The 144,179-nt window shown below is 38.5% G+C and overlaps 2 long non-coding RNA genes and 2 pseudogenes across 2 annotated transcripts; all 4 read right to left on the bottom strand.

Annotated features, from left to right (window-relative positions):
• Positions 1-36,400: 36,400 nt before the first annotated feature.
• LOC144372745 (uncharacterized) lies at positions 36,401-39,354 on the bottom strand. The gene is made up of 3 exons (XR_013432643.1): positions 39,233-39,354; positions 37,260-37,400; positions 36,401-36,591 (listed from the first exon to the last, which is right to left on the bottom strand). It is a non-coding gene; the product is annotated as an uncharacterized LOC144372745 (long non-coding RNA).
• A 31,875-nt stretch (positions 39,355-71,229) lies between these two features.
• LOC144372741 (uncharacterized) lies at positions 71,230-73,863 on the bottom strand. The gene is made up of 2 exons (XR_013432642.1): positions 72,276-73,863; positions 71,230-71,564 (listed from the first exon to the last, which is right to left on the bottom strand). It is a non-coding gene; the product is annotated as an uncharacterized LOC144372741 (long non-coding RNA).
• Positions 73,864-92,867: 19,004 nt separating this feature from the next.
• LOC144372744 (protein N-lysine methyltransferase METTL21D-like) lies at positions 92,868-101,417 on the bottom strand (annotated as a pseudogene).
• Positions 101,418-103,142: 1,725 nt separating this feature from the next.
• On the bottom strand, positions 103,143-143,497 carry LOC144372747 (son of sevenless homolog 2-like; annotated as a pseudogene).
• Between the last annotated feature and the right edge of the window lie 682 nt (positions 143,498-144,179).

The raw sequence follows: 144,179 nt of genomic DNA, 5'->3' as shown, positions 1-144,179 counted from the left end.
GGAGTAAAATTGTGTAAAATGGAAATCATTACATTTCTATATTATTTGTAGTTCTTTATATGATAATCAATATGTTAATGTTCTTATTTCTCAGAATACATAAATTTGAAAAATGGCCTCAGGTTTTTTGGACAGTTTCTTGCTAAAAATAAATTTAAAAAGAGACAAAAACTCACTAATTTGGGATTTAGACTTGTATTATTTAAGTATACTGGCTGTGTGCCAGTTGCTGGATGCCAGTTGCTAGGCAGGCCCAAGATGGCTATGATTAGGCCCCCATCAAGATTTCTGGCAGGCTGTTCTTAATTTGTACCCAAAGTCATGAACATTCTGATTCATTGTATGTACTCAAAGCCACCAACATTTGCTTCTGAGCATGCACCCACTTACATAACTTGTTGGCAATGTGCTTTCTTAGTCTGGCCTGCAAATATAAAATAGGCCTATAGATGACTTCGGGGCCTACTATTTCAAATGTATTTTGTGTCTTCCTTCATCTGCTGGGATTCCAAATCTGTTTCCCAGGATCTGAGCCTCCTCCTAACACTGGTCCTCATCTGCAGCAAGTAATCTTGCCTGAGATCATTTCCTTCCTGGGAGAGCTGAGGTACAATGATTAATCAAAGTAATAAAAGCCTTTTCATTTCAGCAAGACAACTCTGATGGGGTTCCTACTATCATTTGGACACTGCTTTGAAGCTCATTTTCCCCATCCTACTAGTCTTGTGTTCCTTTTCTTCCTTTCAAGAGCATTGACCAAAATATAACCAATAACAAGCTTCCTGGTTCCTGAACTCCTGCTCTGAGTGTGCTTCCCAAATAACCTGTGATTTTCAACTAAAATATGAGTTATTTTTATTTGTTGTTTTTACATATACATGGTAATAGAGTATATTTTGACATATTATATATGCATGGGGTGCAACTCATTACAATTTTGATCCCATTCTTGTGGTTGAAAATGATTTAGACCTATACTGGTTGTATATGCGTATATGAATATAAGAAAGTTATGTCCAATTTATTCTACTATCTTTCCTATTCCCATCCTTACTACTTTTCCTTCATTCCCCTTTGTCTAATCCAATGAATTTCAATATTTTACCCCCATCCTCCCTTGTTATGGGTTAGCATCCACATATCAGAGACAACCTTGGACTTTGGGGTTTGGGGACTGGCTTATATCACTTAGCATGATATTCTCAAGTTCCTCAGATTTACTGGCAAATGCCATAATTTCATTCTTCTTTGTGGCTGAGTAATATTGCATTGTGTATATGTACCACATTTTCTTTACCCATTCATCCATTGAAGGGAACATGTGTTGGTTCCATAGCTTGGCTCTTGTGAATCAAGTTGCTATAAACATCGATGTGACTGCATCACTGTAATATGCTGATTTAAAATCCTTTTTGTATATGCAAGGAGTGGGATAACTTGGTCAAGTAGTGTTTCCATTCCAAATTTTCTGAGGCATCATCATACTACTTTTCAGAGAGGGTGCACCAATTTGCAGTCCTACCAGCAATGTATGACTGAACCTTTTCCCCCACATCCTCACCAACATTTATTGTTATTTGTATTCTTGATTTTTGCCATTCTGACTGGAGATGGAATCTCAGTGTGGTTGTAATTTGTATTTCTCTAATTGCTAGAGATGTTGAACATTTTTCATATATTTTTGACCATTTGTATTTCTTCTTCTATGAAGTGCCTGTTCAGTTTCTTTGCCACTTATTGATTTGGTTATTTAGGTCCTATTTATTTGTTTATTTTGGTGTTAAGTTTTTTCAATTCATATATCTTGGAGATTAATGTTCTATCTAAGGTGGTAAAGATTTTCTCCTATTCTATAGGGTCTCTGTTCAAGTTCTTGATTGTTTCCTTTGCTATGAAGAAGCTTTTTAGTTTGATGCCATCCAATTTACTTATTCCTGATTTCCTTCTTGCAGTTTAGCAATCTTATTGAGGAAGTCTGTTCCTAAGCCTATCTGATGGAGAGTTGAGCCTACTTTTTCTTCTAGTATGTGTAGGGTCTCCAAGGGCAGGGATTGTTGTCTATCTTATTCACAGATACTAATATATCCCCAGTTCCTAGGATAATATCTACCAAATGATATGTGTTTAATAAACATTTGATGATGAAATGAGATTTTATGTACCTGAACACAGTATCCAGGAGAAAACATAAGAAACATGACATTAAGGTAAAAGTTATTAAATGAGATCTAAAAGATTTATATTATGAACCAGCTAACCTAAAGAAGCAAAATTGTGGGAATAGCTTATGATCCAGCCAACCACTTAATTCATTCCTTCAACACTTATTTAGGGTATCAGGGTATGTGCCAGATACTAAGTGAAAGAAAGTGAACATATAATCAGAGCTTTTTCTCAAGTTACTCACTATTTTTTTGTTAAAAGAGACAAAGAAACTGGTGAGTTAATAATCTTTAAAACTGGGAAAATAAAAATTTTATGAGGACTGAATTAAGATCTATGAAACACTGAAAACATCATCTGCCCAATAGAAGTCTCTCATTGTTAATTAATAAATAAAATTATAATGGACAAATAGCATTATCCCAATGAGAAAGCACTTGCCCCAAGGGAGATTAGCAAATACAAAGTCCAGAGATGAGGGAGTCTGTCACCTCCATGGACCTGCAGGACATGCAATTTGTTTGTCTCTAATGGAGATGGAGAAATGAATGGAATAAAGATGAGAGAAGAGAGGCAGTGGGGTAGGTGTGGAGTCCATGTTGAAAGCTAACTCCTGCAAACAGTGGCAGCTCCACCAGATCACAAAATTAGATCAAATCTGAAATAGGTAATAAATATCACAGTCATTTGACTTGGAGTATCTGTAACTAGATCACTTGAATGTCCAGATGACTGAAGAGAACATGAAAATTCCCCTCCCATAGAATTATTTTTTCTCTCTGAAGACAATCTTGAGAAAAGCAAAAGCAACATGGTATCTGGAATATTTGATTTTGCACACTTTTATATGACTATGGAATAATATTGGATTCAAAATGTGCTGGGAATTCTTACTTAATGCCACATATTCTAAGGATACAAATACAGTGGACTCAAACAAACAAAAAATCACTGACTACCATGGAGGAAACATAGTTGACCTTCTTCTTTCTTGAAGATGTTTCAATGGCATATCAATTTTATTTCCTCCTTGCAAAAAGTAAGATATGAACACACACACACACACACACACACACACACACACACACACACACACACCCCCTTGAAGCTGCCCTTTTTTTGGTATTTGAGATTGAACCCAGGGGTTCTAAGCCAGATCCTCAGCACTTTATATATTTATTTTTGGAAAGGGTCTCTCTGTTGCTCCCTGCCTCAGCCTCCCAAGTCACAGGGACTACAGGCACACACTACCGTACCCAGCCCAAATTCCCTCTTGGATGCTCTGAAATGCTTGTATTTCCAGTTAATAGGGCTCTAGCCTAATCACAATTAAATACAATATTGTCTATAGCTGACTTTAACTTTACAATAAACCTGTGACAAATATAAATTACTGAACCAGTGTCTGCCCGTATGCTAGCTAAAGACATAACAGAAATACTGATACTATTAACAGCTCTTTCTGTGAACTATTGATATATTTTATCATTGTCCCTAAATACACAACAGAGAAAAAATCATCATCTTGAAAAAACACAGTAGTTGGGCAAAAATAGCTATGTAGGATTTTCCAGATAAAGAATATAGTCCCTTTGCAAGCAGAATTCAAAGAGGGGGTTTGTATAATTAATCAATTATCTTGTGAAATGGACATTAAACTTAAGATGGAAAAGTCCAACATTCTCTCCCTTTGCTCCAAGATAGGTCATGCCCTTCTTCATTTGGCCTTGCACAATCTTCCAGTTCTGTTAATGAGGACCACTTCAAGCAGAGTGACATATAATCCCTGTTACAGTGCATGAGATCATACTGGAGTAGGACCAGGAAAGACATAAGCAGGTTGGCTTCCAAGCAACAACATAAACCTCACATACTCTTGGCAATGTGTGGTTGTGAACTGAGCCCTTCCATGTCTGGCTCACATGAGGCAAGAATCCATGCCTTCTATGGAAACAGAAAGCCAGTGCTACCACGTTTCCTTTCAAACATGCCTGGGACTCAGAGAAGATCCCATGTATGAGGCAATCTTTTTAACAGTAAAACACTTGGAGAAATGTCAAGAAAGAGTCTGTTTCCAGCTTCAGCTTCATCTGAAGGCTGTAGTTAAAGACTGAGTTGAGAAGGATTTGCTGTAGAAGGCATAAAATTTGCTAATACCAGCCAAAATCAGTTTTCCTATTTTCTCCCTTTCAAACTTTTCTACATTCCTTTTGTTCTACTCTCTTCATTTCCTCGTCTCCTCCCCTTTCTTTTCTCTTGATTTCTTCTTTTCCCTTTCTTTCTCTCTTCTTTGTTCAATAACTTTTCCCACCCTCCCTTCCTTCTCTCCCTAATCCCTCTTTATTTTCCTTTATGTATTTCTTGATATTTGGAAATTTTAATTGTTGATAAGAAGAAATTAAAGCAACCAACAGAAAATGTTTTGTTAAATTATAATTATACTAGATACATATTATCTAAAAAAATACTGTAATTTTAGGACAATCAGAAGAGAATTATAGGGGGCGGGGACTGAGCTCAAAGGTAGAGCACATACTAGGTCCAAGGTTTCATCCCTAGAAGTACAAAAGAAGAAAAAGAATAAAAGCATATATTCTTTACTCTTTGCAAGGCAAAATAAGATAGGTATGACACTGAAACATGGGCACAAGAGAAAACAGTTGTGAATGTTTTCCTTAACATGGTTAGTAACTTTTCTTTCCCTTTTTTTCCACTATTTTCCACTATTTTCTCTTATTCTCACATTTTACTCAATCATTTTTCAAGATGTGTATATAGAGGACTACCACTCCATGCTATAGATTACGGAAATAAAAACTTTAGGGATTATTCAGCTCAAGGGTGGCATAAAATAGTGACTTTAATAATTTCTTTATATATCAATAGGGTTAACAAACACTTACCCCCACAAGGCAGTTACACAATTATACCAACATCTAAGACAATCATCAGTCTGTCATTTGGACAAAAATAACAGTGGAATAATTTTAAAATAAGCCTATTATGAAACATGGTTGTACCTTTATGAAGTCACTTAACAGATGTTTATAGACTGATTTTTATATGTATTGGCATTACAGATACAACAATGGATAAACTAATCCAGTTTTTATTTTGTGGAATACAATTTTAAAGTAGGATTTCTTATTTAACAAAAATTATGTCATATTGACTTAAAATATGGTTCTTGTAGTCACGGAGATTTGAAGTCCAATTCTGACTTAGATTCTTAATGGTTTTGTGACTTCAATTATTAATATTGCCAAAACTGGTGTTTTTAGTTCACAAAATAGAAATAGCTACCACATTCAGGATAGTTACACTTAGGAAAGTGCTGATCATGATGCCTAACACTATAGACTCTTCATATTTAAAAAAAATACATGAAAAAATGTATTGGGGAGATGGTTGCAAAATTTGGCATATTTGCTAAAAATAATTTATCTGTACACTTAAAGTGCTTGAGTTTTATGGTATTTAAAGTTTTACTTCATTAAAGACTTTTTCTAAAATTTGTCCTTTTTAGAAAAATAAGATCATGAAAAGAGATATAGGTTATAATGACATAGAAACCCAGGTGAAAAAAGTTACTTCTCAAATATAAATGACCAACAAATATATAAAAAATCATTCAGCAGCCTCAGAAATTAGGAAAATGAAAATCAAAATTGCATTGTGATTTCTCACTCCAGTTAGAAAGTCAATCATCAAGAATATAAATTAGTACAAATATAAAAATGTAAAGTTGTGCTGCAATTGTGTACAATTAATCAAAATGCATTCTTCTGTCATATATACTTTTTTTGAATTTTCCTTTTTATAATTTTTTTCTTTTTTTATTGGTTGTTCACAACAATACATAGCTCTTGACATATCATATTATATACATTAGATTGAAGTGGGTTATGAACTCCCAATTTTTACCCCAAATGCAGATTGCAGAATCACATTGGTTACACATCCACATTTTTACATAATGTCCTATTAGTAACTGTTGTATTCTGCTACCTTTCCTATCCCCTACTATCCCCCACCCCTACCCTCCCATCTTCTCTCTCTACCCCATCTGTCATATATACTTAATTAAAATAAATTAATTAATTTTAAAAAGTATAAATAATAGGAAATACTGGCAAGAATGTGATGAGAAGGTATACTCATACATAGTTGGTGGGACTTCATACAACCACTTTGAAAAATGATATGAAAATTTCCCAGAAGACTGGGAATTCAACCACCACATAATCCAACTTTCCCACTCCTCAGTATTTAACCCAAAAAGCTAAAATCAATATATTATAAAGATACCAGTATACCAATGTTTATAGTTTTGAAATTCATGATAGCCAAGTTATAGAACCAGAAAAGGTATCCAGAAAAAGAGAAATGGATCAAGAAAATGTGGTGTATGTATGCACAATGGAATTTTACTTAGCCATAGAGAAGAACTAGATTGTGTTATTTGTGCATAAATGGATGGAACTGGATAACATCCTGCTAAGTAAAATAAGACTCAAACAGTCATAAATCAAATGTTTTCTCTCATATGCAGAAGCTAGACAGAAATAAGAAATTTGGGAAAAAAGGAAATGCCATTAAATAGAAGAGATAACAGTGGACTATAGAAAGGGAATTAAGGAGTAGGGAGGAGAGATGTAAAAGGGGAGGAACTACAGAATGAAATTGAGCAAGTTATTTATGTTCATATATACCACAAATAATTCCAGTTTTACATATATCTATAATGCACCAATTAAAACTAACTAATTAAATAAATAAATATAAAGAAGACCAAAAGAGTAGAAGAAGGGGATTGGAGAGAGGGATGTTGTAGGACAAAGGGAGGTAATGAGGATTGAAATGCATAGTTAACTTATAGGCATGTAACATGAACACTACTACCATGTATAATTATAATGCACTAATAAAAACATTTTATAAAAAGGATGCTTCTCCTAATGGGAAAAGGACAGGGAAAGAAAGGCAGGTGTGAGAGGTGTCAAGAGATTCTTAATAAAGGATAAGCAGACATGCAGACATGAGGGAAAGCATTCTAATGCAAACATAAGAATCAAGATTTTGGTGTGGGGTCTTCATTATTGTAATAAAGAATTCAGATATGACCCATGAAATAGTAAAGAAATCTAAGTGCTTTGCAGTCAAAGATGAAAATATTTGCAGCTATCATTTATTCATGCTGATGAGAAGACTATATCTAAATCTCAACAAGGATAGTAATGACCTGGCTAGGATAGGGATTAGCAAGGATAGATCAGATGTAAGCAACCCCAGAAAAAGGGGCAGGTAGTGGATGGAATGACTTAGGATGTTACATTTGAGGTAGATTGAATTTGAATTACTGATAGCACATGTTTATATGATAAAATATGAGTCCAAAATTTTGGAACCATTCATATAAAAAATGGACAGCTCAAAGAAAGTTCTGAGCTACAAAATAGACCTGAAGTTTACATTCAAGTCTAACCCCTTAACCTCCTTGCCTGAGACTCTTGTTTGATCTCTGTATTACTTTAGCGCTGCTCATGTGAGAAGCAATCTTTTTCTGGGGTGATGGCTGAAGCTTTCATCAAGTTCTCAAAAAAAGTCTGTGACCCCCAAAAGGTTAAAAACCACTGGTCTCAGCAATGTCCGTGGAATGAAAGAAATCAGGTTTGTTTAACCTTTTCATTCTTGCATCCAAACATCTGGCTTAAAAAAAATTCGTAGAAAAACTGTTTGGTCCCATTGTTGGCATTTGATATCATATTCCAACTCCAGTTTTTACATTTCAGCTTCAGGCTTATGCTTTAGGTTCCAGATAATTTGGGCCATGGCTATTATGGTTTCTATCCAGAGATAAACATATTTTAAAATCCTCTACTGGTTTATGTTTAATTATGAAGAATTATACTCAAAAGCATTTCTAATCTGGAACATTTATGTTCATTGCATGGACACAGCTAAGACCAGTTTTTCGGGTGGCAAAATATTCTTTAATACCCAGAATGTCATAAGAAGTGAATAGATTGAAAGGTTTTTTTAAAAAAAAATTGCACCCAGGCAATTATTGGTCTATGTTACTAGCATATATATATAATGCAAATTAGCTAAGAAGACTTTAAAATATTTTGTTTTGCCAAGAAAGGAATCCAAATATATAAAACAGCTAAGATGCTTTCTTTGACATGGCTCATTTTTCTTTATTTCTCAGTCTTGCTTTTTTCTTGAAATGATATAAAAACCTAAAAAAAAGTTATGTGTAAAAGTATTTTAATTAGGTTGAGTGGTACAAAGCATGGATCCGTGAGAGAAACACAGATGTTGGGGCAGAGAAACATACCCAGTTTTATTGCTTTGTTAGCAACTAATTCATTCTGTACTTGGAAACTCTAGAATTAGGGCCAACTGGAAGAACTCAGCCTCAAATAATTATTTAAATTGCAGGTGTCACATAATTGAGAAAGGCAACTAACCAATGAATTCAGTCATTTTACTGCTTTTACAGACTCACCTGATAATGGTATTTATCCTAAAACAGCTTCTCCAGGGTTGTCAGCTTTTCATGACACAATTTTTTTTCCTTCAAGAGTAAGAGCTTCATAACCCAAATAGTTCACAGCATGGTATTTGTCTCTATTTAAAATAATTTCTCATGGGGTTCAATTAACAATGTACATGTCAAATTATGTCACACTCGCTCTAATTTGGCCAGGCTGGGTCAGGTAGTCCCTGAACTCACAGAGCAGTGAACCTCCCAGCAGGCAGGTCACATTGTCACACCCATGCTGCCCTTGAGCTGGGCACTGGGATGTATGGAAGTGCTACATGAAAGGTCAAACTCGTGACCACAGAGAGCTGTCATCACCCCTTCATCACAGTGTTGTCCCTGGAGGCTCCCCAGGTGCAGTTTGAATCTTGGCTCTGTTATTTAGCAGCTGAGTGATCTTGGGCAAATGCTTCAACTTTTCTGAGCCTCCTTTTCCCCATCTGTGAAGCATACAATGTTTCATTTATATTTGTTCATTTAACATTTTTAATCTTATTCAGTCCTGCAAAATTGGAATTCCTCTTGATATTATTCTAGGGCAATATTTTACCAAACCTCTGGAAACCAGAAGACAGGCAGCCCATCCTGGATGACTTAGCATGTAACCTGAAGATATACAGTGATATTTTGGCATCAGGATTATTAATGTGTGGCAAGAACAGCCCTGACTTTAAGTGTACCTTAACATCAGGGCTCTGTGTACCTCTGTGTGAGTACAAAAGTTGCCTCTCCCTGCCATAGTGGATCATAGGATTTCTTTATGTGGTCATTCGATTGATATGCAGAACCCCAAGAAGACATGAATGCCACTTCAAAAAGAGGTTAACCGAGGCACCAAGAAGTGTCCACACACATACTCTCCCTCACCTCCCAAGTGGGAGCTACAGTCATTATAGGACTAGAGGCAGAAGCACTTGCCCAGAGAGACTGAAGACTTGAGGCATCTCAATCACAAACCTCAAGAGAAGCCAACATGGAGACCATTATCTGGGGTCACTTGATATACATAATGACTGTGTTTCTTATGCTCCTCCATGCCCCAAAATCTTTGAGACAATTCAATAGCCCCCTTAATGAACCCAGCCAGGAGGTTGTGTGTTGTAGATAAAGGCCTGGATTATAGTCAGGAGACCTACACTGTAATCCCAGGCCTGCCAAACCTGCTTTGTGGCCTTGGAAAAATCATTTAACCTAATACTGCTCTTGAGAAACTCAAGAGTTTGGCAATGTCAGGCATTCCCACTCTTGACTGCTCTTGAGAATGCTGTGTGCTGAGGGGGTTCTCTGGAGCTTGGGAATCTGTATTTTGAAGTGTTATACATGATTCTGAAGAGCAGATGCCATTGGGAGCTCTGGAGCAAATGCTATTTAAGGGTGCCTAGTGGGGCTCTCATGTATTCTGACTCCAAAACCCCTTTAAGCTCATTCCACAAAACTCAGTCCTCAGGAGATGGCAGCCCTCATAGTCAAGCACTATGAGAGAAACATGCACCCACCTAGTTTGGGCTGAGAGGCTGCCTGTGTGTGCCCCATTCAGTTTTGGGTCAATTTATCTTTAGAGCCTGTGTCTTAAACTTGCATGGAAACCAAGAATGACTTGGCTGGACCATGTCTATCCCCTGACTTGTCTTGAGGGTCTGGAATCTTCTGGCCGTGGTGCTGTGGTCTGGAACAACAGATCCACTTATCCTAAATTCAAAGAGCAGATTACACAAATCCTGACCAGTTTCCCTCACATCCTGGGGGAAAGCATCCTTCACGTGGGGGTCACATGTTTCCAGCTGCTCCAGAGTTACAAAAAATTCCTACGGTAATGAGAAGCTGTGGAATGCTGAGGTGAAAGCTGCCTTTCACTCGTCTTTCAAAAGTCTCAATTAGGGGTTATTCACGACATTTCTTTGCCTTAGTAAGTGGAGAAGAGGGGACAGAGGCAGGAATAAACTCAGGCCCTCTGGGCTGACTTTGATCCAGGAAATGTATGTTTAGACTCCCTGCGAGAAGCAGAGAAAACAGGGGAGCTGGGCTCACGGTGGAACCATGCAGTGGCCCCTGAAGGCCTGCAGAACACTCTGAGCAGGAATTAGGGCAAGGGCTGCGTGCTGTGCGTTGTGGGGCGGGCAACAAGCAGAAGCGCATGTGCTCTGGTAAGTGGGGGTGAGGTGCCGCGCAGCCCATCAAAGGCCTGGATAGTACAAGACAAAAGAGAGAAAGGAGGAATTTGTCCTCTTTTTCCTTTTCACAGCTGGAGCTTGGACATCTCTCATCTCTTGCCCTTGACTGAGATCTGCATCATCGGCTCCCTTGGTTCTCAATTGCACGAACTACCACCAGCTTTGCTGGGTCTTCAGCTTGCAGATAGTAGACTGGGGGACTTCTTCCTTTATTGCTGCCTGAGCATTTTCCTCAGAATGCATCTCCATTTGTCTGTTTGTGTGTCCATCTATCAATCGATTTTATCTATCTATCTATCTATCTATCTATCATCTATCCATCTATCTCTCCTGCTGATTCTGTTTCTTTGGAGAGCCCTAGGCACACAAAAAAAACCCTCCAGGAGCCAAGCCTTGGTTCTACCATTGTGATTGGTCAAGACACATGAAAGAACAGTAAGATCTGCCGAGACCTCTTTGTTTTAGATGAGAAGGGAAATAGGCAGAAGGCAGTCTCAGAATAACCCAGGGGCAAAGTAGGCCCCTCTGCTCCAAGAAAATATTTAATTATTATTATTATGTTTTGGTACTGAGGATGGAACGCAGAGAGGCTTAATCACTGAGCTATATCCCCAGCACTTTTTATATTTTATTATGTGGAGGGCCTCCCTAAGTTGCCGAGGCTGGCTTTGAACTTGTGGTCCTCCTGCCTCAGCCTCCCAAATTGCTGGGATTACAGGCATGCCCCATGGTGCTCCATGAAAAAAAAATTTAATTTTCAGGTTGAGAATTGTGAATCTAGTTCTTGAAAGTGTCTTTGGCCCAGAGGTCCATTCTCACCACCCGACTAGGCTATTCCAAAGCTGCTTCTTGGCAAAGGTCAGTGGAAATGTCAGAACATCCCAGATTCCTGCCCTCATGGGCTCCTTCATTTGTCCAATGGCTCATTATGACATCTGGTTCTGGTGGCAGTAGGTGACTTGGTCACAGTAGCTTAGCCTCATTGCTCAGAATGTATCCTAGAGACATTCTTAGGATTAGCATGCTCAAGGGACATCCTTAGTTCTGGGTAGACCCAACTTACAGATTTATTCTAAGTGATGTCTAAACTCTAGAATAAAGTAAAATAAAAGAAAAATGTCAAATGAAATACCCATCACTTGCCAGGAAGTGGCTGAATTCTTTCTGTTACCATAATGCTACTGTTTGGTATTATTTCAAGTACGTGATCAGGGGGGTTTCAATCTTTAAAATAAGTAAGCCAACAAACCACTGACCCTTCATTAAATGAATGGTTGTCATCATACTTAATAACTGCCTGGTAGGCACGTCATTTTCTTTAGGAAAACCCGTCATCAACTACTGGCAGGAACTCGTGCTGTTCTCACTTAAATTTATCTGTTAATAGATGGTTTGACTGCAACTTTTTCTCTTTGACTTTTAAGCCATGGCAATTCAACACTGAAAAGGAATGTGGTGTTTATAGCTTATCCTTCCCCCCAAGAGCAGAGAATTTTGGCAGGGCACATGCATACAGTATGGGTCTGCCTTCAAAATTATGCATAATGATTCTTTTTTAAATTAGGCGTGTGCATTTGGATGAGAGGAGACAAGAAAACCACTTCTGCAGAGGAGGTGGCCCCCCTATGGTTTTGTCTGTCCTAGGCCACCTCCCTTCAGTCTCCCCACATGCAGACAGTGCATCCTTTCACCTTTGTCCACCCCTGGGGCCTGGTTGGTCAGGAAGTCACAGCCATGGCAGAGACTCTGCACCAAGCATCTTCAATGGCACTAGACATGGAGACTGACAGTTCAAGCAGGTCTGAGGCTTTTGGCCACATCACAGGACCACCATCTTTAGACTTTTCATTTTGTTTCAGAACTCTGCAGGACTTCTTTGTCTCAAATGCCTGTATCAGTCTGTAGTTTTCCTAAAGGTTCATCTGAGCTCCTATGTCTCTCTGTTCAACATAAATTTTAAGATGATAGATGAGCATGAGATCTGATTAACCTCAGATTCTGGTGACATGAGATGTACACCATCTGTATGCTATTTCTCAACATGCATTTGGCTGAAACTCTTTCACGTACACCATCTTATGCACAGAAAGTGACTTCAATTTTTTTTTCTTCTAGGGAATGATTGTAATTCAATAAATGCCATCTCCTGAGAATACTGAGTGTTTTCCAAGCATTGTTGTAAGACAATAAGGTTCAATACCAGAGAACTCCCACACTCCAGAAAGAGGAAAGAGATTTTTGCTTGAAGTTCAAATCCAAATCACTCTTGCTTCTCATGTTAGGGAACTTCTATCCAGGAGTAAGCAGCAGCATGTCCAAGGGCACACTGAACCATTGCCTAAACACAGCTCATAATATCTTGAAATCCAAGGTCTTCAAAGATTTGGAGGGAACTTTATTGTTTAAAATTAAAATAATCACAAACATTCTGGAACAGTGTACAAAAATCACATAGCCCACCAGTTTTAGTCCATTTTGTGCTGCTATAAACACAATACCACAGACTGGGTAGTTTATGAAGAACAGAGGTTTATTTGGCTCATGATTCTGGAGGCCAGGAAGTTCAAGATCAAAGGGCTGCATCTAGTGAGGGCCTACTTGCTGCATCACTGTATGGGCTGAAAGAATCACCTGGTGAGAGAATACATGTTAGAGAAGCATAGAGGAGGCAAACCCAATTTATAACAAATCAACTCGCAGGATAACATCATTAATCCATTCATGGAAGCACAGGGTGATTCATTATAGAATCACCTTTTAATGGTCCCATTTTTCAACAGTGTGTGTGGCATTGGGGATTAAGTTTGCAACACATGAATGTTGGGAGACACATTCAAACTATAGCACCATGCCCACCCCAACTGCAGCTTGTCCTCCACCCTCAGTTGGAAAGGAATAAAGGCAGTTTATGAGGAGGGAGGAAGCAGGGGCAGCCAGAGTATCAGGCTGGAGAGACTGGGGAGGCATCTCTGTGATGTATAAACTGCAGAGAGCATCGCCAAGGCCTGTAGGGCCAGGGGCATTCCTGTGGAGGCCCAGAGGCTTTAGATTAAAGGTAGAAACACACAATGCCTTGAGGGCCTTTGTAAACTCAGCAATTGCGTATTGTTGTTTCAGAAAGGGGGAAGAAACATTCCCCAGAAGATTCAAGGAGGAGGAGAGACAGTATTTGTAACAACCCAGGGGTTTTTCAGCTGCAGCCTTGTCACTTTGAAGTTCTCAGCTCATTATCCCAAGGAAATTGGGAGGCTCCAAGTAATTGAAGCAGAGAAATTTCATAGAACAGAAAGAGAGCCAAGGGCCCCACGCTGTGCCCTCCAGGGCTGCCTGGCAGGAAGCTCTGCTGAGTAGCTTTGGTTTTCCTTGGAAACCTTCTGTCCTGTTCCTGTCAGGACAGGCTGGTGAGTGTGGGCTGTGCTGTGGCCAGTGGTTAGATTTCCTCCATCCTTGCAGTGGACAGGGATGGTGGGGAGAAGGGATGAAGCCAAGGAAGAGTGGAGAACAGACCTTGAGGGGAGGTGGAGGTCACCACAGAGGGTTTCAAATTCACAAAGCATTCTTGAGTGGGGACAATGAGGGGCATTTGCCTATAGAACAGGCCACTGGAAAGTCCAAAAGAGGAAACTGCCCAGGCCTTCAGAGTTGTGGTTTTAATTATCCTGTTAAGTCACTATTTTACTGTCATCCAAGTTTAATAAGCTTGACTGCGACCTATGAGGAGGAAAAATAGTGTCCAAATTTTTCTGTTTATTGCCTCTCTGGACTGTACAACAGTCTGAGGCAGAATCCCAGAGCCCATTAGCCCTGGAAAATTGGGGATTACCCACTTTTTTTCTTTTCTCTTTCCTTTTTGGAACTGTAATCCTGAAGCTAGAGCCTCAGGCAGTGGCCAGTCAGGTTAAATTGGAAAAATTTAAGCACCAACAGTTTATAAACTGCTCAGAGAGAAGTTTCACTAGTACAGAGTGCCTGTAGGCCAAGTCCAGAGTACAGGCCTGAGGCGGTTTGTGTGAGTGCTGGAACTTGAAGTTATGAGATTGCTCACCCAGTTTACCTGGGAAGCATCAGAACCTGGTCACCCCTGGACTCTGGACCCTGAACCCTGGGAGAATGGGTGTGCTGAGGTGTTACTACCTGGATGGGAATATACAGGTTTTTGTACTCCTGACCTTGAAGCAAGGCTGTGTTCAGAGTGCAGAGTTCTGGCTTCCATCTTGAGAAACCCGATCCTATGACTTGAACACTCTGCTCTTTGTGCTTTGCACAACAGGAAAGTCCTGTTCAGTCACTCAGCTCAGCTCTGTCTCTTGGCTTCAGCTTCCCTCCTGAGCACCTGATAGCTGTTGGTTTATTATGACTCACTGCCATTATATCTATTTGGACTTATATTTCTAGCATCTCACTGCTGTGACCCATCTCCTAGGCAAGACTTTCCACATGGAGGCTGCCAGGCCAGCAGGAGAGGAAACCTCCAAATCTGTCAACATTTGAATAATTTCATCCACACACATCTCTTCCAACCACCTGAACTATTTTTGTTTCCCAGAACCATGCAAGCCAAAGGCATCGGCAGGGCTGCTCCCTCTATGGAGTAGGACCCATTGCGTGGGATTACCTCCAGCAAGCCAAGAGCCCACCATACTGGTTTCTGTGTGAGGTCATCTTTTCAGAAGTTGCCTTAGCTCTGGACTCCTTCCTGGTATCTTCACACATTCTGGACGTGTTTCAGTTCAATAAAAAAACGAAAGGGACTTTTGACTGCTCACTTTCACACTTTGCACTGTGGAGAATACTGAAGTCTCTGGGGAGTGCTCCGGAGGCTACAGTGTAATTAAGAGTCATGCAAGGTGGATGTGTTCCATCTAATGGAAGTCCCAAGGGAAAAAAAAAATCATAGTCAATTGAATTTTGCATACCTGATTCCCCCTCTTGGTGATTCACATATATATTAAAGGTCTAAGAAGTTCTGTAAGTAAATTTTTCTCAGCATGATACTGACAATAATTCATGTCTTTTGGAATATACATTAGGAAATGATCTAACATAGTTTCCAATCTAAGGAGGCATCTTACTCTTCAGAGGGTGAATGGACGTAGTTGGTGACATTTGTTGTCATAAAGAAGGGAAGGTTGCCATTGGCATTTAATGCATGGGGAATGGAAGATGCTAATAATCTTCTTGTAGTGCAGCCTGGTTCTGAGCCAGGTGCCCATAGCACTTCCTACTGGGTTCCACACCCCGAATGAGAAGCAGTGGTGGGACATGTGCTCAGCACTCACTTCTTACTGTCCTCTGGGTTTTGTGGCTCCTTGTTGCCTCTTGTTAGGTTGTTTGCCTGGACATCCCCTGCTCCCCACCCCCCAACCTCCTTACTTGAGAAAGTTCATTCTTAGGGTTTTGTTTTGTTTTTAGTTTTTGGGTTTTTTTTTTTTTTGGTGTGTGTGTGTGTGTGTGTGTGTGTGTGTGTGTGTGTGTGTGGTCGCCTTTGGAGTTCACAGAGCAACAAGAGGGCAGAGATTCATGTTTCCATCAATTCTGGAGATGAAGAAAGGGTGCAGTTCAGGTGGTCCCTGGAGGATGAAGAGGAAGTTGACCACCTCTTTCCACGTCTCAGGAGAAAGAGTTCAAACCTAAGAGACAACACCTGGTGCCTAGACAAGGCCAGTGACTTTGGAAAGAAAAATGAGCACGCAGAGTGAAAGCCTTCCGCCTTCTTGGGAGGGAGGGAGGTAACGCAGCAGCAGAGCCACAAACCACAGTATGCAACTCAAAGTCACTTGTTTCCGTGTGTCCCTGCTTCTCTCAAAACAGAAAACGCCCATGGCAACCGGCGATTACGGCCTGAAGCAGCCGCGTGTGTTTGACAAAACAAGTGGTGGGTGGGTGGCTCCTGGCGGCAGCCACCCCAGGGAGATCCTGGCCCCGCGTCTGGCCCCACGCCTGGCCCGGAGCCCACTGGGCGCGGGTCCTAGGCGGGGCTGGCTCTGCTTCCCGCGCTGCGCACTTTGGTGGGGGACCGCTGCAGGGTGGAGAGGCTCCGCGGGTACCAAGTCGATATGGAGACGCCCATCCGCCCCACATCAGCTCCGCTGCTGCGCCGGCCGAGAAATGAGTGATCTGGCTTTAGACACAGAAAGGTGACGTTGGTGAAGAAACTCATCAGCCTTTTGGTGAATCTTGTCCTGCATTCAGCTAAGAGAGCGCGGCAGGCGAATACCACAGAGCTCCGAGCAGGCCGAGCCCCGTTTCCTTCCCATGGCTTGGGTTGGTCAAGATGCACAATTGGGTGTTGGTCTGCGGAGCCTAAAAAAAAAAAAAAAAAATCCCCTCGCCCAAAACGTTTGAATATAAATTACTTTGGTGCTAGTTTCCTCCTTCCTCTTTGTGTCTCAGGAATTGTATGGGGAAAAGGAACGCAGGATTTGTTTTTTATTATTATTCTTGAAAATGACCTTTATGGCAAAGTCCTGGCCAAGGTGCTCAATAGCCCGGGTTTTGACTATGGATATCAGTTTTCAGGTCACACTGTAGGTAAGGTGTCAGAACAGGAGTGGTGTCTTCACTCCTTGGGCAGATGCCTCCCACATTGGCCCTTGTTTTCCCTTGTTGCCAGTGGAAGCAAATTTCTGTTGATTTTTCTCTGTTAAGAATTGTAACTGGGGTTGTGGCTCTGCGGTAGCGCACTCACCTAGCACGTAGGAGGCCCTGGGTTTTATCCTCAGCACCACATTAAAAAAATATAAATAAATAAAGGTATTGTGTTCAACTACAACTAAAAAATAAATATATTTTTTTAAAGAATTGTAACAACTAGAGGAAAATGCAAAACTCTTCTCAGATTACTGTCCATAAAGCCCACCTGAGGGTCATCTGGCTTTCTTAGAGAATGGAACTTTGACTTGCTATGTTTTTAGAAATATATTTATTTATTTAATAAACTGAGGATCAAACCCAGTTCCTCACACAAGCTAGGCGATCACTCTACCACAGAGCTACAACCCCAGCTCTTGGCTTGCTATCTATTATTATTGTTATCATCATCAGTAGTAGTCATAGTAGTACTGGGGATCAAACCCAGGAATGCTTTACCAAGAAGCTATATCCACAGACCTTTTTAGTTTTTGAGAGAGGGTCTCATTAAATTGCCCAGGCAGGCCTTGCACTTTTGATCCTCCCATCTCAGCCTCCCAAGTAGCTAGGATTACAGGTATGCACCACTGAATCTACTATTTATTATTAATTAGAGTCTAGACATTTATAACTCTGTAAAATTAGATTATACTGTGTGGAAACTGTTAAAATGTAAATGGACTTTTCTGTTCAATAGAGATGCAAATTATTTCTATGAACTAGGAAAATAACTCCAAAGGTTTTAGTTTTGTTGCCCTGCAGGACATCAACTGATTTTGTATCTAACTTTGCAATCTTTAGCATTCATTTTTATTCTCTGAATGCACCTTTTTTTCCCCTTCTCTTTGAACCAGGTTTGTCACCCTGCAGATTCCCTCCTTAATGAAAAGTGATTAACACATATTCACCGCTTCTTGTCAAGGCCTCATATACCTCTGCTTCTGTAGTCCCCACCAATTTAATATCACCTTGAAATGCACTTAACAACTATCGTTGATTTTCTGACCCAAGTGTTTCTCTGGAGCATTCTCATGACATCAGGAAAATAAACACCACTAGAGATACATATACTCCCCACCTTTGCAAGTAAAATAAATCACCAGAACAATGCTAGAATTGTCGAAATGTACAAACTAGGGCTGGGGTTGAGGCTCAAGCGGTAGCGCGATTGCCTGGCATGCATGTGGCCAGGGTTCGATCCTCAGACAAACAAAGATGTTGTGTCTGCCGAAAACTAAAAAAATAAATAAATAAATTCTCTTTATCTCTCTAAAAAACAAAAAAGGTTTTAAAAAAATGTACAAACTCAACATGTTACTCCAAGTAATCTGCCCTTCTTTGTTCACATTTTGTTCAATCTATATCCATGATCTGGGACTGGGGCTCTGGTCCTCAGTATACCTGCTATCCTCTCAGTCCTACTAAGAGCCTCTGCCCACACACAGTCATACATGTAACTCCAGGGCCCAGCTAAGTTGAATAAACTGTGGCCACGCACCTGATCCATGTAGCTGCCTACCTACTGGTTGGACAATCAGGGAAGGAAGGCCAGGCCCAATGAGATACCTGACTGGGCAAATTTGACAAGAAAACTTGGAGTTAATATTTGGTAGTGCAAGAGCCAAAATCAAGCAGGTATTTGAAATCACAAATCAACAGGCCAATCATTAGCAGGAAGAGCTTCAGCAGGTGTGGAATGCCCAAGTTGCTCCGGTGGCTGAGCATGGAAACATAGAGGCATGGACTCTACTGCTGAGCTGGCAAGGTCGGTGTTTGCTTTTTAGAGCTGTGTTTGATCTTGAAAGACTCTAGGTTCTCCAGCTATGTCCTTGATTCTGTCAGGCTCTATGACTATTCTGCTGCTCCTATTCCTCCCCAAAGCCAAGTGGTGTGGTGTATCCTGGGTTGCCATCCGACTCATTATTTGGTCTACAGCTCTTACTGTCTTATCCATGTGTGTCCATCAAAGAAACCCCACAATACTCGAGGGAAATTTATAGGTCTTTGCTTCTTTCTCTTAAAAGACCCTGACTTGTTCTCTCACATTTTCTTATAACTCAGTAGGTTAAGTAACAATCAATGTATTATAAGAATAATAAAATCTAACCAGCATGGAAGTTCTTCAAAAATCTGCAAATAGAATGACCATATGATCCAGCAATCCCATTCCTGGGTATTTATCCAAACAAAATGAAATCAGTATATTGAAGAGACATCTACTCTGTCATGTCCATTGCAGCATTACCACCATACACAACATATACAATCAACCTGCTCACCATCAATGGATGAATGGATGAGGAAAATACATTATATATGCACAATGGAATATTATTTAGCCATAAAAAGAAGAAAATCCTGACATTTTCCCTAACATGGCTAGAATTGGAGGATATTATGATAAGTTCAATAAACCAGACCCAGAAAGACAAATATCATATATTCTCACTTATATATGGAAGCTGAAAAAAAAAAGCTGATTTCATAGATGTAGAGAATAGAATAGTAGTGACCAGAGGCTAAGAAGGGTGTGGAGGAGAGAAGAAGAGAGGATCTTAATGGATATAGGGGTGCAGTTAGGAGAAAAAACTTCTAATGTGTTCTATATCACACATGGATAATTATGGTTGACAACAATTAAATACTTCAAAATAGTTAGTAGAGGGGATTTTGAGTGCTCCTGACACAAAGAAATGATAAATGTTTGAGGTGACGGATATGTCCATCACTCTGATATAATCACCACGCATTATTTACATATATTGAAATAATCACACCATCCCCCATAATAGTACAATTATTATGTGTCAATGTAAAAAACTTTTAGACATTTAAAAAGTATTATTTCCTTTTGTTCAGTCTACTGTTTCCAGGGTTGTCAAGAATTTTCTAAGGAAAATAAGTTTCCTTGGTTAGACCTGTCTTCCCTCCATCTCTCTCCATTCATTTCTATTGGATCATTTATTCTCCCCAGAAGCACACCACGGATTCTAAATGAGTGAGGCAACATCCCACATTGAAGAAGCTCACAATCTTGCCAATGCAGTGTTACAAAAGGGGGCTGGTGCAGGAGGGAAGTAGGAGGGTTGGCCTAGGTGCCTCTGGAGGCGGGGGTGCCAGAACCTGATGCTCAGGGTGGGATGGGAAGGGCACTCCCTGGCTCCATGGCCTATTTTGGCAGCTTTTCTTCCTAGCTTTCCCATAAACATTGGCTTTCATGCTTCTAGCCTGGAACCACATAGCCAAAGCCATATGTTCAACTTGGATTAATTAAATAGTGGCCTCAGCAAAATTTATGGTTCTCCTTCTGATGCTTTTGTGTTGCAATGCCTTCAATATTCGTTACTGTGAGATATTTGTTATAGTTAACCTTGTAGCTTGGGTTCTATTGGTCTGTAAAGTCTAAATGTTGAGAGACTTCTGGACTTGATTTTTAAACATAAGGATTGTTTTTGGTTTATTTCATGAAAATGTATCTTCTCTCTTCTAAGTTTGGGCCAATGAGAGTCCAGTCTTGATTTTTCTCAGAGATGACAGTCATCTTAACTGATTTTAGGAAATGGTGTTAAAAAAAAAAGGGATGTGCAATAAAGTCCCAATTTCTAATCCCAAGTGTCCAGGCACGCAGGATGGCAGGAAAAGGGACAGGAATTTGAGGTTTGGCTCAGTTTTTCCTCTTCCCAGGGGCCACGCCTAGTGCTGCACTGAGGTATACAGCGTTGGCTGGCAACTGTACTATGCAAGCGAACTGAATAGTGTTCCTTAGGTTGCAGAGCTTTACAGACACCCTGATGCAGCAGCCCTGATCCATTTCCCTTCTCTCAGAAAGATCAGCACCAATGGTGGAATGTCATGGCAGGTTAGGGGGAGGGAAGGTTATAGTGATGGGGAGTCCCTATGACCTTGGGCAAGTCCCCTGAACTGCAGGTCTGTCTTAGCTCCTTTCTCTGCAGTGTGCACAATGACAGTGCCTGCTTCCTAAGGGATGAGGGATCATTTCCTTTGGGGATGGAGCAGAGACTTACCCTTCTGATCCTCATAAATGTACATTTAGGCTGGGGCCACTTTCAAACACAAAGACTTCCTGGCTGTGTGACCCCAATGTTTTCCTCCAGGCAGGGCATCCAGTCATTTCTCCAAGGCAGGGTTGTGTGGGGTTCATGCTGACTGCTGTGCTACCCACCCATCTGAGTGCCGGAGAATCCACGGCACCAGATTTGCAGGGATCTAAGCTTCTTAGACTCATCCAGTACAGGACCTTCCTCCCCTGCCTTAACTGCTTTTTTCCCCCTTCCCTGTGGCGGGGATTGAACCCAGGGTCTTGCACATGTTAGGCAAACACTCTACCACTGAGCTATACCCACAGACCTTTTTATTTTATTTTGAGACAGGGTCTTGCTAAATTGCCCAGCCTGACTTTGAACTTGTGATCTTCTTGCCTTAGCCTCCAGAGTCACTGGGATTACAAGTGTGTAACCCTGTGCTTGGTCTAATTGCTCTTTACATCTCCCTGTGACCAGGAAGATTCTTCATGATTTCAAATAATGTATTGTGATTCAGAAGACATTCTTCTATAGATTTATAAAGCTCATGCCCTCCTCTACTGCCTGACCCAGACCCTTCTAGCACTCAGCTTGGAAACAAATGAATTTCTACCCTAAAGACTCCATCCACACTCCCCCTGGTTGTCTCTTCCATTAGAATTAGTAAACCAGGTTTGCCTCCTGCACAGCATTTATGAAATCCAGGTGCCCTTGGCTGTATTAGGGGAAAGGCCCTTTGTCTCAGCTGCTCAGCATTGTCCTGTTTTTTCTTGGCATCTTCACCCTTCTTCCCCTACTCACTTCCCCACTGTGTGGTGGTTCTGGTGAGGCTGACGCCACCCAGCCTCAGGACTGACACTGACCCAGCCTAGCCAATCCACAATGTGGTCAAGGCAGGGTACAGATAATAGTCCCCATATTTTTGCTATAATTATGGAAAAGAGGGTCTAGCTTTCCACAGGGCTTGCTAATCTGGCCGGGTGAACCCTGAGGTTGCTGGAGGCTGTTTGGGGCTGGAGAGGCATATAGTGGAAAACAACTCTGAGAGATTGCCACCTGATGACACTGCTGAAGCTCCTGAAGTCCTGGTTATATGAGCCGACAGATGATCTTTAGGTCCATTTGAATAGGATTTTATATCACTTGTATTTGAAAGAGAGCTGATCACAGGCTGGCTGAAGTATAAACTCATTTTCAGAAATCAAAAGGAGTGCGTTTTTTTTAGGTGAAGGAGAGAAGAAGGGGCACTGGGGGAGAAAGAGAGAATGGGGGAAGGAAGAGTGAGGAGTCAGGGGGCAAGAAGGGCAGAAAAATCCAGAGTCTGCAAAATGCTACCTAAACTTGCTTATTCTTTATTAAAACCATTCTCCTCCCTCCATCCAAACTGCATAATCTGTCACCACTGTGCTTTTAGCAACCCTTCCTTGGAAAAGAGACTCTGAGAGACTTGCTTTGGCTAGGCAGAGCTTTCAGTGAGGTTTTCTCCCAAGGATCCCTCCTTGTTTGAAACCTCCCCCAGCCTGGCATGTTCTGGCTCCTCCCCCAAGCCCTGCCTGCTCCTGCAGTGGCTACCGGGATTGTCCATCTTGACCTCCAGCCCACAGCTTGGGAAACATCCATGGAGTACATGTTGACTTCCATGGGGCAAGCAACTTCATGCCCTACCCAGGTGCCAGTGAAAATTAGATTAATCTCTTATCGCCCCACCCTCCACCCCCAAATGGTTTAAACAAGATAGAAATCTACTTTTTCTCAAGTAAATGAGCCTGGTCTTAGGTTTCTTGGCATTATCAAGAACCCAGTGTCTTTCTCACCGTCCTCAGGGGGTGGGGGGGATATACATCCCAGCATTCCCTGCCCTAACCCCTCTTCCCACCTCCACACCACTTTCACTGACATCATTGGACACAGCACAGAGACATAATAGCAAGGGAAAGGCAGCTCTTCTGTTTCCAAATAAATGTTGGGGGCCCATTCTTAAGGAAAATAGGTAGGATGGATACTGGGGAACACTAGGAGTCTCTGCCAAAAAAGGTTCCTGAATGCCACAGGAAAATCCTCACACAAATTCAGTGCATGGTAGCCAATGAAGTCCACTGGGGAAAGGGATAGTTATTTGCAGAAACATTAGGAAATATATCCTCATCCTACAAATGCCAAGAGAATGGCTTGAGCCCACCAGGGAAAACCTACTTCATCATCTATCATGACCATTCAGAGATCAGAACCCTTTGGGGGTAAGGCCTCCAATCCCATTTCAATTCTCTAAGAACAGCTGGATCTACAATAGTATTTGGCCTGAAGAAACCGTGGAGAAAACTTCCAGGGAGCCAGAGGCCAGGCAAAGGAACCTCGTCCCTACTTGACCCTGTCTCAGCTGAGATTAAACAATAGCAGCTTTCTTCAAGAAGAAGTAAAGTGGGAAGTGTTTCTTGATATGCTTCACTGAGACCCAGGGTCTGCTTGTGAGGAAGTGAACTGTGGACTTCCAAACAAGACCCTTTAGCTTCTTCTGCAGCTCAGGAGAACTGTAACTGGATTCTCCAAACACCACCTTGGCAGGTCATCAACAACCATGTGACAAACAACTGAGGAAAGAAACCTAACCTCCTGCTTCACTGATCAACACTTGGAAAGTGCTTAAAATGTTGGTCAGCTCAGGATATGGGCCTAAGCATTCTGGATGAGAAAAATCGTTATCACCACCACCACTACCACCACCAACACCACCACCACCACCACCACCATCATCATCATCAAGTGCTTATTATATTATATATTCACTATGTATCAAGCACTGCTATAAGTACTGTGGAAAGATCACAGAGATGAAAAAGGCACTGTCTCTGCCACAGGGAGTTTATAATCTAACAGAAAAAAAACGAGTTATTTTGAAAGACCATTTTTTAAATGTCTGTTTCCAAAAGCAAAGTAAAATACAAACAAGGGAAGAAGCTGGGTGTCCTTCTTCTTACATTTACAATACTAAGTGTTTTGAAGAGGGTGGTTTCTAAATCCTTGTATCTGTCTCTGGGAAGAGATGGGGAGGATGTGATGTGGCTCACGTGGGCCAAGGCTGAATGGGTCCTCAGAAGCAGCAGCAGAGCCTCCCATTGATTCCTATCACCTCCTGCCTCCTGGCTGAGCCTGCCTCAGGTTATCCCCTCTCCAAGGTGAGACAACGGATTTCATTTCTTCCTGGCTCCCTCCCTGTCTTGCACTCTGTGCCCATAGAAGTGATAATGTCTGTGAATCACATGGAGCTTTCTGAGAACCAATTTTACATCTTTCTTGGGAATGTGGGAGTGAAACAGCTGGCTTTTCAAAATGGCTATTTTGTTTTGAATTCATCTTCAAATAAACATTTCTCAGGAGAAGTAATAAGTGAGGGTCAGAGAGCAGATAAAATGCCCATGGGAGAGTAAAATAAGATACCAGAATCCCCTGGGAGAAGATTGCTGATTTCCAGAGCCCTGTCTTCTGCCACCAGATGCTAAGGCAGCTCTTTCATCTCTGGGTGTCTTTGTCCTCCAATCAGTGTCTTCAGCAGCCACTGCCCCTGCTCCAGGGTCACAGTCCTCCACACTCCACAGCCACACGGAGCCCTCAAAACCATCCACATTTCATTCACTCATTCATTTACTCATTCTATATTCATTCAATGTTTATAGGCACTGCCTGGAAATCTTATCTCTCTTTGCCGTCAGGAAGGGTTTGTATTTGCATCTCCTTTTCTGTACAATTTGTTTCATTCCCCAAGTGGTTTTGGACTTGAAAGGAGATGTTACTCAGAAGCTTTCCTAAAAGCAGTGTCTCAGTTCCTTAAGGAGACACCTACTTCTCCAAATAAGCCTCCAGCGAGCGTCCTTGGCCCAGGTTAACACCCATCTTCCTGCACATCCTCACGGGGGCATTCCAAAGGACCATAGCAACTTTGTGCAGTCCCCGATTGTCTCCAGGGAAATCAGAGATGCCTGGATATAGCAAACAAAGACTCTTTGTGTTGGTAGGGCTGAGTTACCGACAGGCTTGAAATGTAGTTTCCTCCCCTGGGGCGCAGGAAAAGGAAACTGAAAGGATAGAAGGATGGGTTAAAAACAAAGATAAGATTTAAAAGGAATAGAAGTAGAATTCTGTGCCTAGTGATTAAATGAGGGAAGAAAACGAGGAAGGCAGAAGGAATCTTATTTGATGGTGGCGTAAGTGAAGCTGTTCAGAGATTTTGGTTGACTGCAAGCTCAGGGTGCACAAAGGACTGATGTGGCAGATGGAAACCTAGACAACCCTTGACTATGTTGATGGCATCACAGCTGTCTAGGGAGAAGGATGGTCCTTGATTTTGTCACAGACCAAGCCATACCTGAAGTATGTAGTTCCATGTTAAGAGACACTTTAACATAGAGAAGGATCCCCAGGGGAGGGTAGTATAAATGAGGAGACCACACCACATGAGAAACCTTTGATTTCCAGCCTATAAAAATAATTTATAGACATGACAACCTTCTTCAAATTGGTCAGATGGAAAAGGGAGCCTGGAGAATGGTTTCATTGTTCTCAGATTGTGAACTTCCACAACTTCTGGCCTCTTCCCCTCAAAATTTGACCTGTGTCTTCTTTTATCCCTTCATGACTGCCTGACTCAGAGGAAGAATTGTTTCTCCTCCTTCCAGAGGTGAACCTCATCTTCTCCCTTCTGTAGCACATACCAGTGGTAATTACCACCTCCTTTAGGATATTTCATTTGTCCTTCCCATAAGCTGCAAATATGAGAGAGATGATAATTTGGGCATTTTTTTTCAGAGCAAATATATCTTGTTTGTTTGTTTGTTTATTTATTTGTTTATTCTTTTAGTTATACATAGCAGTAGAATCCATTTTGACATAATTAAATTTGGGCACTTTTTATATGCCAGGTGCATAGTGACTAATATGTTTTATCTTGATTAATCCTCACATCAATCCAATAAAGTAGATCATGTCTTCTCCATTCCTAAATGAAGCTCAAAGGAGTTTGATGACATTTCCCAGCCCACACAGCTGCCAGGTGGGAGAACTAGGACTCAATTTCAGGTCCATCTGCCTCTAGAACCCTAGCCTCTCTTCAGTCTGTTAAACACTCCTTTCTAATTAGCAGCCAATGTCTCGAATGGTGACTCCTTGCACAGGTTTACCTCCTCTCACTCATTCATCCAGACAGCTGCAGTCTGCTTTCTGCTGACTCTGCAGAAACAGAGGTTCAATGGGGTCCTAATAGTTAATCCCAATCCCCAAATCCCTTCCTCAGCGCTCACTCCACAGACGCATCTGTGACATTGGCATTGACACCTTCCTGCAACTGGCTGAACCTGCCAATTTACCTCTCTCCCATCCCAAGTCCCACTTCAAATGTCAGTAGCCATTTAAAAATATCTGAGGACTCAGCTGGAGTTGGAAATCAAGGATACAAGGGGGGGCTTCCTTGGTGTGTTGTAGGGGTGCAACTGTCTGAATAGATCCCACTCACACTCATATATTGAAGCTTAACCCCTAATGTAATATATTAATATATTCCCTGCCTTTGGGAGGTGATTTCGGGAAGAGACTTCATAAATGACCTCATGAAACAGGTGTTTAGGGAGCTGTTCCTCCCTTTTGCCCTCTCATCACTTCTGCCAAGTGAGGACAGAGCCTGTGTCTCCCTTTTTCTTCACCTCCCTGTGAAGATGCAAGTCCCCACAGGAGGAACAGGACCTCACCAGATGCCATATCTGCCAGTGCCTTGTTCTAGGACTTCCCAGCTTCCAGAAATGAGAGAAAATAAATTTCTGTTCTTGTTAAATTATGTGGTATTTTGTTATAGCAGCACAGACTAAGATGAGGGTAAGTTTTAGGGTCAGTTCCAATGATCCAACTGTTCTCATACCAGTATTGGTGAAGTTGTATAAAGGGCGCAAGAAGCTATAGGGCAAAAATAAAGTGGCTAGGGATGAGGATGAGGATTGTTTCAAAAATCAGAGGAAGCTAGCAGGTCAGAAGGCAGTGGAGAGTTCCAGATGTAGTCTTAAGCTCTCTATTCTGGGCTCAGCATTTGCAAATCTCCTTTGGAATTCTAGAAACTCTTTAGCTTGATAAATGAGAGTACAACAATTTTGGTGGCCTCTCTAAGATACTGATTTCACCACCCACATCAAGTTACCAGGTGAGCAAAGTGGAAATGCACAATCATTAGTAGATAGAGCTGCTTCAGGGTCCTCCAGGGCAGACCTTCTGGTTTTCTCTCCTGTTCTCCAGTGGAGGGGGAGCCTCATCTGCTGCTCCTCCCTGCATTCCATCTCCCATTTCATTTTGTTCTGAAGGGAATCTGAGGATCTCTTTTTTCATTTTCACATGGAAACAACTGCTGCCTCCAAAACCTGAGGTATGTTTCTCAGAAAATTATGTCTTGACTCTACATTAAGAAGCGCTAGAGCAGCACAAGTGTTCCTTCTAATTTCCAAAAGAAGAGGCAGGAAAAGAGCCTACAAAGTGAGCCTCACATCCCTCCTTGCTGCTCTCGTATGAAAGTTGATGATCCTCCTTCCTTTGTTCTGTTTCAGGCTGTGATGCTTCAGTAGAGCAGGACTGAAGATTCAGCAAGACAGAAGGAAAGGTCTTGGATGGCTGCCACCTGGATCTGCCCTCAGAGACTTCCTGGAGAGCCTCTCTCTCTCTTTCCTTGCCTGAATGGCCATTAACATTTCTTATGTGGGGCCTGGGTGCCCAGGTGGCTGCTATATGAGCTATAAAAACCTAAGCAGAACTGGAACATCAAATTGCTGTGGGTTCAATTTTGGCTGGCAGGCCTCATCTATCATAATCGCACACGTGTGCATACACGCACACAACACACATATGGAAAAATACATCTTGTGGATTAAAAAGTCAAATAGGAACCTAGAGCACTGGTGAGGAGGGTACTGGTCCACCATGCAGTGGGGAAATCTCTTTACATAGGGACCAGCTTTGATGTGGGAGGTCAAGCTAGGAAACCAGAAGTCCTCTCCAGAACCTGAATCTAAGAACCAGAGAGCAGGACTATAATTTTCTTGAAACCCTGATATAGTGTAGATCTGGAGAGTCCTCTGGAGAGGCCCCTGTGTTGACAGCTTTGTCATCAGCCTATGGTTCTATTGGTAAATGGTGGAACCTTTAAGAGGTGAGGCCTAGTGGGAGGAAGTTAGGTCTGGGGGTGTGCCCTTGAAGGGGAATAGGAACCCCAACTCCTTCCTCTCTCTGTTTTTGCTTCCTGGCTGCCATGAGATGGGTAGCTTTCTTGGCCATGGGCTCCTGCTCTGATGTACTGCTTCAGCACAGGCCCAGAGCAATAGAGTCAACTAACCATGGACTGAAACCATGAACCAAAATAAACATTTCCTGATTTTTTTTGAACCCAGGGACACTCTACCACTGAGCTACCTCCCTAGTCCTTTTTATTTTATTTTATTTTTAAAATTTTGAGACAGGGTCTTGTCAAGTTGCCTAGGCTGGCTTTGAACTTGCAATTCTCCTGCCTCAGCCTTCCTAGTAGTCATGATTATAGGCATGTCCCACAGTGCTCAGCTTCTCATTATGTGGTTTGTCTCAAGTGTTTATCACAGTGACAGAAAACTGACTAACATAGATACCTAGCTTGACTATGGTGATGACTGGCAACCTGAGGGCATATTTGATCTGTAGATGTGTTAAACAATATCAGAGAAAATTTTGATCCAACATTTATATGTTGGGAGAATTCCAGATTTATGGCTTATTTGGGTGGAACAAAATTAGAAGATAGTGCTAAATTGGGCTTTCATGGCCAAATGGATTTGCCATTTAGACAGAGCATGTGCATCTAATGGTTCTCCATTCTCTCTACCACTCCCTGTGACAGCTCTTACACTGAGGATTAGGTGCTACAGACCTTCCACTTGCAAAGCTGTTTTTCTTATAGCAGAGAAAGATTTTTCTATATCATTGTCATCAAAAGTGATTTTCCACACTTGACCCCCATGACTCTTATGGACTTTAGAATTTATAACCCCTTTCAAAGCACCTGGATTAGCCAGGATTGGTTCCACTGCACAGGACTGAAAACCCCACTTAATGTCAACAAAAATAAAAAGAGTGGCTGACTGGCTCATGCAGCTGGGAGGAACCCCTGGGGGGTGACAGGATTGGAGGAAGGACTTCAGGAATCACAGAAAATGGCCACTCATCCCTGCCAGGTTTCCCTCCAGTTCTCCTTGCTGCTCATCTCTGCCTGTCTTTGCATGCTGGCCTCATTCTCTCAGCAGAGATGCCTTTGCCACATGCTAAGGATCATGGCCAACCCAAACCCTAATTTAGAAATCCCAGTAGGATAAAGGCATTCACTTTATCCACTTCTGAAAATCAATCTCAGGAAAGGATGCTGACCCTGCTTGGGTCCTAAACCTTACAGCTGCAGGCTATTTTCTTTTCAAACCACAAACTTGTATAGCTGATCACTATTTAAGCAGGTCACAAATACTAACTTATTTAAATTATTAAAGAAGTTAAGAGGATTTCTCAAGGCTATATAGCTATTAACTGATGGAGTTGGAAATTGAACCCAGAGAGTCTGTCTCCAGAGCCCATGCTTGTACCCCTATGGTATGGTTGTAAGGGTTGTACTGAAAACTCTAGTGAAGCAACTACAGGACTTCCACAGAGAAAAACCCTCACGTGCTTACCCCTTAGGCAAATCATTGTTAGGGTGAATGAGAGGTGATGCTGATGATGGATTGTTTTTGGTAGGATTTGTGGTGGGGGGGGAGTGGGAACCATGACTGACAGCCCCACCTGTATGCATCTACTTGAAAAAGAGTGAATTCCCAGAGAAAGAAACCCAAGCAGACAGCAATAATGTCTGACCATCTCAGAAGCATCAGCCATGGCTTATAGCATCTGCCCATCTTTATGTTCTCTCATAGACCTCTGAGATCTGAAAGGGCCTCTGGGAAGGATGTTCTGGCTCAGAGTCTCTTTTCTGAATCTTTCTATTCTGTGAAGCGAGAGGACAAGGCTTATCTCCGGAGGTTTTCAGGATTTAGTGAGATCAGTAACCAGCTAGCATGGCTTATGACAGATGGAGAGCTCTAGAATATGTCAGCCATTTAAGACTTAACATTCACCCTGGCTCTCATTGGGCAAGGGTCACTCACAGCCCACTGCTCTTGCTTTGGACTGTATCTGGTCTAGTCTATCCTTCTGAGAGTTACACAGCATCCCACCCCCCACCTGCTCTCCTAGCTTTGCTTTGGTTTTTCAGGGTAAAAACTAAGACCCCTGACCCATTAAGGAAGGTTGCAAAGGGAGGAGACAGGGCTAGGTGCTGAGTATGTAGGTGGGTAGGTTGTTGGAGGTGTAAGTCGTTTGAAGAATACCAAGTGCTCATGACAAGTTGCAATGGTGCTGAATGAGATGAAATGCAGAGAAGAAAGGGAAGAAAAAGAGAGATGGGGAGAAACAAACTTGGTAAAGTTCTGACTGGTCATTAAAGCCTAGAAATCAGCCTTTTTTAAAAAAATGAAATCATAAGTAGAAACAAAATACTACAAATAAATAAAGGCACAGAGCAAGGACAGGGGCTGGGAAGCTATTAGTTTGGCTTTCCTGTTGCCCTCCACATAGGGCTCCTAAGAACAAAGTTTGAAAACTAGATCTGGGTCAATCCAGGCTCCATGATTATGGCACACTCTGCTGCACTCCTCAAATGAATGATCTATTGCATTATCCACCTCAAAATGTAGTGTTTTAAAACAATAGCCATTTTATTTGTTTATGATTCTGTGGGCTGGGCTCAGAAGGGTGGTTTTCCCCAGGGTTGCTAGAGACAGGAATGGGGCTGGATTAGCTAAACTGGCTCCACTCTCACATCTGGTAGTTCATGCTGATGTCTCTCTGTATACTTGGTCCCTTTCCTCAAGTTGGCTATTCTGGAATTCTTCACAGATGGCACTGAATTCTAAGAGGACAGGACTGGAAGGTGAAAGTCCTTTTCAGGTGTGAGATGGGAAGCCATCCAACATCACTTTTGCCACATTCTCCTGGCCAAAGCAACTCAGATTTAAGGGGTGAATAAATAGACCCTTGGTGGAATATCAAAGTCACATGGAAAAGAGTTGTTCATACATGAATGAGAGAAATGTATGGCTGTTTTTTTTTTTTGCAACCTACTATTTCTCCTCATTTTCTTTTCTTTTCTTTCTTTTTTCTTCCTTTCTTTCTTCTTCTTTTAAAATATTTTTAGTTGTAGATGGGCACAATGCCTTTATTTTATTTATTTATTTTTATGTGGTGCTGAGGATCGAACCTCATGTCTCACACTTACAAGGCAAATGCTCTACCACTGAGCTACAACCTCAGCCCTCTCCTAATTCTCTTTTTATTTTTTTATTTGAGTTGACTATAAGGGCTAAGCATGAGCTCAGAGAGGGAGCCCTGAGTGCCAGGAATGTGTTCAGGTCAGGGGCTACCGAGCTCTCACTTGGCCTATGATGGCAATGATCAGCCAGGATCTAGACCCGGACAGGCATCCCTCAGCTCTGCACAGTCCAGGCACTAGCAGCCATGCCATGTTCATCCCCAGATGGTGAACAGGATTCATCCTCAAGAAGATGGGTTGCCAGTCAGAGATCTGGGCAAGTTTCACTTGGACAAGAGAAGACTTGGATAGGCTTGATAATAACTATAATAGTCATCTACTATTGTATAAAAACCACACCTTAAACTTAGTGTCTTAAACCAACAATAATCCTTCATTTGCTCACAATTCTGCAATCTGGCCTGGGGACTTTTCTCTGTTCCATGTGATAGAGTGGTGTGGGCTGGACTCACTGATCCATGTAGGACTAACTGGTAGGTTGACTATGGCTAGAGGATCTGTGGTGGCTTCCCTCAAGTCTGCTGCTTTAGCTGGGGTGGTCAAAATGCCTGGGGACCACCTGTACCACTTACCTCATGTTCTGTCATCTTCTTCCACATGGCTGCTTCTTCAGTAAGAGGGCAGCCCAGGCTTCATGATTTTAAGAAAGCAGGACAGTGAAAGGTGCTGCTATAGAACTCCTTTCTAGTGCCCTGGGACAGAATTCCTGGCACCTTCTATGGGATCATGCAAGTCATAAGACCAACTCAATTACAATATGGAAAGTGATTGTCCACATGTGTGAATTCAGGAGGATGACTGATGGAGGACTGGTTTGTGGCAGTCTATCAAAATAACCAACATATATTATTTTATAATCGATATTTATAGCCTTTACAGTTCACAAAAGATATTGTGCAAGTTCACAAAGGACACTGTGCAAATTCACAAAGGACTTGCACTAACTTATTTGATCCTTCCAACTAAACTGAGATGTGGTTCGTGCTGTGCTGGTAAAATAAAAACAGCTCCTGATTTGTTGCATTTGCCAATTTCCATGGTGTAAATGGTCCTGTAGTCCACATCAAGTCATCATCATGAGGTCCCTGGGTGCAGAGGTGGAGGAGATGCAGTCAACACCTGGCCCCAGCACAGCACTGTATCCAGTGGGTATTATCTCTACTTGCAGATGAGATCATGGGCCTTTCTCAAAACCACACATGACCAATAGTGGCAGATCTGGGACTCAGCCAAGACCCAAAGTGCATGCTTTGGCTATAGTATCACCCTACCTCATAGCAATTTTCCTCAAATCCCTGAAGTAGCCATATTGTAGGTTACCCTAAAATGCAAAATAAGAGTTAGTGCAAGTTTCAGAGATGCAGATTTCACCATAAGAAAATAGGGTTTATGATAATAGAGTCATCCAAAGAGAATATATTGCTTGGTGCCAGTGTTCTTTTCATCATAAAAGTGTCTGTCAGAGGCCAAGCCTTTGCAGATTTCTGAACTGGGGTAGAGGTTGAACTAGACAGCCTCTAAGGTTCCAATTATCTCTTAAATTCTGGTTGTAAGAATGTTCTGAACTCCCAAATCTGGAGTCATTTAACATCTTTTTGAAATCAAAGCAGGCAAGGGGAAAGAGAAAGGAGAGTAAGAAGGAACGGTGAGTGTTAAATTCTGGTCTGAGCTTGGTCAGATGAGTCCAATCCCACAACCAGAATATTTGATATGAAAGAACAACTTTTATTTTATCCCAAGTCAGTTCAAATGACAGCAGATGGCTCCAGCTCTAGTGTCTGAAATGTTTAGATGTTCTCAGTGTAGCAGAATGCAACCATTGATCTTAGCTAGCTTTTAGACAATCCTCTTTTTTTCCAAGTGGGCTTCTTTTATTTTTCCTAGAAGGCAAATTTGCTAGGGGTTTAGCATGTAGTCTCTTTGGCTCAACAGGAATCCAATTCTCCTCTCTCTTGCGACTGCGTCTCTGTAGCTCTGCAGTGGTATTCAGTGATCTGCTTGATGCAGATCTTGGACACATTCCCCCAATCCTTGGAGGCATCCTGAAGCAGTTGAAGGTTATTGTTTTATAATGAGAACCACATAACTGGAGGCTTTCCTGAAGGAGCAGCTCAAAACTTTTGGGAATCAACACCAGGATGTTTCCTGGAATGGCTCGGGCCCCCTGGCCCAGCCAAAGATTTATAGGGAGGCATCAGAGGGTCTTGGAGCCTTCAGGAAATGCTCAGAATGGTCACTGAAGTAGATAACTCAGAATAAAGTTGTTCACCTCGAAAATTGTGGAAGCCCATGCACCTTTGATTCTAAGGATCTGGCATTTTCTCAGGTTCTGAGGGCAGTCAGGTTGGTTCCTGGAAGCCTGGTTCTGTAATTTCATCAGTCAGTATTCACAACTGGTGTTAGTAGTAGCCAGCAATGAGCAGCAAGATATAGGTGAGGTCACAAGTGTTCTTTAAATTACTTTAGAGTCTTTAAACTACTTCCAAAGTAGATGAGAAAGCAAAGAGTAGTAGTTAATTTGTGTAATAATAATAATAATAATAATAATAATAAGAAGAAGAAGAAGAAGAAGAAGAAGCAAGGGAGCTAGTTAGAAATCATGTCAAGAAAAAAGGATTAAGGGACTAACTCTTGACAGGCTCCATTGATGTTGATGTAAAGCTAGGAATTATGGCTGTAAGTGTCTCCAATTGTCTGGGAAGGAATATTCCTTTATTAGCACAGGTACACTAAGGTAACTTCTGACCAGCTATTGACCCCAGTGCCCACATTGACAAGAGATGATTGACTTGTAGATGAAGCTCCCCCTGAATAGGATGGCCACCATGACAGTTCCAGAGAGGATCAACTAAGGTCAAAAACTCCACCGCCTGATGTGAAGGAGGAATTGAACACCTGATTAGTGAAGAGTACAGAAGGTGGTCCCAGTTTTCCTGGTAAACATCAAACAGCAATAAACTTGGTGACAGCATTGTCTCCTTTGTCATTCTCTGCTCGGAGATGGCCCACTCTCTTTCTTAAGAGTACCCTCTGCTGAAGCCTCATTTTGCTTTCACTTTACTTTCACCTATAATAATACAGTTCTCTTGCATGGCTTTTGGTGGTTGACTTTAAATTTTCTTTTCCAGAACACAAAAACCAAGGTTTGGAGTTTCCGCTCCCTGCTTTTCTATGGTATTGGAATCAGCCTGCTGTGGTTTAAATATGGTCCCCAAAAGTTCATGCATTGAAAACTTACATACATTTGGAATTTGGAGGTAGGGCTTTGGGAAGGTCATGCAGGTGGGGCCCCCAAATAGGATTAGTGGCTTTATAAAAAGAGGAAGAGAGCCAAGCTCACATGCTGACCCTCTGTCCTCATTATGAGGTCATAGAGGCTCTCACAGATGCTGGTGTCAGGCTCTTGGACTTCACAGCCTCCAGAACTCTGTGAGAAATAAATTTCTTTTCTTTATACATAACTGATTCCACAGAATTCTGTTATAGCAATAGAAAATGGACCAAGAGAGCCCCATCAAAGGTTTTCCAAAGGCACTTTAACACTGGGATTTCTCTGGGCCCATTGAAAAATGTGATCCATGGGGTCCAGTGGATCTGGGTCACAGGTGGGTAGAGGGTCTGAATGGTCTGGAGAGAGTGTGAGATAAGAAGCAATGACAGTCTCAAGAACTGCTCCCTGGAGGCAGGTGCATAGTTGTGAGGGGATGGGGCAAAAGGATAGTCAGTGTAGGTAATGAATGATTGGGTCAGGAAGGGGGCTGGTTCAAAAGGAAATAAAATGCTAATACCTCCAGAGCACTTCCCCCTCCTCCAACCTGTGGCCAAGGTCACCTGCCTCCAGGGAATTTTTCCTCCCAAGGAGGAGTTGTTAATGAGTATTCCCTGGGTGGCTCTCTTCCTGCCTGAACCCCTGGATGACTTGTTCAGTCCTTGAATCTCTCCACCTTTGGTCTTGTGGGCAGGATGGGAGAGGGGTCATGAGAACAAAGGAAATCTGAAATCTATAAAAGAGGCAGGACACCTCCACTCCCTTAGGCACCAGTTTTGGACCCCTTCCTCTGAGAGGAGTCCTGTCTCCCCCATCCCTGACACCCCCCTACCCCTGACACCCCCCAACACCCCAACCCCTCCGCCCACCCCACTTCCCGCCACCCCCATCCTGCCATATTCTATCATTTTTTTATTGTTGGTTGTTCAAAACATTACATAGTTCTTGACATATCATATTTCACACTTTGATTCAAGTGGGTTATGAACTCCCATTTTTACCCAGTATACAGATTGCAGAATCACATCAGTTACACTTCCACTTATTTACATATTGCCATACTAGTGTCTGTTGTAATCTGCTGCCTTTCCTATCCTCTACTATCCCCACTCCCCTCCCCTCCCCTCCCCTCTTCTCTCTCTACCCCCTCTACTGTAATTTATTTCTTCCCCTTGTATTATTTTCCCCTTTCCCCTCACTTCCTCTTGTATGTATTTTATTTAAATAAAAGTTTTTATTTAAATAAAAGGTTTTGGTTTTGCCTTGAAGTTTCTCAGGTGTTTAGTCTTTAACACCATGGGAACAGGGACCCAGGTCCTTATTTTCAACACGAGTATCATCTCTGGTCTCAGCTGTACTGCACTCTGAAAACATTTAGATAGTAAGGAAACATCATCAATTTATACACAGACTGGTACCAGCTCCATACACAAGGAAGCCCTGTCTCAGGCTCAGGAAAATAGGGCAATAGCTATTAAATCAAAGCTTCCCATTTCCATTTCCTACTTCAGCAAATGGCAGGATTTATATCCAGCCTGAACCCAGGGCTATACAACATACTGTGTCTGGGGCCTTGAGAGCAAACTCGGGGTTATAGGCTCAGGCTTTGGGGCTGCTTCATGAGGCCCAGGTTCTTTCCTCTCCCTACTCCATGCTTTCTATCTCCTTTCCTCACCAACTTCTAATTGGCAATACTGTGGACCATAAAGAACTTTGAGATCATGCTAATCTGAATATCTGATGGTACAGGCCATGCTCAGAGATGAAGCCCGAAAATGATTCCTGAAGGACAACAAAAGAGCTATTCATGAACCAGCTTTTTAAAGCATTATTCTCTTGAGCACATGACCTTCTCTCTCTTCTATCCTTTTCAAAATGGGGTATGGTAGCCAGCCTCCAAGGTGACCCCCCAAATTTCTGCCTCTCTGTATTCACACCTTTGCATAGTCCCCTCCCTCATTTCACTAGGGTTTGTCTATGTGACCAATAGCACACAGCAGAGTGATAGAATGGAATCCTGATATTAGGATACAGAAGACCATGTGTGTCTCTTCTTGCTCCCAGATCACTCTGGAGGAATCTCACTGCCATGTTCTGAAGACAGCAGAGACACTCGGGAAGGACTGGGGATGTGGCTCAGTGGTTAAGTGCCCCTGGGTTCAATCTATGTTACCTAAAAAAGAGAATTTTTTTTTAAAAGAGTAATTTGTTATATAGCAACAGAGAAAAAAAATTAGTGTTTTTCCCCTTTGGCTTTTTATTTTTTATAGAAAAAGAAAGAAAGTCCCTGTTTCCACCATAGCCAGCCAGAAAGACTTTGTCCTGTACCCCACTATAAGGGATAAAACTGTGGCCAATAAGAATAGAGCAGGCTTTCTCTAGGCCTGGAGAGATGCTCATTTGCAGAGGACTAAGATATCTTCCTGGGCCTGTGGGAAAGAATTCCAGTTGGTATACTGGTAAAATATTCCAGCTTCCTTTACAGAAGTTGTGAGCCTGTGTCCAGTATCAATGTTAATCAAATGAAATGCATAATATATAAGCCTTATAATGCTTTAGAAATGGAGTCCCTTGTGAGTGACTGTGGAGTGGCTTTCCATAACTCTGGCTTTGAAGTAGGGGATGGTGTTTCCACATGAGGTGGTTTGGAGGCTGGAGAAAGGCAGGGTCTGCACTCAATGGTCCCCTCTCCCCACACCTTTGGTCCTGCCCTATCTACCATCCCAATGCCTCCAAGACAGAAAAATCTTTGCAAAGTTCCTGAGCCAAAAGCATCCTACAAATGTATACGTCTCACAGAATATGGTCACATGTGCTTTTTCTGACAGACTTGCTCATTGAAGGGTCCGGAGCTACCGGGTTCTTAAGGAACAGACTGTGCCCTTCTTGCACATGTGCCTAGGTTGAGCTGTCTTGTTTTCTCCAGAAAACCTATAGTCAGAAGCATAATTTGGGCTTTTAGGGTCCCAGTATTTGTGTCCTAAAATACAGCTAAATTAGGTTAATACTTTTTTTTCTCCCCTCTTGACTTGAAGTATAGATTCAGAGCCTCTGGGAAACTTCCTGGCTTCTTATGTTAAAGATACAACAAGAATACAGCCTTCCTTTCCAGAAGGATTTCAGTTGAACACACTGGGGACAGACAAGCAGAGAGGTGGGACTGATGGGGTCTCTCAGGTCAAGTTGAGACCAACAGCGGGTTGATGATGCTCTGTAATGCCACAGAGTCCCACTGTAAAGATGGATGCCAAGTTAATTTAGTATAGCTGGAGAAGGACTAGAGGCACTTTCAGGGTCTATTGTGTGTGAGCCAACCACCTCATCTCTCCAGCTGTTTTGTTTTTTTTTTTGTCTCCTAAAGGAGACCAAGCTGCAGAAGAAAATGGAGCCAGAAGTCAATTTCCACCAACAGTAACAATGGGTGCAATTGTGTTTCTCACACAGCAGCAACTGCTCTTAAGGAGCATTCAATAAAATTATGCACACGCGCTTACTACCATGATAACCTCACCATGGGAACTTCCGCATGTGTTCTTTTGGAATCTGAGGGTTCTGGGAAGACCGTTTCAGAAAAAGAGAGATTTTTATGGAAATGTCAGAGAGTGTCAGCAGACCTCTCCAAGCAAGAGAAGTGTGCTGGAGCCATACTCTGATGAGTCTTCAAAGGGAGGATTTCTCAGAGGGAAGGTGCAGGTGGAACTACAGAGTGACAAGGTATGTTTATGAGGGCTGAGTCCTGCCTCAGAGGCCTACTGCTGTCCACCTCCAGAAACTTCCTTAGGATCTCTGAGCAGTTGTTTCAACCTCTTTACAAGGGAGATAACACCTATCTCATGGGGGGAGGGTTGTTTTGTTTTTGTCAAATTTTAATGGAAGGATGTGTGTGAATAAGGTTTGAACCCTGAAAAATAACCTCTCGATTGCATTTTATAATGCCTGATCTGCTACTTTAATAACCCAAACATCCAAGATCAGCTGAAGGGGACTTGCCAATGAGTCTCATACCTTGGGAAACCCAGGGTGGCTGCCTGCTGTTCCTGCTCCATCAGAGAAGCCCAAAGCTCAGGTGGGCAGACAAACTTGTCCCACACAGTGAAGCAATGCTACCGGGAGCTCTTTGTTTTATTCCTTCCTCTTATTTTCATCCATCAGTGCTGCCTGCTGGTCCTCTCCCTGGCCTTCTCTCCTCAAATGTAGTTTCTGTATTCCATTTGTCACAACCTATTTGTTTGTGTTTTAAAACAAACCAAAAGACAGTTTTCATAAACTCACTGACCAAACCCCTGGCCCCCTGCTGATGACTCTCAAATCTCCTTCCCTGGCCCTGCGCCCAGTTCCAAGGACCTTTAGGAAATCACTAGCTGCAGCACCTTAGATTCAATTTGTGGAGAAGTAAATCTTTCTCTCAAAATGATTCCAACTCCCAATGATGACAAGCTATTAAATAAGGAACATTTGTTATGCTTTATCTTTCATTTCTTATTCCAATTTGCTATGGACTAAATTGTATCCTCTGCCCTAGAATTCTTATGTTGAAACCCTAATGCCCCCTTTGACAGTTGTATTTGGAGACAGGGCCTTAAATGAGTAATTAGGCTAAGTGAGGTCATGTAGGTGGAGCCCTAATATGTAATACTGGTAACCTTATAAAAAGAGGAAGCAACATCAGAGAACTGACTCTGATGAGACACAGAGAAGGTGACCATATACAAGCCAGAAGAGAAGACTCAAAAGAAACCAGCTCTGCTGGTACCTTGATTTTGGACTTTTAGTCTCTAGAACTGTCAGGAAATAAGTGTCATGTTTAAGGGACTCAGTCTATAGTATTCTGTTGAAACAGTCTAAAAAAATATTCACAACCTGTTACCAAAATCTGGTATAGCTTTCTTCAAAATGACTCTTGAAGTCTCATTCTTTCCATATCTTGTCTTGCTGCTCTGCTTCCAGTCCTTTCTCCTTGACATCTATATTCATTACTATTTGTTCATTACTTCTTAACTTCCATCCTTGTCTCCAATTTATCTGATATTCTAAAAAAATATAACTTGATCTTTTTATCAGTTAGGATAAGGTAAGTTATGCAACAGTAACAAATGACCCCTAAACCTTAGTGGATTAATGCACAGAGAAAGTTTACTTATTTTCATGACATATCCTTCATGGACAGGCTCTGGCTCTGCTCCAGGTTGTTTTCATTCTGGGACCCAAGCTGATGAAATGGTCCCTATTTGGGACATTGATGTTCTCATGGCAGAGAGAAATGAGTACTTGTTGAACTATGCGAAAGTTATCAAAGTGTTTGCATAAAATTGATATATGATCCTCTTACATTTCATTGACAAAAGCTTCATCCTCTGATGTCGTCTGGGCATCGATGTCTAGAATCTGTCCACAAGAAAGGGAAGCAAATCATTGTGAACACTAAAATAATTTACCATCATACTGATTCCAGGATTTCAGCTTCCTCTTCTCTGCTGTGACTTAAACACCATATGATAAAACCCCAATCATCTTATGATTATGAAGTCCACTTTCTCCAGTTCACAGGGATTTCTTTTTTTTTTTTTTGTGACCATTGGTTGACTATAATTAAATAACCTTACACAGGAATTGTAAAGGGGTCTACTGGCTTGTAGTCCTTTACGTGACTTGTGATCAACTACTCCTGGCCATACCCGACTAGACTACTGGGATGGGCAAATGACCTAAGGTCAGCCAATATAGGTTCACAGAGGCATAGGAGCTGGGTCAATCAGAAGCTCTCCTGGAAGTAACAACTACCAAATACAGAAAGAACTTACATTGTGGGGTGGTAGTTGAGGTTGAAAGGATGCCTAAATGTGGAGTCAAAATCTTAGCAGGTGGAAGTAACATGCAAGTTGGGGTTAGGAAAGAACAGAAGTTGAGTGAGCAGAGGAAGCATCATTAGTAAGAAGAGCAGGAAACAGGTGCACAAAGAGAAAGAGGGCAGAGACACCATGAGGGAGGAGCTAGGCCTTCCAGAAGAGAGATGGAGAGGACTCATCAGGCTCCAGAGCAGTCTCAATTCTAGGACCAGCCATGTGGACTCTTAGAATAAATCCATACTATCCTAGATAATTTGAGAGATCTCTCTGTATATATAATCAGCAAATCCTGAATAAAACCACTCTGTTTAGAGGCAAATCAGTTGCCTACCTGCTTCATGAGTTTAGTTTGACCTTTCCATTTAGACTTTAGTCTCCTAGAAAGCAAAGCTCCTGTTTGTCTTCTCCATGAACCTAGCATGGTGGGAGCCACAATAAACAACCTGCAGATGGCTTACTGCCAAATTCACATAGGTTTGTTTCATTATCATCTTCCTCCTCCTCTTTGTAGTCAAGTCTAGAAAATCAACCTGAAGCATTATTATTGGACAAATGAGAGAGAAAATAGCAATATCCTTACTCAGGAAATAGTCCCTATGCCCACTTGGCACAAACTTCTAGGACCTTCTTAATTGCTATGGTGTCAATCATGGGCACCGAGTGAACTTTCAGAATTGCTATAGCCTGGGCTCCAAGCCTCTTATCCGGGTTCCCCAGAGTAAATTGCTGGGCTTTGGATTCAACCTCTTAAAACAAGTTAAGATCTGGTTATGGTGAGGAGAAAATAGTAAAAATGAAAAACTATTTGCAGAACAGAAAGTGTTCTGAAGCATGATGCTTGCAGCAACTGTGACCTCACTTCTGCTTAACAAATTCCTATGTGCCCAAGGCAGCCTCCAAATTCTGTTCTTGAACTTTTGTTTTACGTAAATGTCAGGTATTTTCTATACCTGAGATGGCATAGAAAATGCAGAGCTCTAATCTCCTTGGGCCTCTAAGTAAGCCTTGTATTTGGGGATAGGTTTGGGGCAGTGGGTTTGGGTAAGATCCCTGTAACCCTGACCCATTTTGCAGACACCTATATATAACACCTTTGTTTTAGTGGGGTTGGGGGATAAGTGAGAAAGGAAGAGAGAGGAAAGAATAGGCAGAGAAAGGTGCAGAAACTCAGGCTAGGTTGGGAGACAGTTGAAAAGTGTGGCTGTTCTGAAAGCAATCAGGAATTAGAGCCTGACTTTCCAGTAAGATTAACTACAGACAGAAGCAGATGCTGTGTCCACTTGAAGTAACAATGTTATGTGCAAATCTGTGGAAAGCATGCGCGTGTGCGCGCGCGCGCGCGCACACACACACACACACACACACACACACACACACACTCTTCTCATCCTCTTAACTATTGAGAGTGTAGGGAAATAGGAGTTCTCATACCCTGCTGGTAGGAATGTAAATTGGAAACACTTTGCTGGTTGGGACTTGCTTATGTTTGAAGCAGACAATGGACAATGCTGGCTCTGTGTTCACCAAACCCTTCTTGTGCATACACAAAAAAGACTACATTTCCCAGCCTCCCTTAAGGTTAGCAGTGGTCATGTTACTGAGTTCCAGACAGTTGGAAAGTGGGCAGAGAAGTGATGTGAGTCACTTCCAGGCCTGGCTTTAAAACCAGCTTAGAATCTTCACACTCTTTCTCCCTTTACATAACAGCTGAAATCAGACGATCCAGTGGAGCATTCCAGGGCTTTGGCAAATGGGAAGCCATTCTATGACCAATCCCTGGTTCCAGAGAGATGTGCAGAGCACTCTCCCCTCCCAACCAGGTGACCTTCATTTGAGCTATAATAGAGAAATAAGTCTTTATTATGTTAAACCACTGAGGTCTGGAGGTTTTTATTATAACATTTAGACTATCCTGAATGGTGTAGTATCACAATTCTTACAAATGTCATAAGTTTTGCCCAAGCAATAAACATTCTTTGAAACATACTCTAAGAAAATAATTAAGGGTACTCATTACTGTATTGATTATAACAGCAAAAGTAAATAAATAAATAAATAAATAAAAATCCAACAACATGAATTTCCAATCATAGAAGATTAATTAAATAAATAATACAGCCCTGTACAGGAATATTATTCAGATACTTAATATCACACTTAATATAATGTATTTATTGACATGTCATGCTATAGCATTACTTGAAAAAGGGCAAGTATCAAAACAGCTTAGAGAGTATGAATCTGTATTTATTTATGTATGTCAATGTATAAATAGAAAAAGTCTCCATCTATACCAGAAACAGGGATTATTTCTATTAATAGGATTACAGGTGGCTTTGTAAAAAAGTATTTCTATTCTGCAGTTTTATGCTTTTTCTTTCTTTCTTTTCTTTTTGCATTGATGGGGATTGAACCCAGGAACCTTGCACATGCTAGGCAAGTGCTCTCCAACTGAGCTACATTCTGATGAGTCTGTCCTTCCTTCCTCTTCCTTCCTTCCCTCCATCCTTCCCTCCCTTTCTTCCTTTCTTGACAATGTCTCAAACTTGTGATCCTCCTGCCTCAGCCTCCTGAGTAGCTGGGATTAAAGGCATGTAGCCCTGTGTCTTGCAGTTTTACATGTTTTCTATAATGAGCATGTATATCTTCAGTTAAAAATGGTTTTATAAGTAGCCTGCTGCAAAGGGATGGGTCTTCTTTGAACTTGAAGGCTGGACTTTCTCTTCCTGAGTGTTAAGTGGAATCCCAGGTCCCTTGCTGGTCTTCTGGGCTCCAATTCCACCACCCATACGGTTAAATTCTCACCATTAAGAGTAGCTCTCCAGCCCTTCACACAGCTGAAAGCTCGGCACCAGGGACAAGCGCTCTGGCTTTAAGAAAGGAAGTGCTTTTCACTATAGTGTTTTTCAGAATTTTCTCAGAGAGTTGCTGGGCTTAACAAGTCTCTTCTCTTGGGGTCTTAATTTGGGTAATTTTGGAAAACTGTGCCACAAGACCCCTCCCACTCTGCAAGAGCTGAGTGACGCAGACCACGGCTGTACCACAGAGTCAGGGCAGGAAATTACATTCTAACTGTAGCTTTTTATTCAGAAATCCAGCAACCTCACCACAAACTTGAGAGCCCTGGAACCTCAGTGCTCTGACCCACAAGATCAAAGCTTCGCGTGGCATCTCTCCAAGTGAACTTTTAACAAATGTAGCGTTGCCAGTTATTTTGACCTTCCAAATACATGGTCATGCCAAAATTAAATTGAAACTCCATTTTTTCCCTGCCAAATCCACTCCCTGCTCTCCTCAGCACACCCTCATGTGTGTTGGGGGGAAACAAGCCACTGAGGTTACATTTTGAGGAAAGTTATTTTGTGTTCTGTGAGAAGACCATATATTAACACCAACTATGTATAAGTTTGTGTGTGTGTGTGTGTGTGTGTGTGTTGTTGTTGTTGTTGTTTTTGTACTGGGATTGGACCCAGGAGTGCTCTACTACTGAACTACATCCCCAGCTCTTTTTATTTTGAGACAGTCTAGCTAAATTGTTGAGGCTGGCTTCAAAACTGTTATCCTCCTGCCTCAGCCTCCAGAGGGATGAAAGGCATGTGCCACTGTGCCCGGTCACATATAAATTTTGTGTATAGTGTGATGGTGCCATTTTAATTTAACTTGCTGTCTTTTCAGCAAATAAAAATGAAGAAATGCAGGGAAGGAAGAACTTGTTTTTAACACAAGGTCCTGCATGTGGTCGACCTCTTTTGCTAAGAGGCTTCTCTGGAACAAATGAAAAACCAAGCCTGGCCTTGCCCCAGGACTCTGGAGAGAGCCTACAAGAAAAACTTTGTTATTCTTTCTCCATTCCTCTCCATGACTCAGGTCCTACCTGCCCTTCAGACCCAGCCAAAAAAAAAAATACATATAAAGTTTTCTGGGACCAGTCTACCCACACCTTGTGTAGAGACTATCCGTGCTGACTCTTCCTCCCCAGCTTTGCACAGTGAATTGTGCCCTTCCCATTCAGACATGCTTGTAGTATCCGAGTCCAACTGTAGATTGAATTCAAGCTTTCACTCCAGAGGAGATTTCTTATCTCCCATGAAAATCAGTGCATGCAAAGAATCATGTGGGGGGAAGAGAGTGCTACCTGTCACCCACGGCTACAGGGATCAGAATAGCCTGTTACACGTTCTGCATCGCTCTGCTCACTGTGTTTCTCATATATGTTAGATGTTGTTTATCCAAAAAGAATTGAAGTTTCCTGAGGGCAGTGACCTATCTTAGCTTTTTTGAGTATCAAAAAGAAAGCAGAGAGTTGGGGTTGGGGCTCAGTGGTAGAGCGCTCACCTGGCACAAGTGAGGCCCTGGGTTCCATCAGTACCCAGGTAAAGTACCACATAAAAATAAATAAATAATTGTACTGTGTCCATGTACAAGTAAAAAAGAAAGCAGTGATTATAGTTAATTGCAACCATTTGAGTTTATGAAAAGCTAAGCCCATGATGAAACTATGAAGAAAAAAATAATTGCAATTACACTAGGGGAAAAAACCACACCGCTGGGTGTGAGTTATTTGTTGCCCAAACTCCCATTATAAACAAACAAAGTGTGTGGGGACAAATGATTCTACTGTGAAAACAACATGAAAATGGTTCATATAAATGAAAAGTCCAGGGATCAGAAGTAAATTTCTCCCAATTGATTTGATGCTACTTCCCCTTTCTTATTTTATTTTATTTTTTTTTGTTACAAGGATTGAACCCAGGAGTTAACCACTGTGCCACATCCTTGGCCTCTTTTTTTTTAATAATATTTTTTTTATTCGTAGAATCCCACTGGTTATACAGTTATATAGAGAGAGTAATAATGTTTACTGATTCATTCTATTATCTTTCCTACCCCTATACCCCTTCCCCTCCCTTCATTCCCCTCTACCTAATCTAAAGTAATTCTATTCTTCCCTAGCTCCCTGCCCCATTGTGAATCAGCATCCGTATATCAGAGAAAACATTCAGCCTTTGGTTTTTTGGGATTGGCTTATTTCACTGAGCATGATATTCTCCAGCTCCATTCATTTACCAGAAAATACCAGAATTTCATTCTTCTTTAAGGCTGAGTAATATTCCATTGTATATACCACATTTTTTTTATCCATTCATCTGTTGAAGGGCACCTAGGTTGGTTCCATAGTTTAGCTATTGTGAGTTGAACTGCGATAAACATTGATGTGGCTGCATCACTGTAATATGATGATTTTAAGTCCTTTGAGTATAAACTGAGAGGTGAGATAGCTGGGTCAAATGGTGATTCCATTCCAAGTTTTTTGAGGAATCTCCATACTGCTTTCTGTTTTGATTTTCATTTCTCTAATTGCTAAAGAGGTTGAACATTTTTCCATGTATTTGTTGATCAATTGTATTTCTTCTTCTGTGAAGTGTCTGTTCAGTTCTTAGCCCATTTATTGATTGGGGTTATTTGTATTATTATTATTATTATTATTAAGTTTTTTTGAGTTCTTTACATATCCTGGAGATTAATGCTCTATCTCAGGTACATGTAGTAAAGATTTTCTCCCATTCTGGAGACTCTCTCTTCCTGTTACTTTTTTATATTCTATTTAGAGACAGGGTCTTACTAAGATGATTAGGGCCTCGCTAAGTTGCTGAGACTGGTTTTGAACTTGTGATCCTTCTGCCTCAGCCTCCTGAGCCACTGGGATACTTCTCCTTTCTTGACACTTAAATAGGGCACTGTATTGCAGGTATATTCATGTCCAAGGTTATCTAGTGTTTAAGTTTGTGGCTAGGGCTGACACCCTGAGAAGTTTCATTCAGTCTATATCATGGCTCAGACACAAGCTTCTGCCTGAAGTACCTGGCATGATTTTTTCTGCACTGTGAAACTATCTCTACAGGTGGAAAAGCTTACCAGGCTTTGCAACTATTGGCTTCTATTGACCAATCAATCACATGCCTGACTCTTAGGACAACAGCATATACCCACCTCCAGGCTGGATCCCATCTCCAGGCTGGACTGCTCACAATATCTGCCCTGCACTCCACAGCTATGGGTGTTTCTTTACATCCCAACCCTTACTCTGCTGTGCTTGTGATCCTTCCCCCACTCCAGCAGAGCAGGGGCTTCCTTAGGACTGTGACAGTCATTTTTTTCCTCTATACCCTGGCAATAGTAGTTGCCCAGCCCCTTAATAAAGTTTTAAATGAATAAACGAAAGAAAGAATGAATGAATGAGTACATTTTCCTTCCTTACAGGCCTAAGTCAGCACAAATCACTTGTTCTTTTCCCCAAAAGTGTCCTTTGTTTCTTCTCCCTGAGGGGACTGTTTCATGGGTTTCTTGAATTCTTCCCAGGCACACAGTAGTGTAACCACAAGATCAGCTACCTAATTTGTAGGGCCCACTGAAAAATGAAAACGCAAGGCTCCTACTTCTAATTATTATTCTAATAATTTTGAAGCTTAAAAATTCTTTAAAATTCACAAACTTAAATTATTAGGACTGGGGTTGTGGCTCAGCGGTACAGCACACACCTACTGTGCTTGAGGCACTGGATTTGAACCTCAGCACCACATATAAAAATAAAAAATAAAAGTATTGTATCCACCTACAACTAAAAAAAGTTTTAAAAAATATTAAATTATTAAGAAGTATTAAGAATTTCAAAACAGAGCTGCATTAATCCTTTCTAAGAGCCAGGCCATGAGTCTGGCCCATGGTCCATGGTTGCAGGTCCATGAAGTCTGCTGTGTCTAGCCACCTATTTGAAATTACACTGCATGCCATGCCCTTCCATCTGGTAACTGCAACTTTTATTTGAGGACCCAACTATGTATGTAGCTTGAATGGGACTAACATCACCTCACTATTCCAGGTGTGGATGTGTGATCTGGCCTGGTCAATGAGAGAACTGCATCCTCCTGGCCATGATTGGTTCAAGGATGGGCATGCGACTCAAGCATAACCAATGAGAATATGCCTCAGAATTTTGCTTCAAAAAGGAGGTACTTTTTTCTTGTGCTGTTAACTTGGTCATCAGTTGGGAAACTGAAAAAAACTGATACTGAAAAAGCAGGGCTGAAATGATGAGATGAGATTCCTGCCAACATCTGATTGAGCTGATCTTCTATTTGTTTCTGTTCTTTCTTTCATTCCTCTTCTTGTTCTTTTAAAATATGAACCAATAAATTTCCTACTTGGCCTAAGCCAGCTTATGTTGGTTTCACTCACTTGAAACTGAGAGAGACCTGACTAATGGGTTGGAGCTTAATAAATGCCTTTCAGTTTGAATGATATACTGCAAGGACTTGAAGGAGTCCATTTTTTAGTTCTAGTTCTGTCACCGTTCTCTGCTTGGTTTCTTCGGACTGGAATATCAAGGCAGGAAATAGAATAGCCTAAAAGCTGTGACTGGGTTATTAAAATGAGAATTTAATAGTATGTTAAGGATTATTTCTTATCCATGCTCATTTTTTATGTGTGTAGAGGGAGACAGAAGGGGAAGGCCTTTCTGCTTTGGGGATTTGAAAACAGTTTTTAACATTAAATGTGTCTACTTTTTATAATATGAAAGGATCATTATTAAGTTTATTTTTTCATAGGATTTGAAGAGAATCAACTCAGACCATCTTGCCTTTCCAGACCGAGCACTGGTTCCAGATAGCTAACTCTGACCAGCCATGCCAACCCTTCCTGTGAGGACAAGTTTAGGGGTACACAGCAGTCCAGGTGAGCCCCATTCTTTCTCACCCCAGGACTCAGCCTGCTGCTCCTCCCTCTCTGCTCAGCGTCTACCATCTGCAGGCCAGTTGGGGGCTTACTGACTTGGGCCTACCCACAGCCCTGCCTGCATCCTTTCACCATAGTTTCATTTGGACTCTTGAGCCAAGGTCTCAGTTTGCTGATTCCACTGCCAACAGCAAACATTATCTATCTTCTGGATATGCTGACAAGAAAACCATTTTTTTGTTTTGTTTTGTTTTACCCTTCGGGGCCAGCCAAAATCAGAGGCCAGTTAATCTTCCTGGTGATGTCATCTGAGTATGCTTCTCATCTGCCCAGAATGGAGCCTAATCTGTGCTTGGCTGCAATGCTGTGAAAGCCCCACCTCATTCATCTGCCCCTGAAGGTGACCTGATAGCCATTGCTGAGGATGGTGCTGGGTTGTCCTCTTTCCCCCTGAGTTTCCTGTTCTATCTGCTCCCACAGATCCTTCACTGTATCCTTTTTGCCTTTTTGAAGCTTGATAATTCCATGGATTCCACCTGTCCTATGCCCTCTCATGGCTCTCAGGTAGAACCTTCCAGTACCTCTCCCCAGCACCAGTCCTGCCATCTTCCTGGATAAGCTGAATATTTTTTTTGTCTCAGCCAGTATCCTAACCTCAAATTTGTTTACCTCCTCAACTTCAGTGACCTCCGTCTCTCCACCACTTCAGCTATGACTATGTCTTATGCATTCTCAAAACTCAGAACTGAAATGTTAAGCTCCAAACCACACCCTCTCCTTTTCTTTTCTTTCTTCTTTTGGTATAGGGGATTCAACCCAGGGCATTTATACCACTGAGTTATATCCCTAGCTCCTTTTATTTATTTATTTTTTCTAGGCAGGGTTTTGCTAAATTTCTGAGACTACCCTTGAACTTGTGATCATCCTGCCTCAGTCTCCTGAGTCTCTGGGATTGTAGGTGTGGGCCATTGTGCCTGGCCTCAAATCCCATTTCCTAACTTCAATTCCCTTCAGTTCCTTGGTTTCCGGCATTAATACTGTAAGACATTTAGCATTTTTGTTTATAAAGACCCATGGACAATGGACAAATCCATTTTCCCTGAATTCACACATTTAGAGCCAGGAGTGTAGCTTAGTGACAGAGCACTTGCCTAGCAAGTGTGAGGCCCTGGATTTCATTCCCAAGACAAACCAAAAAAAACAAAAACAACAACAACAAAATCATATTCAACAAATATCTATTGACTCCACACGTGTGCCCAGCAGTGCCTGGCACCGCACATAAACCTTCACTGTATTGGGAGGAGGTTGCAGTGACCTATTGCTGTGTAATGAACCTCTCCAAAACATAGTGTCTTTAAATAATAAGAATTTATTAAGCTTCAAAAATCTCTTCCAGAATTGGGTCAGGACCAGGTTAGGCAACTCTTCTGCTGAACTGTGTCATTGGCATCATCTGGGGTCATTCACTCATCTACAGGCAGTGGATAGCTGGTGTGGGCTGATGGGTCCATCACTCATGTCTCTTTTATATGCTCTTAAACATGTCCTCTCTGACTCCATGGAAAGCCTGCAATTTCTTACAACATGGCGGTCTTAAAGTAGTCAGACTCGTTACATGGTAGCTAGTTTCCAAGAGTAAAATCGAAAGTGAACAGGCCAGGTAAAAGTTAGACCCAGCATCCTTTCTGCCTCATTCTGTCATTCAGAGCAAGTAATAAGAAATAGTAAGTCCAGTCCAGATTCAGCGGAAGAAGAAATAAGCCTCGCTTCTTGACAAGTAGAGTAACGTAAATGTACAGTGAGAGGAGAAGGTAAGGGTGGCCATTTTGAAGATTATCTCCTTAAGAGGAGAGAGACATTAAATATACAAAACGGGAAAATACTAGGTAATAAGAGCTGCTCAGAGAATTGAAACAGGATGACTTGACAGAAAATGACCTATAGATTGAGGGAGTTGTCAGGGAAAATCTCTCTGAGAAAATGATATTTAAATATCCTAAAAGGCAAGAAATGTCCAGCTGTGTAAGGTCTAGGCAGGAGGAAGATCTAGTAAAAGCTCTAAAAGGGGGATGAGCTGAGCATGTTTAAGAACTAGAAATGAGTGTATGTTAGGGGTTTAGACAAAGACAGAGCAGGAGGGTTAGGAAGAGGGTAGACAGGCAGGAGGGGCCATATCAAGTGAACTAGGGGAAGAAGATTGGACCATACTCCCAGCCCAGCTCATGAAAGCCACTGAAGGGTTTCAAGCAGACAAGGGACACAGTACAACTTACATTATTAAAAGGTCCCTCTGGCTGCCTCATAGACAACAGGCTGTGAAGAAAAGTATGGAAATAGCAAGACCTGTCAGGGGGTGGCAGCAGGAGCCCAGGACAGAGGACATGGTGGCTTGCTCTGGGTGCTGGCTGCCAGGAGGAGGAAAAGCAGAGATAAATTTGGGAAATGGACCAGCAGGCAGTCCTGAGGACTGAGCCTGTTTTGTCTTGGTTCAGTCTCCTTCATGCCTGGACGATCAAAACTCCTGCACATTCCTCACCCAAACTCAGACCTCAGAGCTAGTGCCCCTCCTTAAACTGGCATTTTAGAGTTTTCTAGATAATTTTAAATTCATTGTCTTTGCATATCAGGGAGCCCTTCATGACAGGCCCTGCCTTCCCATGTGTTAGGTCTATTTCCTGTTCTTGTCCCCCATCTGCCCTTTGCTCCAGCCATGCCTAATTTTTCCGTTCCCTGATCCCATCAGCCTGTGCCTGGCATGGGCTGTTTCTTCTACCTAGAATCCTTCTCCCTCATTCCATTATTTCACATACCCAACTTCTATTACTCCTTTAAAATATAACAGTGTCAGCTCTTCCACTAAGCCTTGTTTATTTAGATGGTTATGCAGCACGGCAGCATAGATGTCCAAGTCCTTGTTTGTCTTTTCCAGTTAACTGGGTAGGGACAGTCACTGCAACCTGGTGGAGTGTTCCAGAAGCTGACACTAGCATGTTTGCCATAGTTTGCTCTTGGAGTCTGAAAATGTACATTACAAGATCAAATCATAGCAGAAAGAGATATTTGTAGATCCTGTTATGAGGTCCTCTGTTCTTTTCAGCTGATACTGGGAGGCTACCCTCACCACCTTAGAGGCCTGCAAGTCTCCAGGGGAGAACTTATGTAAGTTCCCCATTGCTCAAGCTTCTCCAGGAAGCATCTGCCCTCTGTACTTGGGACAATCAACATCACTGCTGGTAACAGTATTTACTCCTGGCAGAAGGAGGACTCTAATCGCCATTTTCCCCTAGGAATGGTTTCTGGGAAAATCTGAAATGCTTACTGCTGGCAACACAAAGTTTAATGTGATACTTTAGGTCACAGGCTCTAAAATCCAGAGCCAGAGCTGGTCATTGCCTCTGATCTTCAGATTCTCATAGCCATTTGCCCAATGGTCTTCCCTACCTGGATGTCCACCAAACTTGGCAGATCTAAAATTGCACTCATCACCTCTCTTGCCCTCACATACCCCTGACTGGCAGTTCACCAGTGAGCAATGAGAGGATGAATCATTGGTGGATATTTTTTTGGTTACTCTCCTCTTCATTCCTATTGCCAGAATTCTGGTCCAAGTCCTTGGTTTCTCTGGTCTACATAGCCACATTGTCCCCTCCACCAACCTTCTACCCTCCTCTGCTTTCCAGGGGATCTGTCAATATGCTAATCTAACCTTGGTCTTTCCCCTGTCTGAAATATGTTAATTCCCACCACTGGTTACCAAACTGCATGCGAATCACGTAGAGAGCTTCTTAAAAGTACAGATTTCTTGTACTTTATTCTTTTTCATGGAATAAAGTGTTGCCCAATTCTAAAATAAAAAAAATAAAATCAATAGAGATTATTGTTTTTTAAATGCAGATTCTGCTGGTTTTGGTAGCACATGCCTCTAGTCCCAGCTACTCGGAAGGCTGAGGCAGAAGGATTGCTTGAGCCCAGGAGTTTGAGGCCAGCCTGGGTAACACAGTAAGAACTTGTCTTTTAAAAAGAAATAATATTGTTTTAAAAAATGCAGATTTCTGAATCCCTTTCCGTATCCAATAAATCTGATATTCTGCTGGGTGAGGACCAACAGAAGCATGCCTTTAATTGGTGCCCAAGGATTCTGATAGAGCCTGGACATGCACCCGGAGAATAGCTGTGATCCACAGGATAAAGTTAAACTTGGTGGTTCACTCTCCCTGCCCTTCTCATGTGTCCCTTGTCCCCTGTCAGGCAAGGTCCTCCTCATCTTCCCTGCCTCCTCTACTCTTTCCCCACACACCTTGCTCTCTAAGGTACATCTCATTTTCCCCTTTGCTCTTTTTGCCTTGTGTCAGGAATGTCCTCCTGATTGACCCCCTGTCCATGGGGCAACTCTTAGCTATATCTTTTATAGCTGATACAAGGTATCAGCATTACCTGGGAGCTTGTTTCAAATGCAGAATCACAGGCCCTTCCCCAGCCCTGCTGAAGCAGGCTGTCAGTGCTTCCTGTGCACATCAGCAAATAAGAAGCACAGACATACAACGTGGTTCAAGAGCCACTCCTACAGGAAGCCATTCCAGACACACTCATCAAGTAATCATTCTTCCAAACCAATACTAGGAATTGTGACCACCGTAATTGCAACATCTCAAAAGTTAGGACTTTCATAGTTCAGTTCCAGAGAACTGTCAGGTTTAAAGTGGCCCAAGGGATATTTTATCCCTAGGCAGCCCCCAAGTCAAGAAAATATCCTCTCTACTTCCTGTGGTCCCATGCCTGTCTCCTACCCACTCTCTGCTGGTGCTCAGCCAACAGGAGGTGCGTCATCTAGCTGGGTCCCCCTGCCTACTCTGGTTCTCTTTCAGCCCTCTCAGCCTTTCTTCTGAGAAAACAGCCAGAATGGCCTAGTCTCTTTCTGCTGGCAGGAGGAGTGAGGTCAGCAGCACCTTATAGTTTCAGTGGGTTCTGAGCCCCTCCCTGTCTTGGTAGAAATATTTCCAGGGAAAGTTCTGGATTCCTTTTCTAAGATGTAGGGCATCTATACCAAAAAAAAAAAAGCCTCAGTGGATAAGAGAGAGAAGCCCTAGGTCAGCTGTCTACCAGCTGCTCTGAGTCTCAGCCAGGGCTCTGGGCAAGAAGGAGCTCAATGCTCTTGGCATCTACCTAAGCATGGAGACTGGAGATCACCAGTCTGGGGCAGGCTGGGTGTCTGGCACATGTGGAAGTTCTCATTGAAGTGTTCCCTGGAGCCATTAACTCCTTCAGGGGGACACTGGCCATCCAAGGAGCTCCCAGCTGAGTCCTGGGTTGCTTTAGAAGAAGAGTGAGGAACCGAGGCTGTGGGCCCTGGCGTGACTGTGCTCACCTAGGACATTTATGGTATATTTATTTATTTTTTAGGCTGAATGGAGGCGAGAGGGTTCTATTTTTGGGTATGAGGTGAGAACTCTTTGTCATAATCTAGATTTTGATAGTGGAATATTTCCCTTCCTCATTTTAAAAATATGACTGTTTATGACATATAGGGGCCATGTATCACATGTGCTATGCAATAGTATTAGATGTTTGACTTTTTATTTTTTAAAAGCATTTCTAAAGATTAAACTCAGGGCCTCCTGCTCGCTGGGTGAGTGCTCTACTACTGAGCTATATTCCAGCCCCTAGAAACTTGACTTACATTGTACTAGTGAACATATCTTCTTCAGAGTTGAAAAAGAGACCCAGAAGCTCATGTAGCTTTTAGAACCTGAAGTAGAACCTTGCACTTTCTGATTGCCACCTCCCCACCCCTTCCTCTGTAGGCCTTCCAGAAGCATACCATGGAAACTTATTCCAGAGGATCTGCTATGGCCCAGTGAATTGGGGACCATCCAATGAATCATACCCTTCTTTGTTTCAGGATGCCATAAGAGGAAATCACAGAAGGAACAGCTCTTCTGAGTTTGTTTCTTCTTTGGGCAAAGAAGTTCAGTGAAGAATGTTGTCAAGTAGGAAATCAACCCAAGGTTCCACACCCTTCTGAAGAGTCCCATTGCATATGAAAATGTTTAAAGCTTTATAGTAAAGAAATCTGTTTTATTCCTTCTAACCCAGTGCTTCCCAAACTTATTTTTTCTTGGCATTCTTATCAACTTCCCACAGGCACTGTGAGAAAAGCTGGGTCCTATCAGGCTGATTGTCCTCCATCAAATGTCTAGAGAATTTTTTATCGTAGGCCCAGAGTCAGACATTACTCTTAGAAAACACTGGGAACAAAGAGAATGATTCAATAATTTGAAGAAAAATAAAGGCAAGAGTTTTTGTTCTTTTGCAGGCTTTTTTCTCTTTGGCTATTCTAAATGAATAGGTTGAAGAATTGGTTTTAGTTGAATTTCTTCCCGTTAATCTTTTCCAGCACTCCAGTGCCACCAGGGAGGGTGGAAATGACTGCTTTTAATAGTGATTAGAGAGGGCCCCATGGTTAGATCAAATCAGGACTTCACTTCCTCCCCTTCTGTGTGTGCATTAGCGAAGCCTGTAAGAATGCTTCTCCATGGCCACTGATCCCAGCCAGGAGCCTGCCAGGAGCCTGGACAGCTGGCAGCCGCTCTTACCAGAGCTCTACCACCAACCTCCCCCTCTTCCTTCATCCTCCTGTCTCCCTACCCTCTTACTTCTCTGTGATTCTACCCTGGTTAGAAATTTCTTATTGGTTTAATGGTTTACAGAAAGAAGGCCTTGAAGTTCTGCTCAATTGGTATTTGAATGCAGATGGAAACACACTGTAGCTCTTTACTTAGAACAGTGCATGCACTCTCCTCCTATAGTCCTCAGAACTAAGAAGGGGGAGGGGTTTGGGCAACAGGAAGGATAGGCTTAGCCCTCAAGGTAACCAAGGTGCAGGTTGATTTCTCATCCATACCCACTTGCTCCCCCTCCTGTCCATCCTTGGTCCTCACTCTCTTCTGTGGGCTCACGTCTGTCCCACTCTGACGCAGTTTTAAGAGATAGGGCCATAGGAGGAAGGACTGGCAGATTTGTGCAACCTTCGCAGGCTGCAACTTGAACCTCTGGGCTACTATCTGCTGGGTAAGATTGGGCTTGTGAGATATGACTTGCTAGGGCAACAGAGAGATGCTCAGCTCCCTCTGCCTGCTTCACAGGACACAAAAACAATGTGACCAAGAAGGACAGTTTGCAGAATCAATGGCAGGACACCAGCTGAGAGGCAGCTCTGAGATGGGCTTCTGGAGCTTCCCTCACTTCCTCCAGCCCACAGTGTGTGTCTTCCTTCCCTGTGACTTCAACACCTGCCTAGTTCAACCTTCCCTCTCTCAGGATTCATACCTCCTGACCTCCTCACCTCCCACTTCTTCCTCCTTATTTCCAAAACAATGTCTCACATCCATCTGTCTCTCTTCTGTGGCCTCTGCCAGAGTTTGAGTCTCTATTTTTCCCCTGCCATCAGTAGTCATGTCTCTCCTTCTTCTCTTTGGTGGCTTCCCTGAACTAAAAGTCTTTTCAGTGACCCATTTTCTGGCCCCTGCCCCATCTCAGACCCTGTCTCTGCTCACTGTAAGAGGCTTGCTTCCTGTCAGTTCTGAGCAGGGCTCGCCTGAGGAGCCTGAGACAGTGCAGTCACCTGGGACCCAGCTCCCGGAAGGAGCCATGTGCCTGGGTGTAATGCACTGTTGTCACCATCTTGAATCTGTGTTCTTTAAGTGAAGTTAGATGGGAAAATGGGACATGCCATCTGTACTGGACTGGGAACCTCACCAAGTCTGTATTCCCACCTCCAGCCATCCCCTTCCTCCCTGGCCAGGTACATTGGCAGAGGGAAGCCCACATTCTGCCATTGTCCTTTACCCCTGAAAGGGGCTTGGGTTGGGTGACAAGGAAGGCTGGAGTGAGGCGTGTTGGGGTGGCATCTTGTATAGGCACAGCAGAGTCTTCTCTGCCTACTAGGGAGCCCCTGGTGCCTTTGGCAGGGTCTCTCATCCTGTCTGGCCCAATGCAGATACTAAGCACGTCCCAGGACAGAGGTCATAATCTTGTGGGGTTTCCCATCTGCCGTGGGTAGGGGTAATGAGCCCCTGGTGTGGAAACTGATTCTCCCACCCCAGCCAGGGTCACATTTTCATTTGTTTATTAAATGGACTTATCAAAATTTACAGCCAGTACTTGTTCTAACAGTTTTGGGGCCTCCGTCCAGATGCTCTTCCCCTGGCTGTCTTTCCCATCTTTAGGGCCATGCACAGCCCACCTCCTCAGATAGTTCTACCCTCCTGCTCTTATCCAAGGCAGCCCCAACCTGTTTCTGTGTTTGTTTTCTTCATATTGTGCATCATAATTTGTAATAATGCATTTGTTTTGTTGCTTGTATTGTATTCTGCACAAATATTAAGCTCCAGGAGGGCAGGTTGCTACCTGTCTTGTTCAGTTAGATCCATGTCACTTATCAGTCTTCAGTACAGTGTTTGTCATGTAGTATATGCTCAACAAATATTTTTTGAATTAATAAATAAATTTATTTCAAATACTGCATGGAGAATAAATAACAAACACATCCTGTATGCTTAAATTAATAACATTTTATGGTGGAAGATTTTTTAAAAGAAAATATTGGGGACAATTATACACAAATAATAATACAAATCCTCTAGCCGGATACAATGGCACATGCCTATAATCTCAGCAATTTAAGAGGCTGAGGCAGGAGAATCACAAGTTCAAAGCCAGTCTGACAACTCAGCAAGACCCTATCTCAAAAAATAAAAAAAAAAATACAAAAAGGGCTGTGAATGTAGTTCAGTAGTAAAGCACCACTGGGTTGAACTCCAGTACTAGAAAAAAAAATTCTGCAAATATTATTTTTTAAGTTGCCCTTTTTCTCTCCAAAACAAATCTGCAAGGATCTTTTCATATTGGTCTAATAGATCAATTCATCATTTTTAATTGTTAAATGGTTTTCCACAGTGTGCTGTAGCAACACATTTGAGTTGTTTCCTACTGTTGAACAACTACGTTATTTAATCTTTTGCTGCTGCAAGCAATGCCTCCCCATGCATAAGTGTAAGAATTTCTCAAAGGTAGATTGCAGAACAAATAATTGCTTGGTTCGCACAGTTTGCATAGTGTTTTTAGGGGAGTGGATGTGGGTGGGAGGGGTACTGGTAATGGAATCCAGGGGTGCTTAACCACTGAGCCACATCCCAGCTCTTTTTAAAATATCTTATTTAGAGACAGGTTCTCACTAAGTTGCTCAGGGACTCACTAAGTTGCTGAGACTGGCTTTGAACTCGTAATCCTCCTGGCCTCAGCCTCCCAAGCCACTGGGATTACAAGTGTGTGCCACCATGACTGGCTGGGTTTGCACATTTTAAAAAATAGAATAGATATATGCTTTTGAACCATTGCATCTCCTTGGAACCCCTGAAAGGCAAGGTCAGCGAGGTGTGTGTGGATCTGAGTTGACAGATGGACTGACCCTGTCACTGTTGCTGTGTTGCTTCTTTGGCCTTCTCATTTCCCTTGGTTAATATATTGAAAGTTCTAGCAATGACTAGTCTCAAATGTTTTCCCCTTCTATGTTTCTACTCAGTAACTTTCTCTTCTTCATGGGAGTAGGATGTAATTGGACCAGGAAGGACTTGAAAAAGGTATAAGAGCTGAGAGTGGTGGTGTACACTTATAATCCCAGCTACCTGGAAGGTTGAGGCAGGAGGATCACAAGTTTGAGGCCAGCCCCACCAACTTAATGAAGGCCTTGAGCAACTTAGTGAGACCCTGTCTCAAAATAAAAATTAAATGGGCTGGGAATGTTGTTCAGTGGTTAAGCATTCCTGGCACACACACACACACACACACACACACACACACACACACACACACACAAGTATAAGAAATTATTTGTTTAAAAATAGCAAAGGGGGCTGGGGATGTGGCTCAAGCGGTAGCGCGCTCACCTGGCATGCGTGTGGCCCAGGTTCGATCTTCAGCACCACATACAAACAAAGATGTTGTGCCTGCTGAAAACTAAAAAATAAATATTAAAATTCTCTCTCTCTCTCTTTTGAAAAAAACAGCAAAGGGGCTTGGGTTGTGGCTTAGCAGTAGAGCGCTCGCCTCGAATGTGCAGGATCCTGGGTTCGATCCTCAGCACCACATTAAAAAGAATAACTAAATAAGTGAGACAAAGGTATTGTGTCCAACTACAACTAAAAAATTAAATATTTCTAAAAAAATATCCAGAGTATATAAAGAACTCAAAAATTAAACAACAAGAAAACAAATAACCCAATCAACAAATAGACCAAGGACCTGAACAGACACTTCTCAGAGGAGGACATACAATCAATCAAGTACATGAAAAAATGCTCACCATCTCTAGCAGTCAGAGAAATGCAAATTAAAACCACCCTAAGATACCATCTCACTCCAGTAAGAATGGCAGCCCTTATGAAGTCAAACAACAATACGTGCTGGTGAGGATGTGGGAAAAAGGGTACACTTGTACATTGCTGGTGGGACTGCAAATTGGTGCGGCCAATTTGGAAAGCAGTATGGAGATTCCTCGGAAAGCTGAGAATGGAACCACCATTTGACCCAGCTATTCCCCTTCTCAGACTATTCCCCAAAGACCTTAAAAGAGTGTACTATAGGGATACAGCTACATCGATGTTCATAGCAGCACAATTCACAATAGCTAGACTGTGGAACCAACCTAGATGTCCTTCAATAGATGAATGGATAAAAAAAAATGTGGCATTTATACACAATGAATTATTATTCAGCACTCAAAAATGACAAAATCATGGCATTTGCAGGGAAATGGATGGCATTAGAGCAGATTATGCTGAGTGAAGCTAGCCAATCCCTAAAAAACAAATGCCAAATGTCTTCTTTGATATAAGAAGGGCAACTAAGAACAGAGCAGGGAGGAAGAGCATGAGAAGAAGACCACCATTAAACAGGAACAAGAGGTGGGAGGGAAAGAGAGAGAGAAGGGAAATTGCATGGAAATGGAAGGAGACCCTCATTGTTATACAAAATTACATATAAGAGGAAGTGAGGGGAAAGGGAAAAAAACAAGAGAGAGAAATGAATTACAGTAGATGGGGTAGAAAGAGAAGATGGGAGGGTAGGGGAGGGGAGGGGGGATAGTAGAAGATAGGAAATGCAGCAGAATACAACAGACACTAGTATGGCAGTATGTACAAACGTGGATGTGTAATCGATGTGATTCTGCTATCTGTATATGGGGTAAAAATGGGAGTTCATAACCTACTTGAATCAAATGTATGAAATATGATATGTCAAGAGCTTTGTAATGTTTTGAACAACTAAGAATAAAAAATAGCAAAGAAATACTGCTTGGAGTTTTCTTTATATTTATTTATTTATTCTAATCAGTTATACATAATAGTAGAAAGCTCTTTGATTCATTGTACAATATAAAGAATTTTTCACTTCTCTGGTGTGCATGAAGTAGAGTTACACCATTCATGCAATTATATATGTACCTAGGATAATGATGTCCATCTCATTCCACCATCTTTGATTTTTATTTATTATTATTATTATTTTCTGGGGATTGAACTCAGGGGTGATATACCCCTAAGCTATGCCCCTAGCCCTTTAAATTTTTTATTTTGAGACAGAGTATTGCAAAGTTTCCCAGGTTGGCCTCATAAGTTATGATCCTTCTGCCTCAGTCTCCTGAATAGCTAGGACTATAGGCACCCATGCATCACTTCCAGCTTTGATCTTTATTTACTGAAAAATCTGATTCTAGCTCCTGTTGTTGAAATGGACAACGGGAAGGCTTGGAGCCACCCTAGAGTCTATCATGCACTAACTCAATAAGTATTTAAGGAGCATGTTCCAGGCATGTGAGGTTAATCAGAACTCGGATTAATCAGAACATCACTGGTCCTAATGGAGAGGTGGGGTCCTGGGAGCTCCCTGCTGTGAAAATCGATGACTATGTAGTTGGTACAATGGACTAAATCATGTTCTCTCAAAATTCGAATGTTGAATCCCTAACTTCCAATGAAGGCTTTGGGAGGTGTTTAGGTTTAGATGAGGTTATGAGGGTGGGATCTGATCTGATGACATTAGTGCTTTTATAAGAAGAGACACTAGTGTGCACTTGTGTGCACTCTCTCTGTTTCTCTTTCATCTATCATGAGAAGACTTGGAGAAAAACAGCCAGAAAGAGAAATTTTACCAGGACAAAATCAGTTGGCATTGACCTTAGACTCCCTAGCTTCCAGAACTGGATGGAAAGCTTAGGGAATTGGAACACTTCCCAACCTCAAGAACCACCTGGACTATGGTAATTTTTTATGGCATCACAAACAGACTAAGGCAGTTAGAACCTGGAAAGTGCCGTGGGAGGTATATGGGACTTTGGGGCAGTGACTAGTAACCAAAACTGGTACAGAAATATTTCAATATTTTAACCATTGACACTAATCTACTGTGATGTATCAACACTGTTCATAGAGTTCAAATTTTAATAAGAGACAGATAACATACAAAATAAAATAAAGAATGTGTCGAGAGCTGTTTTCTGGTATGGAAAAGAATAAAGTAGATGACAGGATTAGAAAGTGTCCTAGGGAAGCTGAATATTTATGTTACAGGAAGAAAGAAAGAGAAAGGCATGGTGTCCATCCTCAAGGGGCACTTGCCAGAAGCTGCATATACTGCTTACACTGAAAGCCTCTTGCTAGAGAGAAGATGGGAAACACAGTTACATTGGGAAGCATCCACCACTGAGGATGGAGAACTACTGCAGAGCAACAGACATGATCTGTGATTGGATTGTGAGGTGGAAAGAAAAATAATTTTTCAGGATCTGTCAGAATACAGCTCTCTTTTGCCTCTCACATTTGTGGATGTCTTGCAAACTGAGGTACTTGCTGCCTGGACTATCTTTCTAAGAATGTTTGTATAGCAAATAGTCTTAGAAAACAGAGGTAATGTCTCCCTCTGGAGCAAAGTGCAGGCAGCTTAGTGTCCAGTGTCATAAAGATGGTGTCTCCCACAGAACAGCTCAGGAGACTTACCGCCCATTAGGAATCTAATTTCCCAAGCTCAGGGCTCTCTCCAGTGTGACCCCTGTGTGGGCAAGTGTCACCTGGCCTTCTTTGCAGTAACCTGTGGGGATTGTTGCTAAAGAAAAGGGCATGGGAATATATGTTTATTTAAATATTCTCAGATGACCAGGGAAAAATGGGACCTTTAGAATGGAGAGAGCTGGCAGATATCCACCTTAACAAAGTGATCAAAGTCAGCACTTCCCTATAATTTCACCTTTATAAAAACAAAAAATCAGGGAAAATGGAAGGAAATTCTGGGACCCTGTGGAGGATGGATTGGAGGGAAGATGGAGCCTGCTTTGGACCACTGGGTTAGGGTCTCTGTCTCCTGATAACCTTCTGCATCACTCACCACAGTTGCTCCCTGCAACAGCGCCTCCTCTGTCCCCACTGTAGTTGGGCTTCCCCGGGCAGCCTGGCACATGGACTAGCTTCTTGGGACGCCCCCAGCATTCCAGCTGGCATCTAGAGAGAAAAGATGTGTCAGCCCAGCTGTGGCACTGGCTTGCAATTCAAGTGACTGGGGAAAGCTGAGGCAGGAGAATTGCAAGTCTGAGGCCAGCCTCAGCCACTTAGTGAGGCCTTCAGCAACTTGGAGAGACCCTGTCTCAAAATAAAAAATAAATAAATAAAAAGGGCTAGGGATATGGCTCAGTGGCAAAGCACCCTTGGTTCAATCTCTTGTAAGAAAAGAGGGTGGGGAAGGAAAGAGGTGTCTAACCTCTGCTTCCTTTTGAAAAATCCTGGGGAATGGCTCTAAATAGCTCAGCTGGGATCATGTGTCTACTCTTGAGTAAGAAAAGGGCAGAGAGAGAAGAGGTGTGCTTATACACAGCATTGAAATAAACAAACAAAAAGAAATAGCATAGGCCTCAGGAGGTAAGGAGTGATTTGACCGCATGAAACTAAAGATACAGGTGGTGCACACCTGTAATCCCAGTGACTCAGGAGGCTGAGGCAGGACTATTGCAAGTTCAAAGCCAGCTTCAGCAACTTAGAGAGGCCCTAAGGACTTAGTAAGACCTGGTCTCAAAATAAAACATTAAAAAAGGTTGAGGATGTGGCTTAGTGGTTAAGAGACCCTGGTATCAAAAAAGAAAGAAAAGATACAAGGAGGGAGAATCACACACAGGAATATGAGGAGGAGAGAAGTAGAGGATTCCAACTAGAGTGACTATAATGTACATGGTGAAGCCATTAACTGAAAGAGAACATAAGAAGACAAAACAGTTTGGATGCTGTTTTGAACTTGATTAACTTAGAAACTTAGGGGCATCAAGGGAGAGAAAAGACACAGATTGTTGGAAATACAATTCTGTAGCTCAGAAGTATTGGTAGTACCAACTGGTGGACCAAGATGTGAGAGTACTAGCTTCCTCCGCAGAATGTGGTAGGATGCCACCAGGTCCTGTGGCCTGGCAGCAGAGCCCTCCCTTGTCACCCAGGCCCGTTGGCAAGAAAGACCCTGGCTAATTATGAGGGAGTAGAAGCTAGGAGTCACAAGGAAGACATTTTTGGGCAGATGCCTCAGCCTTCAGTGACTCAGCAAGGGCAGCTCCTACTGCTCATTCCAGAGCACACTGGGAGTTGTTGAGCAAATATTTGAAGAGCGTTGAGTTCCTAAAAGCCTGCCATGAACTGAGCCCCTCAGCTGCAGAGCCGTCAACCCTGTGTAGGCAGCTGTCAGCTGTCAACTCTGGCTTTCCTGAAAAGACCTCCTGCCAAGAAGTGTGTCATAGGGGAAAGAATAAATGGGAAGATAACTGGACTACTGGAGATCTGGAGTAAGTCAGACGTGAGTTTGAATTCTAATTTCCTCATCCACAGAGTGTTCAACATAAATGTTCCTTCTTCCTGGGAGTCAGTAAAGTAAGAGAGTGCAGGGCTGGGCACATGGAAATGCCAGCCACATGGGACCTGCTGTTACCCAGGGGTGTCTGAGCAGAGCTGAGGTTGATGCCTCCAGTCCTGTACCTCTCAAACCTCCTGGGGCAGTTTCCAGGCACAGAGCAGAGCTGCCTCCACTGATATCCAAGGATGCTACAAGAAGCAGAGGCTGGGGGAGGGAGCTGGGGCTTCACAGGAGAAGTTGCACACCTAAAATAAACCCAGGCAGGAGACTCTGAGAATTTCCTGTAATTTTCACTGTAAATGTCCTATTTATAAAGCTGAGTCACTGTTGTTTGGTGCATGGAGACAGGCCCTAGCAGGAAATGAGGAGTGCACACAGAGACACAGTCTAACCCACAGGCTTTGGGGAATGCCTGGGTCTGGCCTGGGCCTGGCTGCCTGGCCCCTTGAAGCCCTTGACAAGCCCTTGGGTTGGGTTACTGGACCAGGTTAATTTATTTCATCCTCCACTGGCCCTTTTTCTGTCTTCTTTGGTGCCAAAATAGTTTCTCTGTCTCCCTCTCTCCTTCTCCCCTATCCCTCACTCTCATTCTCTCCCCTTCTCTCCCACCCCCCTCTATTTCTCCCTCCTGTACATTGACAAGGAGAGTCTGGCCTCTTCATGCAGGCAGTGACAGGCCTGTCTCTATGGGAGACCTAGGGAGCCAGGCACCTAGTGGGATGAAGGGCATCTATTTCCTTGCAAAAACAGATCTGTCTGGATGTCTGTGCTCATCCCAGTCTCCACAAAAAAGCAAATTCTCCTGAAGATTCTGGGACAGTATTACAGACAGTTAAGGGGCAAAAGGAAAGAAGAAGGCAGCAAAGTACAACCACAACCAGTGTGTTTGGCATTTTTACCCAGAGCAAGCTCTTGAAGGAGGGACTGGGAGGCAACACAAAACCCTCCTCACTTCCTGATTTTACAGCCACTCAGCCAGCCACTGAAATCAGGTTCACCAATCAGGGCTGTTAAACCACATCTTGCCTCCAGCGCCCCCAGAGTGTGCCGGGCAGAGGGCAGCCTAGTTCATCTCTCAGCAGTGCAGAGAAGTTTCCAAACTACTTAGCTATAGCTTTTCATTAAACAATCTGGCTGCTGAGTAATACATTCCCAGTGCTACTGACATGCCTCAACAAACTTCTTTGGGACCATGCTCAGGGACCCACCTCTGTGTGCCCTGTGAGTTCAGCTTTGACTTCCAGGAGCTCTGGAATGTGGGAGGTTGGGACCCTGAGAAGTTCTTGGGCTCTGGCAGCTTTGGGTGTCATGGTCATAGCAGTGCCATGACTCCTGATGGGCTGAGAGTCCATTAACTGGTCAGCATGGGAAGGGGATCCTCAGTGTTCAAGTCTGTCTCCAGGGCTAGAGCTCCTCCCTCCTGTCCCATATTAGGAGGCCAAAGGTCTAGGTCTTCTATGGGTCTTTCAGTCCAGCCAATCTTCTCGAACCTAAGGCCCTTTTTCTGTCCCTGATTCTTCTTCTTTTTTTTTTAAATGAGAAACAAGCAAATCAGGTTTTCTTGAGAGGTTTTTTTTTTTTTTTTTTTTGAGAGAGAGAGAGAGAATTTTTAATATTTATTTTTTAGTTTTCGGCAGACACAACATCTTTGTTTGTATGTGGTGCTGAGGATGGAACCTGGGCCGCACGCATGACAGGCAAGCACGCTACCGCTTGAGCCACATCCCCAGCCCTGTCCCTGATTCTTCTTGGTCCCATACTGACCACTGACTTGGGCAAAAGCCCCTTCAGCTCCTATTCCTTTTTCTTTTCTCCGTCTTCTTCTTCCTTTCTATATCCCTTCCCCTCTTTTTGTACCCCCTCCCCCTTAACAAAACTTTAGGCTACCTTTTCTTCATCTAGTGGCCTGAGAGCAAATCTCTGAAGCTAGGGGAGCCCAGACATTAGCATCTCAGGGGCCCAGGCATTTCCACTCCTCCCCAGGGAATCACTTCCCTCATCCCCACCACTCACCAGTTGCAGAGACTAAAGAGGCAGGGGTTGCTTCTTACTGTAGCAGCAGAAAAACAAAATGTCCACCAACTCAGAGATAACAAAGATTCAAGCATATTAGAGCCAGTTAGATTCTGCAAGCTTTCCAGACACAAGACCGACCTGCAAAAATCAACAGCATCTCTCTTCACCCACAATAGTGCTAGAAATTATTACTACAAAGATATCATTAACAATAGCAACAAGAATTACAAAATATGTAGGTGTTAACTCAGAATACACAAAACTTCTGAACACATTTTTTTAAGCTCTAATAAGGAAACAGAAAATGATCTGAATAAATAGATTCCATGCTTTTGGATTGGGCAACCTCTTATAAGATGACATATTGGATAGCTTTATTAAAGACCTAATTATATTAACAATTAACCTTTAAACTCATTACAATGCCAATCAAAATTCCAGTTGGATTTCTTTTTGAGGGACTAAATAAATAAATAAACTTTTAAAAAGAAGAGTAAAGGGATGAATTCCCCAGTCAAATATATTACAAAACCACAATAGCAACAGTGTGGCACTGGCTTAGCTACAGTATAATAGACCAGTGGGACAGAACAGAAGGCTCAGCAACCCAGCCGTGAACTGTGTATATTCAAGCATGTGTCACTTAATGGCAGGGATGTCTTCTGATAAATGCATCCTTAGGCAGCTTTGCCATCGTATGAACACAGGTAGTGTATTTACACAAACCTGATGGTAAGGGTCCATCGCTTAATGTGGCCTCTTGATACACTCCAATCCAGAAACACAGTAAAAGTGGGGATGTAGCTCAGCAGTAAAGCACTTCCCTAGCATGCACAGGACCCTGGGTTTAATTCCCAGCACCATTTTAAAATAAAAACAAAACCAAACACAGTAAATACCAAGTTTATGAGGGTACTGTTGGTGTAACAGGGCATTTTATTTTACAGTAATTTAAAAAATATAAGTACAAAGACTACACTCCAAACTAATGAATTTTTCAGCTCCTGTTAATTATCTCATGTAATCGCTGTCATATATTAGTCTGACATTGATCAAAGTGCTCCTAGGCAGCACCTATCTATACATAAAGAGAGCATTCAATAAACAAATTCTAGCCAGATGCAGTAGTGCTCACCTGTAATCTCAGCTACTCACCAGTCTGAAGCAGGGGGATTGCAAGTTTAAGGTCAGCCTGGGAAATTTAGCAAGACCCCGCCTAAAAGTAAAAAATAAAAAGGTCTGGGATGTAGCTCAGTGGTAGAGCACTTGTCTAGCATTCATGAGCCCCTGAATTCAATCCCCAGTGACACACACACACACACACACACACACACACACACACACACACACAAAACACAGGTTCTCTATGGGTTAAAACATCAGTTAAGGTTTTGTTGGGATAGTCTGCTATGTTGCTATCTTTGTAACTAGTATACCTAAGGCACATACCAAAATATGTGCCTTGGATCCCAGTTTGACTTAGAAAGAACTACCTAAAACAGACCATGGAGAGAACAGTACTCAATGTTCTACTGGTTTGACTTTCTGGAGATGTCCCTGAAAGTCAGAAGCAACAACACCTCCCTGTGGTTTGTGCATAAGACTCCAAGGCTTCTCTTTCTCCCCGCAGGAAACTAGCTCATTAGCTAATGTGCACATGAGTTCCAATAGCCAGAAGAGCTGAAGGAGACAGACTTGGGCTGAGACAAAAAGAGAGAGACCATTCTGGCCAAACAGGCCTTTTCTGAGTGTCCAGCAATGCTAGAGAAAGAATGTTTGTGTTGGTAGCCCACCTCCCAAATTCACATGTTGAAATCCCAACCCTGCAGAGTGATGGTGTTAAAAAGGAGGCCAGTGGGAGGTGATGGGGTCACTCCTGAATGGTGTTGGTGCCCTTTTAAAAAAAAGGCCCTTGAGAGAGGCCTTGCCCTGTCTATTACATGAGGATGCAGTAAGAAGGTGCCACCATGACTGGAAGCAGGACCTCACCAGACATCCAATCTTCCAGCACTTTGGTCTTATACTTCCTAGCCCCAAAACTGTGAGAAATAAAATTCTGTTGTTTTAAACTACCCAGTCTATGGTATCTTGTTATAGTAACTTGAATGTACTAGGACCAGCAACTTTTGCCTCAATTAATTCCACGAAGATGTTCAGCTCTCCTGAATTCCTAAAAGCACAAAGAATTTTAACAAAACAAGGGTTGCTAGGGTTAGGGTCAGGGTCAGGGTTAGCATTAGGGTTAGACAATTATAAAAAATTTTAACAAAACCATAAATATCAAATCTCATGGATTTTGCTTCCAACTCTCTTTTACTTTCTAGTCACTCATTTAGCTTTTCCATAAGGAAACCTTTCTTCCTCTTGTTTTAGGCTGGATTAGTCTGGCTTGTGCTTCCAGGAAAGAACCCATTCAGAACAGTGCCATGTGTTAAATGCCCCTTTGGTGAGCGCTTGCCGGAGCATCTCATGGGCAACACCAAGGGAATAATAACATGAACAAGCCTACATATCACCAGACTATAAAATTCATTAAAATATTGAAGAGTTTGAAGACTTAATGACCCAGCAAAGATGGAAAGTATGTTTCAATGCAGATCTCAGTCATTAAAAATGCATTTGGTACACCACATTTGCCTACTCTGAAAATGAAGAAAAGTGCATTTAGGGCAAGACTACCACAGCCCCCCAAGAGGATGGGTTAGGAAAAGGGAGGGACACTCCTCATTGGGTACCCAGTGAGGCAAAAGCTCCAAGGTGGTCAGATTGCCTGTGTGAGGGCTGGTGGCACTATCACGGTTCAAACCTGCAGCCAATCCACCACTCTGGAGACTTCTGAACTGTGGGAGAGGCAGAAAGTATTTTCTGAGAGAAATGCCCCTCACAAGGGAAGATTCCAGAAGGAGTCTGGCTTGCCAGAAACAGCAAGAGGTAAGGCAACTGGAGAAAAGTATATGGAAAGAAACTTAAAGAGGCTAAACGACTCCCCTTCTGAATATGTGCTGCTTCTTTCTTCACAGATCTTCGCTACTTCATGCATGGTCAGGACTGCCATAACGAGGGGCTGCAGACTTGCTGGCTTAAACAGTGGAGATTTATTTCTTAGTTTTGGAGGCCTATAGTGTGAGACCAGGTGTCGCAGGGTTAGTTTCTTCTGAGGGCTGTGAAGAATGTGTCCCAGGCATCTCTCTTTGGCCTATAAATGGTCATCTTACCCCTGTGTTTTCACATGGTTTTCTCTCTGTACATGTCTGTGTCCTTATTTCCTCTCCTTATAAGGACACCAGACAGAATGGATTAGAGCCCACTCCGAATGAGCTCTGTGAAGAACCTGTCTCCAAATACAGTCACATTCTGAAGTATTGGGCGCTATGACTTCAGCATATGTATTTGAGAGGTGGGACAGAGTTCAACCCTTAATGCGTACTAAATGAGCATAACACATCTGAAAGGAATGTTTGTGGAGGGTGGGGTTATTTCATTGTACAGAGAAAATTAAAATTTCAAAGTGTATGAAGTGCTAGGGCTTTTCTGAGTAGTTGAAAGTCCAACTCACAAAATCTCCTGTTGACCCACCACCTGGACTGTAAGGTGGCAAAGGCAGGGCTGCCAACTATGAGTCAATTACTGTGATCTTGAAGAAATGACATAACCCTCCCAAGCCTCATTTTTCTCATTTGTAAACCAAAGGAATTTAGTTGGTGAGTTGAATTTCCTAATTGGCACTCCAGCCTCCTGTGAGCTTTCCTGTATGACAGAGGAAGAAAGCTTAAAAACTATGTTTTCTAGATCCGTTTGCAGCTAGAATTCTTGTTATGAATTAAATCCCCTGATAAGACATACTGGCATGAAACTTGGAGGACAAGCAGGAAGCAGATGCCATCTTCCTGTTGCTATGTCTGCTGCCAAGGCTGGTCAGTAGTGTGGGGAGGAGGCTGTGGAGGCTGGAGTTAGCATTCTTGTCTCACAAGCAGGATGAGGGTCTTGAAGAGCAGTTATAGTGAAGGGAGCATCATCAGTGGAGTCCCCAGGAATGCTCCCCCCAAAATATATGTAGGCCAGCAAAAATACAAAAAATACACGCAGGCATGTTCACTATACACTGCTCTCACAGCAAAAAACCACAACAACCTAATTATCCATCAATGGTGAACTGGTTAAACACAGTGTGGTATGTCCACACACACAGTGGAGTGCCGAAGAGCTCTCTAAAAGAATAGAAGACTATTTTCTTCTGCTGCTATGAGGTGATCTCAAGATATTTAATTAGTGGCAAAAAGCAAAGTAGAGGCAAAGACACAAAGCACCTTGCTGTTTAAGAAGGGGGATATGTATGTATATTTAAAAGAAAATTATCTTTTTTGTGTGTGTGTCAGGGATTCAACCCAGGGGTGCTCAACCACCGAGCCACATCCCCAGCCATTTTTATTTTTTGAGACAGGGTCTTGCTAAGTTTCTTAGGGCTTCACTAAGTTGGTGAGGCTGGCCTTGAACTTATGATCCTCCTGCCTCTGCTTTATAATTCACTGGGATTATAGGCATGTGCCACTACCATTTGTTTAAAAGAAATCTTGAAGAATAAACAAACCAAAAAGAGGTGCTCCTGTGACATCTCTTTTTGGTAAAAGTAGAGTGACTAAGATGTCAGGTCCCAAACTCTGGCAGTGAAACTAGAAACAAAGGGACTGACTCTACTTCTCCTGCCCACTTTCTCCTGCCCAGTGCAGAAAGGAAAAAAGGAGAAGACAGATGGTTGGGGAAGATGGGGAAGGGACATTAAGATTTACTGAGCACCTGCCATTTAAATCATGCAGCTAGGTACTTTAGATGCATTTTTTTCTCCTTTAATCTTTTATACCTTTGCCTTGAGGTAGGTATTTTTATGATCTCTATTTTATAGATAAATAAAAACAAGAAGAAGGTAAGCAACTTGATCAAATTCATAAAGCTAGTACAGCAGGGGACATTTATCTATGGGGGGTTAAGTTCCAAGACCCCCATTAGATGCCTGAAAACTCAGGTTGTATCAAACCCTGTGGTTTAATGACTTGCCATCTTAAAGAAGCATATTTTTTTGCACACTTGCATTTTGAGGCGCAGCAGCAAAATGCATGAATTTTTTACATTTTTTTCACAAATAGATGGTTCTTTCTTCCTGTAGATTTTAGCAAGTTTGGCATACCATCCTTTAATTTCCTTATTAAATGGAGATCTTTTACCTTTTCATTTAAAGGAAGCATTCATGGCTTTGGGGTCCTTATTAGTCAAGACAAGTTTACTTGAACATAAGCACCTTGATACAGGGACAAAGGATCTGATGGTTGAGACAGCTACTGGGTGAGTAACAAGAGGGAAGCATATATAACATATATATCACTGGACAAAGGGAAGATTCATGATCTGAGTGGAACCACATAATATTTCATCATGTCACTCAGAGGCACACAATTTAAAACTTATGCACTGTTTGTTTATGGAATTTTCCATTTATTATTTTTAAACTACAATTTGACTATAGGTAACTGAGACCATGGAGTGTGACATCAAAGATAAGGAAGGACTATTGTCAAGTGCCAGAACAGGGCTTTGCACTCTGGCCTAGCATCACAGGACCCCAGCTCTATATCATTGTCTTGCTGGGCTGCCAGACTGACCTCTTAGGCAGTGGGAGATTCAAGTGCCTCCGTAGGATACTAGTTTCTGTCATCTTTACACCATTCTTAGATGAAGCCCTCAGGCCTGGGTGCAAGAGATGGGCCCCAAGCCAGGGAATCTTCTTGCCTGCCAGTTTACACAGCCAGCTGGAGAGAGAGAGGAGAAAAGAGAGAGTGCCTTTAAGCCACTGGGTTTTCATTTGATTCCAGGTCCTCTCTTTCTCAGAAATTCTCCTTTAACTAGTATGTGGTGCAGCCTTGGCATGGGAGTGACCCTAACGCACAGCAGAGTTTGAGAATCACCATTCTTGCTGTTTCTGAGTGTTGTTGGGTGGTGCCAATGACATCACATGGGAGTTTGTTGGAAATGAGGAATCTCTTGCCCCACTCAAGACCTACTGAATCAGCAACATGGAGGTGGGGATGAAGAGAAGGGAGCCAGCATTTCTTACGTGATTCTGCTGCATCCTACAGTTTGAGAATCTCTGCTCTAAACAAAAAACTAAAGAGATCATCACCTGTCATGGTTTGATTTGCCAACGGTCATATACTGTGATATTGATTACAAAGGTAAATTTGATGGACCCAGGGAATGAGACTGTCCATGTGTCCCCTAAGAATTAAATATTTAGGCCCATAAGAAAGTGTTTAATTATAATTTGGGATCAAATGGAATTCACTGCAGCACCTGAGAAGGGGAGCGGCCTTATAAAACTATGATGATACAACTCAGCAGCTGTGTGCCAGGAGCTGCTTCAGAAAGTCTTGCTGGCCAAGGGAGAACATGATCCTTGAGGACAGGAAGGCAGAGTGAACAGCTGAGGGGACTCAGCAATCTCTTTAGTCAAGGCTTCTCACCTTGGATGGTGTATTGCTCTCTTTGGACTCTCTGCCATCCGGCCATCCATTCTCTCTCGGCGTAGAAGATCAAAGTCTGAAATCGAGGTAGATGCAGGGCTGCTTCTTCTGAAGGGTCTGAGCTCCCCACCTCTCTCCCAGCTTCTCTGGGCTTATAGGGATATCACTCTAATCTCTGCCTCCATCTTCACATAGCCTTCTTCATGGAGTCAGTAGAGCAAAAGGACCAGAGGGAAGAAAGAGGGGAGAGAAAGGGGAAGTCCTGGGGAATGATACTGGCCAAATTCTATTCTTACATTGTGTGCATGTGTGAATATGTAATAAGAGATCCCACCATTTTGTACAACTATAATGCACCAATGGAAAAAATAAGGAAAAAAAAAGTCCCTTGTCTTTTCTTTTAGAAGGACAGTAATCATTGGGTTTAGTGTCCAACCTAAATTCAGGATGGTGTTATTTTGAGATTGTAATGACATCTGCCAAGATCCTATTTCCAAATAAGATCACATTCACAGGTCCTAACTGGGGGTTAAAACTTGCATGTTACCTTTTTTACTTCAAATGGGGAATAAATTTTATTTTCTTCAACTGCCTGTCTTAATGTTAATTCTGAGCAAAGGAATTATGAAAGTAACTTTGATTCTTTCAGGGCAAACGTTGATGGGCTTGGAGTATAGTACTAATGACTGTCTTCACAGAAATCCGTGTTATATAAAGTGCTTTGTGTGATCATTTAAGTCCAGCCAAAGAGTTGGGAGGTTTCTGTGCTGTTGCATAAAGGGGGTACTGAGGCTCAGGAACTCAAGCTCACAGAAGCAAGGGGGTAAAACCTGGACTGAACTCAGCCCTTCCACTCTAATTTCTTGCCCCTTCTTTTGGGTCAGCTGCTGTTAGGAGTCATGATAGTAGGTCCTCGAGTGTCTGTGTTCTTGTCAACTTAAAAAGACTGGCATTTCTACGGTTACTGCAGGTGGGTGCCTGACTCTCTGTGGGTTCTGTGTGGTCTGTTTAGTGATGTGATGCATGCTTCATTTCTAGGTCTTCATCACTGAGCCCAAAGGCCCCAGCTTTGCTTGTTCATTTCTGATGTGACTGTGGCTGCCTTCATTCTGGGTCTTTCTTGCCTGAGCTTCCTGGGTTTGAGATCTTCCTGGTAGCTACCTCTTCTCTATACACAAGGAAGATGAGAGTGAATTTCAAGCATCTTTGGTGGGAAAACTAGTGCTTGAAGGCCAACTGCAAATGTGTTTGTGCAGCACCCATGAAAATACCTGTCACTTAGGGACAAGTGAATTTGACATCATACAACCCCCAACAAAGAGCAATAGCCCAGGTCTCCTGTTTACTCTCTTCATGACACTATGTGCCCTAGGAATTCAGACATAACCAGCTGAAAACTCCTGCCTCTCTGTCCTCTATTGCTCTCTCTCAGAAACTCTGGCCCTTGGTTTTACAGCCATCAGCATGACTAACCCACCATCACCTCAGACTCCAAATTTCAAAGACAATCCTATTTTTCCCTTCTGAATTTCTAACATTTTTTCCATCTGCTTAATGGTTCCATCTCCCAAACAAACATCCTTGTTCACTCTTCTCTCCTCTGTTCTTTATGTTCAATTTCTTACCACAAGACAGGAGGCAGGAGCAGAGATGGAGAGACCAGGAAGGGAATATACATTTTTTAGTGCTCATCCTAAAGAGTCAGACATGTGCTGCATGCTAACTCATTGATCTCAGTAATCCTGCGAGGTAGGCTCAGTGTCACTCTTCTAACTATAGGTGCAAGATGGAGGCTCACAACAATTCAGGGCCTTCAGGTCACGCAGATATGAGGTGGGAATCCAGCCTGTGCTCTGTGCACTACACTAGACCATTTAATCTTTCATGGCTAAATGTTCTTTCGTGGCTTCCAACTTTGCTACTTCTTTTTTCTACCACCACCCCAGGTCAGGCCTTCACCACCTTCTTCCTCAATGGCTACAATTGCTTGCCAGCTATTCCCTGTCTACTCTTTTCTGCTCTAATTTGCCCATGTATGACTGCTTTCTATTTACTTTATGTCCCCTGTTGATCTGGTCCAGTGCCAGACTTGGGCAGGGATTCAGGATATTTAGTCAATAGAGTGGTCTGGGCCAGACTCAATAGGAAATTTATTTTTCAAGCATCTAAATATGATTTTTGATTAGACTAGGTCTTATCTGCTGGTGTGTGCCTTGAAAAGATGAGAAGTAGCAAAATCATAATAGATATAGACTAGGTTAATAATACAGTTGGCTTTTTACCATCCTTGCTAATGGAGAATGGGGATAGGACTTAACATGGGGAGATCATAGCTAATCTACAAAGCTTATCATAGATGATAACATTAATCTTCTCCCCTGATAAGTCTGCAGCCAACAGTTTTTCTCTACCTCTGTACAGCTTCAGATGGAGATAAATAAGTCCCAGGCACTAATTACCTTACACACTAAATCCTTCAGCCTAGATGGGAGTTTGTAAAAGCCACAAGTAAAGGTATTATGCATTCTCAGGAGGCTTTGATGAAGAAAAGTAAGTATCTTCAGCTTAGCCTGATGGTGGAATGAAACCTCAAGATGTGGCTTTCAGGGGGAAGGTGGATTTTATAGAGTGGAGTTCTATATGCTTATCTTATCATATAGGGAAGTGTACAGGTTCATATCACAGATATTTCCTTTACCAACCTGCGTTTAGATCAAAGGAGTATAGTGTTAGCAGGTCCCAATAAAATATGGTAAATATCTTGCACAACTGACCATTTTCTAAGCAACAGATATGAAAATCACACCTGATTCTTCTCTTCTGACAAGACAGTATAACTGCCAGGGGTCCACCAGCTCCCACACTCCCTCCCACTATGCAGTTTAAAATATTTGGATCAATATGCCCATTTGTTCAATATATTTGTTACATAGTGATTTCTCAATCACAATATACAGCAAAGCTGTATATGAAAATCTAGTCAGATAAAAAGGATAGCTAGACTAAGTATTTAAAGTTCCTTCTCATTGAGAACAAATTGGTGTAATGTCTTTGTAGCATCATTTGCAAGTGATTAAAATTTAAAATACAAATATTCTTAGACCTAACAGTTCCACTTCTAGGTTTTTTTTTTTAAATAAATAGCAACAACAATAATAAAGATGGAACAAATATACTTACATGTGTAGATAAATATTTATTTCAGCATTATTTTTAAGAGCATAAGGCTAGATTCAATTAAAGTATTCTTTAATGGTAATAATTAAATTATGATACATCCAATTAAATTCATGATGAAATCATGAGAAAATGAGGTAATTATTTTTTTTTAAGTTAGGTTCTTTTTGATACTTTATTTTCTAGTTATAGTTGGACACAACACTTTTATTTATTTTTATGTGGTGCTGAGGAGGCCTTGCACGTGCTAGGTGAGCACTCTACCACTGAGCCGTAACCCCAGCCCCAAATGAGGTAATTCTTTATGTGATAATACTAAATATGGTATGTGCTACAAAACATAAAAACCCAGAGGAGTGGGTTTAAGAGTGTAAGAATACGTATTGTGCAGTATTCTTTCTTGGGTGTAAAAGGGATACAGAAGCATTTATTTATTAAAATCAAATTACAGGTAAGTGCCCCTTCTCCACACATTTATTTACTATTGAGTTTATTGTAGATTTCAGAAGACTCATTCTCATTATATAATTTAAGTTATTCTAAGAAGCAAGAGTGATATCACTTCTGAATTAAAATGAGAAAGAGAAAGGGATAAAAAATAGATGTCATAATGTAAAAAAAACATAGAAACAGAGTTGCTACCCTGGCATCCCTTCATGATTCTTCTCACTGAAATTTACTGCTTTCTTTAGGGTTGTACTGGTATGTTGTTGGAGGTAGGTGTCTTTTTAAAAAAAATCTATAATGTTGAATAATGCTGGCTCCTTATGCCATTTCTGGTCTGAAGAGCAGAACTGGGTCCTCATTTTCTTTCAGCTACATAAAGTAAGGGATGATTATAAAATACAAGATCTCACTCATGTTTCCAGGGAATTTCTAATCCAACACTGATAGGCAGACTAGAATAGTGGGAACCATGATGTTTCAGCTCCAAGTATCTAATCTTGGGACAGTGATTGTTAGGATGGAAAGCATACATTTATGAGGAATGTCTCAACATTTCCTGGTATAACTGGTTTGATCCCTTGACTCTCCCAAGGTAGAAGAACACAGCAGGTTAAGAACATAGCTCTGAAGCCAGAACCAGGATGAGATTCTCAGGCTGCTATTCACTAGCTATTTGACCTTGAATAAGCTACTCTCTGGCCTTGTTTTTCTCATCTATAAAATGGAGTTAACTCTAGCACCTGTTTCCTAAAGTTGTCATAAAGATTAAACAAATAAATATAAGTAAAATATATAACAAGTACTTAATCCATGCAGGACATTGCTACACATTTAAATCTATTTCAGAAAGAGAAACAGTCATATTTCTGCTGAGCAAGCATTTAGCTTCAAACCCCTCACTGTTCTTCCTCTAGCCAAGTCCCCCTGCCCCAGGCCATTAATTAAAATAACAGACAAGATCTTTGTCTCTTAAAGTTCTATAGAACATTTTTTCCTAAGCAATGCTGTCTACTGCAATGCAAATAAACTCCTTATTTTATCATCAAATCATTTCTGGATCCCACAGTCATTAATTTCAAACTCAGACTTGTCTTTGTAGTTAATTATTAGTTTTCTCAGGAGTTGAGAATGTAGAGCTTTTATTAATTTATGAAAAGTTTAAGTACCCACCATGATGATGGTTACAGAGGTGACAGTGGTATCCAGGAAGATACAACTGACCATTGGTTCTGGTGCATTAGGAACTCCAATCTGCAGAATGAGACACTATCTCAGTGAAGCCTCTATTAAAAGTGTGGCAGTTTCCTACTGTGTAAGGCGGATGTAGGATTCCAGAAAAGAGGTTGCTGTGGGATCCTGAGCAAGCCTTCACTTGTCTGGACCTGTTTCATTATCTCTAAAACAAAAAGATTGAATTGAAGGCTCTTTTTTGTTCTTTTCTATCAAAAAGACTCTTAATGGATGTGAAGTCTGACTCAAAAAGCTAGGGTTTTTTCACTGAGACAGTTCCCTCAACCAAGTCTTACTACCACCCACTGAAGCACACAAAGGGGGTGAAATAACAGCTCCCATTTACTGAGTGCTAAGTGCTGAATGTTTTATATACATCATTGCACTTAATCCTCAAAATAAATCTGTGAAGTAGCTATTAACTTTTCAGTTGCCCAGAGAGTTCAAGTTGGAGGACAAATAGAGCCTGGCTTCTTTTTTCTGTTGTTTTGGTATCAGGGATTGAACTCAGGGGCACTCAGCCACTGAGCCACATCTCCAACACCATTTTGTATTTTATTTGGAGACAGGGTCTCACTGAGTTGCTTAGTGCCTCGCAATTGCTGAGGCTGGCTTTGAACTCCCAATTCTCCTGTCTTAGCTTCCCTAGCCTCTGGGATTATACCCTGAAAGCCTGGCTTCTTCTTTGTAAAAGGGGAAAATAGACTAAATTACTAAAGCCATTCTATAAATGAAGATCCATTGTATCCAGTCAGCCAGTCCCAGGTTGGGGTCCAGAACTGTGGGATTCCTGGAGAAGGTGTGAAAACAGGATCATTCTTGGTTTCTTTGTTTACTTTGTTTTGTATCAGCCATACTGATTTTATGAAACAGAATCCAAGAAGTTCTAGAGTCTTTGAGATCCTCCAGGACAAACACTTGATTCCAGACCTCCTTCTCAAGAATTCAGATTCCTCCACAGTTCCTCTAGGGAGAGGTACTGAACGGAGTTCCCCTCCTGTGGGTTTTCAGTTTGCATCAGTGCCCTGATGCGACTTCACTTTTGGGTCTGGTTTCAAAGCATGCTTATGATTCTACCACAGCCACATATTTTCTGAGTCCATCTTCCTTCCCTGCAATAAGCATTTCAGTCTACAGAGCCAATCCATCTCTCTTTGTTTCTCTCTCACACACACTCACTCATATTCTCTCATTCTTCAAAGACATTTCACAGTTCAGAATAAACACGTCAAAATGAAGGCTATTGCATGAGACAAGAAAGTACATACAAAAGAAGTAAAAGCCTGATTTTTGAATCTTCAGCCAAGAACTGAGAGGTGTCTATAAAACCATGCTACTCTAAGGACTGAGGGCTGCAATAAATAGAACTCATCAGAGACTCAGACATTCTCAGAATGAAAAACACAAACATTTATTAGGAGCAGCTGCATGTGTCTGAGCTCCTGGAGGGATATAGGAGAGCACTGGCTTCGTTCACTGTTATGGAAAAGGCTATGCGGTCAGTGCCAAAAGGAGCTAGCCAGGCAGCAGCATCCACTCCTCCCACCTCCTCTGGCTCTGGGCTACAGGCCCTCTTACCCCACAAGGCAACTGGTGACCTCGTGCCCCTGTCAGGCAGGAGAGTGTGGGGACTTCACGGGCATCTGGGGCAGGTGGGTCTGCTGGCCCGTCTTCAGGTGGGCAGGGGCAGGATCTGACCTGGACAATAAGGAGTGGGCTCCCCTGCCCCTGAGGCAGAAGGACAATAAGGCATCCCAACAGGAAGCACAAACCCTGGCCTGTGGGCCAGTAAGGAGGTACTATTTCTTGTCACCTGGAAATGGAAGTCATCTTACTTCTGGTCAGACTTTCACTTCTGGTGGGTTCTCCGGATAGTACTTGGCAAATAGGAATATGAAACATCCACTTAAATTTGAACTTTGGATAAGCAAATGGTACTTTTTCAGTATACATTTGACCTAAATACTGGAGAGCATACTTATACTAAAACATTTGGATTTATCCTAAATTTAAATAAATTTGAGCATCTTTTATTTTATCAGCAGTTCTATCCCCCTTGTAGCCTTCCCTCTGGATAAGCCTGGTCCCAGGTGAAAGTTTATTCAAGCTACTCACTCTTAAGCAGAAATCTGCTTAGTTCTGATTCTCCTGTAGTTTTTGGTGAAAAGGCAAAGACCCTAGACTATATCTGCTGAATAATGCCTCTGGGGTGGGGCCCCAGTACGCATTTTCTCAAGTTGTCATATAAGTGATTTAAATACATATTTATATTAATTATCTATGCTTCTGGACAAATTACCCTAAAAATTGAAGCTAAAAACCACCATGGGTGAGAAATTTACTGATTTAGCTTTATGATTCTGACTCATGGACCTCCATGATGCTGCAATCAAGGTGTTAGTTTAGGCCGAAGTCATCTCAAGACTTCACTGGCGCTAGAGAATCTGCTTCCAAGCTCACTCCTATGGACCCTGACAGGTCTCAGGTACTTGCTAGTTATGGCTGGAAACATCTGTTTCTTGCCACAGGAGCCTCTTTATAGGGACGGCATCTGGCTTTCCCAGAGTTAGGAATGAGGGGGAATAGGGTGAGGAAGTAGGACCAAGTTCATAAAAGTGAACCATCAACACAAATCCACCTAAGAAAGGAGGGAAGAGAATTATAAAAGTAAGAATAATACAGAGAGACAAAACTCATAAAATGCCATTGTAGAGATTGCCTACCTCTTCACTTTCTTTTGAGAATTATTACTACAGATCAGTCCTCAACACATTGCAACCAAGACCATATTTTGAAAATTAGACTTAAAAGTCTTTATTCACTTATTTTTTCCTGCTTTCATCCCTCCTCCTGATCTACCCTTTTGGTGATCTGAAGCAATAAAAATGGAAACTAAAAAGAAATAAAGAAGAAAAACAACTCAAAATGATGATCTTAGTAGAATAGCTAAATGTTAAAAATGTTCACATATATTATTTGAATACAAATCTCATGCATATATAGCTCTGTTCTCCTAAAAATATCTAATTATTCAATGTGGTCTTTGGAGAATCTCCCATGAAATATTAGAAATATATGAACAGGCTGACCAATTAGGTGTTTGGTCATCTTCATAAGAAAGAGTCAAGAAGAGATCATGTCAGGGTAAAGCATCTGCTTAGTGTGCATGAGACCCTGGCTTCAATCAACACTGCTGCTGCTGCAAAAAATAAATAAATAAAATAAAATAAAATAAAATAAAATAAAAGAGATAACATTAGCTATTGTGCTCATACCTGGAAACTGAGTGGATCCACTTTGTGATGCAGTGAAGAGGGCATGAGCTTTGAGCTGGAATCTAACCAATATGTCACTTTAGCTATCATCTCATTTAGAAAATAGGGACCATAAATCTGCTATAGTGAAACTTAAATGTAATGATGCATATGGAAATGCCTTATAAACCAAGAAGTGTCACTTCTGAAATGAAAGGTGGAACCAAAAACATCACTGGCTTTGTACTTTCACAACCAAGTCTGACATTTGCTCTTTCAATGTTTTAAGCAGGCAGATTCCGATGACTTCCTGGAAAAGTGAACATAGCCCACAGAAGCCATATGACACATATCTAATTTCCTTCCTTCTTTCCTTGTGCCCCCCCATCTTCCTTCCTTCATATATTTTTTTGTTGTGGTGGTGTAGGGGATTGAACCTAGGGCCTCTTTTATGTGATAGGCAGTTTGTATACATCAGCAATACCACAAACACTTGAATAATATATTATGCTACAATGTGACAACAGTTGCAACAATTTTCAGCTTTATTCTAATCTGTGTGTGTGTGTGTGTGTGTGTGTGTGTACATGTAGGCTCACACTGGGGAAGTAACTTGTTATTGCTAAGCAAGCACCTTACCACTGAGATACATCCTAGCCCCTTAATGTTCATTTTAATTTGCAACCCCAAACGGATCTACGTTGTTCCCTAGAAAATGCTCAGCTCCCGAAAAGGACAGTCATCTTTATTGTATCCTCGGTGACAAGTTTTACAGGAAATCTGTGCAAAGTTCTGATGAGAAAGACATGATTCATTTTTCACAGTTCTGATGGTATGACTCCCTCCTCTATCAGAAAGAACTGAACCTTCCTAGCAGTGCTTCTTCCCTAACTCTCTTCCACTCCCATTCTTCAATGTTAGGGAGGCATTCTGTTGGGTAAAAAAGGCAGTGATCTATAAATTGTTAAAAGTGTTCATCCCCTCTTTCTTTTTTCTTCCAGCTTTACCAATTCTGGTCAAGCCTGCCCAGTTATATAAACCCAAATTCATATTCAAAACCGACAATATTGTTTCGAACTGACTGCTTTTCTTTGAGGTGGTCAATTATCAAGAAGGGCTGTAATCTGCTTTTGGTCCTTCTGCCTCCTCCATTCACCCCTGTGCCCTGGCTGTGAGTCTGAGGCATCCTTCAAAGACACAGGACTGATTGTGATGCAAAGGAATGATGACCTGACTCTGTCTCTTCTGTTCCCTGCACAGATAAGTGATTCTGGACCTCTTTGTGTCTCAATAGGGAGAATGTTATCTGGCTATCCTATGGCATAGGGGTGGTGGTTTTAAAGATCAAATCAGATAGGATTAATATAAATAAAAGACCTTTTAAAATATTAGCATGCTATATAAATATGAGGTGGTTAGTTTATTAGAATTCTACCTTTGATGTGCTTCAGATATCTGGCCAGCTGAGCACTTAAAGTATTTTTATTTGCATTGGTTACTAGATGAGAATTTCTACTCATTGATCTTAGAAAACTTACCCAATAATTATAATAATATCAATACTTACACATGTGTTGCCTCACACTCTCTGTTTTGTAGTTTCAATGCCTAAGAGGTTGATTTTTCCCTAGTTCTTAATTGGTGGTGATGTGCCACAGACTAGATTCTAAGGTGTGCCTTTCCCGAACATTAAAGATGGTAATATTTCCTCTTATAGAGAACTTACTTTTTGATTTTATATCATTTCTAGATATATCATTGCTAGATTTGACGTGTTTTTAAAATCTATTTTCGAAATGAGCAGTTTTACCTCAATGACATTGAGTTTTTAAAAAAAATAGTAGTACTTAACCTAACCTTAGACAAGTACAATTAAAGAGAAGATTATAAACACATTTTTCCTGATTTGCTAAGTTGAATGCAACTTGCAATTAATATATAACTAAAACATTAAAATCATGTCAAAAGAAATGACAAAAGACAAAAATGTTTACCTACAACCTTAGTAGTCTGATATCAACAAGTGAATAGACTGAAAATGAAACAAATTGTTTGGATATCAGCATTTTCCTTCTGAAGAAGAAAGGATGAAAGAGCTGTGTTAAAAGATTCAGCTTCATCCCACAGCTCTTTTCATCTTTCCAGGGCACTTAGGGATTAGTGGGTAGGGTCAGCACCTTGCATAAGATCTTGCAACAAATTCTTGATGAAGCTGAGCAAAAAACATGGTGGTGTTGAACCCAAGTGCCTACATATTTGTCAAACATTATTTTGGATGTTTCTGGGAGGATGTAAACTCATATAGACATACAACTTTTAGACTCAGACAGGATCCTTAATTATTTTAAGTACACTGGCTGGTGAAGTGACTGTAAGGAGAAGTTTGCGGTTCTGCCCTACCAGGAGCCAAAAGGCTGGGCTGAGTTCCCTTCCTACCAAGTACAGGCTGGGAGATTTGGAATGAGCCACTGAACTTTTCTCATCTGAAAAACTGAAAGCACTTTAAAAATACTACTGTGTAATGTTTGGTATTATTTTACTTACTGTATTTCCTAAGTTAATAGTAATAGCTAAAGTGGGTGTGGTGGCATCTCCCTGTAATCACAGGGACTTGGGAGCCTGAGGCAGGAGGATCACAAATTTAAGGCCAGCCTCAGCAATTTAGGAAGGCCCTATCTCAAAATTAAAAAATAATAAAAAATGGCTGAGAATATAGTTCAGTAATAGATTGCCCCTGGGTTCAATACCACACACATACAAAATAAGAGCTAACATCTATCCAATTACTCCCATTAGGTGAGTAGTATGTCCTTATTATACAAATGAATGAACTGGAGCATAGAAAAGTTAACCATTGGCTTAGGTCATGCAGCTAGGATGTAGCAGAGCCAGGCTCTACAACTAAGTCTATCAGAACAAAGAAATGATTAGCTCTGTGACCATGGGGAGTTATGTAACTGCTTTTAATGGTGATATTCTTGTATGTACCATGGGATACCCATCTACCTCCTAGGCCTATCATGAGAATTCAGGAATGACATTTGGGGCAGAATCTAGCACAGTGACTGGTGTGTGCTCTGAATGTGATAAGAATTTCTATTACAGGCACCTGTATGGATTGCCTCCTCCCAAAATCTATATGTTGAAATAATACCCTCTAATGTGATGGCATTATGAGGTGAGCCTTGGGGAGGTGATTAGGTCATGAGGGTAGAGCCCTCATGAATGCCCTTGTCAAAATGCACAAGAGCTTTCTTTCTTTGCTCTCTGCCATGTGAGGACAAAACAAGAATAGAATCATCTGCATATTGGAAGAGAGCCCTCACCAGCCACCAGATCTGCTGGCACCTTGATCTTGGATGTCCCAGCCTCCAAACTGTGAGATACAAATGTCTAGTGCATAAACTACCTAGTCTGGGTATATTTGTTACAGTAGTTCAGGCTAAGACAATAGCTCATGTCCCAAATCACCAGACCCTTTGCACAATCCAATTATATGCTAACAGGGGAAGCCACCTTATTTGCTGGAAATCAATGGCTAATCTGCCATATTTATCAAAATCTTAAGAAATTTTATACTTAGCCAGACTCGTGGCATACTTTCAGTGACTTGGGATGCTGAGGCAAGAGGATTGCAAGTTCGAGGCCAGACTCGGTAATTTAGTGAGCCCCTCAGCAATTTAGAGGGACTCTGTCTAAAAATAATAAAGAACTAAGGATACAACTCTTTGGTTCAATCCCTAGAACCAGACAAAAAACAAACAAAGAATATATAATGAAAAATCTAAGCTATTCTATAACTTGATTTTTGATAAATCAAAGATTCCTCAATATGCACCACCACAGTTTGCACAGGTGAGGGTGGGGAGATAAGGAAAATGGTGAGATTCTTAAAGGAGCATAAATTGGAGGCAATGGTAGTATACATGGGATTAGCAGGAAGTCTGTGAGAGAGCCTTCCAGGGGTCTGTCTGATACACCAATTTCCTGTAGAAGCAAAAGGACTAAAGATAGAGGATGGTGATGCCATTATTAAAATAAGGATGTGAAGCAGAAGAGTTAAATTTTGGAGAAATAGTGCTCATAAATGGACATACTACTGGTTGACAAACTGAAGAAGGTGCCAGACAGGGAGCTGAGGAGAAGAGGCCAGAGCTTGAGAAAGGAGTCTGAGTCAGAGGTCTACACAGGGTGTGTCTATAATAAGCTTGTAGTTAAAATCAAGAAAACTGAAGATCTATGAAGGAGAGTGTGTAGAGGTGAGTGGTCATAGGACAGGGATTGTGAGATATGGCAACAGAGAAAAAAAGATGAATTAAAGATGATGACAACTGAGAAAGGAAAAACAGATGGCTGGGCAGAGGGGAAAACCCAAATCTCCTTAAGTCACCAGGAGGGGCATTCCAGCCCCCAAAAGGAAATAAAGAATGAGAGTCCCCATGTTCAACACTAATATTTCCAGTGAGTGTTGGTTCTGTATTCCTCATACTCTCCACATTCCTTCTCACAAGTGAATTTAGAAACTAAGTCTAATGTATCACCATTAATGTTAAAGATTTACTGCTTTCTGAAAACCAGGGACTTCCATCCTGATCTAGGTTGTATTAATTTGAGACCAGAGCTTCTTATCATTAGTAACAACACATTTGGGAGGAGGTCTTCTCTCATTTTTATAGAATAAGGGACAGGTATTCAGTTGCACAAAGATGGCACTACTGCATATAACCCACTTGGAGACAGACATACCAAATATGAACCTGGCATATGAAAGGCAGGTTGGAAATATCAATGTATGAAATACAAATGAAGCTGTATGACCATCCACATATTTAAGAATTGTTGTTTCTAAGGCCAAAGCAGAAAACATTTCAATATTTCACCTTTATTCATTCTCTTTTTTTTTCAATTATTCCTGAAATTCTGGTATTTCCCTGGGCCTTATCATGGATGTTCAATCCATCTGTACATTTGGGGTGATTTATAAGACTTTATCTTTCAATATCTACCCATTACTCCCTCAAACCTAGTTATTATATGACGATTTCACATATCTAATCAGGTTTGCAGTGTGTGGTTGCTCAGGCTGGTTACTGCAAAGAGTACCATTGAGAGGGGATGTCATTCACACAGGAGACATTGTTACTGTTTTGAAGTTAAAGCAAAAAAATTCAAGTTATAACTGTTGACTCTAAAGTTGTATGATTGTGTACATAACAATTTTCTGGCAGAAGGCAATAAAATCTGTAGTTCTCATAAACTTACCACATTACAACATGAAGTTTTAAGGAAAAGGGTCTCTTTATGATGTGTACCAAGGTGCTATGTGGACTGAAGAGCCTTGACTCCATCAGGATGCTCTATGGACACCTATCTGACTTGCAACATCTTAGTCTAGCTCTATGATAGTTCCTGAAACCATCCCTTCCCCTCAATTCCTACTGCTACTGCCTGAGTGCAGACTCCACTTTCCCTGTCTCTTTTCTGGCCATGGTTAATGCTTCCTTCCTGATCTTTTTATGACATATCTAATCCTATCTAGTCCACCCTTCCTACTGTCAGAATGATTTTTCTACAATAATTTGACCAGGTGACTTCTCTGCTTAAAGTATTTAAATACTTTCTTATTGCTTACAGAATTCAATTTACACTTCTACATATGACATATAGGTGTTCCATATTCTTCCCCTGCCCTCGTGCCTACCTATGAGTTACTTCCTCCACAATGATCTAACCACACAGAAACCAAGTTTGATATGCTTGCACTACTTGTCTATAACATTTCACAGGTTGTCCCATGAGTTTCAATTTATCCTTCAAAAATATCAGCACAAGTCTCCTCCATAAACTCTTCCCTTACCATTCAAGTAAAATTGACCATACTTCCTTTGCACTGCCACTATAACTGATTTATATCTTTATTATTACAATTATCCCAAAATCACAATGATTTTTTCCTATGTCTCTCTTATTATGGGTGAATGGACAGTTTAAGGATATGAGATACATCTTATTGATTTATTTGTCCCTAATATCCAAGAGAGTGATGTGTATCCCTGATACTTAGCATAGAGCCTGTTGATTGAATGGAATGGAAAAAAAAAAAGCATTGAGTTTCAGAGAAGCCATAGAGGGAGGCTTTGATAATGAGATAAGGGAAAAGAACCATATTGTGGATTTTATATAAGTTGTTCTAGACTCTTTATACATAGGACCTTAGCTTTGAGTTAAATCTGGAGAAAATGCAACAACAATGAACTACATTTCATTTGCTGTTTGTTCATTTATGTAAGTATTCTGAAAGGTCTCCAGAAACTTCTCTGCTAAGTTCTGCCCTCTGAAGCCTCCAAAAGTCTGCCACACTGGGCTCTACATGTTTTCACAAGTGGACTACTTCTCTTTTTTGGTACATTCTGCTGTGAACTACCAAACCAGTAATGTCCTAAACATTATTGATGTCAAACAGGATTTTTTTTAATGAGAGTAACCTCTTGATTCTTTCCCCCTGTGACTGCTTACTCTCTTCTGTGACAATGGTGGAGTCTAAAAGATAAAATGAAGAAATCTGGGTGAGCTGGACCTAGTGGTACATAATTGTAATCCTAGCTATTAGGGAGGCTGAGACAGGAGGATTGCAAGTTCCCGGCCAGCCTCAGCAACTTAGTGAGACTGCATCTCAAAATAAAAAAATAAAAAGCCTGGGGGAAAAACTCAGTGGTAGAGCAACCCTGGGTTTAATCCCCAGTATGTCCCCGACCAACAAAATAAATAAATAAATAAATCTGAGTGAGATATAAAAGTAAACCACAGGCACACTGCTATTAACTTGGAACTCTTTCTTTTTGACAACTGAAGATTATGTTTTCCTGGATCATGTTATATGCCGCTTACTTAGGACAGTGTCTTAAGTATCCCTCCAGCTTGCAAGAGTTTACCAGTCTGAAGTCTCAGAATGAAACAGTTGGGAGATTGCCTTCTTCCCTACCTTTGTTCCCATACATTACCTAGCTTAACTATAGTCACAATGCTAGTCAGTAGGTACCATTCTCACTTTACAGAAAGGAGAGCATTCAAAGAGTTTAAATGGCCTAAGGAAATACAGCTAGATTAGGTAGTAATCAAGTGAGCTGCTTTCTTTAGAGAAAAATAGACTATTCAAGCTTGGGTACATAAAGGGAAGGTGATCATATCTAGAACTTAAATGGAACTGTCTTCCAGAGTTAACTGGGAATTCTGTTCCTACCAGCTATACAACACCTCTCCATTTTGCTCCTGTTCCTTGGAATCCCAGGTTAGCAACCAGACACTTATTTTATAAGGGCAGAGAGTAAATAGACTGAATATGTGTATCTAGTACATACCTGAAAATAAAAAGCAAATTCTGAACAATTAAAAAAAATCCTGTAACAAAATTTAGAAATACGATAGCTATTTTACAAGAACATCATTATACTTACACAATAAATGTCACTGAAATCCAAAAACATTCTCTGGTTAAACATTTATTACTTGTGAGAATGTTCAACTTGTTTGTCCTGTTTGTAAGTTTCTAGATATCAGTCCTGTGTTCTATTGCATGAGATTATTCTTTACACTCATTCTGAATGCTAAGTGTAAAGCTTCTCATTTAAGCTTTGGATAAATCATGCTATTCTTATTTAGATCACTTTAATATGAAACTGTTCTATACATGCAGTACAAACAGATTTTCAGAACACATTATTTTGGGGGTGGGGGAGGTTAACTGGTCTTTAACCCAGGGGCACTTTACCATTGAGCTATATCCCTAGCCCTTTTTTATTTTTTGAGATGGGTTCACTAAGTTGCTGAAGCTGGCCTTGAACTTGCCATCTTCCTGCCTCAGCCTTCTGAGCCAGTGGGATTATAGTGTGCACCACTGCACCCAGTTCAGAACACATTCTTTAAAAGAACAAGATCGAGTATTGAATGGTAGATATACAGTATTGTTGGTACTTTAACTATAACTCTGACAATGATTTATCTAAGCAATAATGAGCCAATATATGGGCCTGGAATTTAAGTAGATTAACAAATGAGTTAACCTTCGAAAAATTACTGAAGATTTCAAAGTACTTGGGCTGGGGTTGAAGCTCAGCAGTAGAGCATTCGCCTAGCATGTACGAGGCACTGGGTTTGATCCTCAGAACCACATTAAAAATAAATAAATAAAAATAAAGATTAAAAAAAAGAAAGTACTGACCCATCAAGAGTTTAATCAACTGCCAGAGGTAGCTCAATAGAACTAATAACCTGAAAGAAATTTGTTAACTACTCATTTATGTCTTGAGCTGTATCTAGCAATGTTTTCATCCTTGTGAATATTAAAAAAAAGGTGAATTGATTCTTTATCAAAAGAAGTTAATAGATGTAATAAGAATTTTTAAAATTAAGACCAGCTGTTTAGTATTCACAATGATCTTTTCTATCAGTAGATAATAAAAAGGCTTGAAAGTTTAATATGTAGTAGAGCATATGTGTTACTTAACACTGCAGAGCAATTTAAGTTTTCTCATGTTGTCTGTTGATAGGTAGCTCGAGGAATTAGTTAAGACTTTGCATCCTATCACATACTTATTACACACATAGTAAAAGACCATTCATCCGAAAGCAACTTCTATGAAGCTCCTTTATAATTAATAGATCTAAACTCTGAAAATATTGTTATATAGACCTTAGAAATATGACCTTCTGCTGTACTTTAATTACTTGCTACCTAACTGCTCTCAGGTTTAACAGGGATAAGAACTAGAAGGCAGAATTGGCTAAGGGTTGGGGTCAATAGAATGTTAATCTTGAAGCTCCAGCCAGCACACCCCGACTCCCTATTTAAAGAAGGTAATTTCTTTCTTTCTTTTTTTTAAAAATATTTATTCTTAAGTTTTAGGTGGACACAATATCTTTATTTTACATTATGTGGTGCTGAGGATTGAACCCAGTGCCTCGTGCATGCTAGGAAAGCACTCTACCACTGAGCCACAACCCCAGCCCCTAAAGAAGGTAATTTCTTTGGTCCTTGGCTTTTGAATGCTCATGGCACTTGCTTTAAAATTGTAAAAAAAAAAAAAAATTAAGGGTAAACAATGATTCATTTCTACCATATTTTCCTCTTTCTAAAACTGCATACTTGTTCAAATAACTGTATGGTGGAACAGTGTTCTCAATCTTCCTTTATCCCAGTTTCCTCTCCTAACAGAAAGGAATGTTTACATGCATCCTATATTCTGAAAAAGATGCCCATATTTCACACTGCAACAAATAAAATCAATTGGCATTTTCCAAATTCTCCCTGTAATTGTACCCCTACTCTAATCACATTTATTGAACTTACTGTGTGCTAAGTATCTTCATGGACTACATGTATTAAACTAATTTAACCCCCATGGCATTGCATGATATAGATACTATTATGATCCTCAACTTACACATGAGGAAAATAAGGCACAGAGAGTTTAAGTAAGTTTCCCTAGCTAACACAGCTAGTAAATGTTAGAACTGGGATTCAAATCCAGATAATCTGGTCTTAGGGCCTACCCTCTGCCATGCAGTTTTCAGAATGAATATGAGAAAAAGATTATCATGCAGATAACTCAATATAGCATATTTTAAATCTATTATTTGCAAACTATCATATCTTGCTATTAGTAGTAAATTACTTAAGAGTATCTCACAATTGATGAATACTTCCTAGGTATTTACAGAACTCCATCAACACATGAGAACTTAAGACAGTGTCTTAACTCTAATCCCTGATAGTTAAACTTAACTATTGGAAATAGTTTGAAAATCTTACTGCTTTTCTATCTAAAATAATGAAAAGTAAAAACATTTCATTTTCCATTGCTTACTTTTCAGTAAGCTTTGTTGGCACATTTTCCCCCCTGTATTTGTATTAGGTCTCTATGGTATAAAATCTGGATATTCTACTTTTATAATGTTTGTTATCAAACAAATCAAAAATACTTTCAAATCCCAATGTTTCTTGAGGAGAAAAATCCCAAAAGGCAAATAGCTGACCTAAGATTATAGGATTGTGAGATAACCAAAGACAGGGCTTCAGTCTTTTGATGTAAAAGTGCTACTCTAATGAGAAAGGAACACTGATTTGAAAAACTAATTAAAATTAATTAGAAGTTTCAAGTCCTCAGATGTAAAACCATGTATTATGTAAAAGGTATTTTCAAGGTGAATTTAATTTTTTCAAAGGTTCACTTGAACTAATTTAGCCTCTTAAATGCCTGTATACCTGGGAAGCTGAGGCAAGAGGATCACAAGTTCAAAGCCAGCCTCAGCAACTTAGCAAGGTCCTAAGCAACTTGGTGAGACCCTGTCTATAAATAAAATGCAAAACAGGGCTGGGGATGTGGCTCAGTGGTTGAGTGCCCCTGGGTTCAATCCCCAGAACAAAAAAAAAAAAAAAAAAAGCATATATCACTCTTACAGACGATATCAGTAGCAGATAAAATGTTTAATGAATTGTAATTCATGTACCTTTATGAAAGACATTCAAACGTATCAAAATGAAACAAAAATAGAGGCTTGGGTGGTAGCTCAGTTGTAGAGCTAGCATAGCTAGCATAGCTAGCATATGTGAGGCACTGGGTTTGATTCTCAGTACCACTCTTAAAAAATAAATAAAATAAAGGTATTCTGTCCATCTACAACTAAAACAAACACACACACACACACACACACACACACACACACACACACGCCAAATATAATTTTATAAGAAAGTGATCCATGTTATCTTCTGAAAGGAGCTCATAATAGGCTTATTAAAAAAAAACAAATTTAGTTCACCTTAAAAAAATCTAACTGTGATTAATTCAAAATAGATTCTATTTTTACAACTTCCTTCCTATAAACTGTTAAACACAAAGAGAAGTAATGCCATCTACAGGGAACCTTCAGAACAAGTTATACTTCTATGACTCTTTAATATCCAAAATCTAAGTTAATATCATATGTAATGTCACTGAACAAGGAAATTTTCAAGAAAAGGGGTAAAAAAATTGAAAAGGTGTGTGATATAAAAAAAATCCCACTAACATTATGGATTATCAATACTTCTTAAAAGTAACCTAATTTCAAATTCACCTAACATGATTCACAGACACTTGGTTAGAAACTGCAGCAGGTTAAGATGCAAAGCTACACAACCTCAAAGGTCTTTAAAGTTACAGCTAGTAGAAAGACTCAAGTCTTTGGAGAATAAACCTGTGACAGTTTTCTTTTTCCAACTGTTGGATCACCCTTTCCTCTTGAGTAGCATCACCTTTACCTTCTTGGCTAAATTCTCTAAATTTTTAGGCATTTTAATAGTCCATTTCACTTTCTAAAGCTCATTCCTATTTTTAAGTCTCCTATTTCATAGACAATTATAAATCAAAGTTTTTCCTCTTTATGCAGCATATGCCTACTCTAACCACAGATGATTTCATTTTTATATACTCTCTGCTGTCTTCCCTGGCTAAAAGAGGTTTCCTTATTGCAATGGTTTCATTTAGGCTAAATTTTAAAACTATCTGGAGTCCTTTAGCAACAATACCACACCTCTAACTTCCTTGGATTGGGATGGGGCTTGAGTATGGATTTTGTGGCTTTCAATTTTACAAGTGATCTCTCATGCAACCTGGTTTGAGAAATAATGCCTTACTGTGGATTGTAGCCCTTTCCCTAATTGGCTCCAACAGCACTCTTAAGTGGTTTATGGGTTCCAATGTGCACAGTGGCAACCCCTCTTGCCCTCCTGGCTTGTTCTTGAGCTGTTTCCCCAGTCACTAGCTGTGCCTTGAGACGGACAGTTAGCTATATGGTAGCTGACCCCCAGGTAGTGGCATCATACCTCATTCGTTTGCTGCAGCTAACCCCCAGCCCCAAATTATGCTGTTGTAGAAGCTTTCTAGCTCCCAGCTCATGGATCAATTCTGGATCAATCCTCAGGCTGACAGAGTCCAACTGCTACACAGTGCCCACATCACCCCTCCAATTCTGTCTCCATGCCCTGGAATAAAACAACTGAGTTAATCTGGATAAATCCAAACAGAGGAGAAAATGTTGGTCTTCCCTTGTTACAATCATCTTGAATCTTGAGTATTGCCTCAGGCATCCTTCCTATGGTTTCTGAGTGCAGATACATTGTTTCCTCCCCCACACAATGGAGAATCTAAAGGACTAAACCTCATTCCCAAACACTGTATTCCTCCAAGAGGGAAATTCTCCCAAGGCTTCCATGATAGTTGGTGATAGAGCAAGTTCTTTCAATTGGTAGCCCTCAGTAAGCTCTCTACAGTAAGCTCTCTGCAGTACTCATTGGTACTGAAACTAGTGGCTATTTGATCTTGTGGAACTGGCATGTTATGATGCCAATGTTGATATTTCAGAATGGGATGGGGGAAATCCCATTTGATTTTGTTACAAATCACTTTTATTGTCAGTGCCTTAGGTAAATTCCCCAGAAATACAATGAGATGAAAGTATGCAAGTGATTTATTATGCAAGTGATAAGTAAAGGGGTGGTACTAGCAAGGCAGGGAAGGCAAGCAGGGATGATTTCAGCAAATTTGTGTGGAAGCTGACTTCAGTCTGATTCACTCAGAAAGTTTTAGACTTTAAATAGCACGTTTTTGAGATAAAGGAACTGGGCTTTCATATAGTAAATCTATGGGTACACTTCATGCCAAAGACTCACAAACACTATAAATTAAAAACCACAGTGAAGAAAGGAGGGCATAAAAATTGGAAGATGAAAAGGGATGTGAGAAATCCAGCTAGACTACTACAGTCAACGTCAAGTTTATCTTCACAATTCCATAATATTTTGGAACAAGCCAGAAAGTTGTCATTTGTCCTAAGACCTCACTAATGATAGATAGTGCTATCTGTAACTACCAAAAGCATCACACATTTAGGTTACACGAACTGCCTAGGGGGAAAAAGTGCTCAATGAAATGCTAGGGCAATATGAACAAAGTATTCTGACAAAAAACAAAGCAAACTTTAAAGACTAAAGTAAGCCTGAAAGGAGAGAACTATTTCCTTTGCTTTGATCCTCAAAGTCTCTAAACAGGGCTGTTTTTGCTCTTTCTGGAAGGCAGTCACCTGCTTTAGATGTTTATTTTCTTTAAAGCTATTTCTGAAACATTCACAAAGTCACAGGGTCTCAAAATCAATGTTTATTTTAACACATAAAATGTGACATCTAGCACCAATGCCAGTAAATACCAGAATTTCATCTGGTCACCACTCTGGAACCAGTGTAATGGAAGTCCTTGACTTTCAGTCCATGTGTGCTGAAGATTATCATAACACGAAATAGAAATGACACAGCATAAAAATAATTTGATAGATATGTATACAACTACATTTTTTTTGTAGTTACGCAATAATCTTTTACTGTTTCATGTAAACAAGTTAACTTAATACCAGTGTTCTTAAACCAGATTTTCCTGGAAGACAATCACAAAGAAAAATGCATGAGCTATACCAGTGAATAACCCTGGAACTGGGCTTTCCATTCTCACTCCATTCCCAAATGAAAAATTTTGTAAAGGTACCTTTTGTTTCCCTAATCTCTTACTTTTTCTTCTTTGTAACTAATTATAATAATGTTCACTATTTAGAGTACTTACATATTTATTTGAAAAGAATAAAACTTTGGTAAATGTAAGTATACAAGACAATAGTTTTGTTTTTTAAGTAAAAGGACAATTAAGCATTAAAGATACCATATGAAGCAAAAGACAAAACTATTGCCTAATTATGTAAAAGTGAAATATTTAAAATTTACTTATTCCCAAGGCAAACTAATGTTTACTGGTTTGAATTTAGAAAATTATTCGATAGTGATATACTTCTAAAAATTGCATCAGTTTACCTCTAGTTTCCTGAAAATGTGTCAAATCAACCATGTTGCTTCACTATTTACTTTTGGCAGATTTTAGCCTAATCCTAATACCAGTTTTTATTTGAGTAACTGATCTCAATATTTCTTTTAAGCAGAACTTAATGCTGAGGCTAAGTAAACCTAAGATGGATTTCAGGCCCACTGAAAGGCAGGCAGTCATTTTTCATATTGCAGGCAGACCATGGTGGTTGTCATCCATATATCAGACCTCTAAGGACATGCTGGAAAAATCTGTAAACACAATCTTCCCATGCTGTATTCACATGCTTCATTCACATCTTTAGCTTACCCAGGTTGTTAGAGGTTTGGGTAAGATGACTAAAAGTTTCATGACGGCAATTTCTATAAGAAAAAAAAAAGTTCACCAACTATTTATGGAGTACTTAATACTAAGCAATATGCCCAGCAGTGGCTAAATGAAAGTCAAATGAATAACCAAGTATAATGTTTAGAAAGTTTTAAGCTGACACATATTAAAGCTGCAAGCAACTAAGGAAAAAAAAAGATATACTGGACATTATCAAAATTCAAAACCTTTTTGCTATAAAAGATATAATACCAAAACAAGAAAGACAACCTGCAGAATAGGAGAGAGTATTTTGCAAACTGAACATCTGATGTTCAGTATCCAAAATGTTCTCTTAGACTTAATGAAAAGACAAATAACTCAATTTGAAAATGGGTCAATGATATCTTGTCAAGTGAGACAAGATATTCAACATCTTTAATCTTTAGTTATTAGGGAAATGAAAATAAAAAACATAAGATCTGCCGGGGGCAGTGGCGCATGCCTGTAATCCCAGCAGCTCAGGAGACAGATAGGAGAACTGCAAGTTCAAAGCCAGCCTCAGCAACAGCGAGGTGGTAAGCAACTCAATGAGACCCTGTCTCTAAATAAAATGCAAAATAGGGTTGTGGATGTGGCTCAGTGACTGAGTGCCCCTGAGTTCAATCCCAAGCACACCCCCCCACAAACAAACAAACACAAGATCCTATTTCACACCTCCTAAGATGGCTGTAGTTAAAACGATGGACAATGGCTTAGGAATACAGTTTGTCAATTCCTTAAAATGTTAAACACAGAGTTCCCATATAACCAAGCAATACCACTCCAGGCATATACCTAAGAGATCTGAAAAGATGCTCACACAAAAAAAACTTCTACATAAATGTTCACAGCAACACCACTCATTACAGCTAAAGACTGAAAAAGTAAAATGCCACCAAATGATGAATGGATGGACAAGATGTACACATTCATACAAATAAATATTTTTTAGACATAAGAGTAAAAGCATGCCACAATATGGATAAACCTTGAAAACACTGTCTGTGTTGAGTAAAGAAGCTAGACGTAAGAGACCATATAATGTGAATAATTCATGACATGAGCACAATAGGCAGATAAATAGAAATAGAGGTTAGTGACTGCCAGGGGCTAGAGACTGGGGAGAAATGAGTGACTGCTAATGGTATGGAGTTTCTTTTGAGAAAGATGAAAACTTTGTTCTGTGAATATATTTATACTGAATTGTATACTTCAAAAAGGTGAATTTCATGGTATGGGAATTATTATCAATTAAAAAAAATGAAGCAAGGCGTTGTGGCACACTCCTATAATCCAAGCAGCTTAGGAGGCTGGGGCAAGAGAAGGATTGTGAGTTCAATGCCAGCCTCAGCAACAGCGAGGTGCTAAGCAATTCAGTGAGACCCTGTCTCTACATAAAATACAAAATAGGGCTGGGGATGTGGCTCAGTGGTTGAGTGCCCCTGAGTTCAATCCCTGGTACCAAATATATATATTTAGGAACCCAAAATCTTTATGCCTCAAAAATTTCTACTTGTAAAACTGTATAATGCTTTAGTTAAAACTGAATCCCTTAGCTGGCTGTGATGATGCAAGCCTGTAATTCCAGTGACTTGGAAGGCTGAGGCAGGAGGATCACAAGTTTGCAGTCAGCCTGAGCAACTTGATGAGACCATGTCTCAAAAAAAAAAAAAAAAAAAAAGACTAGTAGCTCAGCAACATCTGTCTGGGTTCAATCCCCAGTACCAAAATCAAAAACTGGATACTTTAAGGCATAAAACATTTTAAAATTTTTGTCACATTTATAAAAGGTGCTGGAGTTACAAAATAGATGAGATACAGTTGTACAAGTTAAAAACTGTAGGTGTCACAGATGCAACTTGCATAAAATGTGATTGTTATATCATGTAAAGGAAGCACCAAACAAGGGGAACAAAAATGAATTCTAGGGCTGGGGTTGCGGCTCAGGGGTAGAGTGCTCGCCTTGGATGTGCAAGGCCCTGGGTTCGATCCTCAGCACCACATAAAAATAAATAAATAAAATAAAGGTATTATGTACAACTAAAAAAAATGAATTCTATTTAATTAGGTGCATTTTTCTTTATAAACAGATTGGTCTATTTTTTTTAAAGAGAGAGTGAGAGAGAGAGAGAATTTTTAAATATTTATTTTTTAGTTCTCGGCGGACACAACATCTTTGTTTGTATGTGGTGCTGAGGATCGAACCCGGGCTGTACATATGCCAGGCAAGCGCGTTACCGCTTGAGCCACATCCTCAGCCCCAGATCTGATTACATTTTACTTTGTTAAAAATAATTTGAATGACTGAAGAAAGTTCACAAAAGTATGAACTGGCATTTTAAAATCTGAGTTAAGAGAAACTACAATATAAAGAGCTAAGTCACCTGTCTGGGTTAATGCCCAATGCTATAGTCTGAATTAGTGTCTCCAAAGGGCCCATATATTAAAGGAGGAAGTGAAATCTTTCGAGATGAAACCTTGTGGGGGAGGTCTTCTGGTCATCGGGGATGTGTTTTCCATAGGACTCTGCCCTTTCCTCTTTCTTTCCTTTTCCTTCCCAGCTATGAGGTGATTGGGCTTTCTCTGTCATGACATACTGCCTTGTCATAAGGCAATGGAGCAAAAGGATTACACACTAGAAATGTGAGCCAAAATAAACTTTTCCTCTTTTTAAGTTGTTACCTCAGGCATTGTTACATTAACTGCTGCTTACTAACACATCCCATTACAAAGCTATATTAAAAAAAAGCCTGCTGGGCTGGAGGTTTAGTTGAGTGGTAGAGTGCTTCCTTCCACATGCAAGACCTTGACTTCAATCCCCAGCACAGCATGAAAGAAAACAAAAAGCCTGCCTTACTTAGAACAAGAACCAAAGGCAAGACAGATAAGTGATCTTAATCCTGAGTCAATGCCTGAGTTCATTGAAGAGTCATAGCTGTTTTACCACATCAAAATCAAGGCCTTGACCACACACAAGCCCAGAAACAGTGACCAGATGATGAAATATCCTCAGAAGATGAAGAACTGGGAATGTACTTACTGATTTTTTCTTTCTGATGTATATAATATGAATATCTTCACTTCGATACTCTTCATCATGTTTTTCCAAGGGAATTTTTTCAAAATCAAAGTCTAGCTGAAGCAGCTATAAATTTAACAGATATACTTTAAACTCAATAATATGAACAGACCTGTGATAAAGAAGGTACAATGGTGGCTATCTTTGTAGGAATACTGATTAGGAAGGGGCACTGTGGAAACCTTCTGAGGTCTTAGAAATGTATATTTTTATGCTGGGTAGTAATTATGTGGCTGAGTGCTTGATATATATGCATTTAACTATGTTTTACCTCAATAAAAATTATTTTAACTATATAAAAAATTAATTAAGAGTCCCAAAAGCTCAGTAACATTCTTCATATTCAGGAAAAACATGAAGGCTGGGGCTGTAGCTCAGTGGCAGAACACTTGCCTAGCATGAGTAAGGAACTGGGTTCAATCCTTAGCACTGATGAAAAAAATAAATAAAAATACATCTACATCTATTACTACAAAAAAAATTTTAAAAATTTATCATATATTATCTGAGGCAGTCATATTCTTGTTTTCTCATTAACCAAAGCAGTCCATCAGCAGACAAAAGTTGCAGAGCTATACAGATGTACAAAAAGATTTACTTGTAATGGGATGAATTTTTGCCCATAAAAAGGGCCTGGGTCACCACTGGGGGAAAAAGATTAAAAGATACGTAAGATGTTATGTATTGGGTGCAGTGGGGCATGCCTGTAATCCCAGCGGCTCAGGAGACCAAGACAGGAGGATCTCAAGTTCAAAACCAGCCTCAGCAATGGCGACAGGTTAAGCAGCTCAATGAGACCCTATCTCTAAATAAAATACATAACAGGACTGGGGATGTGGCTCAGTGGTTGAGTGCCCCTGAGTTCAATCCCCTGTACCAAAAATAGCTATGTACTACATTTGCAACTTCCTGTGAATCTTTCTATTAATTAAGTCCCTAAAAACAGGTATGTAGGTCAGAGGTTTCATAAAAATGTAGAGAAAAACAGAGAAGTACAAATTTATCACCTCCTCATTTCTATCATGAATTCTCTTTTTAAAAATATTTATTTTTAAGTTTTAGGTGCACACAATATCTTTATTTTACATTTATATGGTGCTGAGGATAGAACTCAGTGCCTCATGCATGCTAGGCGAGCACTCTACCACTGAGCCACAACCCCAGCCCCTCTATCATAAATTCTCTAAAAGCACTATATGTATCACTGATATGTTCCCCACAGCCAACAATTAAGAAATATTAAAAACTTTCTCAGAAAAGACAGTGTCACCATTATTATTTTACACGGTTCTGTAGATACAATATCAACTAATTAGATAAAAAATAAAGGATGAGAATAGAAAATGGGGATGGGCTTTGTGGAATAGTGGATTTTAAAGAGTCCCCTACTGGCTGGGTTCATACAAACAGATTGTCCAAATCTCCAAAATTGCCATAAAATACTAGATTAGTCATATATAGCCTCCCTGAAGGGTACTCACTACAAAGATAGATCTTATAGTCCTTACCTCAACATATTTTTTCTCAATTTCTGGATTTTCCCCCATTGTACGTTGTTCATAGCAACATATGATACAAGTTTTAGATCCACTGAGATCTTTCAGTGTTTTCAGCAATGGTTCCAAAGACTATAAAAGAAAAACGTATTTCATGACTTCAAAAATTTTCTATTAAGAGAAGGTTAGGGGAGTAAAAGGATTAATTCCCCTATTATTAATTTTTGAATCAATACAACAAAGTACATGTAGTTAACATTTTCTAATAATGATTGGTAAACTCCTCTTAATAATTAATTATTGGCCTGGGTGGTGGCTCAGTGGTAGAGCACTTGCTTAGCATGAATGAGGCACTGGGTTCAATTCTCAGCACCGCATCAAAATAAATGAATAAAATAAAGTCCATCAACATGTAAAAAATTTTTTAAAAATTAATTATTATACTACAGTTTTCAGAAAAAGAATTCAAGTGACTGTGTTTTGAAGTTCCCATGGAAATAAACGAATAGTGTTGATTTCACTCTTAAAAGTAATTTCACTTACTCTAATTTAATGTAGGATTTAAACAATCAACAATTTTTCCTACAAAAGTAAATCTGAACTTAACTTGAACATGGATTGGCTCAATGCTCATTATTTTAAATATAAATGATACCCACAATGCTATCATAAACCAATATTTAAAGAAAAATATTGCAGTGGCACATGCCTGTAATCCCAGCAGTTTGGGAGATTGAGACAAAAGGATCCTGGGTTCAAAGCCAGGCTCAGCAATAGCAAGGCGCTAAGCAACTCAATGAGACCCTGTCTCTAAATAAAATACAAAATAGGGCTGGGAATATGGCTTAGTTGGTCATGTGCCCCTGAGTTCAATCCCTAGTTCCAAAAAAAGAAAAGAAAAAAGAAAAATATTTGATCTAGTAAATCTTGCCACAAAACCATGAATTTTTTTAAAAATGCAACTTAATTCTCCTGGTGAAACATTTCATTGGGAACAACTAAGGGCAGAGGTGGGAGGCTAAGGGGTGATTTTAGGGCTGGAGATGTAGCTCAGTAGTACAGCACTCACATGTGTAAGGCCCTGGATTTGATCTACAGCCCCCCTAATGTCTGCCATCCCCAAAAAAGTTTTTTTTTTTTAAAAAAGGTTATCATAGCTTTTCATAACAGATCCAAGTGGTAAAATCCTTTAAAACTTTTGAAGAAGCCTCTAATAAAATGCATATAACACTCTTCTAAACATGATTTGCAGGTATATATGAATGTATATACATAGTCTCTTGTGACTTTTGTTTTATTTTTGCTACAACCATCTATCAACCATAGACAAATATCTGAATTCAGAGATGTTAAAAAGTGAAGAAATGTAGTTTCAGAATACAAAAAACAGTTAATCGATTAGAGAGATTTCACTCACTGAACATTTACCTCCTCGTAGTATATGCAGTCAGCCATCAGTATGTAGTCTGGTGAAGAAGGAAAGTCTTCTATTTCTTCCCCCCTTCAAAATGGCAAACAAGTATTTTAAACTGTTAATAATTTAAAATACTCTTGCTTTATAAGCAAGAGCCAATAAGTTCATTTCGTATTATCATGGCTTTAAAGAGATACAATTTAAAACAAACTATGAATTGTTATTTTAAAACAAGCTGAAAGGCCATACAAACCATTTCAGTACCTTGGCTTTAACAGAACCAGTGACAAGATGTTTGTTCATATTAATATTCATCTTCAGCAAGTCTTGCAATTCCTCAAGATCGGTGACCACAACATCTGCCCTATAAAATAACGTTGATTGAGGGGTAAGCACAGGGTGGGTAACTGGCAATATGAGTTTCAAAGCAAAGCGATGTCCCCTCCCTTCAATTCTTACCCGAGGGTAGCAGCCATGAGTCCCACCGCCCAGGTGCCTGAGCCCAACTCCAGCACCGACCGCCGGCTCAACACTTGGGCCCCGTCTCCGGAAAACCCCGGCGTTTCCAAGTATTTAGAGAGCACAATGGCAGCGTCCCAAACAATGCAACCCACACCACCGGAGTCATACTGCTGCAGTCGTAGTCCCATCCCGCTTCTCCAGAACTCTCACAAAGCTCCGCAGGGGACCCTCCACCACCGACTCCACAGCAGCCGCCATCTCTGCCGGCTAAAGGGTGCCGCTCGCTTAGTGACGACTCATCTGTGCGCCGCTCACAGGCCAAGCCTTGAGAGGGGCCCGCGCCTCCTAGTGGCGGACTTGGCACCTCGCAAGTCAACAAAGCCCAGAAGGCTGCAGCACCTTGGGTGTAACCCAGCACTAACCGCCCTCTTCCATTCCTTCTCCTGTAAAATGCGCCTGGCTTGAGGAACAGCTAGTTTAAGTCACTTTCCCAGATAAAACTAATATAATCCGCTCTGTGAAAAAACAAAGCAAACACTGGAGCATTTTTACGTGGTTAGAGATTGACTCATACTGTAGTTACCTTAAATCCAGGCAGCTTACCAAAGGTGTCTATTATCTTTCTCAGGAAGTTTCCAAGTGTGCTCCTACTTTTTCCGTATGAATGCATAAAAAGGATTGCTGGAAACTTGCACCTTGCATTTACCAGTTAAAATTTTTTTTTAATCCCTCTAAAATTTACATCATATAAATTATTTGGGATTATGTAGTTTTAAGTTGCATGAAATAACTCAATGTGTGTATACATATATCTACAGTACTCTAATATCCCCTTGTTCTTTACAATGAAAACACATTTTTTAAAAAGTCTTTTAAAAATTAAGACTGAGGTGATTTAATTAATCTTGTTAAGAACTCTGATACAAAGCACAGTAAAAGGCCACAGACCAGTAAATAAAGAACGTGGCTTTTGGCTACTTTACAACCACTGCTACAGCCTATCACATAACATACTTTTCATCACTTTGAGCGAAGGTATCCAAATGGCAAATAAAAGTTTTACTCACTGCTGATTAAAAAGTTTAATAAAGCATTAAGTATTTGCTGGTTTAAATATTACCAATCTAAAAAAATATTTTTAAAAAATTTTAGTTAACACAAGATTTATAGAGAAAGTCACTAGGTTTTGAAGGCAAGGCAGTTGGTTCCTATGCCATAAGAACTTTTCCTCTGAACATATGAATTAGTAAAGTAGCAGATTGTATTATAGACCTCAAGTCATTTAAATTTATATAGGTTATTAACATTATCTTTAAATATACAATATAAACAAAACTGTACATACATGGCATATTAACTTTGTTTTCCAAAGCAATAGGCAACTTTTTGCAAAAACAAAAGGCACATCTGAATGAGATACATGCCCTTTGTTTCCTCTATAATTGGGTTATGTATTCTTTGTTTACATTTTGACAAAATAATATACACAGTGCATTCTATTATTTTTATTACACATTTCATTTTTGTCTTCAGCAGCAAATACTGGCATTTAAGACATGGCATTAAAGAATTTAAGAACAGTGGGTGTTATTCACAATTCTCCTAGATGTAAAAACTACAAGTAAAAACCTTCCAGAAGATGGTCAAAGAGATTTAAAAATCAGTAACACCATACACCTCTATATTTGTGTAAATTCATTACCTTAAAAAAAGGCCTCTATTACTCAAATTTGAAAAATTCCACAAAAACACTATCCCCTTTCAGTGCAAACAAAGTCACTTTAAACCATATTTTAGCAGAGTCTACAGTGCAAATATAAATTCATTATACTGGCCTTTTGACAGCACTGAGGATCCAAGACAAGGCAATGCAACTGATCACCTGAGGATATTGGTAAAGGACTTTTGTATTTTATCTTTCCAATTCTTAAAAGCTTATTTGATCAGTAGCATTTCTGAAGAGCATTATTTGTAAAAACAAAAAACAAAAACCAAAAAAACTAAAATACTATGCCTTTTTGAATAAATTTAAAAAAAAAAGCTTTACAAATACTATTCCAGTGTCAATGACTACATATGGCTAAGGTTATTGAGGAGTTTCTGCATTTTCTACCATAGACAGTCTGTACAATGGGGGATGTGAAAACTCTCACTTGTAAGTCTTTGGTGGAAGTTTTGGTAGGTGAGGGCTTGAATTCTGCCTTGGTGGAACAGGGGGAGCTTGAGGATGAGCAAGACTGTTGTGATAGCATTGACATGGTACCCTTGGAGAGGGTGTGCTAGGAGGAGTGCTTGGTGAATTTGGACATGTTCTAATGTTTCTGAGCCAGTCTGGATCTCTGTGAAGATGTCCCAGTGGAGGTGGCTGAAGATTAAACAGACAGTTTATAAAGTGTTCTGGAGGTCGAAGGCGAACTGGTGGGGGGTATCAGGAAGAGGATCTGTTGGCGGAGGTGGAGGTGGACTATGCAGAAGTCCATTAAATGTACTGGTAGGAACAGGAACTCTGGGTTTTATCTTTGGGGGAGGAGGCTGTCTTGGTGGAATAGCAGGAGGGTCGTCATCAGATTTCACAGTTCCCTTTAAAACAAAAAGTTATATAACTATAATTCTTTTCTCCTGAAAAACTTACAAGGCAATTTTAAAAGTCTGAAAAATTCTTCACACAGAAGAATTTTTTAACTCAACACACAAATTAAATCCAGAAGCTCAAAGTAAATTAATCTGGTTTAATTATCAGATTTATAAGTATATCACTTCTAGTTTAATCAAGGGCTCTGTTTAATACTTCTACATATGAGATGTTTTAATTGAAGTCTTAGAACATAAAGCTTCAATTTATCTTGCTTTGTGTTACTATTTCATAAATTTAAGAAATTCATGAATTTTAATTATAAAAATAGGTAAGCAAAAATAATATAGAGTTTTGTAGATATGAAAGGACATGATGTTAAGGAGACTTAATGTCCAGCTTCTTCTGATTAAGCATTTACTTCTACTTTTCCCAATGACACTCAGAACAGTGGATTTCAAAGGGTCATCCAAGGATCAGCAACATCAGTACCAGTAGGGAACTTGTTAGAAAAGCAAATTGTTTTAAAAATTATTTGTTCTTTTTAGTTATATATGAAAGGAGATTATATTTTGAGATATCATACATACATGGAGTATAACTTCCGATTCTTCTGGTTGTACATGATGTGGAGTCATGTATTCATTTATGAGCATAGGAAAGTTATGTCTGATTCATTCTACTGTCTTTCCTATTCCCATTCCTCGTCCCTTCCCTTCATTCCCCTTTGTCTGAGCCAGTGAATTTCTATTCTCCCCTCCCCACTGCTTATTGTGAGTTAGCAACTGCACATTGGAGAGAACACTGGGCCTTTGGTTAGAAAATCAAATTTTTGAGACCTCACTCCAGATCTACTGAATCAAAAACTCCAGGAGTAAGGGTTAACATATCAGGTTTTAACAAGCTTTCCAAAAATTAAATTTGAAAAGCTGATGGAAAGTTGGAAGAATCCTTCACATACTAGTACCAGAAAAAAAGTGTATTTCTGAGTCTGTGAATCAGCACCACCCCCCCGCTTTTTTAAAGGAAAGGTTTTTTTATAAGAATTAAACAACTACTAAAAGCATTTTTCAAATACAACAATATAAATGTGGAAAATGATAAAGAAAAGCCAAAAATACAACAAATTCGAAAAAATAAAGTCCTATCTTGAAAATCCATAAATTTTTAAATAAATTAAGGCAAATCCAGGTCCTGTTGACTACCTTTGAATTTGAAGCATCTTGGTCAAACTTTCTTCGAGGAGGAAGTGGAGGAGGAATCAGTAGCTCTTCACTTGGTTTACTTAAACTACCACACGAACTGAAGACAGACTCTAGGGAGGCAAAGATTAGTTTAACCACAATTTACAATGCAATTAATCCAACAAAACTTCATTGCAACTGTGATCACTTCTGCCATGGCATTTATCAGACTGTAATGCCTGTTATATATTATCTATCTTCTCTTCTAAAATGTAAGCTCTCTTAGGACAGCTCATTTATTTTGTATCCCTAGTACCTAACACAGTTCCTGGTACACAGTATATATGATAGCTAAGTGAAGGCACATTATTTAGTTATGATTAATAATGAGACTCCGCCTCCAAAAGTCTTTTTAAAATCTAAAACAAAACCAAACAAAAACATGAATGTATATATGTAGTTACTTTTAGAGAAAAATTATCCTAAGCAGAAAACATTTACTCTGAAGCAGCTACAATCAGGTTCATGACTACACAGGTAATAAAATCTCCATATAGGAGACCATAAAGTAGGGTTATATATCATATAACTCTCTTTGCAAATCTCTTAATAATAAGGTATATGTTATAGAGTCACACTGAAGAAAATTTACAAAATAATAAAGTATTAGAGGAAAATTACTCCTGAACAGGTCAACTAGGTACAGAATAAGAACTATTTTCATTTTGATCAATTTCTTTTGTCTTATTTATATGGTTTTAAAGAACTCTAAAATTATGGTCCAACTCCCCATTTAATTTTTCTCCACATTCACAGTTATTATAGAGACATTCATCATGTCTTATTTGTCATTATACTTAGATTGAGTTTGCAGGAATAAGTTGGGAAAGAAGTTGATGAATTTAGTTTTAAACATGCTAAGTGACTGCTTATGGGACATCAAAGTATAGTTTTTGTTTCCTGCTACCACAAAATAATTTTACTTTTGTCATTGACAATATGCATGACACTGTAATTGTATCATTTTTGGTTTATTAAATATTAAGCACACATTAAAAATGTTTTAAGAAATGTGATACATTAAAGAAGTCAAACATATTCCTTCTCAATATATTTTTCTGTTTTGTTTCATATCCAAATAACAATCTACAAAGTCATAAATAAAACTATCAACTCTTACAATCTAGAAGTATACATAGATTTTGTAGTTTGACAAAAGTTTTCTTTTAGATTTTATAAAACAAACTTGAAATATTCACAGTGTTCATTATCAAATGACTTTATCACATGGTCTTATTGTTTCCCAACCCTTCTGCAGTAACAGACCTTCCAGTGCACTTTGTAAAGATACTAAGTTTAAGAGTCAGATGGGTGCTGGGCCCAGTGGCGCATTCCTATAATTCAAATAACTCAGGAGGCTGAGGTGGGAGGAATGCAAATTCAAGACAACCTCAGCAACTTAGCAAGACTCTAGGGACTTTGTGAGACCCTGTCTCAAAATAAAAAATACTAAAAAGACTGGGGATGTGGCTCAGTGGTTAACTTACCCTGGGTTCAATCCCTGGTACCACCCTCCTCAAAAAGCCAAAAGGGTGAAAAGCCTAGATTTTTAATAAAATAGCAAAGAAGGTTGCTATTTTAAAAATGCTACTACAGTGTAAATGCTTATATTATCATTTAAATGATATATAACAAAATTCAAAATTTAAGAAATAAAATCAAATTCATATTAGTCTTTGTAAAAAAAATTCCCGAGACTGTTAGAATAACAGAACAAATAATAGCCTAAATTTCCTAAAATTTACTTTTGGATCATTGCTTTGATGAGTTAAAACTGTAAGGATAAAAACAATGGCACACAAATAATTTTAGAATGATATAACTCATAATTCCTACTTCTTCAGAAAATATTAAATACCTACTGAAAGACACTACCCACCTAGTAATTTGTTAAATAACCACTCAAGATTTACTAGGTATGCATTGCAATTTTATGTAATAAAAAGGAAATTTTATGTATTGTTTGTTTAATTTTATACATTTTTGCAGACCTTCACTGATAGCGCATAAAATTTAGAAAAAATATTCCAACTAGTATTAGATTTAAATGATTCAAATTGCAAATAATACTAAGTACTGCCATTATTTTAATAAATATAAGTTTATAGAAGTTTTACTAATCAATCAATACAAAAATGATCTGGTTCATACAATTCACTGCCTGCATAATGTTTAAAAATTAAATATTCTTTGCAAAAGAGCAGATTACAAGAAATATTTTCCATTCTTATATTTTAAAAGACAAGAGTTGCTGGAAATGGTAGTGGCACACCTGAAATCCCACAGCCTCTTGAGACACTGAAGCTGGGGGATCATGAGTTCAGTCAGCCTGGGCAACTTAGCAAGACCCTGTCTCAAAATAAAATAAAATAAGGCTAGGGATGTAGTTCAGTGGTTAAAGCACCCCTGGGCTAAATCCCTAGTTCCAGTAAAAAATAAAAGACAAGAGTTTGCTACATACACAATGAATCTAAATAAAAATTAAAAAGTGGTGGCTGAAAGCCTGTTAACTTTCAGCCCAATACAACACAAATCCACATTTGTAATGTATGTATAAACAATTTAATGGAAATGTCAACAAGTCATAGCTACTACTCATCACTACTCACAGATTCTACTACACTTCAACCAGGTACAATAGATGTATGCAGCGAATGACTGTTTAGAAAATTAAAGCTATCAGAGATATAAATAAGGAATAAATAGAGAATAGCAATGCCAAAGCATTAGGGGCATTAAAAATAGTGTATAAGATGTGATATAAACACATCTGATAATTTTAAGTCACTTTCCACTGACTTATAGAGCTATGTTTTTAAAAAAAATTTATTTTTTCTTTTTAGTTATACATGACAGAATGTATTTTGACAAATTATACATAATGGAGTATAACTTCTAATTCTTGTGGTTGTATACAATGTGGAGTTACACTGGTCATGTATTCCTATATGAACAAAGGAAAGTTATGTCTAATTCATTCTACTGTCTTTCCTATAAAGCAATAGATTTGTGTTTCTTTTAAAAAGAAAAACTTTTCTATACTGATGTATATAGTAATTTTACTGTACATTTTTTAATTCCAATCCTCTTGCAGAACTTGACATATCTCACTAGTATTTCTCAAGAATGTTACATTTTTAGCAGCCATTCATGGTCTTGGTCACTGCATTTAGATTCCCTCCTACCCCTCCACAACTGCTACATTTTTCATGATGAAGAACAAGGAGCCAGCAAAAGGGATTGACTCAGAATTGGAACTTTTTCCTCAAATACAGATATTAAATTTATTATTCCATGTCAAAAGTTGCTGCCCTGATTATGTGGACTCTGCAGTTACTTTCAGGGGTTCTGCTGGTTCAGGGACCCAACAGTTGATATGAAAAGTATACTTTTGGGAGTATTGATAAGAAGTGGGCACGGGATTCACTTTCTCATTTTCTTACCACAATCAGATTTTTATCCACCTTCTCATACATGTAGCCATGTGTGCTTCAGGGAAAGCTGACCTTACCCCTTAGCAACAGGAATAAGGCCTGATTAGTTCAAGTCTGAAAATTCCCACTAAAGAAATGGAATTACTCTATTAAACTCATCACTTAGAACTCAACTGGTCACTGAAATACCAAAGGAGATTTTTCTGGAGGCTATTAAAAAGGATATCCCTTGGACTGGGGTTGTGGCTCAGTGGTAAAGTGCTTGACTAGCATGCGTGAGGCACTGGGTTCGATCCCTGGCACCATATAAAAATAAAACAAAATAAAGGTATTGTGCCCACTTAACAACTTAAAAACTTGTGCCCACTTACAACTTGTTATTTTGGAAAAGTACTTTGCCATTTTGTTTCTCAACCTTTCTCTATCTGCTGAATAAAGAAACATATAACTTTTATCATTCCTGCCAGCATTTTTTATGACCTTATGGAAAAACAGCTGTAGATAAAGATGTTAATCTGGACAAAACAATGAGAGTCAAAAGGAACTTCAGTCTTTAATAACATCATTGAGCCACTGAATCAACTAGTCCTAAAGCAGCTTTCCTATACAGTTCCAATTATGTCTTTCAGAATGGGTTCTTACTGTTTAAGGTAGTCTTACATGAGTCTTTTCTTCTTTATAAACACATAGACTCATGGAAACAGAAGATATCTAAATGATGGTGGGACATATTTGATAGTTTCTGAATTTGAGTCTGACTCTATAGCCACCACATAACCACTATGTTTATACAAAGTAGACACTCAATAACCCTTGTTGTGTGAACACAATTTTATTTTTAATGAAGAGCATTTTGTTACCAGATTGTTTTCATTAACATTGGGCTATTTACTATACTGCCAAATACTGTTCTACTTTATAGCAATATAATAGTGACTTGCTTATGGAGTTTACATTCTGGTTGGAGAGAAATAATAAATATGTAAAAGTAGCATAGCTATACACCATAAGAAGAAATAATTTGTAGGAAAGGGGTTCAGGAATAGGTGGATGGGAAGCAATTTTAAACAGGTGATTGGGGAAGAACTCACTAAGGAAACACTAAGCAAAAACTTGAAGGAGTCAAGGGAGCAGGCCATGATGCCAAGTGGTCAAAGAGCATTAGAAACAGAAGGAATAGCAAAAGCAGAAGTCCTAATGTAGTAATGTGCCTTTGTGTTCTAGAGGCAGAATAACTAAAGCAGTGAAGAGTAAGGGAAGAAAACAGCAGATTATTAGATCTCACAGATCAAAGGAAGCCAAGCCCTGTAAGGCCTTGTGGGCCCTATGAAGGAACTTTAACTTTTAATCTGAGTGAGATGGAAAGTTTTATATACAGGAGAGTTAAGGTCTTATTTATTTCCTAAAAGGATCAGTCTGGCTGTTGTATTAAAAACATACTGGAGGGGCTGGGGTTGTGGCTCAGTGGTAGACCGCTCGTCTAGCACGTGTGAGGCCCTGGGTTTGATCCTCAGCACCACATAAAAATACAGAAAATAAAGGCATTGTGTCCAACTGCAACTAAAAAAAATATTTTTAAAAAATATATGTATACTGGAGCAGGTATAACCCTAACATCCAAACCAGATACCAAATTGCAATTATCAATTATCTAGGAAAGAAAACTACAGCCCAATTTCCTGATAAATATAGATGCAAAAATCCTTAATGAAATATTAGCAAATCACATTAAAACACATATAACGAAGAAAATACACCATGACCACAGTAGGTTTCATCCTAGGGATGCAGGGTTGGTTCATCATACACAATTCAATAAATGTAATTCACCACTTAAATAGAATAAAGAACAAAAACCATATATATGATCATCTCAATAGATACTGAAAAGGCCTTTGATAAAATACAGCAACCATTCATGTTAAAATGCTGTAGAAACTAGGGATAGAAGGAACTTATCTAGCATTATAGGGGCTGTATACAACAAACCCAAAGCCAACATCATACTGAATGAAAAATAAATGAAAGCTTTTCCTCTAAAATCAGAAACAAGACTAGGATGTCCACCCTCACCACTTCTATTCAATATAGTTCTCGAAACTTTAGCCAGAGCAATTAGGCAAGAGAAGGAAATTAAAAAATACAAACAGGAAAATAAGAAGTCAAACTTATCACTGTCTGTTGATGACATGATCTTATATTTAGAAGACCAAAAAAATTCTTCCATAAAATTCCTAGAGCTAATGAATGAATTTAGCAAAGTAGCAGGATTCACTCATATATCAATAGCTTTTCTGTATTCCAAAAGCAATTCAGCTGAGAAAGAAATCAGGAAAATCATTCCTTTCACAATATCCTCAAAATTAAACAAACAAACAAACAACTGGAAATTAATCTAAACAAGGTGAAAGATTTCTACATTGAAAAATGAAGAAAGAAATTGAAGATAATCTCAGAACATAAAAATACCTCCCATGTTCTTGGATAGGAAGAATTAATATTGTCAAAATGGCTATATTACCAAAAGCAATATACAGATTAAAAAACTCAATTCCCATCAAAATAACAATGACATTCTTCACAGAACTAGAAAAAACAGTCCTTAAATTCATTTGAAAGATTAAGATATCCACAAGAGCCAAAGCAATTCTGAATAAGAAAAGTGATACAGGAGGATCTCAAATTATATTACAGAGCTACAGCAGCAAAAATAGCCTGAAGATCAATGGAATAGACAGAAACAAACTCACATTTCTACAGCCATCCAATACTTGAAAAATATGCCAAAAATACATGTTAGAGAAAAGACAGTCTTTTAACAAATAGCTGGGAAAACTGGATATCTCTATGTAGAAGAATGAAAGTAGATCCCCATCTTTCATTCTGCACAAAAGTCAAATCAAAATGGATCAAAGAGTTAGAAATTATACCAGAAATCTTAAAACTGCTCAAAGAGAATAGGGTCAACACCCCATCTATAGGTGGAGGCATCAATTCCTCAGCAAGACCCCTAAAGCTCAAGAAATAAAACCAAGAATCAATAACTGGGATGTCATCAAATTAAAAGTTTCTTTCTACACAGCAAAGGAAATGATTAAGCGTGTGAAGAAAGAGTCTACAAAATGGGAAAAAATCTTTGTCAGCTGCTCCACTGACAGGGGATTAATTAATATTAATAATATATAAAGATCTCAAAAAACTCAATGCCAAAATAACCTCACAGTTATAAGGCAAAAAACAGACATACCTCAAAAGAAGAAACACAAATGGCCAACAAATATATGAAAAATGTTCAAAATCTCTAGCAATCAGGGAAATGCAAATCAAAACTACACTAAGCTTTCATCTCACTTAATCAGAATGGCAATTATCAAGAATATAGATAATATATGCTGATGAGGATATGGAGAAAAAGGTACACTCATACATTGTTAGTGGGACTGCAAATTAGTATAACCACTTTGGAAAAACCATATGACCCAGCTATATCCCACTCCTTAGTATTTGTTCAAAATAACTAAAATCAGCATACTATAGTGATACAGCCACCACAATGTTTACAGCAGCACAATTCACAATAGCCAAATTATGAAGCCAACCCAGATGCCTGTCAACAGATAAGTGGATCAAGAAAATGTGGCAAATATATATACACAATGGAGTTTTACTCAGCCATAAAGAAGAGTGAAATAATGGCTTTTGCAGGTAAACAGATGAAGATGGAGAAAAGTATGCTAAGTGAAATAAGCCTGACTCAGAAAATCAAGGATCAAATATTTTCTATTGTATGTGGAAGCTAGAACAAAATAAGGGAAAGAAGGCTTTGGGGGAGGAAAATAGATATCATAAAGATACAGGGAATATCACATTGGAGTAGAAGTAGGAAAACGAGAAGAAAAAAGGAAAGTTAAAGAAACATGAAATGAATTTAACAAAATCATTTTATATACATATGTAAATGTGCCAAAGGGAATTTCTCCTTAATGTATATGTAGAAAATACCAGTTAAATATAGATAAATAAAGGAGTGAAAGGAAGATCAGTAAGGGTCAGGGAAAATTCGGAGGAGAGGAAATCAAATTCCTTGTATGTATGATCTTGTCAAAATGAACCCAAATACTATGTAGAATTATAATGCTTTAATTTTTAAAAAAGGAAAAAAATATACTAAAGCAAGAAAAATGGAAAATTAGGATGCTATCATATTGAAAAAGGTTAAGAGATTGTAGTGGCTATCAGCGTAGTAGCAGTAGAAATGGTAAGAGATAGTTAGATTCTTGATATATATTGAGGGTAATCAAGATTTGTTGATTGGGTCACATTTGAGGTATGAAGAAAGAGAGAAAAGCTACTTCTCATATTTTTGGCCTAAGTAACTGAATTGAGATGAGAAGGCGGTAGGAAAAACAGCTTTGGAGGCTCAGTTTTGGAAAGGTTAAGTTTAGATTCCTATCAGATATCCAAATGAAAATGTGGAACAGGTCATTAAATATATGAGTCTAAATCTAGTTGGAGATATGAACCTGGAAATTATCCCATAAATGATATGTTAATGAATGAGGTAAGTGAGAAACAAAGAAACAAAGAGGTTTCAAGATCAAGTCTTTCCAATGTTAACAGTTTGGAAAGCTAAAGAGGAACTAACATAAGAGACCAAGGAGCTATAAATGAAGTAAAAAATCAAGAGAGGAAGATGAGCAATATAATCTGCATGCACATGATTTTTTTTCCAAAAAATTTGGAGGTATTTTGTATAAACAGGCAGAAAGTCTTTCTTGTTTGCCACCAAATCCCTTGTGCTTAGCTGAGAAGCTGTACAAACTAAGTGTAGGTTGAATACTGCTTATCCAAAATGGTTGGGACAGGAAGTAATAAGGATTTTAGACTTGGAATATTTACATATATAATAAGATATTTGGGGGTTGAGGCCCAAGTTTAAATAAAAAAATTCATTTATGTTTCACATACACTTTATACACATAGCCTGAAGGTAAACACAAAATTCATTTATTTTATTTTCCTTTTCTTTGTTGTTACTGAAGATTGAACCCAAGGGTGCTTAACCACTGAGCCACATCCTCAGCCCTTTTAATTTTTTAAATTTTGAAACAGCTTCTTACTAAGTTGCTGAGGCTGGCCTTGAATTTGCAATCTCCTGCCTTAGCCTCCCAAGCTACTGAGATTACAGGCATGCGCCACCATGCCTGGCTTCATTTATGTTTCATCTTTGAGAGCCTGAAGGCAAATAATTTTGTGCATGAAACAAAAATCTGTGTACAATGAAATATCAGAAAGAAAAGGTATACAAGAATTGCCAGCTAATACCAGAGGCTAAGAAAGGCTGTGTGGTTACAAACAGCATTTCTTAACCTACCTTGCAGCTAGGTAAGCCCATGTGACTAAGTTTTGGAATGAGAGCAGAAGTGATGTATGCATGCTTTCATAACAAATGTTCTTGCTCTCCACCTTTCTGCTAGCTGAAAAATGGTAACTATTGGAGCAGTTGTTCAAGATAGAGATCGAAGCCACATCTTGAGAATTCTGAATCACCCTGCTAGCCTGAAAAATCCTGTGGAGCAGAAATGTCTACTTGTTCTGGCTTTTTTGAGAAATAAACTTTTACTTCATTTAAATCCTTTTACAACTGTAGTTATACCTTGGCTATTAAAAAAAAAGGAAACAGAAACTGTGGTCACTGAAAGAATAATTTTTGTCTATTTTGTTCACTGCCATATCTCTTGTACATATCAAGCATTCAGAAATATGTACTGAACTGGGCACAGTGGCACATGCCTATAATCCCAGATACTACAGAGTCTGAGGCAGGAGAATCACAATTTTGAGGTTAGTCAAGGCAGCTATCTCAAAATTTAAAAAACCCTATCTTAAAATAAAAAATAAAAAGGTTGTGTATGTAGTTCAGTGGCAGAGTATCCCTGAGTTCAACCTTCAGTACTACCAAAAAAAAGAAAAAATTACATTCAATATGTGAATGAATTAATATGGTATTAGCAATTATAAAAGCTAGAAGACAGTAAAGATAATTTAAATTCTATACTCAGGCACACTATTAACAATTAAATGTATAATACACTTCCAGAAACTTAAGAACTTAAACATTTATATACTACAGTATACTTTAACAGGTTACTATGCAAGTATGTGCCCCTACCAAAATGAGGGAACACATAAAGAAAGGAATCTAAGAAACAAAAATTCAATACAGGAGGAAGGTGAAGGGAATTTCTGGATGATAAAGAAACTTCTAAGATGATGGTTGGGTCAGAGGCTAAGACAGCAACCAGTTCAAATTGGAAAATGTCAGGAAGGAGGTTTCCAAGTGGAAGAGGAGAAGGGGTGGAAAGGGGAAGATAAATGAAAACTCTGATAGGTTTTCTAATAGGCTTGATCTTATGAAAATGTGCTATAAAAGGGCATGGGAAGACCAAGCAATGTCTTAAACAAATCCATGCTTTAATGAGTAAATTCTTAACTCCAGGAAATAGAAGTGTATTAAAAAGGAAATACAATAAATACCATTTGATCTAATAGTGAATAATATCACATTGCCCTCAATGTGATAAGTATAGGTAAGGCAGAATATGAAATCCTCATCAGTAAATAGTATGTAAAATTAATGATTCAAAAGAGGAAGCAATATAAAAAATCATTTTAGAAATGAAGTTTCAATGAGGAACAAGAAAAGGGGTGAAGAGACATGGGGTAGGGAGCTTCTGTTAATTTCATTTTAAGTGTTTAACCAGTTTGCATTGGTTGCTGTCTCAGCCTCTGACTCAGACCATTGAAAAGACTGGAATTCCTGCTACTGTCTATAATATATACATTTTACTATGTTAGACGGGAGGTTCTCCAGATTGAGAGAATTATTCCCAAAGCTGCTGTGTTCCTTTTAGGGTTATTTTTGTCTTAAACAAATTGCCACAGAAAGTTAATAACATTTTGATAATAAATGATGAAATAATTTAGGATGATAAAATACTGCTTTTCTTAAAATACTACTTTAACTAAATAAGATATCAAGAAATAAATTATCAAACGCTATCCTGGGAACTTTAAATAAACATTTAATATAGTCATCCCTTGGTATCTGGGACTGATTATAGCATATTTCAGATACAAACTCCACAGATGCTTAAGTCTCTTACAATGCATAATAATGTTATATAATGCAATTTACTATGATATATTTGCTTTTAACCTACATATATTCTGCAAATTTAAATCCTCTCTACATTATTAGTATTGTTTTGAGGTGGGGTACTAGGGATTGAACCCAGGGTGTCACATATGCTAGGCCAGTGCTTTAGCAGTGCAGGGTTTGTTTTTTTAAAAAATACAAACCCTGGAGGTATTTCTAATTGTCCAGGGTGACACTGAATTTGCAATCCTCCTGCCTCAGCCTCCTGGGTAGCTGGGATTACAGGTGTGTGCCTCCATGCCCAGTTCTAGATTATTTAAAATACCTGCTATAGTAGAAATACTATATAAATAGTTACACTGTATTGTTTAGGAAACAATGACAATACAAAAAAATCTATATGTGTTCAGTACAGATGCAAGCACTGTAGGTATAACTACATTTTCAATATGTGGCTGACTGAATCCATGGGTATGGAAACCACATATGTAAAGTGCTGACTGTGTATTATTCCTACAGGAAAATGAATTGGAAGGGGTGGGGAAGAAGATAGGCAACTGATATGAAATAATTGTTCATTCTGTGCTAAGAAACAAATTAGGTATTCTAAACAGTTATTTCATTTGGTCCTTAATAAGTTTGGAGATAAAAAATAATTTGTTCAAGGTCACACAGTCCCTTGAACACAGGTCATAAAATAATTTTAAAAAACTATAAAAAAATTTAAATATTACATAACAATAAGCAAATAATTCAATTTATTTATAAAAATTTCTTTCAAGCTGGGAATATAGCTCATCAGTAGAGGGTTTTTCTAGAATGTATAGGGCCTGGGGCTCAATCTCCAGCAAAACAGAAATAAAGAAGAAAAGAGGGATAGGGTGAAGGGGAGAGGAGAAGGAGGGAGGGAAAAAAATTTTCTTATTCTTTCCATGTTGCTAAGCCCCAAAATGTTTAAATACAAATTTGGTCAACCAGATTATTATTATTATAGTAATTTCATTAGAATCATACTTACTTGAATGTGGCAAGAGCACTGTAGCAAAGATGCTATTGCTACCTATTGGGAAGAGAAAAATTAATTTGAAAAGATAGGTAACATGTATGGTTTTATTTTTACATGTCAGCATAAAGTAACATGTAATATACATAGCACAAAATTTTATCACCATCTTTTAATGTGTCAGTTTTTTTAGAAAGATGAAACTAAGTATTCCTTGTACCTAGAATGTTTTTCTCTTTCTTAGTGTAAATGGTTCCCCTTCTATCACAGTCCCTTTCAATTTTCCTCACTGAACTTATGTACTTATTTTTTTATTCACTGCCTGTTGCTCCCTTTCAAGTGGTGGTGAGGTCCCAAAAGTACTAAATAAATCTTTTTGAATGAATAAATCAGAAAACAACATGCATTAACAAATGCATAAGTGTGATAATCACCATTTTCACATTTAGATGCTACTTTTCATACTGATTTGATTACAAAGGATTCTGTAGTTTGTTAATTAAAATGATGAGAATTATCTGAAACAAAAATTCCTTTTTTACCAAATGGTTTGTATCAAATACTTACCACAGGAACTATTGAGATCCATATCTGAAAACACACTATGTTCTGAAGAAGCAGACACTGGTGGAGTAGATGGTGTATTTGGAGAGGTTGGTGCTGACACTGTTGATTCGAGCTCAGTTTCAGCAACCCGACTAAAGCTTATCTTATAAGGTTCTCTTTCTAATTGTGTTGGATGACCTCATAAAGTGCCTGAGGTAGAGCCATGCCGTCCTGAATTAGGCCCTATTCCAGGAGATTTTAAGGAGTAGGTTGATTTCCTAGCCTAGGAAAAGTAAACATAATTAGTATCATTTATTTTCATGAGTTACATTATTAGTTAATTAGTTCTCAAGGAACCAGTTAATTAATTCTCAAGGAATAAATTAAAAGAGTGCAACAAAATACCAATCTGCAGGGGCAGTTTGTGGTATTCTAGTAATAACTTCTGGATTTAACTGGATTAATTTAAAAATGAACTTGAATATAAGTAAATCTCTTTCAATAACTGTAGAAATAAAATGCCTAAAAAATTGTGTCAAAACAACCTTTAGCTCCTAAAACACTTATATCTAAACTTTTTTTCAAATAACTTATATCAATTTAATAAATATTTACTGGTAACATAATTTATGTTTATATTATGTTATGTGCTTCACTTTTTAAAAAGTCCCCTTTTCCCCTTTTCTTATACTAAATGTTCAATCTCTATAACAGTGCTTTCAAAACCCTTTGGTGAAGAGGGCTATCATTGTTCCCTATCCTAAACTCCATCCCAATTTTAAAACTCTGGCAGTGGTAACTTGATGAAAAAACAAAAAACTCAGATTCATAAATTTGAGTTGGAGGCAAATGCTGTGGTAAATGCCTATAATACCAGCTACTCAGGAGGATGAGGTAGGAGGATTGTCAAGTTTGAGGCCAGCTTGGATATTGTGGTTTGGATATGTGGTATCCCCCAAAAGTTGATGTGTGAGACAATGAGGGAATGTTGAGGGGTGAAATGATAAGATTATGAGACCTATAACATAATCAGTGAATTAATTCACTTCAATGAATTAACTGAGTCGTAACTATGGGCAGGTAGGGTATAGCTGAAGAAGTATATCACTGGGAGTTATACCGTTGGGTTTATATTTTGACCCTGGTGAGAAAGAGTGCTTCTGCTGCCTGGTTTCCACATCTTGAGCTGCTTTACCTCTTTCACGCTTTTCTGCTTCTGCCTGATGTTCTATCTCACCTCAGGCCCAAAATTAGGGGTCCACTGACCATGGACTGAACCTCTGAAACCATGAGCCAAAATAAACTTTTTCCTCTTGATGTTGTTCTTGTTGGTCATAGTGATGAAAAAGTGACTAAAACACTGGGCAATGTAAGAGACATCCTGTCTCTAAAATTAAAAACAAAATTAAAAAGACTGGGGATATAGCTTAGTGGTAGAGCCCTTGCCTTCCATGCATGAGACCCTGGGATAGATCCCTAGCACCCACTCAAAAAAGTTTGAGTTAAAATCTCAACTGTGCCAAAAACTAGCTGTTCAGTCTTGAAAAAGTTATTTAATCTCTTTGAGCCTCAATTTTTTTATTTATAAAGTAAGGATAATCATTATCATATACTGATGTGAGAATGAGATACCATGCAACTACCTAGTTTACTGCTTTGCCAAAGGAAGTCTGTTTATAAATGATTTTTACTTTTTTCCAAATCTTGCTTCACTTTCAGTGACTTAGAATTAGTCTTCCATTATTTCTGTTGCCACTGCAAACCTGTGGAATAACTAGAAAGTGTAGAAGCAATTCCTAGTGTGAGAGATGGGTTTCACTGGCAACCACAGACCATGGAGCCCTAATGGCAGGAGCCAATGGTCAAGCAAAAAAAAAACCTATATACTACTGCTTACTCTTTTCCCAGTTCTTTTCACTTCCTTTGTTCCATTCAGCTACTGCTAGGCTCTCATATTCTCACACCTGTTTCTCTTATACTAGAAGGGATCAAAAATTGACAGATAAATGGTAGTAGGACAAAGGATACATCAGATTTTATCAAAAAAGCTGATATCTTCCTTTACAGTATACATAATTTTAGAAATAGTACTATAAAATATCTAAAAATAGCTATTTGATTACAATTTTAAGGAAATAGGTTGTTAAATATTAAAAATAATATTTTCCAACATTGTCATGGACTTGCAAATCGAGGAGGCTGTTTGTAGTTTCGGGGTTCGATTTCTAGTGACTTGTTGAACAAATAATCTGTAAACTCTTTTTCAGATGAGCTTCCCATGGGGTTAAGGTTTTCAAAGAACCTCTGGAATTAAAGAAATACTCCTAAGTATATACTTACTCAAATTTTTAGTGAAAATTATTTATTTTATCATTTTTAAAACTAAAAAATTAAGAGATCACAATGTCTGGAAAGGTTACAAAGATTGTTTATTCCAGTCGCTCTACTTTTCAATAAGATTACATAATTTCTCTGGAAGTCATATTCTAGTCAAACATTATGATTATAAGATGAACAGGTTTTAATGGCTCAGTAGTTAACACTTATCCTTTAGTAGTCTACTAATTATAACATAATGATCACGAGTAAGCTAACAAAAGTGTTTAGAACCAAAATTATAGTTTAAAAAACCACAATAGAACTTTGATAATTGGAAAGACATATTCAAAAGTAATCAAGAGAAATTATAATAAACTTTATAACTTACCTGTGTCAAATTCTAGTACAAAAGTATTTTTATCAAAAATATTTTATCTTTATCAAAAAATATTCACCAAATATTTTGCAAGTAAAAATTTAAGCTCCAAAGTAGGAAATTTAATACTTTAGCAAAGTGCTCCCCTCAAAAAAAAAAAAAAAGAAATCTCACTAATTAGAAACCACCCTGTTTATATTTTACTATATTTTCTGGTGTTTTATTATGTGTGATTATATATACATAAATAAATAAATAGAAACTTTTTCTTTTTTGCAAAATTGGGGTAACACCGTATTTATTTTTAATCTTTTTAAAAGTTTATAGTCAAGTTGTTCCCATGTGGTTTACTTATCTTATAAAGTACAAATTTTAAGTCTATGGAATTTTATCAGACATGTTCCAGAATTCATTTCACTAATCCTTATATAGGCAGTTATCCAGATAAAAGCCTTTTAATTCTTTGCTATAATAATAATTATTAACTCCTGGTGCAAATATTTTTCTACATAATTCTATGGTTATCTTTGAAAATTCCTTAGATGCAAATTTCTGGATTTAGCTTTATTTCATTTTTGAGTGTTTAGAAGCAAGTAAAAGATATTTATTGGGTTTGGCTTTTGTAAGAGGCAAAATGAACTTGAAAAGTATATCACTCCTCTAACAGAAACAATTATTTTTTATACTCAAGTTAGCTAACTTATATTACACTAGCCAACAGTAATTTAAAAACTTTTAGAAAGCTTTATTTTTAATTTTCTCATCATTTGTTCTAACTTAAAAATACGATTTTGTTTGATTAATGTTGGTTTGTAAAATGAATAGCTTAGTTTGTATATATTTTAAATGTACTTTGATTCAATCATAAAGAGGCATTCCCCTTCTCCAAAATGCTTTAAATGATGGTAAGAAACCTAGATCAGAACAAAAAAACCTATTGGCATATATGCTACTGAGATACAAATGCTTAAAGTATTATTTCAAGTATACCCAATGACAATGTAAAATTATTTCTGTGGAAAAAAATATATTGTGAACTCTAATCTGACTTTAAGAACACATTTTCTTATTAGCCTTCTGAAGATCCACATAGAGAGGGTGGGCTCAATGAAATAGGCAACAAAAATTACTATTTACTTTAAAACAGTTATATGTCTGCATTTTAATTAATGGTATGCTTTAGGTCATTCTTTCTAAGGACTGTAGAGTATTTGAACTGGGAACTGGGACTGTAGAGTATTTGAACTGAATAGTAACTATCTCATAATTCAGGAAGGTAGAAATGATAGTGGCTATTTTCATTCAATATGCCCAATTTGTAGATTCTTTTAAGAATGTAGCATAATTTTTAACATGAAAAGTTAAATTACAATATGTTCTCAATTTCAAATACATATGATATATTAAGTTCATTTAATATAAACGTGGTATCATAATGCACTCTAATTTAGATGGCATCCCACATTTTTTCCCCTGTTAGGAAAAAAGTACAATCCTAACTTTCTTAGGACAAAAATTTCAATAAAGACAGAAATAGCAACAGGTCACTAGATAGATATATTGGCAGAGTTAAAACTAAAATAATGCATTCCTATAATGCTCAACTTAAAATGAGACAAAGACATAGAATACACTAAGCATAATGTTTCTAAGAGGGTTCATCATGTGATTTCCACTACCAAAATATTAGCAAGAATGTATGTTCCCAGTGAATTAAAGTATACCTGTAGGAAAGCCAGAAAATGCACACTTATGATATCACAGTATCAGTATTATACACCATTGTTCAAAATAGAACATCAGTTGATAGAATATTAAAGCCCTTTTGTGCTATGCATATATACCACTCTTCCAAACTCTTCTCCTACTTAAGCATAGTCATCTTCTGAGAAGATAAGTTGTTTAATGTTATACTGGCTCACATAAAATATTTAAAATGGTTATCCATCAATGATGAAATTAGTAGTGGATTTTTACTGCATGGACATCAGAAAAACTTCTTTTGTTCAACTTTGCCATTCGCTTTTTTGGAAGTGTTGCTTGAACCAACTCAACAAAGAAGTAATATTTTCAAGAGAAAGCACTTCGTATAAATAACTGCAGATAGTGTAGGTATAATATTTAACATTGTTAACTACCAATTATTAACTCATTTTTTTTACAAAGCAAAATAAACAGCATGATATGTGATTATGGTATTTTGTAGAGATCACCGAGTACTTAACACATTCCCTTTTAAAGACAAGAAAAAAAAATATTTACCCTCATTTCTGGTTCTATTTGTAAACAATAAGGCTGATTCTGATATTGCTGAATTTCTCCAGTAATTTCTGCCACTTTTCTCCTCTTACTGAAATTGTTCAAATCTTTCCCTTTCTTTTTTAAAAAATCATTATTCCCTTCTTCAGTCTTCAGAATATTTGTTAAATATATTCCTAGTGAAAAAAATATTTAAAGAAAATTTATTTTAAAATTGGTCATTTAATCAATCATTTGGGAAAACAATCTTGTAAAACTAAAAGACTTACTAGCAATTCCACTCCATAATGTTGATAAGGCAAGGCTCTGATAGACTTTATGGTTATGATTAATTCTCCATTAATTTTTTTAACATAGAAAAAATTTAAAATAAAAAGAAAATAAAGGCTACTAGTCTAAGAAATAGCAAATTGAGCTTTCCTAAACCGTGTTTATAAAGTCTAAATTATGTTTTAAATCGAACCAAAATTTTTAATGCTTGATTTTATTTTATTTTATTTATTTATTTTCACATTACAACACTTTCAAATTTTTATTGAGTATGGTCTTATTACCTCTGTAATAATGCTTGATTTTAAATATTTATTTTCAATAATCTTTAAGTGATCATCAATATCATAAGCACTGCTGATTAATAAAAGTTCAGACTTAAATTGTTTTCTCAGAGCCCATGATTTAGATTTAAAAACCAATTATATTTTAATCTTTCACAATAGAAACTTTAATCTCCTTTTTCGAATAATTACTAATATATTTAAATTAGTAGTTATCAATTGATAATTTTGTTCCTAAGAGTGTATTGGAAATATCTGGAGACATTTCTGGTTATCATGATGTAGGTGTTACCAGCATATAGTAAACAGGAAACTTGGAGGCTACTAATCATCCTACAAGCACATGACATTTACTCATTTATTTGATTCATATGCCAATAGTGTGAGGTTGGAAAACCTTGATTTAAATAAATTATACAATTTCAACAGTTTAGTCATACATCACATTATTATATTTATATAAAAATGATCTATAAGGCTAGAATGGAGGGGCTAGGAATATAGCCTAGTGATAAGAACAGGTGCTTAGCATGTGAGATGCCCTGGGTTAAATCCCCAGCATGAATGTGTGTGTGCCCATGCGCGTGCGCACACACATACACACACACACACACATACACACACACACACACACACAGAGACTAGAATTAAGCTGAAAAACTGCTGTAACATTATAGTACAATATGCTACTCAAGTGTTTGTGGTGATGCTGTTGTAAACAAACACACTGTTGCTGCCCACCATATTAAAGTATAGCACATAAAACACACCACATATACGACAGTGGTCCCGTAAGATTATAATAGAACTGAAAAATTCTCATTGCCTAGAGATGTAGCTGTCATGATGCCAACATAACACATTTTTCAAGCCTTCATAAACAGACCTGTCAGAAAAGTATAGCATGTTTGTCTATGAACAGTACTTAATACTTGATAATAGTAATAAATAACTGTTACTGGTTTATGCATTTACTATACTACACTTTTTATCATTACTTTACAACAAAAACGTTTACTACAAAACAGTATTCCATATTATGCCACCAGCAGCCTCACATGTATCATCTATGTTGAATGCATCAAGAGATCACATTCAAAGCAGAGGCACACACCTAAAGTTCCAGCTACTCAGAAGGCTGAAGCAAGAGGATTGCTTGACCCAGGAATTTGAGACCTGCCTGGGATACATAGCAAGACCCCATTGCAAAGCAAAACAAAACAAATCAGGCAATGTTGAGTAATTGATTTATACCATCTAGAATTGTGTGAATACACTGTTTGCAGAACAGAATTGCTGCCTACTGATGCATTTCTCAGAATATGTCCTTGTCATTAAGCAATGCATAAATGTATTTAAGAAAAGTTCACTTTATAAAACTTTGCCTAATATATAACAATTCTGAGTTTACTTTTTATTAGTATATTAAAATTATACATAATAGTGGAATTAGTTGTTACATGTTTGTACATGCACACAATAATATGATTTGTTCAAAGTTGTTCCAATTCTGAGTTTTAACAAATCACTTAAAAGCCTTTAATAAAGAGAAAACGAACACTGTAGATATGACATAAATAGATAAAAACAATAGTTACCACTCTCTGAGTGCCTGTTCTGATAGAATTTGTATTAGGTTGTATAGATAAAATATTTTTAATTCTTACAACTCCATGAGGTAAGTATTATAACTTGCATTTTACAGGAAAATAAATAATAGAGTTTTAAGTTTTATTTATCAATACAGATGAAAATAGACAAGGTAATATAAAATATGAACAACTGACCTCTAAAGACTGGCCTCTTTGGACTATAACACATTTTGCCTCAAAATACAATATCCATCTTTAGTAACTTACCAAAAAAAGGCACACAAGGTGGATTGATTGACTTCAGTTTTACTAGGTATTTTTAAAAGTGATCTTGACTTAATTCCACAGCTTCATCTAAAATTTTCCATTTTCTTTCCTGTAATGCCTTAAAAACATATAAAATGAGCATAATCTCCGTTTATAGTTCAATCAAATGTATGGATACAGAAATTTAGAAATTATAAAATTTTGCAAAAATTTGATATTAAATATTTTAAAAAATTAAAATAAGAGAGGTAATCCTTTGGGCATTTGCCTAAAGTGATTTTTCCTCTTTTTATCTATAATATAAAATCTAAAACCTTAAATTTTTCTAAAACAAATTAGAAGATTAAGCAATCAAAAATTTCATCCTCAGGACCTTGATAGTCATAATTTTGATTAGCCAGAGTTTCAAGTCTTAGATGTAGGAAGCGAGAATCATAATTGTTCAGCATTTAAGTACTTTTCCACTGAAAGGTCTTTTGGGGAAAAGGGTGGAGTTTTGGTAAAGAGATGACTACAGGAGGGTAAGAAAGCATTAACAAATTTAGTTAATGTAATAAACATAGGAATTTCTTTTTAAATTTCATTGTTAGATTTTCTTACTAGATGTTAGTTTATAACTTGATAAGAGCAAACATTATACTTGAGAACCATTCAATATATTTCCTTTAAATTATGAAGAAAGAGTGCACCATAGCTTTTATTCAAATCTATCCAAAAGTCCTAGCTAAAAGGGACAAGAAACAAAATAAATAACTAGGAATTGCAAAGAAAAGGAAAAAAAAAAAGAAAGAAAAACGTCACTATTTACAGAGATTATGACTATCCGCAAGGAAACTCCAAAACTCTATCTGCGAAGTGTTAATAAGAGAATTTACTAATGTTGCTGTGTCAAAAATCAACTAGATATGAAAATCTTTCATCAATAAGGAAAATAATTTTTTTAAAAAGTCTAACATAAATCTAACAAAAAAAGTATGAAGTCTCTATCAAGAAAACCATAAGACAGTATTAAATGGGTAAATAAATGGAGAGATATACCATGTTCCCAGTTGGGAAGACTCATGACTGTAAATTGGCACTAATTGATTTTACAGATCTAATGCAACTCCTATTACAGTTCCAATTTTCAACTTGGCAATGGTGGCACATGCCTGTAATCCCAACAACACAGGAGGCTGAGACAGAAAGACTGCAAATTCAGCCTCAGCAATTTAGCAAGATCCTCAGCTACAAAGCAAGACCCTGTCTTAAAATAAAAAGGGCTACAAATGTGACTCAGTGGTAAAATGCCCCCTGGTTCAATCCTCAGTACCAATAATAATAATAAAATCCAATTTTTAAAAATGAAGCTTAAAATTATTCTAAAATTTATATATGAAAATAAAGGGCTAAGACCAAGTCAACCTTGAAAGATTGCTAAAAGATCTGCTATACTTTCTTTTCAAGAATTAGTATACAAGTAGGCTGGGGTTGTAGCCCAGTGGCAGAGCACTTGCCTAGCACATTTGAGGTACTGGGTTTGATCCTCAGCACCACATACATCTACAACTAAAAATAGAAAAAAATATAAAAAGACCAGAAACAGGACTACACATAAGGATACTAAATTTATGACAGCTGATATTATAGGTCAATGGGGAAAAATGAATTAACAATAAATGAATGCAAACAACTGGGTAGCCTTATGGAAAAAAATGTAATAGTAGGGGTTGTGGCTCAGTGGTAGAGTACTTGCCTAGCATATGTGAGGCAGTGGGTTCAATTCTCAGCACTGCATACAAATAAATAAAATAAAGGTCCATTTACAACTAAATTTTTTTTAAAAAAATGAAATAATATTCCAACCTCACCCCATATTCAAAACTCATTTCCACCTAGAGTAAGGATTTAATGAGAAAGATAAAACATTAGGATAATGGGGGGGAAATTAAAGTGGAGAACAAAAGCATAAATAACAAAGAAAAAATAAGTAAATTTGACTACATTAAGAATTCTTGTTCATCAAAACACACCACAAAAAAATGAAAAGGGGAGCTTTTATCTGGGAAAAGATAAATGATGATATTTTAGAATCCAGAATATAAGAGCATTTGTATATAACAATTTAAAGTTAAAAATTTTCCACAAGAAGAACAAAGAACCAAATAGAGGTTCAAACTCATTAAAAATCAGGAAAATATAAAACAAAACCACAATAATGGAAAAGATAAAGGCCTGAAAATATCAAGTATTGATGAGAATATAAAATAACTGGATTTCATACATTTCTGATGGGAGTGTGAATTGGTACAATTACTTGAGAGAACAACTTGGCATTATCTAGTAAAGTTGAAGACATCTATATCCTAAATTCTACTTTTATAGTAATATATTTGGGTATATCAGGATATATATAAAGAATGTTAACAGCTATATTGTTCATAACAATTCCAAATGATTATTAACTAATTAAAAAAATGATTAAATTTTGGTAAACTGATTTCTATAATTATGATATAGTTATGAAAAAGAATGAACTATAGCTATAAACAACATGGATCAATCTTAGGAATACAGTGCTAAGAGTCATTGAAGAATTATAAAATTAAGAAACATGCAAAATAAAACAATATAGGTTAGATAAAAGCAAGAGAATTAAAAGCCTAAGATTCATTTCAGTGAAAGAATGGAGGGGCTCTTAAACTGAATGCTAGGTACACAGATATTTTTATTCTTTATACCTTATATATAATTATAGAAATACTGTCAGGCTGGGGATGTGGCTCAAGCAGTAGAGTGCTCGCCTGGCATGCATGCAGCCCGGGTTCGATCCTCAGCACCACATACCAACAAAAGATGTTGTGTCCACCGAGAACTATAAAATAAAATGAATAAATATTAAAAATTATCTCTCTCTCTCTCTCTCTCTCAAAAAAAAGAAAAAAAGAAATACTGTTGTCCAATAGTTTTTAAAATGAATGCTTAGCCTGTAAAATGAATAAAGTGCCTCAGAGTTTTTCAATATCTGAGTTGAAATAATTAATCTGAACAGATAGTTAATTTCTTTAATATATAAAGTTCATAAGTAAATAAAATGCGAATACCCAAATAGAAAAATTCAAACATAAAAATATTTTTTCTTCTTCTCCCGCCAATCACAACCCACTAAAAGAATTAATGAAGAAAGACATATTTTTCCACACTATTCTTAATATTCATGCAACTCCACTTAGAGGTTTAGGGTTTGTTCTGTTTTGTTGTACTAATATGGAATCGCACTATAGTCATTCAGAACTTCCTTATGATTTTTTCCCCACAAATATCACATATATTCTTGCAAGATAATGTACAAAAATGACATCATTTTTTTCTTAGAACAATATTCCATGTTATAGGTATAAGATAATGTATTTAATCATTCTTCTGATGATGGAAAGAAGAATATTTCTAGTTTTCTGCTACTAAAATAATGCTAAAATAACTATATCTTCATACATATAACTTTATACTGTGGTGCTTTTATTTCTTTAGGATTTTATTTATTTAATATTCTGGGTCTGAGAGTATGTGTACTTTAAATTTTAACATACATTGCTGGGTTGCTTTCCACAAAGGTTTTACAAATTTATATTCCCAAAGGCAATATTAATATAGTTGAGTTTTTACCTTGTTAGCTTTCACTTAGAAAAAGTCTTTCATAGTAAAAACACAGGAAGACCCCATAAATTTGGATTGATTTATGAGTCTATATATCAAGGCAGTATAAAAATGTTTAAATTAAAAAGCAGTCAAAATAAAGAGACACTGAAAAGATATAGTTTGACTGTCTTCATATCTTTAATATATTAAAAAGTGCATAAGTAAAAATGCAAACATCCAAAAAATGAAAGAAGACATGAATTAAATAAATCATAAAGAAAAATAAAAGTGACCAATAAATACATTTTAAAATATCCAATATCACTAGTAGCCAATAAATGCATTTGAAAATAGCTAACATCTCACCACTTTTTAAAAACACAAGTTTAAAATGAGAATTTTTATTTTTGGCTGATAAAGTCTTTAAAGTTTTCAATACAGTAATACCCAGAACCATTTATCATATTTTTTGCTAGAAAACACTTGGCAAAAGTACCATCTTTAGAAACTTCTAAAGAAATAATCATATTCTTTTTTTTAAAGAGAGAGAGAGAGAGAGAGAGAGAGAGAGAGAGAGAGAGAGAGTGTTTTAATATTATTATTTTTTTTTAGTTTTCGGTGGACACAACATCTTTTTTTTATTTTTATGTGGTGCTGAGGATCGAATCCAATGTCCTGCGCATGCCAGGCGATTGCGCTACCACTTGAGCCATATCCCCAGCCCCAGGAAATAATAATATTCTTAAAAATACATCTACATATGGGTGGTCCATGATAAATTATTTGTCACAACAATAAAATCCAAAATAACTTAATTGTTCCACAACAGAATGATGGAATAAATTATGGTTTATGTGTGAGACAGAAAACTATGTAGGCATTAACAATCTTGTTTTTGACAACAAACTAAAAAAAAGTGTTAAAGAGAAAAATATGTAGGCTACAAAAATCTACTTACAATATAATCTCAATTTTGTTATTAAAAGACATAAAATCTTTCTATACACTAAACACATTATTTTATAATTTAAAAGATAAAATTTTAGAAAGGGTTCTTTCCATATTATTTTTTTTGACTATTTCTAAAGGTGACACTTCTCAGAGGAAGATACACAATCTATCAACAAACATGAAAAAACGTTCAACATCTCTAATAATCAGAGAAATGCAAATTAAAACAACTCTAGGATTTCATTTCACTCTAGTCAGAAGAGTAGTTATCAAGAAAACATGCAAAAATTAGTGTTGGCGAAAATGTAGAGGAAAAGGCACATTCATACATTGCTGGTAGGACTGCAATTGGTACAGCCAATCTGGAAAACAGTATGGAGATTCCTCAGAAAACTTAGAATGGAATCACCATTTTGACACAGCTATCCCACTCCTCGGTCTATTCCCAAAGGACTTAAAAACAGCATACTATTGGGACAAAGCCACATCAATGTTTATAGCACCACAATTCACAACAGCTAAACTGTAGAACCAAACTAGATGCCCTTCAATAGATGAATGGATCAAGAAACTGTGGTATATATACACAATGGAATATTACTCAGCAGTAAAAGAGAATAAAATTATGGCATTTGCAGGTAAATGCATGGAGTTAGAGAATACCATGCTAATCGAAGTAAGCCAATCCCCCAAACCAAAGGTCGATTGTTTACTTTGATAAGTGGACACTAATCCATAATGGGGACAGGGGGATGGGTTGAGTGGAGGAAGTTTGGATTGGCCAAAGGGGAAGGGGCATGGGAATAGAAAAGATGGTAGAATGAGATGATCATCATTACCCTAGGTACATGTATGATTGCACGAATGGTGTGATCCTACTCTGTGTACAACCAGAAATAAAAAATTGTGCTACATTTGTGTACAATGAATCAAAGAACATTCTGCTGTCATGTATAATTGATTAGAACAAATAAATTTTTAAAAAAGTTATTTGTGTGATTATATTTAATATCATTTGTCATTTATGGGAGACTATCAAAGTGCCATTGAAGAAATTCATGTGAAACTTTATTATATTTAGGTTAAGCACATTAAAAAGAGGTTCAGGTCCTATATTCTTTGACAAATCCTAAACTTACTAGTATATATTGATATATTTTTAAAAATATCTTTAAATTTCTATATTTAAGTGGAAAATATGGATTCATTCAAAGATAAATTCAAGCCAGGAGTGGTTGTAATCCTAGGTACTTGGGAGGGTGAGGCAGGAGAATCAGAAGTTTGAGGCGAGCCTCAGGAACTTAATGAGGGTGTAAGCAACTTAATGAGACCCTGTCTCAAAATAAAAAATATAAAGGGCTGGGGGTGTTGTTCAGTAGTTGAGTGCCCCTAAGTTCAATCCCTGGTACCAAAAAGACAGGCAGTAGGAGCAATCTCTTTGATATTAATTTTATCTTTCCCCAAAAGGATGAAATATTTAAGCCTAAAACTTACCTCAAAGGTATGGTCTAGTCTGTACACTGACACTGAATTTACTGCACTGACTATCTCCAGTACGCCACTGAAATTATTCAAGTCTTGAAAAACTTGCAGAATTTCTATAATTCTACTTAGTACTGCCACCCGTTCTTCAAAATTTTCTGCTTCCACAATGCATCTAATAACAACAACAAAAAAAATCCATGGCTTAGAAAAGTTTCTCCACCTAACTTAAGAAATAAGAAACTTCTTTAGAGCCAGAATTCAAGCTTAAATAGGATTTATTATGATGATGATTAAGAAGCAATAATAAAGAATAAACAAAACTTACTTTTCAAACCACAGGGTGAGGTTTCTGGTATGGCGAATCATTTTTAATAAATTTTGAGAATTTATCTCTTTATCTTCTTTGGTCCACACACTCCCTACAAGTTCAGAAGGCTGGACTTTCCTAGAAATAAATTTTAAAAAATCAGTACAACCTAATCTATCTATAAAGGATTAGTATCAAGATTATTTAAAGATCTGCTAAACTTAATTTAAAAACAGATAATGACAAACATGAAAAAATATTTTCTCTCAGGAAAAAAAAACTGCAATAAAATTCCATTTTATTATTGCCAAAGCCACAAAACCTTAATAATATCAAATTGGTAAGAAATGATAAAATAATCTCCAACTCCAATATGCAAGTAAAAATTGATACAATCACTTTGTAAAACAATTCAGCAGGATCTTCCATTACTAAAGATATACATACTAGCTGACCCAACAATTCTATTGCTAAGTACATTCCTATGTAAACACTTACAGAAAGTTACAAGAACTCATTCACAAGACTGTTCACTGAAGCACTATTTACAGAAGGTAAAACGCCAAACAATCTACCAGTTCACCAATAAGAGACTGAATAAACTGTGGAATACTCATAGAATGGCTAAAATAAGTGAACTAGAACTATATTCATGGACTTTAACAGATATCAAAAAGAATATAAGTAAAAACATGATGCAGAATAAGTATGTTTAAAATGTACAAGCCAATACTAAATATTATTTAGGAAAATGTGTGTGTGTATATAGAGAGAGAGACAAACAGAGTAAGCATCAAATTCTGGGTAGTTTTTTTTATTGTTGGTTGGTAGTTGTTATTTCTTGCGGGGAAAGGAGAGCAATGAATTAGGGAGAATTATAGAATTTCAATTTCATTTGTAATGTTTTTGTTATACATGAGCACTCATTACATGGCTGCTTATCATTAGGATAACTTCTCTAGATATTTATATTTCAAATGAGGGCTCCTGGATACAGAAAAGATTTTAATGGAATGATAGTGGCAGGGGCTTACTGTTGAATAGTTGTTACTATTGTAGTGCATTAGTCTTCCTACCATTCCTCTTGTGAAGGATTGCTCATCCTTAATCTAGGTCTATATAGCAACATGTTAGAAGACTTACCTACAGGACATACTGTGATTAAAACTGCTATGAGCTTCCCTCCAAACCCAGGAAAATAGATGAGATATTTTTAAGCTGTCATGATATGTAGCAAAATGTTTAAAAAATAGGTAAGAGGTATGCTCAAGGTTTTTGAAAATAGACCAAGAAATAACAATTACCTACCTGTAGAGATAATATTCCAAAAGTGTTAGCTAGCAATTTCTATTGGGTGAAGTGTCATAAGATCAAATGTTTCAAACTGCCCTGGTTTACTGATATGCCATTCAATTGGTGGAGGTGGACTTTCAAAGGTAATATTATGGCTTATTCCATTTGCCTGAGCTTGCTTCTTCCTCTTGATGATCTTAGCAATTGACTCTACCCATTTCTTCATAGCTTTCCCTAGAAAAAACACATAATTAGAATGTCTTTTACTTGACAGACATAACTGTAGATCTTCATATAATTTTTAACGTTCACTTAACTTCAACAATTATCATCTTATGGCAAATTTTTGCTTCATCTAACCCAAATCATGCCATTTCTTCACTCTGTTGTTTGTTTTTTGGTACTAAGAACTGAACCCATGGATGTTTTCTCACTGCACTACATCTCCAGTCCTTTTTTGTTTTTCATTTTCAGACAGGGTCTTGCTAAGTTGTTGAGGATCTCACTAAATTGTTAAGGCTAGTCTTGAACTTGTGATTCTCCTGTCTCAGTCTCCTGAGTTGCTGGTATTATAGGCATACACCATTATACCCAGCTCTAGTTATTCTTTAAACAAATTCAAAAATAATATCATTTTGTCTATATTTAAGTCTTTTTAAAATAATCATTAGGTCATTATGACATATAAAAAATGAATTATTTTTTTCTTTTTTAAAATTTGTTTTTAGTTATACATAACAGAATATATTTTGACATACTAGATGGAATATAACTTCCCATTCTTGTGGTTGTACATGAGGTGGAGTTACACTGGTCATGTATTCATTCATATATGAACATAAGAAAGTTATGTCTGATTCATTCAACTTTGTTTCCTATTCCCATCTCCACTCCCTCTCCTTCATTCCCCTTTATCTAATCAAATGAACTTTTATTCTCCATCCCTGTTATTGTGTGTTGGCATCCACATATAAGAGAGAACATTTGGCCTTTGATTTTTTGGCTTATTTCACTTAGCATAATGATCTCCAGTTCCATCCATTTACTGGCAAATGCCATACTTTCATTCTTCTTTATGGCTGAGTAATACTCCATTGTGTATATACACCACATTTTCTTTATCCATTCATCTTTTGAAGGGCACCTAGGTCGGTTCCATAGCTTAGCTATTTTGAATTGAGCTGCTAAATTTCTTTGTCAAAAAGTGAGATCTTAAAATCTTCAAATACTTGGTTAATATTCAAATTTCTATCTCTTAAATATTTTTCTTATAGTTAATTTGTTTTAAAAGGACATAAATAACATTTACTTAATTATATTTAGTCCATATGTCCTAAGTTTCCTTAGGACTACAGGTTCTCCCTTTATGTCTCATTTTTGCTTGCAATTTATTTGTTGAAGAAATGGAATTGCTTGTATTGTGGTGATTCTCAAGTCTGTCTTGCCAACTGTACCCCTGTGGTATCATCTGCCATGTTTCTCTATCCCCCCTATTTTCTGAAAACCAGAGACATAGAGATTGATGTTTTTGTTTGTTTTAGTATTGGGGACTGAACCCAGGAGCACTTAACCACTGAACTTCATCCCCAGCTCTTCTCTTTTTATATTTTATTTTGAGACAGGGTCTTCTTAAGTTACTTGGAGACTTGCCAAGTTACTGAGGCTGATTTTTGATCCTCCTGCTTCAACCTCCCAAGGTGCTGGAATTATAGGCTTGTGCCACTGTGCCCAGCAAGATCAATGTTTTTACATGAATACTTGCCAAGAATACTTTAATAGGATTCTTAGCCAATATCTTATACTGTTAGATAAAACACAAATGTTCTTAATTTAACATATGTTTGATGACACATATTATAGCCTGGAATTTTATCACATAGGCTATGTTTGAAACTTCAAGTTGGAAATTCCTATCTTTTAGACACAAAAATGTATTCCTCTGGGGGCTGGGGTTGTGGCTCAGAGGTAGCACGTGCAAGGGCCTTGGTTTGATCCTCAGCATCGCAGGTGCTGGATTTGATCTTAGCACCACATAAATGTAAAATAAAGATATATGTCCACCTAAAACTAAAAAAACAATATTTTTAAAAAATGTATTCCTCTGGAATATGTTTCTAAGAGAGGAAATATTATTTTAAAAAGCTGATAATCATCTAAAATTAAAGTACCAGATTAAGGAGAATAAAAAAGCATAAAATTGCTGGGTGTGGTGATGCACACCTATAATCCCAGTGGCTGGGGAGGCTGAGGCAGGAGGATCATGAGTTCAAAGTCAAGCCTCAGCAACTTAGCAAGACCCTAAGCAACTCAGCGAGACCCTGTTTCTAAATAAAATATAAACAAAGGGCTGGGAATTAGGCTCAGTAGTCAAGTGCCCTGCCCCTGAGTTTAATCCCCAGTACCAAAACAACAACAACAAAAAGCATAAAATTATATATATATATATTATTTATTTAATGGAAACAAATGGCAAACTTGAGGGGACATAAAATTAAATAGCTTTAATTTATTAAAAAGGACTTTTGACATTTTTAAAAGCAATATTCTCCTTAAAAACTTAAAAGGGGGGGCTAGGATTGTGGCTCAGTGGTAGAGCGCTCGCCTAGCACCGGCGGGACCCAGGTTCGATCCTCAGCACCACATAGAAATAAAGGCGTTGTGTTGTGTTCATTTACACCTAAAAAATAAATTAAAAAAAAAACTTAAAAGGGGGTTAAGAGTATAACTCAATGGTATAGCACTTGCCTAGCACGTGCAAGGGCCTTGGTTTGATCCTCAGCATCACAGACAAATAAAAATATGAGAAGACAAGGTTCTAAGACTTTATATGGTTCTAAATATATGTGAGCTTACTGGAGTTTATAAAGATCATTCCAAATGTTATTTCAGCTTTTTAAAAATGGAAAGCAATTTACATTCTTAGTCATACAATTTTGAATATAAGCTCAAATGCAACATAAGAGCCAATCAAAACTTTAAATAATATACATCTTACACTTGAAATGAAGGATTCCAGTCTTTTAAGCAATTCCACATCTCTTTCAAAGTCATAAAAATGGTGTTCAACCCAATGGTGAAATACATTTAAAATCCTGGTAAAATAAAAGAATCACATTTTAGTGAAATCTTCAATTATACATTTTTTACTTCTATACTTCTTCATTATACTTCTTTCATTTTTCTAATGCCATGGCGATAGTTTTATATGCAACAATCAATATAATACTTAGAGTCTCCATTTTTATTGAATACCTTAAGTGCTTCAATAAGAAAAAGAAAATCAATCTCCAAACTGTACATTATTTTTAAATTATACTTTAGCCAGGAGTGGTGGCTAACACCTGTAATCCCAGCTACTTGGGAGACCGAGGCAGGAGGATTGCAAGTTCAAAGCCAGACTGGGCAACTTAGTGAGACCCTATCTCAAAATAAAAAATAAAGAGCTGAGGATGTAGCTCAGTGGCAAAGTGCCCCTGGGTTCAATCCCCAGTACTGCAAAAAAATAAAAATAAACATAAAAGTTATACTTTAAAATATGTATTTGTATAAAGATTATGGTTTCTGTGCTTAATCACCAATTAATGTTAAGGAAAAGTGTCTTTTATTTATTCATATATAGAAAATACATGCTCTATAATAGAAAAGCTATTTTAAGTTTTTAAATTGAAAAAGTATTTTAAGCTGTAAATTTTTAATGTATTTTTCATATAAAATGGAAAATTAACTAAGATTTATTGTATTTGGTTCTAAATTCAAGTGCTAGCCTAGTGTCGTTGCACATGTCTATAATCCTAGTGACTTGGGAGACTACAGGAGGAAGACTGAACTTCAAGGCTAGACTAAGCAATTTAGCAAGGCCCTAAGCAACTGAGTGAGACCCTGTCTCAAAATAATAAATAAATAAATAAATAAATAAATAGGACTGGGTATGTAGCTCATTGGTAAAGCACCCCTCTGTTCAATTCCCAGTACCCCCCCCAAATAAATAAATAAATAAATAAATTCAAATGCTATCATCAAATTTCCCTGTAACCTACAAATATGCCTATAACCTTATTTCATTTTAAAAGACAAAAATATTTTTGTCAAGAGAGTGATTTTGTTTTGCATATCACAAAAATGATTACTCCTGATCTTGCAAGTATTTAATTATCTATACAAATATAAAATGCTCTCTACCAGAGACATCCTAATAATATTACTTTTCTTCCTTACTTAAACAAATGGCCATTTGCAGGTTAGATTTTTATTTCCCTACCACAGACAACTATATTTCTCTCAGACTATGCAAGTACATTTAATTACCAGTCTTCATCATGCTATTTATATTAAAACAACGTTAAGTCATTATGGTCTGGTAAGTTCAGGAGCTTAGAAAATATATCAAAAGATCATAAATTGTTAGCTTCTAATTTCCACTTATATCAGTTCAAACAGTTCTGCTTATATTTTCTTTCTAGTTTCTATAGTATTGATGTAATTTTAAAATTACGATCAGATAAAAGAAAAAAGTCTAATCAGACTTCATCAAACTTAAAAACTTCATCTCATCAAAGTATCATTAAGAAAACTAACAGGCAAACCACAATCTGGGAGAAAATATTTACAAAACCTTTTTCTGACAAAGGACTATATCCAGTCCTACTCGATACAACTTAGTAATAAAAAGATAACTCAACAAATGATAGACATGAGTCAAACCTATTCTTCAAAGATGAAGAATGACTAGCCAATAAGAGACAGTAAAATGTTCTCAACATCATTAGTCAATAGGGAAGAACAAATTAAAACCACAATGAGATACCACTATACACCCAACAGTATGGCTAAGGTATGAAGAATAACATCACTAAACAATGGTGAAGATATGCAGCAATGGAATGCTCATATATTGCTGGTGAGAATGTTCAGAAGAAGTTTTGACAGTTTCTTTTTAAAAGAAAACACACATCTACATTATGTCCTAGCTATTCTACTCTGAGTTATTTACCCAAGTGGGAAAAAAAGAAATACACACACCCACCCACACCCACATTCACAATAAGACTTCTAAGATAAAGTTCATAGCAAATTTACTCATAATCAAAGACTGGAAAAAATGCCCAGGTATCCTTCAATGGGAAAAAATACATGAACTGTGGTGTATTCATATAAGGAAATAACTATCTTAGTAATAAAATTTAAAAAAACATTGATTCAAGCAACATGGATGAACCTCAAAAGCATGTTGAGTCAGGCATGAAAGTTATAGAATCCATACCTTTCTTTCCCATACTAGTCAGAGTCACACCCACAACAGGAATGAAGTAATTCAGACTTGGGGATGGCACCAAAAGATCTCAGAAATTATTATCTTCTAAATTAACAAGTGAATTACAACTCCTGAACAGAGAACAAGGAATGTAGCCTTTGAATGGTTCTTTAAAAACCCTTGTTCCCCCTGATTAGCAGAATCAAAGCCTCTGGGACTGGAGTCCCCTGTGTTTCCTTTTTGCTAGCAAAGCAATAAAACTTCTCTCTCCTTTTCCTCAAAACAAAACCAAAAAAGTGTAAAAATCAATTTATACAAAATTCTAAGACAAGTAAAAGAGTCAATAGCAGGATAAATCAGAATACTGCCTTTGGGCAGTAGCAACAAAAATTGACTAGAAGGAGCACAAGGGAACTTTCTGGGTTGTGTTCTATCATTCTGTATCTTGAAAGGAGTTTGAATTACAAAGACATTAAAATTTAACCAAAGTACACTTAAAATGTGTGTATTTCATGTTATGAACATTTTAGAACAAATGAATAATAAATACTGAAATGTTATTGATATATAAGTTGAAGCATTTAAGAAATAGTGTATTTTGAAACACATTCAAGAGATTAGGTGATTAATGAACTGAGTGAAAAATGAAAAATAAAAATATGTGATAAAAGCAAGTAAAATAAAATGTTAACAGTTGATCTGGTGGATTTATCATTGTTCACTATGAAATTCTCTCAATTTTTCTCTTTTTTAAAATGTCAGAATAAATTGCTAAATAAAATATATTAGCTTACATTTTACTAAAATTCCTTCAATGCTCACAGAAAAAGTTTAACAAACTGGCTTGAATTTCAAAGCCATCTTCAACTCTACCCCAATATAGTTAATCTCCTCTATTACAACTTACAATACAATGTCTTCATTCCTCTAAGTTCAATTTCCTTACCTATTTCCTCTGCACACCATTCTCAATCCTGTCTTTTAACCTTTGTTCATACTACTTCTAGGTACCCTCCATACCTTCAATCACCTTTCTGCATATCTAAATTCTACACATCCCTTCGGGACAATCTCAGATTTTACCTCTTCTAAGATGTCTTCCCTAACTACTGGAGTCTAATCTTAGCTATTCCTGAAGTTTTATAGGGGTATATTTTTGTGAGCCATTGAACTATTCAAAGTAGTATAATGTATAACTATTTCATGTATATTTTTACCCCAATAAAATCATAATATTATGGAACCATATCATGACAGTCTATTATTTTTGTATTCACCATAAGTCGACAAGTATACAACTGAGAACATGCTTAGATATAAACATTTAAAGAATTCACATGACTGAGATCTAAGATCTTATTTCCTGTCTGCCCTATAATAGGGACCTCATAAATGTATGCCTCATTTGAGTAGATTAGTGCAAATGCATTACAGTTACTTGAGAAAAATTATTCTTCTTTCTTGCTAATGTAATGGGTAAAAAATCTCATTTTCTTATACAAAGAATGACATGTTAAAAGTTTTGGCTAAAAGACATATAGCTAGGAACACCAATATTCCTCTAAAATTGAATTTATTTATGGTAATTATCCTGGAAAATAATAAATCCAGCTCAAAGCTATAATTTATTAGTTAACAGTAATCAAGGAAACAATATTTAGAAAAAATATTTAGATCATATATAGTTAATATGATAACTCAATATCCAATGATAAGGGGTAGATAATACTTTAGTTTTCATTTGGATTATAAGAAGGTTAAAGGAGCTTCCAGTTTTTAATGCTTAGTGAAACAAAAACACAATGGCTCAATAGGTCATATATGGTCCCATCCTGTCACTCCCTTTACATGACCCAAGTTCAAATTACTTAATCATACTAAGTTTTCCATTTCTTCATATACAAAGTTAGAATAATCATTGTGTTGCACCATAAAAAAATTGTGTTTTGAGGATGAGATTAAAAAAAGATAAAGCACTTAGGGTAATATCTAGCACAGAAAGTACCTAACTGGCAACTCTATAATTAAATCTATTATAGAAATTACTGCAATGATTCCTTAGGTAACTTTACATAGGATAAAGAGTAGAAAAAGCAGTAGAACTTCCATAAATATTAAAAATTATAAAAAAAACAAACAAGGACCAAGTACCATTACAAAGGGACATAAGGGAAATAAAGTGGAAAGCTGACAGTAAGCAAGCTTATATATGTAAGTTTTACTTATAATAACACACATTTATTTTGATCTGTAAATATATCACATGTCAGAGAGAGCTGATGTAAATAACATGGTATACTTATATAAATTTCTTCAGGATATTTATTTAAAATAGCTTCACAGTGAAAGAAATTTGGAAATTTAACTGTCATAAAATTAACAATAATATTTATATTTAATTAAGAGCTAAGAATTTTGTGTTAACTATATACTGAAAATGGCACATAAGAAATGTAATATTCAGGTCAAACCTAAGTTGTACTGGTTGGACGTATTCCTTTCGGAATCTTTTAAGGTCTGCACTGATTGCCTGCTCACCTTTCTCTATTGCCAATTTGTCTGCTTCAGTGAGTTCTGGCTCTGGAATTTCAAATCTAAGAAGAAAACCAAAAGTACAGGAATTTGTTCATAAATAAATGAAAGATATTTTAAATACAACAACAAAAAAATTGACCAAAGAATCCCCTTTCCTATCACTTTGTAGAAAGTGCAATTACTGTTAAGCCTTCCCTGCAGTACTCCATACTACACAAGTACAAAAATTGCCTTCAGCTATATGATCCTAAGATTTTATATCAAATCTTTATAAAAAGTTTTTTATGATTAGCATTAATCAACCAACAAAGGGTTCATGGAAAAGATCCAAGAAAAGATCCAAGAAAAGAATCCACAGGAATATAACTTCTTTAAAGATCATAAAGAGCTGGGAGATTTAGTGTATGCCTGTAATCTCAACTACTAGGGAGTTGAGGCAGGAGGACTGCAAGTTCAAAGTCAAACTCAACAATTCAGTGAGACTGTCTCAAATAAAATAAAAGAGACTGAGCATGTAGCTCAGTGGTAGAGCTCTAGCTAGCTTCTGCGAGTCCCTGTATTCAATCCCCAGTACCATAATGTGAAAGAAAGGACTTATCTAACCATCTATCCTTAATATTTATATCATAAAATGAAAGCGGACTAATCAATTTCCTTAAATACGTGAGTATGAAATTCAAAAAGGAAGCCCAAGATGAACTTTTAAATTAAGAACATAACCTAAGTGGGTAAGGTAAAAAATCAAAATTAAAAAACCAAAAACCTTGACTAACCAGAGGAAATATAGCTATAATGTAAGTTAGGAAATATAGCTATAATGTAAGTCTAGCAAATATACTTTCCTTATTTTGGACACAGAAATAGAACAATAGATTTTCAGAACATATTATACTAAGTCTTGTAAGTTTAATTTCATAGAACAAAATGGAAATAGGGGTCAAGACAAAATTTTAGTTAAGTTTATAAACGTAAAACAAAAATCATTTTGTAGTTCAGATTATATATGTACATATTCATATACATGTGTGTATATACATATACATATTTGTGTATGTATATATGTATTTTAGTACATTTTGTTTTTTGAAATTGGATCTCATTATGTTGCACAGGCTGTCTGAAATGATCCTTCTGCCTCAGTCTCCCAAGTACCAGAATTATAGACCCATTCCATGACATCCAGCCAGGTTCTTCTTTTTAAACTACAAAGCATTTAAAGTATCACTAAGTAAAAACATTCAGTTAAAAAATTTTTTTTTCAATTCAAAAAATGTTTAAATATTAATAAAGGAATTGTTTTTTAGGCTTAATAATAATACATGATTTATTTAAAATAAAAATTTTTAACTTTCAGAGATACACATAGAAGTATTTACAGACGAAATATGTTTTCTGAGATCTACTTCAAAATAATCCTGGGGGTAGAATATTTAAATCTGTAGGGAAGCAGATAAAACATGTATTGATAATTATTGAAGTTAGATAATGGATAAATGGGTTCATTATATTTTCTGTCTACTCTTGCACATGTTTGAAATTTTCCATAACAAATTTGTTTTAAAATCAAAAAGTGGAAAATTTCCTTAAATAACAGAACAAATTTTACTATATTGTTGGTTTTTTTTCCTCTCTAAATTGGGTCTTTAAGGGGCTGGGATTGTGGCTCAGCAGTAGAGCGCTCGCCTAGCACATGTGAGGTGCTAGGTTCCATCCTCAACAACACGTAAAAATAAATACATAAAATAAAGGTATTGTGTCCAACTACAACTAAAAAATATTTTCAAAAACTGTATTAAATTGGGTATTTAAGATTACCTCTTGGAATATTGCTAATAGCCGAAAAGAACTATGTTACAAACAGCAAACACTACTTAAAAAGTATGGTAATACATCTAATGTAATGCCAAATAAATTATGTCAACACCTACCTGAGTAGGTACCAGCTACTAGGCACTTTGCAAGGTACAGAACAGTTAATTTTTTTATAAAATATTAATGCAAGTAAAATATACATTTTTCTCACTGTTCAATCAGTAAGCTTAGCAATTCCTGGTTTACAAAACGAACGATATGTAGTAAGAAAAGTATGAACAAAATTGGGATCTGAAAAAGTAGAGCATAAACATATTTCATGTTCAATTTTTTAGTTTAATTAATTCAAAATAGCATATTTCCCTTCCTTTTTAGTTTGGTTCTTCCTGCCAACTGTGGTATTTTCTTGATAAATAAGGATTGTTTTCAAATTTTTAAAATTTGCATTAATATGCAAATTTTATGAGCACTTATTTAATAACTAATCAAGTTAACAATATTTAATTAGCTATTTATCCCTTTTGATTCTGCAGTATTTTAATATTCTGGAGGCAATTTATTTTTTTTTTCCTGAGATCTTCTAAATAATTCTGGGAGTAGGTATTTAAATCTGTAATGAAACAGATGAAACATGAGTTGAAAATTATTAAAGTTGGATGATGGATAAATGGGTTTATACATTATCTTTGAACACCATTTAAAAGCTTTTGGGAATTAGGCCCTAGGTAAGTACTCACAATGAGTTTCACATACCTGCATACATATGATATGTTAACCTTTCAATTAATTTCACCACAGTTCCTCCTTTAATAATGGGGATTCCACTTCTACTTTGCAAGTTGTCTTCAAAAACAATGTTTTCCTCAGAGTCTTTTACCACAAAACGATACACATCTGGACTTGGTAATCTCAGTGGCTGATCATTTTCTTCTTTCAATAAAACAGAATCTAGCATTCTATCTAGAGTACTACGATAATGAAGAGAAATAATGGTTGCCATCCAATTATTTTTCTCTTCTGCAGAATTAGCAGCAAATATTATGCTGTCTTTGGATACTAATTCAAAAGCATGTCTGCACTCACAAGTATCTTCCTTATCACAGATTTGTACTTTCCTCATGACAAACTTTTCTTTTAATCTATATTCTGCACTACTATAACCTGGAAGCGGGGTCTGGCCATGATTAGGTTTACAGCTGATCATTAAGCCATCAAAGAGAAAAATATGTCATTCATGTTTAGCACCAGTTCTTGTCAATTATAAATTCATTGCAGCACTGTCCAATATCTTTGCCTTCCCATCCATCTATGTTTTTCTGAATTTCTTTCGTTTTTTTGATGGCCAGGTGCTTGCTTCTTAATTGATGATTATAAAAAGGGCAAACAGGATCCCTAATAAAGAAAATGAATATAAGATTATTCAATGATTACACAGTTCTAATTCCTAATTTCTTCAAGTGAGAACTATCTCAAATCAAGTGACAAAAATATTAAGTTGGAGTGAGGGTGTAATCCAGTGGTAAAGCACACAGTTATTAGAATACATCAAATTATGGGTTAAATCCCCAGACTTTCAAAAGAAAAAATTAAACATCCAAATACTAAATTTTATATACAACATTTACTTTTTTTCATTACTGTGAAAGTGAAGTACTACAGACTATATTTCAAAATTCCTAATGCCATAAGTACTAAAATTACAAAAGAATCCTAAATTCTTATACTGATTATACAATTTTTTTTAGATTCATTAAGTGTATCTTAACATATGATCTTCTTTCTTTTGTAAAAATTCAAGGTTGGGTTTGGCAGTCCCTGGCTGTTGCTTTTGCATCTCCCCTTTATTCCCTACAGCAGCCACAGGGCTGCTTCCTAAATGCCATACAAACAGCCTCACTCCTTTGCTCCAGACCCTCCAATACCTTCTATCCACCCAGAACAGAGCCCAGAGCCCTCATCATGTCCTACAGACCATGGGGTGGGAGCTGAGCAGGAAACAGGGTGCCCAGGCTCCCGGACTTGTTTTCCTGGGGCTGTCAACAGAGCGGGGATCCAGACCTCGTCTTCTGGTGCTGCCCTGGTGGTGGGTGAGGTTCTGTCCTCAGGCACTGTCGGCAGAGTTTACCCTCCCATCTCAGCAGAACAGAAAGCTGGAAGCCTGGAACCTGGTCTCCTTCCTTGTTCATTCAGTGACCACCTAGCTGGAGGACTGGCCGAATGTCTTGCACAGACCAATGAGTGTTAAGTGTGCCTCCTTCCTGCACAGCAAGCCTAGGGCCTCACCAGGCACAGAGCTACGCAGGGCCGGCTCTGCAGAGCATTTGTTTAGTAGGCAGGTGAGGCTTGGTGGGAGGGGACGTTCCCTTCCGCTCTCTTTCCCAAGTTGAGTTGGCATCTGAAAGACGTGCTTCCACATTAAAAGAAGGAGAGAGAAGGCCATCGTGGTGGTTACCCCAGCATCGATGTCCATACCTGCTGTGTCCGGCTGGTGGCAGGTTCTTAAAGTGGTCCGTGGA

The sequence above is a fragment of the Ictidomys tridecemlineatus genome, unplaced genomic scaffold (assembly GCF_052094955.1).
Source record: "Ictidomys tridecemlineatus isolate mIctTri1 unplaced genomic scaffold, mIctTri1.hap1 Scaffold_155, whole genome shotgun sequence".
Lineage (NCBI taxonomy): Eukaryota > Metazoa > Chordata > Mammalia > Rodentia > Sciuridae > Ictidomys > Ictidomys tridecemlineatus.
Note: the sequence above shows the minus strand (reverse complement) of the source record. Positions and strands in the feature narration are given on the sequence as shown.